The sequence below is a fragment of the Plasmodium vivax genome, chromosome 7 (genome assembly GCF_000002415.2).
Source record: "Plasmodium vivax chromosome 7, whole genome shotgun sequence".
NCBI lineage: Eukaryota > Apicomplexa > Aconoidasida > Haemosporida > Plasmodiidae > Plasmodium > Plasmodium vivax.
Window position 1 is genome coordinate 1,342,676 of NC_009912.1, and position 110,015 is coordinate 1,452,690.

Here is a 110,015-nt window from a genome sequence, read left to right on the forward strand (position 1 = left end):
GCAGGCGCTACATATGCATGCCGACCAGAAAATTAGCATTTTCATTTGCACGATTTTGTGCACCACGGTGAAAGGCCTTTTCTTTGTTAAAACGGGCAGTTCGCAGCACGGACCTTTTTTTGCGTGTTTGTCAATTTTGCCAATTTTGCCATAGTTTCCCCCGGGCTGCTTAAACTTATCTACTTCCTTCCGTTTGCACGCTTCCACATTTGTGTGTCTACTTACTGTGCTGCTCACTGCTCCGGGGGAGGAGGCAAAGATGCGCTTTTGACATCCGTGCATGAGTTTGTATTGATATGCGTTGCTGCACGGACGTACACATATGTATGGTGTAAGTGGTGTTCATAATTTGTCGTACCGCGTGGGGGTGAATACCCTTTTAAGAGAGAGAGAGAGAGAAAGCACATGCATGCGCTTATCCACGAGAGTGCAATTTATCCCCCCTTAGAACAACCATCATACTTTTAGAATTGTGTGCAGAGCGAACGTTTCATTTGGACCTGCGGCTCGGGTGGCATGTGCTTATGTGCACCCTTAGGTGTAGATAAGCCCACAAGTGAAGCTACACCCTGTGAGGTGACAACTCCTCACGGAAATTGTTACGCACAGCGGGGTTAAAAAAAATAAATAAAAAAATAAAAAATAAATAAATAATCAAAGCAGAGCAAAATATAACGCGGTTTCACTGGACAGAATGAGATAAAATAAAAAAAAAAAAAAACCAACAGCGTGCGCAAGTCGTGCGAAATTGCATCCAAATAGGCACTTAAGTTTACACAAGGAAGCTAAGAATTGTTCACTCAAACGGGGGAAGCTTTACTTTGCATTTGTTCGAGTGAAAGCAGGAAAAAAAAAAAAAAAAAAAAGCGGAAAAATTCAAAAAAAAAATGGAAAAAATTAAAAAAAAAAAAAGTTACATTTTTTGTCATTACTGCATGGAATGCACTACTTTGAGTTTCCTTTTGTCACCCGGAAGAGCTCACTCGTCTGGTAGCGGCCCCTTTCTCCTCCTGAAGCCTTCCACGTGTTGTTAAAAATTCCCTTCGTGTTAGGCTTCTCCCTTTGCATGCTTGTTCATGTGTGACCATGTTGCGGGGGGGAGCCCATGCGTGAGTGTCTGAGTGCCATGGGCGGGTTTGCCTTCGCATGCGACTGTACGTGTAGGCATGCAAGTGTAGGCATGTAAATATAGGCATGTAAATATAGGCATGTACTTGTTTATCTCGTCAGGCAATTTTCTGTGCAATCATGCAAGTGTTTACTTCGACAGGAAAGTTTTAGTGCTGTCACGCATGCGTTTACCTCTACAGGAATGTTTCAGTGTGGCCATGCGAGCGCTTTCCTCGGCAGGTAACTTTCCGTGTAATCGTGCGAGAGCTTTCCTTGGAAGGCAACTTTCTGTGTAGTCGAGCACACGTTCATCTTCGCCGCTAACCGCTTGTGTATGCATGCACTCGTTTATGTCCCACCTAACTGACCATTTGCATATGCTCCACGAACGACGCGCAAAAGAACAAATGGCTGTTTTACGAATAGGGCAAGTTCCAAAGTGCAGAAATGATGTTTCCGGGGGAAGGGGTAGAAAAAGCAGCCACAGAAAAAAAAAAATAAATAATAATAAAAAAAAAAAAAGAAAAAAAAAAATTATCCCTTTTAAGCGTCACGTTGTATTTTTTTTTTTTTTTTATGAACAGGTCAGGCATAAATAATATGAAGATTTACCACTTGGGCGTGGTGGCATGCGTACAAAATAAAGCAACTTTGGGGAGGAAAAAGGGGCTGCGCTACATTTTTGATGAATGCTTTTTTCCAGGAGTGAATAACCATGTGTGCAAAAGACGTATGTGGAGGGAGACGAAAAAGACCGCTTAAATGAGCCACTTTTTTGTAACGGCTGATGGGTAAAAAAAGGAAAAAAAAAAAAAAAAAACAGCTATTTTTTTATTATGAACAGCCAAAATTTTTTTTTTTTTTTTTTTCCTAGGATGATATACACATGCACGTGTGCAAATGCACAGAGGTATTTTACTTCACTTGTGATGTTTCTTCGTGGAGTTTTGTTAAAAATTTTATTAGTGCAAATTGGACACATGGGGAACTACCAAATGGGGGAAGTCTACATACATGCACATATGGCCCACTGTTCGGAGGCAAAAAATGAGCACTGTTGACATGGAAATCGTTGAGAAATCAAAGCAGAGGGGAATGCACAACAAAAGGAAAAAAGGTTACCCCTCGTGAAAAATAAAAAAATAATATACTGGCCAAACGGCCTTTTGGCTAACTCAGTTTGTTGCACGTAGGCAAAAAATAAAGCAAAGTGGAACAGAACATGGTAGACTAAGATGCATTTTGATGGAGTACCCAGCAAGGGAGAAGTAACAGTGAGGCGCACGCGTGGACTCCGTATGGACGCCCGAAGGAGTAAGGGAAAAAAATAAAAAACAAAAAAAAAACAATTTTATATTAAAAAGATTAAAAAATGAGAAGGCACAAGTGAAGTAAAAATGCACCATAGGAGCGGGGAAATATAAGCAAGTTTGTTCATTTGGAAAAAAGGAGAAAGTGTTTTATCGAGAAGGGGTTAAAAAAAAAAAAAAAAAAAAAAGGAAGCATGCAAGCAAACCTCTATCATCCGAATGGGGGATAACCCAAAGCAGGAGCTGCTCTGCGTGTTAAAATGTTTTATCATCTAACCGTGTGACGAAAATGAGCATGGAGGGACAAAGAGAGCGGGCAAATCGCGCATTTGTTTATTCTCTTTTTCGCATTGTAATAGCCATTCTTGTTTTCCACTTTTCACTTTCCCATGTGGGTGTATGCAACGTTGGGAATGTGGTCAGATCTCCCCACGTGTACCTTACCAACTTGAAATAAAGGAATTTTTTTTTTTACGTAGGAAGGCAGCACAGAAGAGTAATTCCCGCTACTATATTTAGGTTATTTTTTTCCAAAAGAAGCGTTAACGTTACTCTGCTAATGTGGAAGCAGCGTGTGCATCCTGCAAATGCCTCGCGCAGGTGGAAACGGGAAATGGGGGGAGTGTCACCTGGGTGAAGTTAGTCGAACAGAGACACATACGTATGCGTGCATGCTACGTTCACATGCGTGTGCATAAATAGGTACACGCATATTGAGGATCACAAAAATGTAGAAGCGCATGCGGGTAGGCTCACACCAAGAACTCGCAACGGACACATGAAGAGCAATTCTGGCTTGCCCTCCCATAAGGAACATCACCCTCTTCGCGAAGTCATTCAAACTCTCAATGATTTTTAATTTACGGGAAAAAAAAAAAAAAAAAAAAGAGCAACAGTACAGTTTTGTCCTCTCACGAGCACCTACATTTCCGTTAGCGTGCCCTCATTTTGAGAAAAAATAAATCCTATCGAAAGGGGAACTTCTTTTTTTACACTCTAGTAAATAAACCGCAGGAATTACTTTTTTTTCGAGCAAATAAATTGTACAAAAAGTCAGCATGGAGAAAAAAAAAAAAAAAAAAAAAAAAAAAAAAATTAACTCCGTGTAAGAGTTACAAAAGATACCTCTGATGAATCAGGGACGTATGCATGTGCAGAGTAGCGGTGCAAATCTGGTAATTTGAAAGAGTCCACTTGGGGGAACTGAAACCATCAGGTGAGAGCACTAGGTCGAATTGATGCGAAGTCGTAGCGAAAAGTTGTGCGTGTGAAAAGAAGTGAGAGAGGCAAAAGTTTGAAGAATTTTACCTGCACGCGATAGGGCATTCCTCGCAGGGAGACCAATACATACAAAAAGGTAAAAGGGTGTTCCTCCCCACTCGGTCAGCCATTTTGATGACTTTTCCATTTCCCAATAAGACACGTCTATCGAAGAATTTAAGGCAGTGAATCGGTTAGCGGTGAGCATCCATTTTCGGCCACGATCCGTAGGGTGCTTTGGATTCTAAACCAAGTAGAAGGAGAGTGACTAAAAAAAAAAAAGAAAAAACGCGACAGGATTGGGGGGTTCCCCTAAAAATGCACAGTGAAGGGGCGGATATATATTTAATGGAGCGTTACTTATGCAGTGCAAAGGAATCTCCCTATCGGTGCAATTACACCCAGGGGGTAATTAAGCCCTAGGAGACAGAATTAGTGCACGCGGGTATACGTGCGCGAATGCATGTGCATGCATGCGTAGATTTTGTCACTTGGGTGTGAACCCTCGCTGGTACGGCGGGAGGCACGCTGCCTTTCTGAAGGAGGCATTCCATCCCCCAGGAGGAGCGGAAACCGTAGAGCGAAAAAAAAAAAATAAATAAATAAAAATAAAACTACAAAAAGGAAGAGGCAACTTATAAAAAAAAAACGACAAGTTTGTGAAATGAAAAAAAAGTGCATTTTTACCATTTTGCCATTTTTAACGAATTATTTTATTTTATTTTTTTCCCACATTTTCGCTTTTTCCACTTTTTCCATATTTACAAAGTTTCCTGCACTTTTCGCGAATTGCGACTAACCACAGGATTTGCATGCCATGTATGTGAAATTGTATCACCGCCGATGCTATCATTGTGCATCGTTCTAAGGGACGCCTTTTTTTTTTTTTTTTTTTCTCCACAAGTGTACCAACGCAGAAGGAGCTTTATCGTACATGCTTAACGCATGAAGAAATGACCAACAAATGACCAAGAAAAGCGCTATTTGTCGAACACAAAACGAATGATGATTAAAGAGGGGGCACGTTTAAGTAGCGTGAAATCATACAGTCGGGTTGGCGAAGGCACCAAAATGGAATGCCCATATTCTATAAAGCAACACTTCCAGGCAACACGAGAGCACTTTTGGATTCTCAGTTTTGTAATTACATGCACCGAAGAAAGAAAGGAAAAAAAGAAGAAAAAAAAAAAAAAAATCAGAATTGTCATTTTAACTATGCGAAGTGCCCCTTAAGGGAACGCTGCACGCAGAAACGGGAAAATAAGCCAAACAGAGAATGCTCACTATTATGTAAGAGGTTTCCACGTCTTGGAATAAATCCAGACAAACGCTGAGTGTCTTAAGCATGCCATGCGTTCATATAACATGAAATTTGTTAGTTAAATTATTTGTAAAAAAAAAAAAAAAAAAAATGATTCTGGTAAAGGGCACCTCGGATCGCCATGCTGAGGAACCCCTTTGCGCGTTCCGCTGAATCGTGTAATGCATCATTTTCTACGCACCATGCGGGTTGGTCACCTTGTGCATGTTCTTTTATTTTTTATTTTTTTTTTTTTTTTTGCGCATTATCCGTACAGGCCATAGTTTGATTGAGCTATTTTTTTTTCCCCTATAGGGAAATTATGCCCGCCCACCTCCTATACACATAAACACCCCGGTGCATAAAGCAGAAAGGGGTGCCTTCTTGTCGACCATTAGTAAAGCATTCACCGAAAGGGTGCATTCTTTTGGAGTCATTGAACGACTCTATGAATTTATTTCGCATTTCTGAAGACACATTTTCAGAATAAGATACCTAATGCGCAGTATTTTACAAATTGTGCTATTTTTATTTCTAACGGGGTCGTGATAATTTTTTTTTTTTTTTATGGGGTGCATTAACTTTAGTATTGCAATAGGGGTAAACGAGTGTTTTACGTGCGCTCCTAAGTTGAGTCAACCGGGGGTGAAGGGTGCAATATGGCATGAAGTGTCGCTGAATGGGGCGGCCTGCACTTGGAAAATTTTAACTGGGGCAACGTTTCCCCCTTGCACTCGCGTTAGCACCGCTACGATGGCTGCGATTGACACGATATATGCGATTGCTACGATAGCTACTGTTGTTAGTATCGCAAGCATCGTTAGCATCGTTAGCGTTTTATTTCTGGCCGTCTCAGGGCTCCCTTATTTGTAAGGTAGGTCGCTCCCCATTTGGGTAGTCGCTCCATTTGGCGGTTCTCAATTTGGCAGTCGCTCCATTTGGCGGTTCCTCAATTTTCCATTTCGCTTGCCTTCCTCAGTTTAGGGGATTCTTTTCTCAAAATGTCGAAAAAACAGAGCACGCTAAGGGAGTGCCCCTAAAAGGGAAAAACTGCCCGATGTGCATAAAGGAGTGCAAGTGGATTGCAAGTGGAATGGAAGCGGAATGGAAGCGGAATGAAAGCGGAATGCCAACAAGGGAAATCGAAGGAGCTTATTAAGTGCATACATATTTCTTCTCACCCCATTATTTGGTGAAAATATATCTGATCAAATGGTGATTCTAAAATGTAAATTTCCATTTAGGAGGGTCCCTTTCTAGTATGCACAAATAGCTCCTTTTGTATCTTCTCACCCTCTTACGAACAGTTGGCGTTCTTTTTTACTGTAATGATCCTGATGGGGAAAGTAACTCGAAAGAAAAGAAAGAGAGTCACTCTAGCAGATGGTATTATTAACAGTTTGTGCTTTCCATTTGACTACGAATTGTTCCTTCACTTAAGTGGCAATTTTTTTTTTTTTTAATAAAGAGGGGATTAACATTATCATTTTGATTTAACCCTGTGGTGTACCTTTTCTTTCTTCTCGGTAGGCGAAAATGTTAAGAATAAGGTTTTCCTTCCCCTCCCTCAGGTTGGTGTATTCAAACGATGTGCCCATTTTTTCATGGGATGAACTTACATTTGTGTGTATTCCCCCTTATGAAGAAAAACGGGTTCATGGAGGTGCCACACTTATTTTTACCTACCCAGGTGGGGATCTCGAGTCATTACGGGGAGGTTCCCATGTGATATTAAGTCTGGATCGCCTCCCTCAACGTTGTGCAAAAGCGTGCATTGTTGTTTATTCCCTTTTACCAAAGTTTTCCTTCTTGCATGTAGCTTCTAATCGATGAGATGTAAATGCCCCCAAGGTATTCACCACTGTTGTGATACTCTCATGATAAGTATAATCAACAATGGATCGTGCTTTCTTACATTCATTTTGTTATCTGCTCATTTGGGCTATTCGACAGATTGGCAGAATAGACGCCTTGGGGGAGAAGCATGTGTGCGTGCGAGAAGTACCCCGTTGGTAGGTGCTTACCTCAGCGTGCGCATGCAACTATGCAGATGTTTAGAAGCACGCAGAGGAAGCCTTTCCTGTGGAAGGGTGAACATGCAGGCTTGATATGTTAAGCGGGATCTGCATAATATGTATGCCTGACGACTTACTACTGCGAGATGCTCTCATGGATGCATGCGCAAGGGGTGCATGCGCAGGGGAACATACCCTAAAGTACATGGGAACATAAGCACCTTGAAAAAAAACATGCGCAGCAGTTTAGTAACCGATGCCCATTGGAAAACATGCCATGCTGTGCATCATACATTTTAGCGGCATGGGGCGTTTATTCTTATGAATCAAAATATACAGTTGTTTGTGCTCCGCTCAGTAGATTTAAGATCACGTGAGAATGATGCTGGTGACGTGCTTCTGTGCTGCTATCTTTATAAGCTATATCCGCAGAGGCACCTTCGTTATCATCAATGGGTCATCCACGCTCCCACAAGGCAGCCGAATTTGCACGCACAAGTGTACGCGCATGTGCGTATTAATTTACACATATATACACATGCGTGCGCTCCCTGTTACTGCTTTTGTGAGGGTCTGGCTGAAAGGCACACACGCATGCGTCACGTACGTCGCGTGCGCCAAATACGTTATGCACTTTTCATAGGTGGCATGCCTGCATGCATGTCAAATTATGCCCCCAAATAGATGTGCAAAAAAAAAATAAAAAATAAATAAGGCTTATATGTACAATAGTACGAACGAATTGTGGTGAAAAATGAGGAATACATGCGGGGGGTACCAAAATAGCGAATGGATCGATTTGCACGCGAAGCAAAGTCAAAGTGGATAGCCTTATTCAAATAGGAGGAAAAAAAAAAAAATGTTGCCTTTTTGTATGGCTAGCTAGAGAAAAAGTATGACCAGCAAGCTAAATTTGAAATTTTTTTTTTTCCCCCCCTTTTTAGCTAGCTGTACAAAGTTGCCCTTCCACACTTCAAGAGGGGACAATAGAACAGTTTCCTTTGGGACGCATTTGTGTGCCATTTCGCAGAATGGTCTGCGTACGTTTCGTTAAATATGCGAAGTGTGGCAACTTGCCAATGGTGGGTATCCCCAAGGGGGATAAACACACGTGGTGTGCTGGTCAGCTGGTGGACTGTTCAAAAGTATAATCTGCGAATGTACCATTTCAGCTGCGCGCGTGATTTTTTTGCCGGCCCACGGTAAGAAAGAGCATTTAATGTGAGTAATTTACAGGGGGAAAAACCTCTTTTTTGTGTCAAAAATGCGGCGAGTGAGATAAGCTCTATTAATGAGAAGTACCTCCAAATGGGTAAGAGAAAAAAAAAAAAAAATCCATCAAAATTGGGCGAAATAGTGATGGATGGACTAATAACTACAGTTGATCTTATGCATTCCTCAGCAGGTTGGTGTGTAACCTGTGCATATATTTTTTTTTTTTGGGAACATGTTGGGGTGTGGTAAGGAGGAGTTGTAAACATGGCATAGAGCAGGGGGTCTTTTCGTTGGTCGCACACCCTAAGTACACACATGAAAGAATATATGCATGCCTACGTTTGATATGCGACTGGGTTAACACTCACATTGACAGTTCCAGTTTGACCGGCAGGTGGACGTGTAAGAACGACAGGGGAGGAGAGCGACGCGCTCAATTTTTTCCTGTTAAGACGAGTAATTGTGTATGTTTAAGCGCTTTGGGTAACTCTGTCCACATAGCACGTGCGATATTTTTTTCCATATATGGAAGTACGGGTCACTTCTTTATCCGCGGTGTGGCACAATGAGCAGTGTGCTTCTCGTCGCGACTGCCCCAGCAAACGGCCACTTTTGCGTTTGTTGCTCGTTTTCACGTCCGCAGGTTTCTCCACTCTCATTTTTTAACAGCATCCATTTTAAGTTCCCCTTTTAAGATTTACTCTAATTGGCACCTCCGCGGTGGCATACCGTTTTGGCGTTTTCTCTGCAGTTCGGGGGTTTCCCAGCCTGCGCGGCACGTTTGCATGAGCGGTTCGTCTGAGCGGCCATCCAAATCGCCCATTCGGACGTTTTCCTTAACTTTCGAATTTGTAGCGGGCTGAAGATGGGCGCACACAGAGGGCGAGGTTAACAACCAGAAGCGACCCGATTGAACGAATAACAGCGTACGTGCGCACGTACACATGTACGTGTGTGTGTGTACACTGCGCGGAGAAGGCGTTGTTCCTCATTTGGTCCGCCCCTGCGGCTCATTTGGATGACTCCCTTCCATCGCGGAGTTTCCCCTTTTCTGTTAAAACAAAAATGGTGAACAGAGCGAACATGGCGAATGGGCCAACTTTTCTCGTGCAGGGGCCCCAGTTGCAATTGAAAAAATCGTATCCCGCGGAGGGGGGCTGGAAAAAATATAATTTCACCTTAACGCAGGAGTGGTACAAAGGTAAGCCAATTTTTACCAAGTGAAAAGGAGAAAAAAAAAAAAAAAATCAGCGGCGCGTGCCTTTTTGCCCACTTTGGTTAATCCTCAAATTTGGTTAAAGCAAAAAAAAAAAAATTCCTTTCAACCATGACTACATATATTTATAAAATGCGGGGCCAAAAACTGAATGGCCCAAATCATCCATTTTGCAACTGAACATGTGTGGCGCGAAAGGGTTAATCAATTTGAAGTTGTAGCTGCGATGAATAGGGTGTACTACACGTATATTTATAAATGCACTTTTGCATGCGTTCGTGCGTGCGCGAGGGGTGGGGGTTCGCACAGCGGTTCGGTGCCGCGCTCTACACTTGTGCTAATGTGTATTGCAGCCCGGGGCAGATTTTTGCGGCTTTGTTTTTCGCACTGTTGTGTTGTGCCGATTTTCTCTTCATCGTGCAACCCCCCTGGGGGATCTTTAGCCATGTTGGTATTTCTGCTAACCGCGCACATTTTTGGAGGTAATGAAGAGGAAGAAATTAAGAAAAAAAAAAAAAAAAAAAATAAATAAATAAAATATATATATATATATCTACTCTTGACTAGCGAAAGGAGGCCAGGGCACACGTATGCGCTCGCGTGCAATGGGCGGTGGAAGAACGGGTTGAGAACAAACCACACTGGTGAAGTGCTGGAGGAGTACTGGTGAAGTGCTGGAGGAGTACTGGTGAAGTGCTGGAGGAGTACCGGTGAAGTGCTGGAGGAGTACCGGTGAAGTGCTGGAGGAGTACTGGTGAAGTGCTGGAGGAGTACCGGTGAAGTGCTGGAGGAGTACCGGTGAAGTGCTGGAGGAGTACCGGTGAAGTGCTGGAGGAGTACCGGTGAAGTGCTGGAGGAGTACCGGTGAAGTGCTGGAGGAGTACCGGTGAAGTGCTGGAGGAGTACCGGTGAAGTACTGGTTTAGTGCTCGTTCAGGTGCATCACCTTTCTTTCTTTCCGTGTACCTTTTGGAAGAACCCGCTCTTCGCTCGCCAGCCGCCGATGCGTGAGGGGAAGAAGCCCACAGGCAACCATCTTATAGAGGAGGATAATGCAAAATGGGGAAACACAAATGTCATAAGTTTCAAGGGGTGGCGAAATGTCTGCGTAGGGGTTCTCCTCCTTTTGTGTCTTTTCGTGAAGGTGAGAGGGGTGAGGGTGCCCCCAGAGGTTTATGCTGCTTACGGATGAGCTCGCTTCCCAGTGTGGCTTCTCCCCTAAGGGCGCTCTCCCACCTGCTGCCCCCTCGTTAGGTACCCCCCCCTGCTGCGAAACAGCGTAGAATGCTATCGATGGCTAGCGAACCAGAGCGGAGGGACTCCAACATAAGCATCAGGGAGTTGGAAGAAAGCGTCAAACAATTAACGGAGCAGGTAGGATATAACGACACCTCGGAAGATGATGAAGAAGCTATTATTTCGATGGAACTAATCAACAGGAATATTGCAGCCTGTCTAAGGATAAACAAAAAAGCCATTCGAAAATGGTACGAACAATGCCTCAGTGCGAAGACTAGATATTGGCAAATCAAAATGAACTTTTGGAGACGGTTCAAAATGTATACGCGGTCCGAATTATTTTTTGGAGAAAAAACCAGAGGAGTAGACAAAATTTGGAAAGATAAAATGTGGGCCATTTGGATTTCGTACATTCATAGGATGATGTGGGAGGAGGACGTTGAAGATACAATTCAATTTAAAAAAAGAATAAACAAATGTTACTCCTACATGTATATCCGTGATAGGTACACCCAGAAGAAGAGGCACTTTAGGAGAGTGAAGCAGAGGAAGATTGTGAACGCGTGGAGCCACTTTTTGGACACTTATACGGAAAAGTGGCGGAAGGAGCGGAAGGCCATGGCGATGGCGATGGCGATAGCCCAGTGCACGGCGAGGAAGAAGCAGTCCACAAAGAGTAAGCAGCCCGCGGGTAAGAAGCAGCCCGTGAAGAAGAGGGCGAAGGTCGCTTCCGCTTCGTCACTCATCCCGCCGGGGCAGCAGCGCTTGCAGCACAGTGACGACAGCGTTGGCCATAGCATTGGCGGCAGCTTGGGCGGCAGAATTGGTAGCAACATTGGTAGCAGCATTGGTAGCAGCATTGGTAGCACCCCAGTTTTGAATAGCCTGGGCGCGAACGCGAAGACTGGGCGGAAGGAAAGCCCGCTAACCAAAAAGGGGGCAGCCAAAAAGGGGGTGGATAAAAACGGGACTGCCATAACGGGAGCATCCAAAACAGGCGCCGCCAAAACCATGGCAGTCAAAACGGCGCAAATTAAACGAACGAAGATTCCCCCTCCAAGCATGACCAGCCTCTGTGCGCCGCGGTGAATAGACAAACTTGCCGCCCCTGCAACTTACGCTGAGCAGAAGCGACGTAAGGTGCACCCCTAGCAATCGAGCGTGTAATCTCCATTCAATTATGAAGGTACTCTATTTTTTTGTTAAATCCTACTCCATAGTAGCTTCGGACTAGGCGTTGCTTCTCCCTGAGTGGGGAGCCATTCCTCGGACAAAACATATGAACGAACTGTGTGCCTCTGTTTCTGTGATGTATACGTAACTGATTTTTTTTTTTTTTTTTTTCCACGTGTATGGACTGAACACTCTCACGTATGTAGTTTTTTTTAATTTGTTTTTAATTTATTTTTAATTTGTTTTTTTTAATTTTTTTTTGATTTTTTTTGGATTTTTTTTTTTTTTTTTCAACTTCCCCCTTTGCGCGAATTTTCGCAGATGCACCAAAATGGGCAGAAAAAAAAAAAAAAAAAAAAAAAAAAATGAACCGCGGGATGCAGATGCCAATTATTGCAGAAAAAAAAAAAAAAAAAAGTACGCTGAGCATGCATGCGCATGTACCCATTCAGGAAATGTTTTGCAACATTTGACGTCGACTTTGATGGGAGAAGTGCCTGACGCTGGGGAGCACAAACGAGTGCAGATAAGAGCACATACAAGTTTTATATATGTTCACATTATTATATGCGCATGAACATACGTATAAGCGTTTTAGGGAACCAACCCTGGGGGGTTGCCCACTTGGCGAACAAAAAGAAACAACATTCCCCAGCGGAAAAGTTGAAAAGGGAGCACCGCAATGGGGGACAGGGGAAACACAGAACGGGATGAACCGGAAGAGGGAAAAAAGATCACGGGATGAATCAATTGGTTGGAGTGAGTCACGTGGGGTAATATAATCCCCGTTGGGTTGCTGTCGAGGGGGAATGTTGCCCAAGTGGGTTGTTACAAACTGTGCCATTTCGTGTTTTCATTCGGTTGAGGTTGTTTAGGTGCCGCGTATTGGAGGGGGGGCATTTTTCTCCTAAGGGGCCGCAGTTATATATCCCGTGCCCCACGCCGTATACGCATGCGTGTATACATATGCATGAAGATAGGAAGTGCATGCCGCTGTGCTTACTGCCACGATTTGCCGCTACTCATATGTGCAAACCGCCCGTCACCAGAACATGCTAACAATTTTTTAAAAAAAACGACTCGGCTTCTTCCTGCGTTGGAACAAGATAGAAAAAAATCGCGCAAAAAAAAAAAAAAAAAAAAAAATAGCGCCGCGCCGACGGGGTAGTTTGATCTAGCAAATGGAAAGAGCAGTTCGATGGCTTATTATTTATTTTGTTATATTTTATTATATTTTATTTTAGTTCATTTTAGTTCATTTTAGTTCATTTTAGTTCATTTCAGTTCATCTACTGTTGAGCTCTTTTCAAACCAACTATTAGTTAACCGTGAGGAGCTTGTTGCGGTTTTACGTAAAGCTGGCTTCCACGCGGCTGGATTAACCTTTCAGCATTAGCGATAGCGATAGCGACGGCTTCGGCTTAAGCTTCAGCTTTGGCTTCTTTTTTTTCTCGCTTGGCCTTACAGTGGGCTTTTCCCCCCTACCTAGCTACAATCAAGCTGAGGTTTTTTTTTTTTTTTTTCTTGCCAAGGATAAATAACTGTGTACCTTTCTAATGTACACGAGTTTTTCTTAGAAAAAAAAACGGATTGGCTGACTTACTAACTTATTGATTGATTGACTAACTGATTGACCATCTGATTAACCAACTGATTAACCAACTGATTAACCAACCGATTGACTGATTGATTACCTCTCCAAACCGATGAGCAAATCCAACGTTTGAAAAAACTCCCTAGAACAGTTGTCGCCATTTTTAGAACGAAAAAGCATTAACGTTTCTAGAAAGAGAGCGTGACATCTTAGCGCGAAAAAAAAAAAAAAAAAACTTCTCTTGAAGAAGGAAGGAATAATTTTTTAATAGCAATTACAATATCTCTACTTTTGTTGGAGATTGGAAAAGAAACAGAAAAATGTTTTAAAAAAGAAGGAGCTAAGGTGACCAGCCAGCATAGAACATCTGTGTCCGTTGTAAGTCACTTAGAATTGAACGGACTTATACGCAGATCGCGCCTTGTTGGTCTCTCTATTGATTATAGGCAAAGAGTATATTCAACACCAGTTGATTGACTCTGCCGATTAGCAAAAGAGCTGCTATAAAGCTTTATCATTATATCTCCTCATTAAGGAAACTACCCTTATTTAGATTTCTGCGTGTGCCTCTGTTCCAACCATGGAGCGCCAACCATCCAGAAGAAATACGAACCCGTTTATTGACAGTAAGTGTGGAGGAGGAGAGCATGAGTGGTTCTCAAACATGCCAATGACCTTTCAGCTTACCTTAGCTATAAAACGGAACCCTAAAACTAAGCCTAAACCCTGAACCCTAACCCTAAACCCTGAACCCTAACCCTAAATCCTAAACCCTAAATCCTCAACCTTAAATCCTCAACCCTAACCCTAAATCCTCAACCCTAACCCTAAATGCTGAACCCTGAACCCTAAATCCTAAACCCTAACCCTAAATCCTGAACCCTAACTCTAACCCAGAATCCTGAACCCTAACCCTAACCCTAAATCTTGAACCCTAACCCTAACCCTAAATCCTGAACCCTAACCCTAACCCTAACCCTAACCCTAAATCCTGAACCCTAACCCTAACCCTAAATCCTGAACCCTAACCCTAAATGCGAACCCTAACCAAAACCTAAATCCTAAACCGTCAAACCCCACCTGTAACTTGGGCTCTAAGCCCTGCCACTGCCGCTCCCCTGCTGTGCATCCACCAAACATATGACACCCCCCTTCCCGCTTGCCCCCCTCAGGTACAGAAGAATCCCTGAACAGCGAAAACAACCAGAATACCCTCCCCGTGAACTTAAACGAATATGATTTTGGAAATAGTCAAGAGGAAGGAGCCACGGGAGGGGTTGGTTTCAGTACCAACTTAGGTCCCAACATGGCTTCGAACGTGGGTCCCCACATGGGTTACAACGTGGATCCCAACATGGGTTACAATATGGGTTACAACATGGGCTACAACCTAGGTTTTAATGCTGCCGCTAACGCAGTTCCCAACGCGGTCCCTAACGCGGTTCCCAATGTTGCCCCTAACGCGGTGCCCAACTATGGCTTTAACTACGGAGCTAACTATGGTGCTAACTATGGTACTAACTATGGAGCTAATTATGGAGCTAATTATGGCGCCAATTTGGGAGCCAACTTGGGAGCGAACTTCGGTGCTCAGGCTGGGCAGAACTTCAGGCCCCAGTTGGGCGCCATGGGCTATGCACCGGGGCAGATCTCTCCGTACTTAGGTGACAACAACAACATGTTCTATTTCATGCAAGCAGTGGCCTTCGCGACGGCGGTTTTTCTGAACGTAAGTGGAGCGTACCTCGCATGGGGAGAGGAGGCGGGCTGGCCCAGATAGATGGGCCCCGAGCGGTGCACCAATTGGGAGTTGCACCGCTGTTTACCCATACCGCTGTTTACCTATACCGTCGCTTAACCCACACCGCCGCTTAACCCACACCGCCGCTTAACCCACACCGCCGCTTAACCCACACCGCCGCTTAACCCACACCGCCGCGTAATCCACACCACCGCTTACTCACACCGCTTTTCCACTCCGCAGGTGGTCTTCCTGAACAGACACATGCTGAAGAAAAACCTCACGAAGAGCGAATTCGACGCAGCTTTGTCCGGCAAGCTGTCCAGGGAAGGGACCCCCCCCCCCAGCCTAGAGTACCAGCGGGCGAAAGAAAGGTCCTACTCCCCAGCGAGCAGCGAAGGGAGCGATGCTCGCAACGAAACATACCCCCTGTTGTCCGAGGATGAATTTGAGTATGAACGATTGTCTCCAGTGGAAGATGAAGTAGACATTTTCGAAGAAGATAGTGGCAGCCTGTCCCCTGAGGAAGGAGAGTATCGATCCCACGAGGCAGAAATACAAAACTTGATGAACATATCTCATGAGAACCCTCCCGATAGGTACCTTTCAAACCCATTTGATGATTTGAGCAACCAAGTGGCAGGCAGCAGCTCAGCGCAAAGGCCAGTATACCAGCCACCAAACTATGGGGAATTCTATGAAGGAGCCCAATTTGCAGACAAATACCAAATGTCAAGTAGCAACGCTTATCTGATGAACAACAATGAAATTAACAACGCAGTTAGGAATGCCCATTTTCAGAACGCTAACTATGGTTATGCGCATGCACCTTATGCTGACATCTTTAGGCACCCCAATTACGCGAACATGTATCGAGCGACTAACCTTCCCAATGGTTCCTTCCTGAATGGAAGAGGTGCAAACCACGTAGGAGGTGCTACTAGTGGAAGTTTTGGAGTTAACGCTGCTGGTGGTGCCCCTGCCGGTGCCGTTGCTGGTGGCAACATTGCCGAGCAGAACTTCGCCTACGGCTATGACGATGCTCAGTTTGCGGATAGCTACCAAGAGAACCACCATGCACATGCAGAGGAGGAGGAAGAGGACCCATTCGAAGACCTGCAAGTAGATAGCGAATTCGACTTTGCAAGTTATGCGAACGAAGGTGCGAGCGCGGGGGGAGCTACCGCCGCTGCCGCCGCCGCTGCTGCCACCGCAGCTACTGCTACTGCTGCTACTTCTTCCACTGGTGCACCTTCCCAAGGACATGCTGCAAGCGCACAGGGAATCACCAACCGCGGCTTTCAATTTGACGAAGGAGATAATGGCTTTAGAAAAGCAGAAAAACACAAGCCTTCTCCAGGAAACCCATTCATCATTGAGCCGACGAGAAGCACCACGACCATGCAAGAGGACTCTCCTGGTGAAGACCTATCCCCAGAGGAAGATAACTTTGAAGAGAAGCACAACAGTGAAGGGAGCGAAAAGAGTCTATCAAGGGGAAAGTCCTACAATGAGGAGGAAGAAGGGCTCATGTCAGATGATGAGGAAGACCAATATAGTGAATATGAAAAGTACCTGAACGCACAATCGAGCAGAAAGGACCAGAAGAATTACGAAAATAGGATGAGAAGCTACTTGCAGAAATATAAAAGACTGTCAAAGGGTGGCAAAAATGAAGTGCTCGAAAATGAAGTTGGCGCAGATGTTGTTTCCCCACAGGAGGAATCCACGGATGAGGAGTCCCCAGCAGAAGAGGCGGCCTCCCCCCTAGAAGAGATCATCTCCCCCCCAGAAGAGGAGTCACCCCTAAAGGAGAATCCCCCAGCAAAGGGAAAGCTGAATGATGATTCATCCTCCACCGAACCGGAAGACGATCTTAAGAAGCACCCCGTAAGCATGCCCAGCAGTAGCAAGTACGTCTATGGCTCGGGGGAAAACAGCATAGAATTTGAAGTAGACCTGGAGGGAGGCGCGGCGAGCCAGCAGAGTGAGGAAGTGGTGCAGGGCGATGCGGTACAGAGCAGCACGGCGGACAGCAGCGCGGCAACAAACCAGGAAGAAGCTGAAGACGTGGGAGCCAACCAGGCCGAAGTTGAAGTGCCCGCAAGCACGGAAGAAGTGGAAGCCGCGGAGGAAGAAGCGCTCGAAAATGACGCAGCTGTAAGTGAGGGCCAAACTGAAGTACCAGTAAGCGGGGAAGAAGCCCAGGAGGCCGCAAACGAGGAAGAGGTCGAAGCGGTGGAAAGTGGCGCGGTGGAGAATGTCGCGGTTGAGAGTGAAGCCACGGAAGAGACCCCAAATGATGCCGCGGAGGAAAGCGCAAATGTCGCTGCAGAAGAAACTGCAGACGATGCCGCTGAAGAAACCCCAAACGTCGCTGAAGAAGAAACTGCAGACGATGCCGCTGAAGAAACCCCAAACGTCGCTGAAGAAGAAACCTCAAACGACGCCGCTGAAGAAGAAACCCCAAACGTCGCTGAAGAAGAAACCTCAAACGACGCCGCTGAAGAAGAAACCTCAAACGACGCCGCTGAAGAAGAAACCCCAAACGACGTCGCCGATGAAGAAACCCCAAACGACGTCGCCGATGAAGAAACCCCAGACGTTGACGAAACTGAAAACTAAAAGGAGCGAGACAAACCTTTAGTCATAACCGAATGGAAAAAAAGAAAAGAAAAAATTATCCCCACTTCCCCGGGGTGCACTTTAAAAAACTCAATTTTGTAGCCCCTCGTTTGACCCACTGTCCCATTTTGGCACCTGCAGCCAAAGGTGTAGTAGATATTTCACACACGTGATGAGTTTTTACATTCCTCAGAAAAGTAGTAGCAGTAGTAGTAGTAGTAGTAGTAGTAGTAGTAGTAGTAGTAGTAGTAGTAGTAGTAGTAGTAGTAGTAGTAGTAGTAGTAGTAGTAGTAGTAGTAGTAGTAGTAGTAGTAGTAGTAGTAGTAGTAGTAGTAGTAGTAGTAGTAGTAGTAGTAGTAGTAGTAGTAGTAGTAGTAGTAGTAGTAGTAGTAGTAGTAGTAGTAGTCCCCCCCCACTCTCCCCTACCCTTTGCATGATTGATTTATCTATTTGTGTGTTATCCCCCTTTTCCTAGTGTCTTTTTATTTTTTCACTTTGCATGTTCTGCCAAACAAACAACCACCTTTTTGTGTTCACCACACTGTGCATCTTCACGAACTTGTTTCTTTTATGTGTATGCTTAGGTCTATATCCCCCACCTCCCCACTCCATGTATTTGCATGCGTTTTCTCCTCTCCACATAGTTGCATGCGTTTTCTCCACTCCATGTATTTGCATGCGTTTTCTCCTCTCCATGTATTTGCATGCGCTTTTTCCACGCCATTCATTTTTATTTTTTGGTAACACCAATGCTGTACTAGCGCATGATAGGTACTATATCACATTAGGACTTTTTTTTTTTTTTAATTTCTTCAAAAGGAAATTCCTATTTCTTTATACGATCAACACGGGTTTGCCGCTTACCGTTTGCCGCTTGCCGTTTGCCGCTTGCCGTTTGCCGCTTGCCGTTTGCCGCTTGCCGTTTGCCGCTTGCCGTTTGCCGCTTGCCGCTTGCCGCTTGCCGCTTGCCGCTTGCCGCTTGCCGTTTGCCGCTTACCGTTTGCCGCTTACCGTTTGTCTTTTTTTTACCAGTTGGGAGAAGCGCGCGAGCTGTTGCCATTGCATGCATTTTTGGAAGGTCCAATCCGCAGGGCGCATTTATATGGCCACAAAGATTTTCATAAGTTACGACTGCTATTGGGGTTGCCGCAAGTTGTACATACTTTTGCGAAGTTTTTTTTTCCCCACCTTGCGAGGGAGCAGTTTGTTTAGCCTATGGCTGATGATCGATCGACCCTGCTGGTCGGCGAATGAACAGAGTGCCCCTTCCTCTGCGTGCCGTATAAGTCCATTTCTATGGCCACTAAAAAATTTGGAGGGGAGGAGTGGACCTCCTTTTTTTATTCGTTAGGTACTAAATGGTGAAGCAACGCAGGGGTAGGGGGATTTTTTTGCGGATTACTCCGTAAAGTTAGAAGTACCTTTTCGAGCAGGACGTTTTAGGCGCATTGGGGTGGGTGGCAAGTTCCTTTGTCGCGTCGCCGAAGGGTGGTTAGCCCCTCAGCTCCGTTTTTTTTTCTTCCCCTTTTTGGGGCGAGACCAGCATAGCAGCGGTGTTAAGCAGCTTTATGGGGGGAGCAGATCAAGTCAGAGGGAGAGAGCACGGGGATGGTTACAAAGAAGGAGAAGTACCCTAAATATGTTCCTTAACATGTTTATAAAGTAAGACAACGTGGATGATTTTTCCTGCCCCATGAAACCTCGGCTGCGCCTCATGCCAGGTGGTGCATAACAATGGCAGACCCGTCCGTCGGTCCTTTCTTTCGCGCAGGGATGTAAAAAAGGGGAAAAAAAAATGAAAAAGAACGGTGAAGGTAATAAATGGGATAAAAATAAGTTTAGAAAAAGCGGAAAAATTGTCATGCGGGGTTGCGAAGTGGATCTCGCGGGGTTGGCAAATGGGTCTCGCGGGGTTGCGAAGTGGGTCCCACGGGTTGAAAAATTGGCCAAATGGCTGCGAAAAAATGGCGGACGGCTTCGAACAGGAACCATTTTGCTAAGAAAAAAAGGCGCTCCCGCGGAAATATCTACCAACGCGAGGACAATGTTGCAAAAGAAATTGTTCCCCCCCAATGTTCGTAAATTTGAGAAATTTTTTTTCCTATCGCCTTAGTCAAAAAGAAAGTCATTTTTTTTAATTGAAGTGAAGGAGTTATTATCTTAGTGGAGAAAAGATATATTTACTGCACCTTATTTGCTCGTATGAGAAAAAAAAAAAAAAAAAAGCCCCTCCAAATGGGACCAAAAAAAAAAAAAGGATTCCCCACGAAGTTATTTTATTAAGCAGTATTGCATTGTGCCTCTAACGAAGAAAACAAAAATTTTGGCAAAAGTTATTCTCTTTCATGCAAAAAGTCATTCCCGTATGTTTTCGTGTTCGTATTCGTATTCTCATTCGAATTCGCACCGCTTTTTATTATTATCCTTTTTCTTATGCGCATTTCTTGCTTTTTTAAAAAAAAAAAAAAAAAAATACCGTCACGGCGCATTTGCAATGCGGTTAGTAGGTAGATATATTATGTTTGAAAAATCCGAAATTTCCAGGTTTTTTTTTTTTTCCTATACTTTAAGAAAATAAATACAAATATGCAAATATATGCAGTATACGTATGCATATGTTTATTTGTTACTATGAGCCCTATTATGCATTATCTTTGAAAGAAGAAAGAAAAAAAAAATTCGCCGCGTGTGTTGGATGTTTTATTTTCTACTTGGCAAGATTATTTACCCATGGATACATTTTTTTGTACGCCATATGTTCATATACGTAACAAAAAAAAAAAAAAATATATATTTTCAAATTTGTCAAAGAAGGAAAAACGCATTTTAAATATAAAGAATTTCCTTTTACTGTTTCTGAATTTTTTTTTTTGTTGTTTGAAGAGCTACGCGCGTTTTTTAGCCTTTTTTTTTTTTTGCCTCTTTTTAGCCTTTTTTTTTTTTGCCGCTTTTTAGCCTTTTTTTTTTTTTGCCTCTCTTTGGCCTTTTTTTTTTTTGCCGCTTTTTAGCCTTTTTTTTTTTGCAGCTTTTTTAGACTTTTTTTTTTGGCCGCTTTTTTAGCTTATTTTTTTTGGCCGCTTTTTTAGCTTATTTTTTTTGGTGCTTCTTTTCGGCGTAGTATGATATGCATAGAGTGAGCAAAACCGCCAGCATAAATTTTTAAATATGCTCGAAGATGCATACGACTGAGTGAGCGCTTAACGCGTGAAGGTACCGCATACAGCTCAGCATACAACGCAGCATACAACGCTACATACAACGCTTACGTACGGCCCCTTATCTATGCTGTGGCATTGCAGCGGTGACCCCCTGTGATACTGCCCACTTTAACTGCCCAGTAGCTTGGCCAAACGGGAGAGAGAGAAAAAGCAGCCCTTGTATTTTTTTTTTTTTTTGTCTGAGGAGCACGCAAAGAAGGCGTATTTCTTTGTGCCGCTCACACCAGTGGAAGGAAATTTTTAAGTAGCGCGCTGCGGACCCCTCGATCTGTCCTTTTTTTGTTTTTGTTTTTGTTTTTTTGAGATAAAAAAAAAGGAAAAGGAGAGGGTGATACATCCAGTGCCTTTCTCTTTTGCAAGTTCACACAGCGCGCACGAACGTTGGGCACAACAGCAGCGTTCGATTGCCGCGTATGCCAGCATAAGAAATTGAAGGTTAACCCCACGCAGCAGTTGCGAGGAAGGGTCCAAGTATTACAAAAAAAAAAAAAAAGAGTCAGCAAAATGGTGCACGCAGATCCATTGAGCAATTTCGCAGCTGAAAAGCGCTCACCCAATTTGAAGTCGAAAGTTTCGAGGCGCACCTCGGGTCACACATCGCTCGAAATGGAATTCGATGAATCGAGGAGTGCCTCCAGAAGGAGCGGCAGCAGGATGAGGTGTGTCTTCCTTAAGCTCGCGGTTATCTGCGCCCTGTTTTTCCTGCTTCAGGTAGGAGCATCAGAGCGAAGCACCCCCAGCGCGTGTGCTGAGCAAGGGGGGAAATCACAGATAGATGAGTGATTATATGCATGTATTTATTTATATTTACATTTATTTATTTATGTGTATGTGTGTGCGATGTTGGCCCCAGACGGCACACATTTGAACGGTGAGCGACTCTAATTTGCCCCCTTTTTTTCCCCCCCTTCCACCTACGCAGAACCCGACCGACCTGCAGAAAAAAGAATCGCAGAGGAGACTGCTGGCCCAGCATGAGGCGGATCAAAGGGAAGAAAATCTAAACGGGAGCAAGGAGTTGCTAGACAAAATGTGGAGGAAAGAAATAAACAAATGGAAAACAGATATGTATTCAATAAATAAAGAGACATTTTGGGAATTCAAAAAGATCTGCCTAATTAATAATGTAGATTTCAAGTGGGAAAATGAAATGTGGGAGAACTTCAGAGGGCAAATGAGCAAAAATATGTACGAAAAGGAACAGAAGGATTATGAAGATTTTTTAACCCTAAAGAGTAAGGAACCAACAGAAAAGGAAATCAACGAGTTTATTTTGGAAAAGAGAAAGACCTTTGATATATTTTGCGAATTTCTTAAAAACGAAAGGGCGTCACTGATGGACCATGTCATCAGGGAGTGGATGAAGGTGAGAAGTGGCATTTTAGACAAAATGGAGCACAAGGTGCAGAAGGTCCGCAAGCTACTAAAGAAGATGAAGAAGAAGGAGGTCGCCAAGTTGTATTCGTAGTGGTGTAGCGGGAGAAGCAATTAATGCCTATAAAAATGATGAAGGGGGTAAAAGGAGGGTCAAACGGGGGAGGGCATAACTATAGCGGTGGAGGAGGGTGCGTACACAATTTTTGTGGAGAACGACCAGACAAGGAAAATACCACACTATTATACCTGTATGGGTGAAGGGAACAACACACGTGGAGGAGTTTCTCATTTTTCCCGTTATGATATAGAGACGCACGAAAGATGGAGTCCACCCCCCTGATATGAAGCAATTGTACGCCCGAATTACGGGGAGACTTCCCCAGCGCTTCACACAGATTGGCAATACGAACGGGGTGCAACCACTGCAGGCGAGTAGTTAACTCAAAGGGATGGTCACTATGCGTAGAGGTGTAATCATCCACGTAGAGAAGTTGGAGGACCCCCTTTTTAAAAAATGGACACGTATAAGTGTTAATCACGTAGCAGGTGCGGGAAGAGCAAGCTGTTGGTGTGTAGGACCCACGGGGGGAGGTTACCTGGTGAGGACGTAGGAATATTACCTGATGAGAGATATGGCCTGCCCCCATCCCCGAGTGGAAATGCCCCCTTTTGTTAAGGCGCAGCATATAGGAGGACGATACCCAAGGGGAAGAAACCCTTTCAAAAAAAAAGCATATACATGTCACATGTATATATATGTATATGTGCATGTGCCCCCCTCGTGCTTTTAAATTCATCTTTTCCTTTGTTCCTTCATTTCACTGCGTATGGGCGAATAGGCCCATTTTGCCTGGTAAAAAAAGTCCGTTTTTTTTGAGCCCGTCCTTTTTTTTTTATTCCCCCCCCTTTTGATGCCGCTTTTAATAAGGCCTCACCGACGTGACGTCTGATAAAAACTCCCCTTGAGGGTAGATATATCCTCCCCAGCGACGTCTTCCTGGGGAGAATGCAAAGTGCCTCATACCTGTTTTGTGTTATGCATTTTATATTCCCATTTATATTTTTTCGCCTTTAGCATTTTCGCGTTTTCTGCATCTTCTCTTTTTCTCCTTCTCGCCTTTTCTGCATCTTCTCTTTTTCTCCTTCTCGCCTTTTCTGCATCTTCTCTTTTTCTCCTTCTCGCCTTTTCTGCATCTTCCCTTTTTCTCTTTTTCGATTTTTCCTTTCTTTTTTTTGGTAGCGCGAATGCATTTTCCTTTTATTTGTCACACGACCTGCACACTTGTTTAGGTAACTCGCCATGCCATTATGCGCAATCGGTGTGGCGCTCCTCAAATTGGCCCCGCCGACCACTCCGAATTTGTGTTACGTGTTTACGCTTTTAATTAACTGTGCATTTTGAAGGAAAGGCCAAAAAAAGGAAAAAAAAAACGAAATAAAAAAAAAACGAAAAAATACCATTTATTATGAACAACGCCATATGGAAGTTTTAAAAACAAATTTAATTAACATTTCGTAAAAGTGCGTGCCCCTTTTTCCGTGGGGATGCATCTTTGCCCGGTTACAACTTTGCATGGTTATCAAAGGTGAAAAGGTCTTCCCCCAGTGAGCACATTGGAGTAGGGAAAAAAAATCTACAGTTGTTGGTGACTGCCGAGTGGGGGAAAACCCTGGAGGGGAGCCAACCAGTGGCAGAGTAATTCCAAATCGCTCGTGTGCAGATGACCAAGGGGAGTCCACACTGGTGCGCAACGTAGAGCGATTAGCATGTGAAACCGCATGGCAGCATAACCGCATAGCAGCATAACCGCATAGCAGCATAACCGCATAGCAGCATAACCGCATAGCAGCATAACCGCATAGCAGCATAACCGCATAGCAGCATAACCGCATAGCAGCATAACCGCATAGCAGCATAACCGCGTAACAGCATAACCGCGTAACAGCATAACCGCGTAACAGCATAACCGCGTGTGCGCCGCTGCGGTGCCACCCCAAACCAACGACGGTGAAACTCTTTTTTAATAACAGCTTGATAAAACTTAAAAAAAAAAATTAAAGTCTATAAAGTTTATATGCCACACGGAGAAAAGAAAGGACAATCAGTGGGGGGTTAAATGAAAAAGCAGACATGGGGGAAAAAAAAAAAAATAAAAAAATAAAAAATAAAAAGCTAAACGACGCTTGCCTTCCTTTCGATTTGGGAAATCCCTGGACGGGGAACCTCCGCCACTGCATGGTAGGATGTGATAGCCCCAAGGGGTAAGGGCGCGAAGAGGAAAAGGATGTCTCCGGTGGATGGTCGTACCACCCCGTATACTGCATGCGTACGATGGGGATATGCCGCCCACTCGGGTGGCGGCCCAAATGACCGCCCCCATAACCGCGCACATCCGCCTAATACGTGTTCTTCACGGGGACAAAGTTGTAAATGCCCCTCTTGTCAATATTATCGTCGTAAAAAATGATATCTCTCTGGTTAAGGAATTGCTCGTCATCGTCGAGGTCTTCGAACAGGGATTCGTTGTCTACGTAGAACAGACTGCTATTGTTCTGAACAGCTTCTATGTCAATTTCTGACAACACGGGAGGTGGTTCTATAGTCTGTTCACCTTCCGTTTGTCCAAACAGCTTACTACTAATTCTGGCCGTCATGCTCTCCTCATAGTAGCCCTCATCCTTGGCTCGGTCGTAGGCTCGTCTGAGCGACTTGAGCAGCACATCCGCTGTAAATCTGTTGTACATTCTCTTTACGAATGAGTTTATATATCTTTCCAGGATGGTGTAGAACCTGTCGAAGACTCTGAAGGTGTTTCTCAATAGAAAAATAATGTTATCGTAAAAGGCATACCACCTTACGAGGGTAAAAATGAAGAATGAAATTGATAGAGAGTGGACCATTCCCAGTAAAATAACTCCACTGATTCGGTGCGTCTCTGGCTTTTCCTTTGGAGGAGCATTTGTGAGGCCTTCCGTTTGCTTTGACAGTTCTTGGCCCAGCGGATTCGGGAAGAACAAATGGTTCCGCAAGTATGCGTTTCCACTGGTGTAGAAGGTCAGGTAAACGAAATATGGTATGATCTTCTTTCCCTCGAGTCGGTTCGTGTAGTACCTCTTCCAGAAGCCGCCTTGTAAATTCGCTTCCTTTATCTCATCGCTGATCTTCATAAAGAAGGCCGCGACGACGAGGGGCAAAAACTTTTTGTCGAGGAACTTCATCGTCTTGCGGAAGACGTAGGCATTGGCACTGGTCATAGATTGGTAGTCGCAAAGAACACTCAGGTTGTTCAAATTGTAGATGGCAAAGAGTTCCGATGCGAGTTTGTACATGTTGGCCAGGACAAAGGTCTTTCCGTATTTGAGCTGAACGACGGGTTTTTTTATAAACATGGGGAAGAAGACGTTTAAGAGGCTATCAAACATACTGCCGTAATAGACGTACTTAAACTGGAGGGCCGGCTCCTCTACCATTGTTAGACCCAGCATACTGGCGTTTCCAAATTTCCTGTCTAGCTTGTTTATGTGTTTGCTTATGCGTGTAACGAACATCATTTGGAATAGCGTGTACATTGTTTTTTCGTAAAATCGGGAGGCCATGGACAGGTGGATTTCCTCCTCGCGCACTTCCTTCTTCAGCTTGGAGTAGTCCTGGCGCACGCTGAAGAAGAAGATGTTGTTCATGCTCTGCGGGGGGGGTGGAGCGGCGAAAATGTCGGTTGGCGTGGGGGAGAGGCGGATAGGTAAGATGCGGTGGTGCAGAAGCGGTGGTGCAGAAGCGGTGGTGCAGAAGCGGTGGTGCAGAAGCGGTGGTGCCTCTCCTGACTGGTTCGCACGCGCAGAGAGCACCCTGCTCAATCCCTCTGATGGATGCTCTGTGCACCCTGCCGTTGGCACACACTGCAGTTGCCACTCACTATGTCGTCGTTGCGCCTGTGGGAGAAGAAGCTGTACTGAATCTTCCGGAAGAGCAAGCGGACCGTCTGGAGGAAAGACATCTCGGTGAAGATGGCCTGGTTCATCTGATAAATCACATACAAGGCGTCCACGATCTCTTTGAGGTACACCTTATTGAAAGTGTACCCGTAGATCAAACCGAACTTGTAGAAGTTCAGGGGGTTACCAAAGATGTTGTGCATGAAGTAGTGTATCTGCTGTCTTAGGATGATCGATTTGGGGGTCGCTCCAAAAAATTTCCTCAAAAGCATAATGTCTCCAAGGAAATAAATATTTTCAAAATTTTTTAAGTACAGTTCGTATGAATCTCTGAGGAGCATAATTTTGTTATTTATGTTGTAGGAGCCGAAATGTTTGAACAACGTCCTCACGTGTTTTTGATTAAACTGATTGATAAAGGATTTCTCGATGATTTTCTTCAAGTGCAAGGTCCACTTGCTATACTTGGGCGCCACGAATTTTCCCTTTTTTTGCTCCTTTTGCATGTTGTATCTTCCCTTGGGGTGCTCGTAATTTATTAGGGGGAAATTGTACATGTAACTCGAGAACCACTCTTTGAACCTCCCTTCGATGTCCATCGTCAAGCCAAATGGGTGATGCTCGCCTAGAGGCGTTTCGTTCAGGTAGTAGAAGAAGTCCATCTGCAGCACGGAGCTCACGTGGATCACGAACTTGATGCACTTCTTCATCTTCTCTATGATGTCCTTGTCTATCATCTTTTCGAGCTCTGCAGGGGGGGGGGGGGAAGCGGCGCCCCATTAGAGGAGGCGTTTTGAAGAGGAGTTGCCAGTCAGCGGGCGATTTGAAGCGGTATGTGGTGTGCGGCGTGGATAATGCGGCGTGGAGCGACCCAGCTGGTGATCTCCTTGCCCGCCCCTCTGCCTAGCCATCTGCTGGCAAATCCTGCGGTTCCCCTCGCCGCGTCTTACCTTCCAGAAGGTTCACCGCCTCGTTCTTCCTCGTGCGGTTCGTGATGTACTTCTTCAAGTAGGAGGGATACCAGTGGTACGTCACGATGGTTTTCTTCTGCGTGTCTTCGTCTTGTAGGTCCAGGTACATGGCGTTGGATATGCTGTACTGCGCGATGTCTGAGGGGTGGCGAAGAGGCGAAGAGTGTGATCGGAGGGGTGGCGAAGAGGCAAAGAATGTGATCAGTGGGGTGACGAAGCGGCAAATAATATAACGGAGGGGTGACGAAGCAGCAAAGAATACAATCGGAGGGGTGACTAAAAGGGGCAACGGAGAGTGACACCTTTCCCGCGGGAGAAACAGGTGCGATTTCCACCCAGGTGCTGTGACTATGTGCACTATAGGCAAGCGCGAACAGCTCTCCCCTTAGGAGTCCCCCTCAGAGACAATGCCTCCTTAATTCCCCCTCCAGCTACCTTTATAAGTAGTCATCCTAAATAGGAAGAGGAAGGTAAACCAGTTCAGGTCGTGCATCAGGAAACTGTTGTACTCTTCATATATATTCATAAACCGAATCAGGTGGCTTACGATGTTCACCTTGAGCACCTTCGACGTGTATCCGTTGTACTTTTGCAGCATGGACATGCTGTCCTGCACTTGGTCTGTACGTGCACGAGGGGGGAAGAAGTTGGTTAGGTGGGGTTAGCGGAGGGGTAAAGAATAGCACCAGGTTGGCAAGGAGATCCTCCGACGTTGAAGCAGCGGTGTTGGGCGACTCCACGCGCAAACTCACTGTTTATGTAGAAGAGGGTTCCTTCGCATATGTTGCACTTGGACGAGTCGAACTTTTTGTTTTTAAATATGGAGCTGATTTTGAAGGCCAGCGTTTTGTTCTTCTTGGTCCTGCTGTAGCACATCTCGACGCCTGCAAGGGGGTTAGCGGCGGGTTGGCGGTGGGTTAGCGGCGAATTAGCGGCGAACTGCGATTTTTAAGCGAGAGGGTGGCACCTCCAGCAGGCAACTGGGGGTAGACTGCCCGACATGCCGCCTCCATGTTTACATTTTACGAGGTTCTCATAGAGGTCCTTCATCGGTCGGTTGTCTTCGTAAGCCAATTGTATCGCTGCGAGGGTGTGTGTGTGGGGGGTGGATGATAATGTATAGTCAGCTCAGTGTGCCCTCCCTATGAGCCATCTGTTAGAAAAGTGCTGCACATGTGGTGTGTACGGCTCCGGATATTATGACCCTTCGGGTGATTCTCTAGGCAACATTTCTGTGCGTGTTTTTTTTCTTTCCTTCCGGTGGGCGGCCTTACCGTTGTAGTACCCTGGCAGGTAGAGAGACCCGACGTAGGCGCCTATGTTTCCATCTGACGTTGGGGAGAAGTGGCAGAGATGGGAAGCGGCACAAGTGGTGAATATCAGAAGTGCTTGTAACTAAGGAGCACTTCCAAACGATCAGGTACTTGCAAAAAAAGTGCCTTACTCAAAAGGCCGATAAGGTTGAGCAGGTGGATGTACAGAACCTGGTCCCCATTGAACTCGTTGTAGTACTTTATAAAGTTGACGTAGTTCGTGAAAATGTCATGCGGATTGCTCTTTATGGGGAATATCAGTTTGGTCTGTTCGAAGGTATAGTTATGCTTGTCCACGAAAGGCATGTCCTCCTGCTTCTCTTCTTTAAACTTAGGACCATCATAGATGCAACACGACCCGCTGCTATCCTTTTTGCACATAAAGTCAAAAAATTTTTCTTTTAAATGGAAATTTTCCATGAGCATTTGAAGATTTAAATTTAACTTGGCATCATTTGTGAATAGCTCCATTTGATATTTGTTAATGTGATGTACAAGGAACTCCAAGATGGTGCACTCTTCTGTGGTGGACGATATATTGTTTTTTAGATAAAGTTCCCTCCTCTTTTTATCCCCTTCGTAAGAGTTACTTTCGTCACAGAGGAGGTCCAGCACTTTGTACCTGTCCGAGTGGTTGAAGCGTAGGATGCTATTCCAGTTGTGGAACTTGAGGTTGCCAATTTCGAAGAATTTATTGTAGTGCTTGTGGGCCAGCTTGAGCAGGATGAAGTGGCCGAGGGCTGCGGGGGAGGTGGTAAGGAATGAAGGAGGGAGGAGACGGCATTAAGGCGGTAGGGTTAACGACGCGCAGTGAAATTCGGGTCTGCCATAATTCCTCACTGCAGAAACCGCTGCGATACACACCTACGAAGTGGGAACCCACGTAGTTGAATATGCCGATGTCGAAGTAGTTGGCCTTGCGGTCCAGCTTCCTCATCAATTCTATGTTGGGCTGGTAGGTGAAGAGCAAATCGTTGTAATTGATGATGTCCATCTGGAAGTCTATGGGCATGTAGAGCGCTATCCTCCTTCGGACGGTCTTTCCAGATAAGCCCCTTTTCCCAAAAATACGCTTCTTCATCATACGGGTGCCAACTTCATCATCATTTTTTGGGTCATTTTTATTGGTGAAAAGATTATTCAATTTGAGCAAAGCCTCACTGATTTTGAAACTCTTTTTATATTCATTCATAGGTATTTTCATAATTTTAATAATTTTTAGCGTCCGTACGATTAGTATTTTCTTCTTAATCAAATCTGAGAGTTCGTGCTTGTAGTCGATGGCAACTTGTGTTTTTAATGCATGTTCATATTTTATGATGTCTTCCGCTTCCGAGTGGACAGTGGGGACAATGTACTCACGATCATGGTGGTTTACCGCCTTAAATGGGATCATTTTAAATTTAGAAAAATCAAAATACCTGCGAACATCATGTCTTACGATGGGTAATTTGAGCTTGTCTTGTTCCAGCGTCTGCAATATCATGTACTCTAGCTTCTCCAAATTAGCATACAGTTCCGCATTGTCTATAATTCTTTTCAACTCTTCTATGTTTTCATTTTTGTAGGAGCAAGCTATTTTTCGCACGAGGGTGATGCCGATGTAAAATATGGTTTGTTGGATAAACCAAATTTTCATTTTACTGCAAGGTTAGTTTCTCCCGTTTTGCTTTTTCGATTTTTCGGTTTTTTGCTTTTTTGCTTTTTTGGGTATGCATTCACTCGGCGCTGCGGGGGGGAAGCGGTGGAGAAGCGGTTGAGAAGCGGTTGGGAAGCGGTTGAGAAGCGGTGGAGAAGCGGTGGAGAAGCGGTGGAGAAGCGGTTGGGAAGCGGTTGAGAAGCGGTGGAGAAGCGGTGGAGAAGCGGTGGAGAAGCGGTGGAGAAGCGGTGGAGAAGCGGTGGAGAAGCGGTGGAGAAGCGGTGGAGAAGCGGTTGAGAAGCGGTGGAGAAGCGGTTTCGATGTGGTTACGCCGCGGTTACGACGCGGTTGCGAAGCGGAGGGCAAAGGAACGCGGGGGACACCCCCATAATTTCACGCGTGTGCATAAACGGATCAGAAGGCGCATTCCGTTCCACTCACATTTTTCAGTCTGTTGAGGGCGCGCATGTAGCTTTGCTGGCACTGGAACGTCACGGAGTGTTTCTCTGGAGAGAGAACGGGGGTGGGGGGGGCATCCCTGGCTGCTCCGCGGCTTGGGCTCTCTATTTGCCTTTGCCTCTTCTGGCCAGGGTTGCTCGGTCGGTTGCTCAGTCGGTCGCTCGGTCGGTTGGTTCGCCCGTCCGTCCGTTCGCTCGTTTTCGTTTTTTATTCGTTACTTGGCAATTTCGCTCTTTTATTTTTCTTCCTTTTTTCCGCTTTCTCCGTTTGTCCTTTTTTCCGGCAAACTTTCAGCACCGTGTGTGCAATTTTTTCAGCTGTTCATTTTCTTTCCGCTTCTTTTCACCCGGCAAATGTGCACACTTTTTCCGATACTCACATTTGCCGGTCAGTAACAACTGTTCTGCCTCTTCCTTTCGAACAATTGTTTGCAGCTTTTCCCCAAAAAAAAAAAAATTCTCGCTTGGGGCAAGAGGACAGTTTGGGAAAATACATAAAAAGGTGAAAAAAAAAAAAAAATATGAACAAAAAAAAGGAGAGGTAAGGGAAGGGGGAATACAACTTTAGCTTAACGTTTTTATGATAAAAAAAAAAAAAATAAAAAAAACTGTGCACGTAGTCTTTTTAGCCTTAAGCTGAAGTTATCTTGTTAATCTTGGTTGTGAACCTGCCAATTGTACACTTTTTGCGATTATTTTTAACTCAAAAAAAAAAAAAAAAAAAAAAAAATACGCACATTTACGTTATATCACTTCTGTATGCACATCCGTATGCGCATCCGTATGCGCATCCGTATGGATACAACTCGTGCGCGGGAGGAACTGGACAGAGCGCACAGCTGGAGAGTGGCGCCAGGGACGCAGATCGATAAAAAAAAAATGCACAGTGCACTTGTCATAAATCTGTGTTTTTCGCCAAATGAAATGAATATGGGGTAGTGCATAAGGAGGGTGTGTATGCGCTTTTTCCAAAAGTGGCACTCGCCACTTCGGGTGGTGGCAACGCACGCTTCTCCCCTTGTGCGTAAAGTTCCGCCAAGGGGGGCGACACAGAATTAAGCTATTATCGGAGGGGAAGGCAGAAAAAAAAAGGAGATTAGAAAAAAAAAAAAAAAAAGAAAAAGGTAAAATGAGGACAAAAAAAAAAAAAAATAATAAGAGGGACAAAATAAAGGGAACAAAAAATAAAACAAAATAAGAACAAAAAAAAAAAAAAAAAAAAAGCAGAATAACGGGAAATAATTGCAACTCTTGTTCCTTCCCCCGCGCGCGCCCCCTTGACACACAACTGAGGGCGCTGCCTAGAATTCGCATGCGCACAGTACGTCGGCGCGCGGTGCATACGTGTATTTATCGGCTTCTCCACCCTGTGGTGTGTCCTTCCCCCCCTTAGAATATTTTTTGCACGCTCGCCTTTAAACGGCATACCTAGCGTGAGTTACACTGCGCGTGGGTAGCGGCGCAAAGCTTCACTTTTAACATCGCTTCCCCCCATTCGCCATCCTAACATTTGTCCCATACTAAAAGGTGAAGGCGCGGAGAAAGAGCGCAATAAAGGGCGGACGGATGGACGGACGGATGGGTGGACGAACCTGACAGCCATTGGTGAAGAATGAGAGGGAGGAGCGAAATGCCTTGAACGCCGGGGGAGATTAATAGTCGATTGAAAAATATTTTTCCCCTTTCCTGGAATTCCACGGAATGGGTAAGTGAGATGTGTGCTGTTATGCGTCGTCATGCGAGCAGTGGGCATGAAACGAAAAAAAAACACTCAATAGGGGGACGTAAAAAAGGGACTCAAAAAAGGGACATAAACGGACTCTCTTACAGACACGTAAAAAAAACTCAAAAATGAACTCACGCAAAAAGAACAAAAAAAGAAAAAGACAAAAAAGCTGACAAAAACATAAAGCACATTCTCACCCACACACCCATGGGCGTAAGCATCACTAATCGAAATGGGAAAAAATAATAGCATAAAAAAAAAGAAAAAAAAAAGAAGATCAATTTAGGAATTAATTCATAAGATGGGATTTAAAATACGCTATATATCATTTTGAAAAGGGGGGAAATGCAATTAACGCTGGGAAAGGGGGGTAAAAAAATAGGAGGTTTCGCCAACGAGTGTGACAACATAAGTGCTTATATGGAGAAGGGGAAAAGGTGTACAAAAAAATGAAAGTTAAAGTAAAAATAAAAATGAACAAGAAAGCGCACATTCGATATTGTGCATTTTTATAATTTTTATGATTTTTATGACTTTTATGATTTTTATGACTTTTATGATTTTCATAATTTTTATAATTTTTTTATTTTCTTTATTCTTTCATGAGAACAAGGAATGGGGGTGCACACGTAAGAAAATCGAATTAGGTTGGCCCTTAGGCGTGACGCTTCTGCGAAGATGCCATTCGGAACCGCTGTCCATCAGTAGACGTAGTTCACCTTTTGTTCTATCTTTTCTCCTTCTGGGTGCAGTTTCGATTCCATCATTTCGAGTTTTTGCTGCACATCCGATAGCATTTTGATTTTGACTGGCAGTGGCGATCTCTCTGCCCACGCCGGGACGGCTGTTCCTTTCCACTGGGCGGGCAGCGATGCAAGCGATGGTGCTGGCGGTAGTTGCGGTTGTTGCGGTTGTTTCGGTAGGTGTGACAGGTGCGGTACATTTGGCAGGTGCGCTTCCGCTTTGGGTTCCGCTCTGGCTTCCACTCGAGCGTGTTGGCCAAGCGGCTGGTTTGCCTTTCCCTTATATTTCTCTTCCTCCTCCTTCGCTTTAACACTTGCGCGCAGGACCTCCACTTCGTCACCCGCGAGCTGCAGTTCATTCTGCACCTTCTGCATTTGCTCAAGCAGCTTCTGCTTCTGTTCCGCTTTGATTTGATATTTCTTTTGCAGCTCCCTTACGAGTCCTATTTTTTCCTTTTCCTGGAACATTTTATTTTGTGGGTACAGGAACAGCAGCTGTTTGTACTCCTCATTCGGATGCACATAAATGTTCCTCTTATGTTTCACATTTTCAATTTGTTTTTGGAGTTGGTTGATTTCTTCTTGTGCCTGTCTTAGTAGAGTAGCTACTTGCTGTTCTTCTATTTTTTTTTTCTTATGTTTATTTTCTGCTTCAATAAGTTCGAGATTCAATTGCCATAGATCTTTCGGAGCGTTGGGATTTATCAGATGATTGTTTGCTTGTGCTCGCTTGGAGATCTCATCCCGTAGAATTGCTTGCAGTATCTGTTGGTTGAATGTGAGTTGTGCATTTTCGCCACCCTCCTTTGCTGTGTCCATTTGTTCCAATTTCAATTCTTTAATCAATTCGTCTAGTAATTTTTTTTTCATTTCGTTTTTGAAAATTTCCTTCAGTTCATTTTTTACCTCCATTTTTACCTCTTTCGTTACCTCTTTTTTTACCTCTTTTGTTACCTCTTTTTTTATCGCTTTTTTTACCCGCTTGCGCATTTTTCTGTTTCTTTCTTTGTAGCTCTCCGAGTCGTTGTCCTCCCCGTCGTCATAATCGAAGCTATCGTAGTAGTCGTCATCGTAATAGTCGTCTTCTAAGTCTATTTCTGACTCATCATCAGAGTCTTCTTCCTCATCATCTTCTTCGCCTAGGTGAGTATTCCTTTTATCGTTAAATTGGTTTATTCCTTTGTATAGCTGGCCATATTTTAGGCGGAGATTTGTTCTGTGCTGGTCGTCCAGGAGACCATACAGAAGGGGTCCTTTTTTTTCACTTTTTTTACTCACATGCAGTGATTTTTCCTTTTCTTTCCCTTTAAATTCGCTTACACTCATCTCTTCGTCGTTATTAAAATGCTGGCTTCTGTACGTGTCTTCATATGGGTACCACCCGTTTGTGGCCCCCTTTTCGTCGTTTCTCATGTGCAGTAGGCTTTTCATTGGTGACATGCAGAGTTTCTTTGGCGAGTAGTGCCCTTTGTGGAGGAACTTTAAAGCGGATTACATGAAAGGGGAGGGAAAAAAAAAAAAAATTTAAATTACATAATTGTATCGGCACATACACACACACATGTGTATGTGTGTGTGTACATTTTGAGCAGACGCGGGCAACGCTCCCGTGTCTAACCCGCGTGCACGTTTTGCGGACGACGCTCAAGAGATACATCATGGTGAAGTAGAAAATAATAAAGGGGGTGAATATTTTATATTTCGTAAATAAATCAAACGTGTTCGGGATTCCTGGGGGGAGGGAGTGAACCCCCTCTAGCCGGGGTCCAAGGAAATGGGTGCTTCCTCCTGATCCATCGTTAGCCCTAAACATGTTACGCAAGTGACGGTTGGGGGTGGAAGTGCCCCTGTTTACATAATCCCCTTTGGAGAGTTAGCGGTGGGGTGGCGGTGGTGTAGTGGAGGTATAGTGGTGGTATGACGATGGTGTAGTGGCGGTATATCAGTGGTGTTGCGATGGTATATCAGTGGTGTAGCGGTAGTTTATCAGTGGTGTTGCGATGGTATATCAGTGGTGTAGTGGTGGTATAGCGGTGGTGTTGCGATGGTATATCAGTGGTGTAGCGGTGGTATAGCGGTGGTATAGCGGCCTGCGGGTGCATAAACCACGCTGTGAAGAAGTGTTCCAGCTTTCGAAAGCGAGCGATCGACAAAGGGGAATGTTAGGTGGGATGCGACGGAGGGGCAGAAATGGGGAGCACAGTGACACAAAAATGGGCAAAAAAGTGACGCAGAAATGGGCAAAAAAGTGACGCAGAAATGGGCAAAAAAGTGACACAAAAATGGGAAAAAAGATTGCCGCAAAAATTGACGCAAAAATGCAGCGAAAAAAGAACAAAAAAACGAACGAAAAAAGGAGTACGGAAAAATATTGTCAACTTTTAAGAGTTAGAAAAAATTGCGAGAAAAATGGTAAACGGCAGAAGGTAAAACACAAAAAAATATATTTTGGGAGATACATTTAATTTGTTTTATTTCATTTTTTACTTAGAATAGTGGAACCATTGGGTAAAAGAAATGTGTATTATCACAATTTTGTGTAACTCGATTTATTTTATTTTTTCATTTTAGTGTTTCATTTTTTCACTTTAGTGTTTCGTTTTTTCATTTTATTTTTTTATTTTATTTTATTTTTTTTTTTTTATTTTATTTTATTTTTTTTTTTTTTATTTTATTTTTTTTTTTTATTTTTTATTTTTTTTTTTTTCCTTTAGAACAAATTGCGCTATCCTAGATCAACTCGCGCAGGGAAATGTTCAGAGTCTAGTCAGCCGACTTTGTTCAGTCGCGCTAAAGGGGCTCCCATCACACACCTAGCTAAACACACTTGCGAGGCTCTGATCCTTAAAAGCACAATTGATTTTCCACACACCTTACTGGAAAAGTAAAATTGTTCACTCGTGGATCATACACACCGCACACAAAACATGAGTTGGTCCCTGCTCCGTTCCTCTCCAGGGTTAGAAGAGCATGACGCGCTGTGCAAATAGTTTGTTCCTACGCTACTGACCTTAAAGTGCTTTACTCCTCGGTCAAATTGCCGCTCCCCAGATCGGACCATCATCACACGCGCTAATCGATTAGCCTATCGCAATAAGTGCATATACCCCAGCAAATTAAAAAAAGTCGCAAGAAAAATGAAGCCGCGCAAGGACGTTCACACCTTATCCACTCTCCCGCAAGTACAGAGAAGAGTCTTCCCAAACGCGTTTCACCATAACAGAAATGAGCAATTATTTTAATTTGTTTTTATGCAAAGCCTGAATGGTTAATATGCCTCCTTTGTGATGACCTGTTCATTTGTGCTCCACCTCTCATAAGCTCAAAAGGAATGACGCACAGGTTGAAGGATTATTTTTATGCTCGTAAAAGGGGGCAAAAAGGAAGGCGTACAGAGAAGGGCACGGGGGTGAAGTGCAACAAATGGTTCCCCTTTCTCGTAATGATGTGTGCGTTAGGAATTTTGTGCCAGTAAGCATGCGATGGTAACTCCCCAGGGGGTAAAATAAAGTGTGTGCTCATGTGTGAAGGACTCCCCGTGTGTGCAATGGGCCACTGGGCGGAGAGTTTAAGGTTTTTCCTCAGGGGGGTAATCTGGCCAAGGGGGAAATGTGAAAAACGGCATGTCGATCCCCAGCGAGCAGCGAATACTCACCGGATAATCGCTTAAGAAGGGGGGCACCCTTGCCATTGCATCCATCACTTGGCGTCCTTCACTTTGCCTCCATCACTATGCCTCCTTCACTTTGCGCCCTCAATCGCAAGGCGTTTTCTCCTTTGGGGGAAAAGATAAAAATAGCGCAGCTCCCGGAGTGGTACAGCCAACAGACAGGCGAAGCGACCCCCTTCCGTTGGTGCCTAGCCACGATTAAGCCTTTGATGATACCCATCAGATGATATACCCCCACATGCATGTGCCACTGCATGTTTAGTCCCTCCCCCCCCCTTTCGCCGTTTAAGCACATTCAGCTGTAAATCCCGCCAAAGGGTCCATATACGCTAGTTCGACCAACTGCACAATTTTCCTTTCGCTCGTTTGTTTCACTGCTGTTTGTGTTCCTCTTGGTAGGGTCTCTTCTTCATTAATTTTATTTTTCCCACCCCCTGTTTGCTTCTTATAAGTTGAATGAGGTGTTTTTCTTATGGGGAGTTCACCACCATGCTTTCACCTCCAAACAGAAGCACACCTGGGCATGGCAAATGTAAGCTGTGAAAGGGGGCGAACATGGGGAAACAAACCCAAAGGCATACCTACCCCCCTCCCCACTGTGCTAGAAACGGACAAATGAGAAAGCATATGTATATCATTTCGTTCAAGGTGCAAATTGAGCAGAGCAATAATTATGCGAAAAGGAAAAAAAAAAAAAAAGGATTCAAAATTCCGAGGGGGGGAAGCGTTCATCGAGCTGTTGTTCAGGGTTATGGAAGCCACCTGGGGTACGTATATGCAGAAATTCAAAAGAAAGGGGGTACACAAAAATGGTGCAAAAAAAAGTGGTGCAAAAAAAAAGGTAGCCAACGGGTTATGGTTACCCAAAGGACACTTGGAAAAAAAATTGCTCTTGCATTTTTGAGCAGTTCTAAATGCATAGAAAGATGGGGGAAGGAGGAGTGACTCCTTTTCCTCACATCTCCACTGACTATTTGACGAGCACTTCCTCGTCTTTTAGTTGGTAGTGCACTCCTCCGTGTTGGTCCTCCGGATATACCCATTCATCGTCCTGTTGAGTGACCCCTTCGTCGTCTGACTCAGAGACTTTTTCATTGTCCCCCTGAGAGACTTCTTCATCGTCCGCATGAGCGACCTCTTCATCGTCCCCCTGAGCGACCTCCTCATCATCCCCCTGAGCGACCTCCTCATCATCCCCCTGAGCGACCTCCTCATCATCCCCCTGAGCGACCTCTTCACCGTCTTGCTGGATGACCTCCTCATCGTTGTCCCCCTCACTGTCTTCTTCGCTGTATTCCTCACCGTCTTCGTCGTACTCCTCGCCGTACTCTCCTCCGCCATAGTCCTCCCCATAATGCTGGTCAACCATTTCTCCATATTCTCCCCCATACGGCTCTCCATACTGTTCCCCATAATCTTCCCCTAATTCCTCCCCTAATTCTTCGTCCAGTTCGTACTCGTTCCCCTCTTCATCGGCTTCCTCTCCGGCCTGTTCTTCGCCCCCACTTGTACTCTGCTTACTGCTTATATCATTCTGGCCAGACAGGGTCTTCTGTTCCTTTTCCCAATCAGCACTGTGCGCTTCGAACACCGTGGTGCCGGCGAATTCGAGCTTGTCTTCGTTTCCTTCGTAGTACTTGCAAGGGTGAAAACAGGAGGGGGGGAAATCAATGTGCTCAGAAGGATATATGCACATGTAGTTACGCAAAGGTTTTGTGCACACGATTACACATATGTATATGTATGTACATATGTGTTGGCGGAACGCGATCACGACAACTTGGCACAGCGAGCGAACATGGGATATAAAAAAAAAAAAAAAAAAAAAAAAAAAGGGGATGACTCCCCATGTCCGCACATCCTCATTTGATGTGGACCAGTTGGGCTACCTTTTCGTATAACTTATACGCCGTGCACACTAGGATGAGAAAGCCAGAATAGGAAATAATATTGGGGAGTGGGTACTCCTGGTTAGGGTTAGTCTTAAATAGTGACCCTAATTTAGACCCAATTATGTCTTTTAACAGCACTACGGAGTTGTTGCCTAAGGATATGAGCTGACTCAAACTCATGGCTCGCTAGCTAGCTATTTTTTTTTTTTTTTTTTTTTTTTTTGCCAAAAGGGGGAATATACAACTCGGTTGTGCAGTACCTTCACAGGGATGTACAAACGGAAGTTGACAATCTGGAGAATCAGGGAAGAGTGAGAAGGGGAGAAAAATTTATATTTATTGTGTGGATAACTTAGCGAAAGTGTGCAAAGTGATACGGGGGGAAATAAAAAAACAAATGTGCAATGAATTAAGTCAGCAGAGTGTTGCACATGGGAAGTGGCGCATGTGTACACAATGCACATACGCGTTACGTATGTGTGTGGGGGTGAAAATGGTTTGGGAAGGCATCATGGCAGTTTCCCGGAGGTGCGTATGTTTTATTATCCCCTGGGGGAAGTGAACTATTGGCGTGATATGCGTAACGCTTACGGTGTATACGTACGGAAGTTTGGCCATGCAACCAGATTGATCCTCCTCATTCGACACAACCAGGGGAGGAGGGGAGAATTACTCTTCGAATGGTGCTTCCACGTGAAATACGCATTTGTAAGTGTAAATTACACATGGAGCAGGTTGCCCATTCGCAGAGATGTCAATAGGGAAAAGGGCATCCCGAAAAGGTCACTTAGTTTTTTTTTCTTTTTTTTGCATCCCATTTCGGTGGGTCCCCTTTTACACAAATGGTTGCACCAGGTTGAAAAGGACAAAATGGCGTTCTTGTAAAGTGGGTCACCATAAGCGGGAAAAAAAGAACAAATGAACCAAAGAGAGTAAGTATGATGCGCCCCCCTGGGTGGGAAACATTCGAAGCGCGTTTTTTTCCCTCTTTGGGGGGTTGCCCCCTGGTTAGTTATTATGCCAAGGTGGGTGGGTTACACACGTGCTGGACGTCAATTTTTTGCAAAAAAATGCGAAAATATAGGATCGATGAGGCGAACAAGGCAGCAGAGGCGGAGGCGCCATTCCCCCAGAGTGGGGAAAACGGCATATTGGGAAAAAAAAACAAAACAAATGTAAATAAAAAAAAGACGCAAAAAAAAAAAAAAAAAAAAAAACGGAGCAAGAAGGGCGACTTTCCCCAACATGTTACGCGACAAGTTCACCCTGATGAACGACGTGATTGGTCTCCACTGCATGAACCTTTAACTGTAGAGAAAAGGACAACAGATTAGTTCTTTGAACTCGCCTACTACGAGGGCGCTTCTACACTTCTTTCTTTTTTTTTTAACGTTCCAGTGGAAAGTGCTTCACAACTGCATGATATTCCCGTTTTGGAGGGGAAAACGGGAAGGCTTCCTTTTCCCAACGGTTGGTGAAATGCTTTGCAATGTGTGTGATGCGAAAGGGGAGGATTAAAAAAGGGCACTTCCCCGTTGAAGTTGCTCCCTGCGCGATGAAGTTGTTCCCTCCGCGATCAAGATGTTCCCTTTTGTTGCCATTTTTAGTAGCGCGGAACAGTGGGGGCTCTCACGAGATGCATGGGGTTACATCGTTTGGAGGCTTTCTCGGAGGCTTCCTCGGCGGATTGCTTAATTGCCCCCTTTTTCGTGCGCACAGTGGGCCAAGCCACTGCTGGGGGGGAAATGATCAGTTCACTTCTTAACACGTTTGGGTGGATAAACTGGAGAGACAGGTGCGTGCGTGTAAATTCGTGCGTTCATCAATGAAATTTTAAAAATAGGAGAAAAAAGGAGAGTAAAAAAGGAGAGAAAAAAGGGGGGCAAAATGGAGAGCTAACAAAACGGCTGACCAGCTATTCCGCGGGGCGATACGCACAGCCTGCACTCAAGTTGGCTAAGCACTGGGTGGCCACCCACTGGTTTATTTACTGTTCGGAATTAAGCTTGGGTTCTTTTTCCACAGCTCAGATATATGATAAAGGTTTCTGAAAACATCGTAGGACATGTCTGAAATATGATACTTGTCGAAATTTGCGTTTCTCTTTTTGACTTCATTTTCCATGCTGAGCATAATGTCCTTTAGCTTTGGGTAATCTGGTTTTCCTGACTTGAAACTTTTGGCCATATTTTTTTCTGACATTCGATTTACTTTTTCCATAATTTCTTTAGTGAGCTTGGCATGTTTATTTGCAGCTGCGTGCATTTTACAATCCTCGGAATGATCATTCATTTCATGATGACGCTGTTCCTTTTTCTTATAACTGTAGTATCCTATTCCAGCTAGTACATTTGCCAAAATGGCTGCCCCTAAAATGGCTGATGAGATGAGCACCTTCTTTTTGAAATCCTTTTTCTTCATATTTTTATCGAATGCGTCTAGTTTTGCTTTCACTTTTTCCAGAAATAAATTCTTACATGTGCAGGGTGTGAGTAAATTTAGGGCCACTAAAACAGCCAGCGTTACCAGCACTTTTGTAACCTTCATTTTGGCTAGCCAGAAAAAAAAAAAAAAAAAATGAAAAGAATTTCACCTAGGAGGCCTGAAAAGGGGTTAACAAAAAAAAAAGGTTATAAATATGTCTATCGTGGTGACGTACAAAGGGGGAAAAGAAAATCCGTCCCACTTTGTCACCCTTTTAATGGTGATAAAGGTGGAGAGTGTTTCGATAAGGCCACACAAATGTGTGTATGCATCGGAAGTGTTTCTCATTTTTCTCATTTCTTTCCCATTTTTTCCATTCCCCCCATTTTTCTCATGTTTCCCATTTTTTCCATTTTCCCCATTTGTTCACTTCCGAGCAGTCGATGCGCATCGATTTAGGTACCTTGTCAGGTCAGGAGGTTTGTCCTCTTAAACAGTGTGCAATTGTGTGTGTACTGCGCGGCGGAGGGGAAATGATTACTCTAGAACGTTTAGCGAATGGAACTTTCCCTTAGCGGTGAATATGAACAAGCGCCCGCGAATGCATATAACTGTGAATAACCTTTTGCGGGGTGAATATCCTCTTTACCATGTTAGCCTTTCCATCTATTTTTGCAATTCCTTTTTTTTTTTTTTTTAACTTACTGAATGTACATTTCGTTGCGCATTTTTTTTTTTTTCGAAAAATAAAATTTCCACCCAGGGAGCACCAACCAACACAAAAATGCATCGTCAAGTAAATGCATCGTCAAGTAAATGCATCGTTAAGTAAATGCGTCGATAGTCAATGCGTCGATGGCCAATGCATCAGTGCATACACCCATGCATGCATGCATGCGCGTGTGTGTGTTTCTTCGGATGCACAGCTTGGTGCGCTGCCCGAGAAGGCAAATCGCCGGGTTAGTTTCCCCCTCGCATTTGACGCTCCGCCAAAAAAAATAGGCGCAATTGTAACTTCGTTTGCTCTCCAAGCGATAGTTTTTCCCCCAAAGACAAGTTTAGGGGGGGGCACCCCGCGTGTGCGCCATGCGTCGTCCCGCTGTGCGGACATTACATCACTAATTGCTGCTTTATTGCCATATTATTGCATTGTACTGCGTAGTATTGCGTATTATTGCGTAGTATTGCATATATTGCATAGTATTGCTTTTTTTTTATTTTTTTTCACCCCAGTCACCCCTTTCGTGTCGTGGCGCTCACTTCCAGAACCAAATGCGAAAGTGCAAACCCCCCAGTACTGTACGCGAAGCGCTTGCCGGCCACTTTCCTGAGCGCGCGCCCCAGGCCCGTGAAAATATCCGCGAAAGTGTGTAATTGTACTGCTTACCTGGTTGCATTTGCAGAATTGTTTGTATATGCCGAGTGGTTTAAGTGCTCAGGGAGGGGTGAAAGGAACACACGGGGAAAAATAATAATAAAATAAAATAAAAAAATAAAGTACTAATCCCCGCGGGGGATACGAGTCGGCCGAGCACACACAAGTGAGAAATGTACACACGCGAGATTGACCCCCGAAGAAAGGAAAAAAATATTTACCGTTCCATCCTCATTCATTCATCGCACTTGTGTGTGCTTGAGAGTATTAACAGTAAGGATGTGATTATTTCTCGTAAATTTTTGCCATGCCCATTTGGAACATATCGGTAAAATTGCTCCATTCATCCTGATCGTTTTAGGGGCAAACCATGAGGAAGCGAAAAAGGACGCGTGTAAGAATGTACGTATGCGTACCAGATAGGCATATGGTATCTCCCCATCGCTACATTTTTCATTTTTGACGAGTTAACAATTTAGCTACTCCCCATTGGGGGCTTCCCCCCATGGGATGTTTGTTCCATTCGAAAAAAAAAAAAAAAAATTAAAAAAAAAAAAAAAAAAAAAAAAAATAGCTATCTCAAAATTTGGCTAGCCATTTGAATGACTCCCCCACAGCGCTCTTTCTGTGCTAATTAAAAGGTGCCTGTGTGACGATGCAACGAAAGCGGTTTTGTCAGTTACCTCTCAACAGTGAATGTTGAAGTGATGGGAATGCACATAATTTGCGTTGTTCCTTAGGGATAACATATTTAAGTGTACGCCTTTTGGATGGTGTGTCCCGCTCGCAGGCTTCATTACATGGTCATCTGCTCCTTCATTTTGGTGTTAACTCGTATGGGCATAAATGCGTAGGAAGGGTAGATCCCATGTGGAGGGAGGGAGCACTGCCCTTTGAACACAGTCAGTAATGACGGAAGGGAGGAAACCGAATCATTTTACTCGTTTTTTTTATTTTATTAATTTTTGCGAAGGAATGGAATTTATTTTAGTTATACTCAAAATTGTGGACACGTCCATGTGTCGGCAGATATTTGTAGAGCGTCTATGGGTTGGGCTAGACTAGTAACATCACCTGTGCAGATGATTCATATGGGTGACTGTACGTTGAGGCGGACGGGTAGGTGAGCGTTTAATTGCCAACCCGGAGGTACGAACGGAGAGGAGGGAACCCCCCCAAAAAAGTGACTACGTGGACCCATTTAGCTCTTATAGTGCACACACCAGGTGAACATAAGATACCTTTTGTAGTTATCCTTATTGGGTGTTAAAAAAAATGAGTTATTGCATTGGAGGGAGGGGCTCTCTAAAGAAATATTACCCATTTGATGGCTTAACTGGTAGCCACAGCTTAGGGGGAGACGCTTTTCAAAAGGGATGACTTGTGCAGGGGTGGACGCTCAACAAGGGAAGAGCGCCTCTTTGCATAGTTCGTTATTTTATTTTGTTGCCATTTTGGAAGGTGACGAAGAGGGAGGAAACCTGTCCGTGCTGCCTCTTCTCACGGGGGAACAATTTGAACACCGCAGACCGTTCAGGAGGAAAGGAACGTTTACGTAATGTAAAGGGGGTTACTCTCTTCGGAGGGAACCCTTCCCTTTCCACCGCTTTTTTGGATGAGCACATTCACGAGAGGGACAAATAAAATGGTAAAACAGTAAAATGATAAAATGTGCAATCGGGGCGAGTGCATTTGAGGGGCCCTGTTCTGGGCCTGCCTTGTCAGGGCACAGCAGGGTAAAGGCCAAATGAGGGCAAAAAAAGGTTCACTTCCAAATTGGGAGACCATCCAAAATGAGGAATTCAAAATGGAGAGCTTCTCTCAAATGGAATTCGAGTGATTCTTTCGGGAAAAAAATTTCGCGCTTCCGTTTTTGTCACCCCATTCGCTTCGTTTACTGCCGCAACGATTGCAATTGTTTCGTTTTTCTTTGCCATTTTCTCGCTTAATGAGCAGTTCGCGATGCGAAGCTGCTTCGTCGGCAGGTACATACATAAATTGATGAACAAATTGACGAATAAATATTTCGTTCAGTCCAGGACAAAATGCGCGCGTGGTGGCGGAATGATGAGGGGGAGATTTAATCTGTTGTATAAATTGAGCTAAGTTTTTCCCCCCTTAATTTGCAGCTTACACAAAATGAGTGATTTGTTTTCCCCTTTTTCTTATTCGAAAGAAGTTGAAAAAAATTATGTATATATTAGTCAGTCGCTTCTTTGCGCATTTTCAATTTGTTCATTTTTAGGTTGGCAGAAATGAATCGCAAAAAAAAAAAAAAAAATATGAGGTGCTTGTCCTTTTTTTTTTTTTTATCTTTCAATTTTTTTTTTTTTTTTCTTTCAATTTTTTTATTTTTTTTTTTCTTTCCATTTTTTTTTTTTTTTTTTCCCACTAATAAATCTTATAGAAGAAAAAACTTTCAAAATTGATTCCCCATCTGGCACAAACAAATATGCTGCCTCTTTTTTTTTGCGCTATTTTGCAACTGGGCAGAATAACGCGACAACACTGTTGCATGCGCGTAGTGTATATACGGGGGAGGCCACTCGAGAAAATAATTTTTACAAAAATGCATGTCCATTGGTACATCCGCGCGATGAGAAAGAAAAATAAAATGAGGAAAAACTTGCGAAAATTGACCAAACTGATTTGTTTCTCCATTCCAATAATTTTCTTAATTTATGCTTCGACCGCAAAAATGGTATGATTTTTTATTTTTAAAAAAAAAGGATTTTTTTTTTTTTTTCTGTTGGAGGGTAGATGTAGGACCTGCGCGCTGCGCGTAGGTTACTTAGATGTACAAAAAATTGTATTTGTCTACGCCGAAGGGCGACAATTTTTTTTTCAAACGGTAATGAAGCGTTTGTGAAAGACATCGGTTTTTTTGTGTCTACGCCGAGGAAGTGCCCACAAAGTATAAATAGGCATAATATATACGCAAAAAAAATATGCTCACTTTTTTGCGAACTTAGCCTGAAACGAAAAAAAAAAAAAACTCGCCCCTTTTAGAGACGCCCCATTTGCGTTTCAGAAAAATTCTTGGCAATTCCGTTTAGCCTAATTTTTTCCTCCACAGGTAGATATAAATTTATGGGTTTGTTCGGATCATTTTTTTTTTGTCTAAAATTTGGTCTAAATTTTGCCAACATTTTTGCCCAAATTTTTGTCAAATTTTTTTCCGCTTCTCACTTTTGAAGCAGAAGGGGAGTTGTCTTTATCCCACCCGGGCGCGTTTCATCCGATCTAATCGACTCAAATGGGGATCGTGCGAATGTCTCCAATTCGAGTTCGGCCTAATCGAAAATTAGTCCTTTCTTTGAAGGAAAGAAAAAAATTATTTCTTAAAACTCACTGATGTGGAGCAAAAATAATCAGAAGGATAAATTTTTTACAAAAAAAAAAAATACAAAATGCAGGACTGCTACCCGCTGAAGCCGATTCTGTTTTATCCGCTAACGTTCCTAATTAGGAAGGACTCCCCAAAAAAGAATTCCTTATCGGGGGAGAGAAAAATTGCAAAGGATGAAGAAAAAAGGAAGACCTTCTCGGTTTTCACCTTTTCTGACACGGTTCTTTGTGCGTTGGTCCTCTCTTTGTTCTACGCCTTGATACAGGTGAGAAAGAGGAAGGGAAGTGTTGTACCATTTTATTTTTTTATCTGCCCACCCCCCTCGTTCTCCTGATTTGATCAGCTTGAGGAACGGCCTTCTGAACTGTCCTAAAAATGACCCTCCCCTAGAAACTTCCTTTTTTCCCCCCCCCCCTTTTCTGTAGAATGTACATTGCCCTGGATGGCCAAGCGAGAGTCACCACGAAGTAGGAAGTCTATCGAATGGCAGGAGGTGGAGAAATCTGTCTGGACGCATCCCATCTCACGTGAAGGGATTCAGAAGACCCCATTTAATGGAGGATGGAGAAATGGTCTTTCAGTCAAAAAGGGGTAGAAGCAGAGGTAGAGAGCGAGATACAGACCTGTCACCAGAAATTCAAAAAATTTATAAAGATGTGGAAAGAAGTTTCTCGAAAAGGTATACAAAAGTGTTAACTGAAAAGGAGAAAAAAAGATGGATAAAAAATGTGATGCTTTTTAAAAATCAAAACTCACTCGAAATGACTGATGAGGAATTGAGCGATAGGATTGATAATTTAAAAGGACCTGTAGATACTAAGACCATGCTTTTTGTGTGGAATTATGTACACGATCATGAGAAGCAAAAATATATTCACATGGTGGAAGGCATGCGAGACACACGTAGAAGGTTGGCTGACTATTACAATGTCCCCTGGGAGTACGAAACGGAGAAATTTAGATACGTTCACGATAAAATGATAAAAATGTTAATGAAAAGAGAAGAATTTGAAATTAAGAACATCAAGAAATTTGCTACTGATGGGCCTATATGTGCCAGGTGGGAATTTCAGAGGTACCTAAAACTTAAGCGGAGGTCATGGGCCGATTTTACGCAGCGCATGGAAAGAAAATGGACCAAAAAGTTGCAGCACTCGTTTAGGAGCCATATATTCTTGGGCATCTGTTGTGTGTAATTTGCATCTGAAGGAGGGGGCATCAGTGTTGTTCGCTAAATCCTTCGGCAGAGTCTGCCGAGGTGACGAGCTGCTCATGGGGAGGAAATTCCCCAGATTGGGCCCCCCTTTTTAGTGGCACCCTTCGCCTCGTCGCGCTCGTCGCGCCTGTTGTGCGCGCGTGAAAGGGGAGGTGCCTCCGTTTCGTGAGTCGTCTTTCTTTCCTTTCGAATTAGATTATGCATTGCATTTTGAATTAGATTATGCATCACATTTTGAATTATATTATGCATTATATTATGCATTACATTTTGAATTATATTATGAATTATATTTTGAATTATTTTTTGTACCCATCTGAACCCATCTGAATTCATCTGAATCTATTAGAACCCATTTTGAATCCATTAGAACCCATTCTGAACCCATTCTGAACCCATTCTGAACCCATTTTGAATCCTTGTTAAACCCATTTTGAATTCATTAGAACCCATTTTGAATCCATTAGAACCCATTTTGAACCCATTAGAACCCATTTTGAACTCATCTGAACCCATTATAACCCATCTGAACCCATTTTGAATCCTTGTTAAACCCATTTTGAATTCATTAGAACCCATTTTGAATCCATTAGAACCCATTTTGAACCCATTAGAACCCATTTTGAACTCATCTGAACCCATTTGAACCCTAAACCCTGAACCCGTTTTGAACCCATTATAACCCATCTGAACCCATTTTGAATCCTTGTTAAACCCATTTTGAATTCATTAGAACCCATTTTGAATCCATTAGAACCCATTTTGAACCCATTAGAACCCATTTTGAACTCATCTGAACCCATTTGAACCCTAAACCCTGAACCCGTTTTGAACCCATTATAACCCATCTGAACCCATTATAACCCATCTGAACCCATTTTGAATCCTTGTTAAACCCATTTTGAATTCATTAGAACCCATTTTGAATCCATTAGAACCCATTTTGAACCCATTAGAACCCATTTTGAACTCATCTGAACCCATTTGAACCCTAAACCCTGAACCCGTTTTGAACCCATTATAACCCATCTGAACCCATTTTGAACTCATCTGAACCCATTTTGAACCCATCTGAACCCATTTTGAACTCATCTGAACCCATTATAACCCACTTTAACCCATATGAACCCATTATAACCCATTATAACCCATTTGAACCCATTTGAACCATTCCTTCTTGATAACCGCGTGAAAACACCTCCTTTAACAGTTGTTCGCAAAGTGGTCTACAATTTAGCGAGCGCCATTAACGGTGGTAGACCAAGATGAGCGCCCACGAGCGAATGCGCCGAGATAGCATCTACCTCTGCTGCGTACACCCCGCGGAGTAACCACACCAGTGAAGGTTCCATAGCATCTGGCGTGAAATGAACTCCATTTTGAGGAAAAATGTACACGCAGCTGCGAATACGTCAAAGGGTAACTTCTTTATCTCATCATTAATTGTACGTATCGATGGTTTTGGGGATAATCCCTTGCGATACATAAATAAGGTATGTTTCTTATGATACAGACTTGGGAAAAAAAAAAAAAAAAAAAAAAAAAAGAAAGAAAAAAACTGTGCATCATTTTAAAAGGGGATTTTTTTCTTTCTTTTTGTTTCTACACTGCATTGATAATTTGAGTGGGAAATAAAAGTACATGGTTCGCTTGTTCGTTAGGGGAACCCAAATGAAGCATCTCTGTGCGGGGGACTTTCTACTCGGCTAATTGAGGACGGAGCGGCGTAGAACTACGTGCCGGGGGAAAAAATTACACAACCAGGAGAAAGGGGGTGCAAGGTATTCGTATAAGCGCGCACATATATTTGTATAAGCGCGCACAAATATTTATATAAGCGCATACACATATTTTTATAAGCACATACACATATTTTTATAAGCACATACACATATTTTTATAAGCACATACACATATTTTTATAGGCGCACGTATGGGAGCAGGCCCGTTTGCGTAAAAAGGTTCTTAGGGGCAAATAATTTTTTGGACGTTCAAACCGCTGCTAACATTTGGTTCTTGCGAGGAACCGCTTATCGAGAGATTAATATCTTGATCTTTCCCTGCGGCTGCTATGTCTGGAGCTTTCCCTACGGCTGCCATGTCTGGAGCTTTCCCTGCGGCTGCCATGTCTGGAGCTTTCTCTGCGACCGCCATGTCTTGACTTTTTGTCTACAACGCTGAACATTCTTATCACGTTTTTCATGTGTGACAGCTTGGCGATTTTGGATCCGTAGTAAACGCCCATCGCGATGAAGACGTAAATGAAAACACCGGTGATAATTATTCCGAGTGTAGGCAAAGACATCATGACTGGTGTGGCCATAAAATAAAGCACGTACACCATCGCTAATACGTAGAGTACACCCGTGCCTGCTAACGGAGCGAACACTCTGTACTTGTCCATTATTTTTAAAAGCTTGCCGGTGATTCCGCGGCCGGAGAAGGAACTATTGGCTCTAAGGCCCTTGTTTTTGAAGAAACGTAGAAGTTCCAATTCGAATTTGGAGTCCAATTTCTTTAGAAAACCACCTGCGGATGATCCTCTTTTCATTTTCTTTCCCATGGCAAAGGCTTCTAAGTCTTTAACAAATCTGCGGTCTAAATTTTCTTTGCCTAAATTATCATAATCACCAGTTTTTAAAGCCTTCAGTCTAGACTTAATTAATTTTTCATTCTTTTCTGCAATGGTGTCTTGTTCGTAGTATTTATCATCAAGGGTTATTGATTCCCTGGTTTCTTTGTCGCTTAGGTCATCTTCAAATTCTTTTTCCAGATAGTCATCGAGTTGGAGAGAATCCAAAGAGTTTGTGGAGCCATCCTTGATGCTCTTGAGGTTTAGAGAATTTGTAGAAGCATCATCATCGCTTTGTAAGTTCAGCGAATTTGTAGAAGCATCATCATCGCTTTGTAAGTTCAGCGAATTTGTAGAAGCATCATCATCACTTCGTACGCTTAGAGTCTCAGAAGAACCTTCATTGTCCAATGCTCCATTTATCGATCCTGTGGAACTGTCAGTTTCGCTTGTAAAACTTAGGGAGTCTGTTGAGCCATCAGTACCGCTTGATAAACTTAGCAAATCTATGGAACCGTCAGATCCGCTTGATAGGCTTAGTGTGTCGGAAGATTCGTCCATAAAGCGTACCGTATTGGATTTCTTCTTAGATTTGCTATGGCGTCTCGATGCACTTGATCCTTTTCCATATTTACCATTTAGCGTCATCTCATCACGTAACTTTCCATTGCGTAATATAGATTCGACGTTCTTCTTGCGTTTCTCCTCTTGTATCAACTCTCCTAATCGATCTTTAATCGTTTCTTCATCATCGTGGAGTATGTCAACTAGCCTTTCTCGTGCGTATCTCTCTACGGCTAAGCCTCCCTTTAAAAGTCTGCCTCTATGTTCACCCAGGGCGCCATTAACGTTGCTCCCCGTGTTGAATGAGTTTCCAAAGGCGCAGGACTGTGGGGGGTGGGGGGAGTGAAAAGAAATGTTTTGCATTTTGCGAAGGGGCATGCATACAGCGCGCTTATTAAGTGACATGAGAAAATACGCGCCAAGTGTGGGAAGAGAAAAACGAAAGTTTATCATTTGATTATGTGCTACGGCTTAGTGTCATTATGCTGAGCGGCATTTTGCTAAACGCCATTTTGCTAAGCGCCGCTTTACTGAGCGCCGCTTTACTGAGCGCCGCTTTACTGAGCGCCGCTTTATTGAGCGCCTTTTTGTCGGCTAGCCTACCTCGAAGGGATACTTCCATACGCACACTACGAGGAAGAAGGTAAAAACCTTCGTGGAAAGGATAAGCGAATTATTAGTTTTTTCTTTCATGTTCGATACGTTAGAGGTTGATAAACCATTAGGGGAACGGGAAAATATATTTTTTCAGGGTAAGCTGTATGGATAACCCTTTTTTTTTGTGCTAATTAGCAGTGATGTAATATGTAATAAGTTGGTGAATTACTTTTTTTTTTTTTAATTTTTTTTTATAATTTTTTTTTCTAATCTTTTTTCCTAATTTTTTTTCCTAATTTTTTTTCCTATTTTTTTTTCCTTATTTTTTATCTTTCGCAAAAAAAAAAAAAAATTAGCTAGTTTTTTTCTTCACTTCGTAAAATTGGGGGGTTAAGAAACATACTCATCAAATGTACTTGCACGAGCACAGGAGGGCGAAGTGAAAATGTATTTTCTAAAGTGTTCTATAAAGGAGAGTAGCTAAAAAAGGTGTTTTGAAATAACACCAATCCAATTCAATCCAATCCAATAGCAGTTTTGAAAATGCGGGTAGGCAATTTTTGGGCAATGCTGGAGGAGGGCAAATTGGCGAAGCGGGATAAACGCACCCAGGGGGGAAATAAATTAGCAGATAAATGGTAAAAAGGAGTAATAAATAAATGAACGGATGAAAAAATAAAAAAAAAAAAAAACGAATGAACGGGCCATGCAGTGCAAACTGATGTAACATTACGCAGTGCATGCACGGGACGCATGCACATGTATGCGTTAGGCAGGGGTATTTTTACGCGCCGAGGACGCTGTGCATGTATAAACGCGGGGCTAAGCGGGCGAAAGGATAAATGAACGAAAATATGCGCAAGGGGTACGGCATCCGCGCGGCATCGCACATGCGCAGCGAAATTGTACTACGCCTAATGCGCGTGGCATGCATGTACACATTGGCGCAGCTAAGCGTGCCCCTCGAAATACTGCCCAAATGGGCGCTCTAACTTGGAGGAAACGCGAAAAAGAGTTCAAAAAAAAATACGTTGTTCATTTGTGTACCGCTTTAGTTGTGAAATATTTTTCTTTTAAAAAATACACTTTTTGGAAGTAATCGAAAAAGGGTAAAATGTTTTGACTAACCTAGCGCATCGTTGCGTTTTAACCATTGCAAGTGAAGGTAATGCTAAAAAAAAAATAATAATTAACATTATTAGCGTTACTGAAGTTGCTATCATTACTGACGTTGCTATCATTACTAACGTTACTATCACTACTGACGTCACTGCCGTCACTGACATTGTGAAGAGAAAAATTTAGGAGCCCCTGTGCGTGCGCGGAACACCGTGCCATCTCACTAGCATCGCCGTAGGTATATTATATGTACATCCGCGGTGCGCTAAAATGCCGCAACGTGGGTAGTTTTGCAATATGCCGCTCAGTGAGGGCCATTTTGCCTATGCAAGGGAGAAGTTTCGTATTTGTAAATAAGGCGATAACATGGGGAGGTGGCCGGCCACCTGGCATATTCACAAGTGCAAATGGTGATAGTGCTCAGCTTCCAATATTGCAGTGTAAGGTTAAACAGGGAAGACATACCTTTCGGGACCCCTTTGCTTTGCTCACTTTGCTTTTTTTTTTTTTTTTTTTTTTTGAGCATTTATATAGAAAGTGTATGTAAAAGGATGAAAAAAAAAAAAAAAAATGCGAACGAATGGTGCGCACTCATGTGTGTTCGCGTATTTTTATACCAACTCGTTTATGTGTTAAATCAAAGGGGTAAGGAAAATAACACGTTGGCACTTTGCCTAACCCACAGATATGTTTTGAAACCCGTTTGAGGCTTCCCATTCTGTTTCCCTTCACCAATTTGATGAGCATTTAAGCGGACTCAGTTGACTATGCACATGTGTGTATGCCTTTTGCGCTCGACGCCACGTCGCATGATAGCAAAGATATCTATTTTGTGGAGTAGCGAGGGTATAAGCCACTTCTTCGCACCTTTGTAGAGGTTCTTTTTTTTTCAAAAAAGTGATAGACGGGGTGGAATTTTAGAGGATGGATCCACCCTCTTTTTGCCTGTGCGCTTTTCCCCAAATGGTTAGTAATTAAGGAGGCGCAGCTGTGTGAAAGCACAGAGTATTTCCCCGTAAAGCATATTACCCCGATCGGAATGGCGCGTAGTGGCACATTAGCTGCGTAGCGGCGGGGGGGCGCTAAAAGATTCGCTACCCCCATATGGCGTGGCGTTAACACTATTATTTCTTCATCATTTGTAATGGGTAAGAACATGTGCCATGTACTCCCCGCCGCAGAGGAACAGCTGCTTGGCTAGGTCATTTCTTTTTGAGTTTCTTCCCCGTAAAAATGATAAAAATAGGGCTTGTCCGTTCATCTAACCATAGGGGTGGTGGGCATTACCATGTTGGAATGCCTGAGGACTGAAAATTGGCCCGCAGCGTAAGAGTACGCCCTTCGGTTGGTAGTTCCATTTTGTTTTCTCATCGGGAGCTAGCCAATCTTGATTATGCAACAACTAGGAAAGAGGTGTCCCCAACATGGGGGGTATTCCTCATGCACTTCTTCATATTTGTCATCCTCCTCGTTAAAAGGGTCAATCGTGGGAGTTTCCTTTTACAACCCTAGTGGGTTCGTCAAATGGGGCTTAAAAAGTAGAGGCTACCTCTGGAGGGTAAGTAGTACGTACTTCTATGCTTCGTTACATTAGCGCGTGGGTCTGAGCGGTGGATAGCGAGTCAGTCGATTGGGCTGACAGCTACGCTTGAAAAATTGGTACCGTGGGGTAAAATAATGTAGCGGTAAATGTTAAGGAAGACCAGGCATCTATTGCTACTAAATGGCGCGGAGGAATGCACACTGTCACGTTGTGTGAATGAACCAGGGGGTTGCTCATCCTTTGGAGGCACACTTTTTGAGGCATACCTTTGGTGGGGTGGTTCGGCGGTGGGTGCCTCATCACACAGGGTGTACAAAAGCACACACGTGGAGGAAGGGGCATTTGGGGAAGAGACAGGCCTATACTAAGTGTATACTTTTGGCTCACCGGCTAATTGTGGCGCCAAATCCGGATGGCCTATCGGTATATCCTCGGTGCGGAGAGGCAATTTTTGTGCATTTTTTCAACCACAATAATATCATGCACAACGAATTCGCAGCACTTATAGGAAAGAGATCAGGTGGTATACCATCCAAATGAAGGATAATTAAAAGGCAAAAAGAATTAAATTTTAAAAAGAGTTTTCACACGTAAAAAAAAAAGAAAGAAACCAAATGATCACACATTTGTTAAGTGACAAAAGAAAAGAATTGCATGTGTATGTGTGTGTGTGGGGTGCTCCTCAACGAGGCGCACTAGTGCCGCCTATGCCGTTTTGGCATTGCGGATGCGCTGTCTCATTAGAGGTGTAGTTCCATTTGATCAAGGGGGCCAAACAGGAATGAAAGTTTCCCCCCAAATAAAGCAAACATGGGGTTAGTCAGCTCCATCTGCATCCATCCAGTGAGAAAAAGAAAAACCCTTTAGATGATCCCAAACTAAAGCGTGAGTGGCGCCACTCGTTTGGGCCCCCTCGCTTGGATCCCTACCTATATAGATATAAATGATTTTGGCTGAATTTCTCAAAAACGGTCTTCATATGATCCAGTTTTACTAATTTGTATATGTAGTAAATCCCATTTGTAAAAAACGTTCCGTAGGATAGGATGGCTACCATTAAAGATATGGCAAAAACAGCGGGGAGGGCAGTTGCATTTATCATAGGTATTAAAGATATAAGGAAAATAACTCCGCTGACTAAAATGGGGGAAAGTAATTTGAGCACTTTTTTAATGTAAATCCTTTTTTGTGAATTCCTATCCGATCCAATAATTCCCCTATCATTATTTACTTCCATTTTTAGCAGCCGCAAGAGCTCGACCTCCACCTTGGTGTCTAATTTTTTAAACTTTCTTTTCAGTTTAGATTTGTGTTTCTTTCTTAAGAAAGTATCACATTTGAAAAATTCAGTGGAGAGTTTCTCTTCGGACGAGTTGTTCCCCATGAATTCGTTATGGCTCCATGACATGGAGTCCCTTCTGTGGCCACCCCTACGATGTAAAACGTTCAACTCATTTTGCGAGTAGTCATCTAAAAGGTAGGAGGAGTCATATGGATTTTCGGACAAGACACTCTCTTCCGATTGGTACAACAAGCTTTCCATGCTATCTTTTAATTTTCCTGAGCCATTTTTTTCCTGCATGCGGTCGTGGTGAGATAACGCACCGATCTGGTTTTCGAAGTAGCCATCATTCACCAATCTGTGTAACCGTTTCCCGAAAGTTTTGTCATCTCCCTGCAGCAGTTCGATGACTCTTCGTTTCACGGTTCCGTAGTGATCCTGCTCCTCTGTGTTTAGTTCGCTCCACAGTAGCCTTGCGTGTTGGCTAGCGGGTGGACTAGCGATTGGCCTTCCGAGTTGCCCTCCAATTTTCGCTCCTTTTTTCGCTCCTTTTTTCGCTCCTTCCGCGTTGCTAATAAGCAGGCATATTTGTCCGTCGCGCGACTGGCTAAAGTTACTCTAAAAAGGGAAGACAAAATGGGGGGGCACTCAAAATGTATGCATTTATTTCTACCCATTTGTTGTAAAAAAAAATTCCTTTAAAGGGGTATAAAACTGTTTAAGGGTGAACGGAGTTGTGGGGAAGGTTCTTTTTCTTTTTCTTTTTATTTCTTTTCTTTCTTTTTTTTGTCCTACCTGGAAGGAAAACTTGCATGCGAATGTTAAAAGTGCGAAGGTGAGGGTTTTAATGAGGGGTGGCAAAATGGCGCCTTTCCTTCGACTCATGTTGACCTGCTTGGAACTATCGAATGGGCAGGGCTCAGAAGAGGTTTTAAAAATGACGTGACTGTTTTTTCTATTCAGCGCTGAGCAGTTGTGGTTGTAGCAGTTTTCGCAATGGGGGGGGGGCCTCTTTCGGAAGGGTTTTATTTTTTGCTGTCCGCTGGGCGCATATTTGCAAATAATACGAATTGTCGAGCAGAAGTGACAAAAATGGAGTTAAAAAAAAGACATGCCGAAGGAAGAGAGAGTGCGGTAAAAATACCCCTTCGTAGAATAATTCAAAATGAAAAAAGTAGTATTATCACAAGTTTGAAATATAGCGGAGGGATGAACCCATTATTTTGCCAAGCCAGACAAGTTCCCCAAAAAAATTATTTAAAAGGTAAAAAAAAAAAAATAAAATAAAAAAGACCAAATAAATAACCAATGAACGCATGACAAAATACAGCTGAATACAACTTTCTAATTTTTTACGCGTTTCGCGTAGTGGTCCATGCGCGGATTAGGTCGAATTGCCGATTTTATTTACGCACCAGAGGACGAAAAATGTACTGACAGAAAGAGAGGCAACGTCCTGAGTGCCGCATTTTTTTTTACCCTAACATGTCGTGCAAATGGGAAGAATTAAAAATAAGTTAACCAATTTAGCTTCTCTTTTCTTCGCTTTGCTTTGCTTCCTCTCACGTAGGATAAATTTAAATGCTCTTTTGTTTTTTTATCAATTTGGGAAGCGTTCAGGAGGGATTTTTTTTTTTTCTTTTTTACCGTTGGGCGACGCGGCACATTTGCGAAAGATTTATTCTTTAAGAAAATTGACAACGTAGTCTGTTCTTCCGTTGCTCTGTCTGCAAGTGTGTTTTTTATGCGGCGAATGAGAGGGAGCAATTTAGAAAGTACTAATTGGAGGAAAAAATGTTAAAAAATAAAATTCTCAGCATTGTTAACCTGTTTCTATGGGCACTTTTATTTTATACAAACTGGGCAATAAAAATAAATAGTTGTTTACCTTTAGGGGGTTTATTAAAGGTGGCAAAATAAAAACATTCTATTGTTGTTCCTTCGAGAAGGATTATTTCGCTGCATTAAACAAGCGCGGTCTCCCCTGTGAAAGGTATATAGTTTTTTTTTACTTAATAAAGGGGCGATACATTCTGCGTGGACGGTCTGTATTTATCCCATTTTTTTTCGCTCCCTTTATGAGAAGAAAAGGAAAAATAATTTTGCTTAGCTCATTTGGCAGTGATGCAGTTGAGTTATTTCATCCCATAGATGGTACCCCTCGCGAGGATTTATTTGTTAAAATGAGCAGAAGCTTGCCCATTGTGTGCCTCCGTAACGCTGAACTGGTTATACCAATTAGCAGGGTGGTCATCCCATCACATTTATAGCTATCGAATAATATGCATATTATCCCAACCAGTCGCCTTGAATAATATGCAAGGAGTGTAAATTAGCAAAGGCATTTAACTAGTGGTGATGCTCCCTTTGTTGTTATGCGCGAGCTACACTGAATTGCGATCAGCTAGTGTGCTTCATGGGAGCGGTTGTCTGTAGGGGAAAACTTCTAGGCATCGAAATGGTCCACTAGATTTAGCCCTCGGGGGGTAGTGCCCATCTGGGAATGGCGAAATTATGTCACCACGTAAATTTTTCCATAGCGCCGAAATTTGTTAATAAAATGTGCCCCTTAAAAAATATTGCTAAGTGCCATGGAGGGGAAACTACCCCCCCCACCCCTACTATATGTGATGCAAAACGGTTTATACTTAGCGCATTGAAAATTTCCCTGTTTACGTTTTATCAATTAGGTGGACTCTGCCAATTTGACTCAACAGGGAAGCAGTGAGCTTTACCGGAAAATCCCTACGTTTGCCCAGCACACCATGGGGGGTTGGTTATTAATATATTATCCCCGAAAATGGGCGACGCTACCCTTTCGTGAAGAGCTGTCGTATGTTTTGACTCGATTTTGCAATTTGTAAGATCCCTTTTGAGCACATCAAAGTAAGGTCTAACCGTTTCGTGGCGATGTTGAAGTTTGCACAGGAGAAATAAAACATCAATACAAAAAAAAAAAAAGAAAAAAAAAAAAGATTCATATGTATAAAATCTTAATATAAAACACATAGTACATAATTACAGCTTACTCGGGAACAATAAAATAAATACTAATTAATAACTTAACAGTTTATGAGATTTGAAAGCACAAATAAGGGCACCCTCCGGTTTAGTGAAAGGAAGAGACTCCTCCCCTACTTTTGCCGAGGTGCCTGGTGCGCGTCCAGGTGCTTTTAAAAAGAAAATATTTTGTGGGGTACTGCTACTCCCCACAAATGGGCATAAACGGGGGGGCAATCAAAAATGGAATGAATGAATGAAACGAAGTGAATTGAAATGAAGTGAAATGAAATGAAGTGAAATGAAATGAAGTGAAATATAAATGGGGCAAAATGGGGCAAAAATGGAGGAATAACAGCGCGGTGGTGGCGCAAAAGTAGCAAAAAAAGCAAAAAAATTAAAAACGCCGGCGCTTTTAAATGCTAATTATTCAACACTTACACACAATTAAAAAATTAAATGAACTGATAAAATACAGATTTGGCCCCGCGTTCGGGGCGGAAAAAAAATTTATGTAGGGGAAGAGGGAGAGGTGTTTTTAACATAGGGAACGGAGAAGAGCATAGTTCGAATGCTGCGAAAAGGGGCGAGAGGGCACGCCTATCCATAGGTATATTTTCTTTTACACCTTTATCAGGGGGTTCTAATCATCATTTTTTAGGAACGTATAGGATTTACTTTGAATTTGTTTAGTTGGCGGTAATCTTTTTAATGGGTCTTAATTTTGTTCGTTTTATTCTTCGCAACGGCTTTATCGATCTTTTTTCTTGCGCGTGCTACTTTGGCTAATTTGCGTGCGTAGTATAATCCTAGAAGGCCATATGAACCATAAACTATAACGAGGGCAACAATGGTTATTGGAAGCCCTGTGGAAATTAATCCCGCTTGTACAAGGTATCCTAAAAATACCAGGGAGAGTATTCCAAACACACCAAGCGGAACGAACGCTCTATACTTGCTGATAGAGTTAAAAAAATTTTTTGCTCCATTTGCTTTTCCATCTGCGTAATTTTGTTTTTCTTTCGACTTCATGCTCAGGTAGCGTCCCATTTCTGACTCGAGCTTGGCGTCTATTTTGTTAAAAAAGGTGCGCATTAAAGATTTGCCTTTTGGTATTTTTTGGTTTTTACTATTTCCCTTTTTCTCATTTTTAGAATTCTTATAATCTTTGTAATCCTTTTTGGAATGTTTTTCCAGCATGGGTAGCTTCCCTTTTGCCTTTTCCTTTTCTTTTTCTTTTCCCTTTCCCTTTCCTTTGGCTTTTGATTTTTCGCTTTCATCTTTTTCGTTCATTACTTGGTAGAATTCTTCATCATCAGAATCGTAGTTTTCCGTATCGGTGAATTCATTTTTAAATGGGTATCCGTCTGTGGGCATGCCATATTCTTTTTCATCCTCATGAGGAATTCTAACCTTTTCTTGTTTTAAAACGTATTCGTCTCTAAGGTTGAAACTGCCGTCCTTTCCATAATAAGGAGCTTGTCCTTGCTGTTTATTTTTTCTTTGGAATTTATATTCATTTAGCATGTACTCTTCTGCACTTATGCAATTTCCGTCTTCATCTAGGTACACAACTTTGTCGTGGTTTTCCCTTAAATTATCTGCATCTTGCATTCCATAGGCATCACCCATGTAGTAGCCATTACCTTTATAGTTATTCTTATCATCAAAGTATCCCTTTCGAGCGGATTCCTTTTTTCTGTAGGCAGCTTCCATTTCCATGGCGTCTAGGTCATACATGGAGTCATAATTCTTGGGGTACTTATCGCCATAATTATTTTTATTAGCATCTTTCGTCATTTTCATTTCCAATTTGTATTTACTTGAGTTTTTTTTAAATTTATCATCAAATTTGGATTCCTCTGCTTTTTTTGGGACTTTTCGAATTTCTGGTATTTCCACGTAGTACTTATCCTTTTTGTGGGATCTATCCCTTTTGTGGGACTTATCCTTTTTGTGGGATCTATCCCTTTTGTGGGACTTATCCTTTTTGTGGGATCTATCCCTTTTGTGGGATCTATCCTTTTTGTGGGATCTATCCCTTTTGTGGGATCTATCCTTTTTGCGGGACTCATCCTTTTCGTGGGACTCATCCTTTTTGTGGGAAACATCCCTTCTGTGTGATCTAGACTGTTCTGATGGTTTGGTTGGTTGGTTCAAGTAGGGTAGATCGTGTGATTTTTCCATTTTTCTTTCTCTTTCTCTTTCGAAGTTGTAGCGTTTGCTCATTCTCTCGAATTTGTCTAATTCGGGTATATCTTGGGACTCGTCTACTTCGGTCGTATCTTGGTACTTGTCTTTACCAGTTATGTCTTGAGATTCGTCTAGTCCGGTTAAGTCTTGGGAGTTGTCTAGCGCGGTTAAATCTTGGGACTTCTCTTGCACGGTTATGTCTTGGGATTCGTCTAATCCGCTTAAATCTTGGGAATTGTCTAGTCCGCTTAAATCTTGGGAATTGTCTAGCGTGGATATGTCTTGGGACTCGTCTAGGCTGGTGAACTTTCGTGCGGGTTCTTCCCTTCCTTGGTAGGAAAATCTTCGTGCGGATTCTTCCCTATCTTGGTAGGAAAATTTTCTTGCGGGTTCTTCCCTATCTTGGTAGGAAAATCTTCGTGCGGATTCTTCCCTATCTTGGGGGGGAAATCTTCGTGCGGGTTCTTCTCTATCTTGGGGGGGAAACCTTCGTGCGGGCTCATCCCTATCTTGAGAGCGAAACTTTTGTGATAGTTCTTCCCTTTCTTGGAAGCGAAACTTCTGTGAGAGTTCTTCCCAATTTGGGGTGGGGAACTTTTGTGAGAGTTCTTCCCAATTTCTGGGGGGAGGATTTCGTGCGGGTTCTTCACTATCTTGGGAGGGATAATTTCTTGCTGGTTCTTCTCTATCGTGGGAGGGATAATTTCTTGCTGGTTCTTCTCTTTCTTGGGGGGGGAAATTTTCTACGGACTCATCTTTATCTTGGGAGGGAAATTTTTGTGCGGCTTCTTCCTTATCTTGGAAGTGAAAGTGTCTTGCAGCTTCTTCCCAATTGACGGCGGGAAACTTTCGTTCGGATCCTTCCCTATTCGAGTGGGAGAATTGTCGTGCAGGTTCTTCTCTTTCTTGGGAGGGGAAATGTCTTACAGGTTCTTCTCTTTCTTGGGGGGGAAAATGTCTTGCAGGTTCTTCTCTTTCTTGGGAGGGGAAATGTCTTACAGGTTCTTCTCTTTCTTGGGGGGGAAACTGTCTTGCAGGTTCTTCTCTTTCTTGGGAGGGAAATTTTTGTGCGGCTTCTTCCTTATCTTGGAATTGAAAATGTCTTGCAGCTTCTTCCCAATTGATGGCGGGTAACTTTCGTTCGGGTTCTTCCCTTTTCGGGTGGGCAAATTGTCTTGCAGGTTCTTCCCTATTCGAGTGAGCAAATTGTCGTGCAGCTTCTTCCCTATATTGGGAGGGCAGATTACGAGCGGCCTCTTCCCAATTTAGGGCGGGAATATGTCTTGCAGCTTCTTCCCATTTTGGGGAGGGAAAATTTCGTATAGGTTCTACTCTATTGGGGTGGGCGAACTGTCGTGCGGGTTCTACTCTATTGGGGTGGGCGAACTGTCGTGCGGGCTCTTCCCTACTGGAGTGGGCAATTTGTAGTGCGGTTTCTACCCTAAACGGATGTTGGTTGAACTGTCGTGCGTGTTCTACCCAATTGGGGTGGTTGAACTGTCGTGCAGGTTCTGCCCTACTCGTGTGGGCGAACTGTTGTGCGGTTTCTACCCTAAACGGATGTTGGTTGAACTGTCGTGCGGGTGTTTCCCTGCCTGAGGAGGAAACTTTCTTTATGGCATCTGCCCAGTCCGAGCTGGCATTATTCATAAAATTCGATACATTGGGCATACCTGCCGCTTTTAATATTTCGTTGTTAATGGCTAAGCTGGATATATCTTTCCTTAATTGGCCGCCATGGAATAGTAACTCAAATTGCTTTTTAAATTTTTCATCGTGTATTAAGGCGTTCAATCGTTTGCTGAACACCTCATCATCATGCTCATCAAGTATGTCAATTAATTTTTCTTTTAACGTGGGGTATCTCGGGGCGGAGGAGTGTACCAGGGTATCTCCAATTAGTACTCTGCCCACTTGCATGGCTGGTTCGTTCCTTGGGTGGCATCTCGTTTCGGGGGACTTGCCAAAGGTGGATGATGACTGGAGGGGGGAGAGGAAATCATGTAACTCTTATGTGGAGGGTGCACAGTTGGGGGTACCCACAAAAAGCGGCTAATAGTCAACATGCAAAAAGTAGCATGTAGAGTCGCGGCAGCCATTTTCTGAATGTCTTGGCCGATGGACCCACCTCAAGGGGATATTTCCAGGTGCAAACTAGGAGGAAGAAGGTAAAAACCTTCGTGGAAAGGATAAGCGGTTTATTCGTTTTTTCCTTCATGATGGGAAGGTTCGAAGTAATTAAACCATTAGGGTAGTGGGGAAAAAATTTTTTTTTTTTTGGGGGGGGGGAAGGGGGGCTGTACGGGTTGCCCCCCTTTTTTTCTACACTGATTGGTAGTAAGTTGTTGAGTTTTTTCCGCAGCGCCTTGGAAAAAAGTCAGGCTGTTTTAGCATTTTCTTGCTAAACGGAGTTTCCACGCGGGGCTACCGAAAGTGCTGCGCAGGGGGAAGTAGGGATATATATATAATGTGAGCGCGTACGAACGAGTGCGAAAAAGTAGGAATGGGAGCAAATATGTACGAGTAAATATCTACGCTAAACACGTAAGTACATGACTACATGAAAGTACAATGCTCGCTAAAGTCGCGCGAACTGGCAAACGCTGAACGGCGTAGTCGAGCGATAAACGCGATTCAACATGCTTACATGCAAACTTGGTAAAGGGGAGATAATATTTATGTAACATATAAATGTTTTTTTTCCCGTATTTTGTTAACAAATTCGTCGCTCATTAGCGAAAAAAATGAAAAAAAAAAAAAAAAATCTAAACTAATATGTATTCGCGATTTTATTGTTCACTCGGCGAATAATGCATCATTTATTTATTTCGAAATACCATTTATGACGCGCCGGAATGTCGAAACGTTCGAAAGAATTGTTTACGTTAAAATGAGTAATGCGCTTTAAGGAAAAAGGAAAATTATCTAACGTAGTAATATATAGTAATTAGTTAGAAAAAAAAAAAAAAAAGAAAAAAAAAGTACACGTAAAAATATAATGGTAATTGCGGAGGTCGCCTCGGATAGATATATATAAAATAATATTTTAAAATGTATGATAAATTAGTATTTGCATATATTGCACAATCCCGAGCAATGTCGCATCGCGCAAAAAAATTACCTGTTTTTTTGCCAAACTAACGCCGTTATGTTATGGTTAAACCCTTAAAATGCGCAAAGCAAGATATTTTTCCCGCTTCTCCTCATTGCAGTATTATGCAGATTATATATTTATTCAGTTAAGATGGACTGCTCACTCGGTGGAGCAGTTTATTTCCCGCCATCAGTGCGACATATGTATAGTATAGCATACAAAAAAGAATTCTAGAAAAAAAATACGAGTATGCGAAAATGTTTAAAGCGCAAATGGGGTGCGAAGTGAAGCCCCGCGGTATTTTTTCTGAACATTTCGTTCCCCAAGTGGAGTATAGGTGAAAATAAATGAATTTTTTTAAAAAGTAAAATTGGAAACGGTAAACGGCAAAGCGGCGGAGTGGCCATATGGCAAGGCAGCAAGGCAGCAAAACGGCAAGGCGGCAAAACGGCAAGGCGGCCAAACGGCAAGGCGGCCAAACGCATGAATGCTGGGGTTTAAAAACCTACCCAAGCAAAACGTGGTGAAAAGCTCCCTTTCTCCGAAAATAAATGTCTCCCTAAAGTCGTTTTTACGGGAAGGGCAATTTCCTCTTTGCGCTCCGCCGTAAGGAAATATATAAAAATAAAAAATATATTACATAAATGGGATAAATTGGGCCCTTAAAAAAAAAAAAAAGGAGCTAATGAAAAGTATAGAGGGTTACTTAGCGGAAAATAAAAAAAATTACAAACTTGAATCAAATAAAAATAAACTCTACTGAATTATAATGTACCAATAAAAAATAAAACGACGTTTTTTTCGGGCAAGCGTTTTATTATCTATTACGATCTTACAAATTAGCCACTTTGTCGAAGCGATGATTTACGAATCGCGCGTCGTACATGGCGGAAATTGACCCCAATATGCGCAGCTATCTTTGGAGGCATCTAAAAGGGAAGAGGCGTTACTACGATGATTTGGGGGGGGTTCATGCTTAGGGAAAAATTTGCTTATATTTCACATGAGGCAGAGTTCGTGCCAAGGTGGGCAATGTTCCGCAGCTGCAATATTGCAGAACCTAAAAGTGTTTCTATTATCCATATGATATGCTATTTGTGACATTTTAATTAACAGTAATGGTCTCTTTTTACTGCATTTTTTCTGTTAACAAAATGGTGAAGCTGGCTTATGTACGCTTCTAAAAAATGAGGTCCATAAGGATCTCTTACGGATAAGCCGCTTTTTTTTTCGATGGGCTACTGTGCGAATGGAAGTATGCCCTTTTTTTGAGCTGCCTCCTTCCCCCTGCGATGGAACCTTCACATCTATGGGAGAGAAATTTGCGACTCTGAAAAAATGACAACTGTGTTCATGAGCAGAAGTGCACCTTCAATTTTTTTCTTTTTTTTTTCCCACTTTAACGGTAAGGTTATCACCCTTTTTAAGAGTTCACTCAGCAGTGGCATGTAATTTATACCAATGAGGTACAAATTTTATTAATTGTACGCAACGGGGGAGGGTACTAATGAGAAAGGGTCGTAATAGCGTAACTTTGATAGTCGACCGGACAAAAATTTGAAGCGTAAGTGTGTGACTTGTGTGAGCACATTTTATTTGTTCCATCCTATTATGAGAGCCAAACGGTTGCGAAATTGGAGGTCCATGCATAGTGGCAAAATGGAAAGTCATACGTTGCTCTCATTTGTGAAAACCCCCGGGGGGGAAATTCCCCTTCTCGTGAAAAGGATGTCAAGTATAAATCGAAAATGGGAAAACTTACAGGAAATGACTCCTCACAGTTTAGTAAAATATTAAAATGTCATCGCATAGTGAGGCGGTAAATATATTTTCCCAAAATGTTTCATATTTTACCTGAGCACACTTGCTGTCCCCCTCGTAGCGAAAGCGTCGAAAAAATAAGCTTAGTTAAACGTATGGCGACACATCAGGGGGAGCTGCCAAATGGCAGGATAAAAAATTTCACAAAATTGGACACTTCATTAGGGGAAAGGCGAACATGTAACGCCACGAATGAGTGCCCCCCCCATTTTCTAGAGAGCAGCGTTAATTCGAATTTAAATTCGAAAAATGGCTAGCTAGTTAGCTACTTAGATAGCGTAAACCTTACACAGATTATGCCCCCCAATGGTTTAGGGCCTACTCGGTTAGCTCATTCATTTTGCAGGTAAATGTACCCACATGTAATTAACGCAAAAATTGGTTCTGCAAAATTTGTATTTAAAGGGGGGCTCCAAAAATGACGCCTTAGTGTCTCAGTAAAATTACATCATAAGCGGTATTCTTATTAATACATTCTTTTGTTCGTACACATGTGTGAAAAGGGAAAATGTAATAATGCAACGAATGTGCACGTTTATGACGCACCGGAAAGGGGACTTACTACCGTTTTGTGTTTCCAAAAAGAAATTTCCGTCTCGTTATACAGCAGGACGAAATGCAACTCCACTATGGCACCGCAGGGCGAATTAATTGAGAATGGGATGCATTTGAACGTTCTTTTGATGTATAGAATAAGCCGTAATAACTGTGAGGAAGGCGCTTCTAGGATATGTATGTTTCGAAAAGGGGTTCCTCAAAAGAAGGGGCGAATAGAAATTTCTTACAGTTCATAACTTAGCCATTTGATCACTGTTATATTTTTATTAGTGCAATATTTACGCATGCATAGGATTAGTCATGTAGCCCCTTTACATTTACCTTTTGGTGCGCCCCTCTGGGAGGTTCTCTTTGCATGCTCCTAAATGTGCCGAAACTGTAGGTAGGTTACATTATCAGAATGGTGATCCGTCAAAATGGAGTGTCCACCGGGGTTACATGTGCATACCCCACCATGGTGCGTAAACGTTTCGCCACTGTTGTAAAAAATAAAATGTCAGCTGAATTGAGAACAGAAAATCTTAAGAATGTTGTTAGTGGGTGCAGGAAAATTAGCACAAATGCGTCAGAAGAGTGTTTTGAAAGGGGGTTTCATTAGATATCCTGTTATAGTACCACTCCGAGGGGCGCATTTGTAAAAAAGTGGCTGACGGGGAAAAGGCACCCCCAGTCAGTTTATAATTAAGCAGTAAAAATGCATATAGCAGTAATGCAAAAAGAATGTGATCTTCGAATGGTGACAAAATGACGTAGAGAAGAAGAGCGCATATCTAGTCGAGCAAAATGATATGCCCTTCTTAAACTAACCGAATAAGATATGTTACGTTTAGGTGACCATGGAATGGTTAAGCAGGAAAAAAGAAAAAATATAAACTTTCAACTAGGGAGACGTACTTCAAAGAGGATTATAACTTTTTTATATGACAAAAAAATTAACAAAAAGGGAGCGACCACAGATTACAATCCTGCAGTAACGCACAAGTGGCTATAGGCATACATTTATATATGTAAAAGGTACTGCGCGTCTTTGTCCATATCGCTTTTACGCCGTCCAAAGCGGCATATGATTATACAGACGCGTACATTAATAGTGCCCTTTTCGTGGCGCTTTAATTTAATACATAATTGTAGCCCTTCCCAATCGAAGGCTTTATTTAAAAATGGGGACTCTTCTATGGAACGAAGAAAGGGCCGAATCGGTGCCATTTACTTGGCCATCTATATATCGATGCGGATGAAAAAATGTTCCTTTTAAGTACATATGTTGCGTTCATCGTCGTATTTTTGTATTTCCTAATGATGCGCTGCTAATCTATTAGCTTTCCATTTTGTATTGCCTACATAGGAAGAAATGGAAAAAAGGCCATCCCTTTGCCTTATTGGAGGGATGCACTTAAAAGTGCGAATACCAGGGAGTAAATTAAAATTCGCATAAAAAAAAATTCAAACCAGGTAGAAGCATTAAAATTGAAGTGATGTGAATATTCACGTATAGCACTATTCATTAAAACGTCAAAAAATGTGTTATTTATTTTGTCAGAAGGCAAAAGAATTCGAATATTTTGGAAAAAAATTACATTGCATATTTTTGCATCAATCAAAGATAATGTTATCTGTTTCTTCTCATTTGAAGATAATTCTACTGTGTTTCCCCATAATTAGGCGCGAAATACGTTATGCTTCTTAAGTGTAGCCATGTGAGTGCTACTATCGTATAGCACTATGTGCGAACATAATTGTTCATAACGCATTTGGAAAGTTCATCGAAATTAGGTGCATGGTTATATCACTTACCCTTTAGTCACATTTTAGAAAATGAAAATTTGCTATTTAGCGAAAATTTCGAAATATATGTTGAAAATTTGAAAAACATAAAAAAAAAAAATTTAAATAACATGTTAATGTCGTAGAAATGTAAAAAATGCTCGAAAATTTATATTTAGGAACTCATTGCGCACAGTAAGTGCACTGCGATAATTTGGTATCCTATTTCTATTGCGCTGTAAATAATTTGTTCGCCATTTTTTTTCCTTTCAAAAATTAAATAAATATGATTTTTTTTTAATTTATCTTTACAATAACAAAAGTGTTTTATTTTTTCTTCAAAAAATGCCTAACCCTATTTAGTAATGAAAATATACCTACTTTATTGCTAAAATTTTAGTGAGCAACTAATCCAAATTTAGCATTGACGAGAGGGAAAAGGAGCGGAAATAGAGGGAACAGTTTTTCGTTAATTCGATGGATTCATTTTGCAATAACATAATTGTAGAACTAAGAAAATCAGTTTCGAGAACATTTGTTTTTTTTTTATTATATCATAGAAGTTATTCGCCTTTTATTTTGCAACATTTTCCATTTTATGAAAAATTTCGTATATTTTTTTTAAAATTTAGCTCGAACAATAATTATACATGTTAACCATAAAGGAGAGTACAAATAATAATTCGTAAAAAAATATACACCATTTTTATTAAGAATATGTATTCAACCGAATAAATTTATTTCCTACAAAAGTAACACGAAATTGATTATACATTTGCATAAAGGGTGTGGTATACTTTTTAGTAGGTTAACATAACGTGTTTTACTGCTTGTAACGTTGATGTTGTTATGTAGCATCGAATAAATGGGAAATTCAAAGGAGAGGTTACGCAGAGTGTAAGATATAACTCAAATTTTAACGTTTTTTTTGTTCTAATTAAAATGCGAAAACGATATTAATTTGAAATATTGAACCATAGTTAATGAATTATTATGACGAAGTGATTTTTACATATAAATTATAATTTACTAGGAAGGATGAGTAATATATAAATAAATTATACCCACATATTTTATTAAAATTAATTAATTATACCCTCACGAGAATTACTAATTAATTCAAAGCGTGAATACAAAAATATAATGGGAGCGGACGTACCGGGAGAACCTGTTGAACCAGAGGTAACAATAAACTCTGAGCTTATATTTAAATATATAATTATTTATTTTTTATGTATCTCTTTTTTTTTTATGATGTTGTAATAGTACAATAGAAAATATTTTGAAAATAATTCACCCTCGTTTATGTATTTAAAATTTTATTATATCTTTTAGTATAAAATATTTTATGATTTAAAAACATACAATGACAGTGAAAAAGAAGCAGATAAAGTAAACGATCCAGATAAAATTATTTCTGCGTGTGAAAAAATTCAATCTACAGAAGGATGGAATGAGGAAATTAAAAAGGTTTGTGAAAAATTAATGAAATATTTTTTATTCTGGTATAAAGATAAAACTGATAATACTGATATTAATAATATTCAAATTGGTAATTATATTGAATATTTTAACTATTTGCTTAATGGTAAATTAGGGGCGATCACAATATCTGAATCGGATAGACCTAAGGCATATGAACATTTCAAAAATATTATAGCTGATGAGACTAAATTGAATAATTTAAAGGTTAAAATATATGATATTAAGAAAGAATATTATGAAAAAATGAAAATAATGTATGAATTGTATGAAAATTTTTATAAAATTAAGAGTATAGGAGATAATGGAGCGGATGAGCACAATAAATGTTCAGATTACGTTAACAATTGTGTTGGCGAATATAGCAAGTTTAAAGATATATGTTATGTACAAGAAGATAAAGATCAAGTAGAATATAAAAAATTATGTAGTGCATTAAGAGATTTCTATGATTTATATAAAATTAATAGATACTATCAGAAATCATGTAAGGGTGTAAAATTACCAAAATTGCCAGAATTTAAAAAACCTAAAGATGCAACTGAAGAAAAAAGGTTTGAGAAATTTACAAAATGTAGTGAAAAAACATTTAATTATGCAGTTGATGATATTGAAAAAAGATATGAAAAAGTACATTATCCTTTTTAATTAAAATAAAATTTATAACTATCTATTAGGATATAATATAATTGATAGAAAAGGATATAATATAAAATAAAATATTTATATAATTATCTGTTTTTCTTTATATTTTAGGATATTTTAAAAAAATTAAATGAATATAAGTTCTACGAAAATTTTAATAATAAAAATTATTCGTCTGAAGATAATGAATATTGCTCGGAAATAAAACCATCAATAGATAAGGAATGTAAAATTTACACACTTTGCGCTAAGATAGAAACAAATTTTAAAAAGTTACATAGTATGGACCTTACTAAAGGTAATAAGGAACGCTGTTTATATTTCACTTATTGGTTATACGACCAAATCAGTAAAACGTTTAGTAATAATTCTAATTACATTGTTGACATACGTGATGTTAGTAACCTTTTTGGTGTAATATACAAAATTAATCGAAAATTTGAAGAAAACAAAAAGTGCTACGTGGATTATAGGATTAATACAAAAGTGGGTGAATTAAAAGAAATGAAGCATATGCATGACTATTTTATGGTTTTTAAAAGCCTTAAAAAGCATTCACCTTGTAAAAAAGAATATAAACAAACATGTTGTGATTATGTTCAAGATATTAACAGACTATATAAAAAGTACATAGGTAATTGTTGCACTTGTTATTTTCGTTCTAACGAATGCCATAACAACTGTGATGATTATTTTAATTGTCATCAGGATTATAATCCGTACAAACTTTATGAAGAATTTGAATGTGAAAAATTAGGGGATAACGAAAAAGGATTCGAAAAATTAGGAACACCTACAGCCATTGATTATTATTTTATACATTTAAGATCATTGAGACCCCAATGTAATTCAATATTTTGTGACCTCTTCTATGTGGCCGTTTTATCTGCCTTTTCTGTACTTGGGTTATTTTTAGTGTTCTTTATTTTTTACAAGGTAGGCGAAATTTCGCATTAGAACAAGTTTTTGTTGTACATTTTGTTGAATTTTCTTTTGTACAATATTTAGAAGTGAAAAATTGTTATATTGATGCATTTTTCCTTTTTTTTTTTTGGAATATCAGTTTACTCCTCTGGGATCCCGCTCCCAAAAGAGGGCCATAAACAAAAAGAGAATTCAAAATGTAATTCATGAGGAAGAGGTGAGACAGAGGGCACCACGTGGATCGAACGATAAGAAAAAAAATCCGAAACCACAAAGAATACGTTTGGCTTATCAAACTGCGGGATGAGAAAAGCAATTATACAACACATGATATCAACTTTATTAGAAGAAGAATTGCACGATTATTTAGAAATACATTTAGCGGGCCTTTTAATTTAAAAATTGGGAAAAGCTGATTAAAATGAATAGTCAAGAGAAGCACAAATGTTAGCATTACACCAATGGCATATAAAACGTTATTCAAATGTGCATTTAGAACATGAGCGGAAATGAAAAATTGTATGCATCTAAAAGTAGTACAAAAGAAATAATATTTTATGGTCGGTAGGTAACATATAAGCGTTAAAAATGGTAAAATACCATGCTATTATGTTATATATAAAAAGGAATGTTTCCCCCCTTCGTGAAATGTGAAAGGCCAGGAACGGCTTGGTCTATACTGTGTTAAGCATATTAAATTACTAACTAATGCGTGAATATATTAAAGGGATAAATAATTATATTAGCACTTTAAAAAAAAAAAAAGAAGTAATAATTAAACGGTTATAAACATAAGTTATAACAAAATTATACACAAAGGAAATATGGAAAATAGGGCAATCATTTAGGGGATCATACAATAGGGGGGTTACCAATCGGATGAACTAACCCAAATGAGGTTTTCACGTTGTTCTATTATATTTTGCGTATTACCATTTTATTGGCTATAAATAATAATTATTTTTTTTGTTAATATTTTCCTTGTTTTGTATTGCGCCCCATTCAATGATTTACTACATTTGAGGTCTATTTTTAAAAAGTAGTACTAACAAATTGTGGGTAGATGCAATCATAACAATTGATGAGAATATATATATATATATATATATATATATATTTTTCCTGCTGTGCATTTTTAATGGAAGAATGAAAGAGGTGCATTTTTATGCCTGTCATTAGTCTTTTATATGGGCATGCATACTATCTTTCACATTTTACAAAGAAATAGTGATACTAATATGGAGTGAGGGAGTAAAAAATGAATGATAAATTAATAGCCCATTTTGCATGTAAAAAATGTGCATGCTTTTATAGCCCCTATATATTTAGCAAAAATGGGAATATGCCATTTTGCGAACATGGATTAAGTGGTAGTTAAAAAAAAAAAATGTAAGATGGTACGGTGATAGGATGATATATGAATTATCAAGCATTATACTTATATTGTAATTCGTTACATTTTAGTTTACGTAATTTATGGGATTCCATCTAAAAGGAAAAAAAGAATTAAAAAAAAATTCTCTTTTGTGTAGTAGTGCTCGGAAGGGATAACCTCGACATGCATATCAGTAGTGAGTGTTATTACTTTTATTGCATGCTGAAAAATATGATCAAAAGGGTAATTAATAAACGGTGAAATGTGCTGATATGAATATGTTATATGACAATATCATATTGGGGTCCCCCCCAAAATATAGGTGTTCCATTTGAGCTGCGCAGATAAAGTAACCACGTTGAGCTGCAAATTTTGTTTTACTTCCTATGCTTAGTCACATTAAGAGGAGGGGAGAAATGAAATATTAAAAATATGTGCAAATAGCGCACTTTAATCATACTATACTTCTTACCCTTTTAATCCTATATTAATAGGGAAAAAAATACATTGTAAAGGTATTTCGAATCCAGCGCATGCTCAGTAGTATAAAAAAATTTTTTTTTACTAACTTTTGAACCTTTTAACTATAACGAAATTTTATATTATCTGAAGAGATACTCCAATTCGAGGCTTTCGTTTTATTTATTCAATTTATTAAAAACGGATTTATAACAAAAACGTCCGTTTAAAATATGTACCTTGAATGACAAATTATGTCGTATAGAAGGCACAAATGCTTATATTTCTCGTCCTTTAAAGAGAAGAGAAATAGTTTTAATGTTTTTTAATTACCATAGTTAAATTATTTTAAGGAATAAAAAACTTGTAATTAAAAAAAAAGTATTCATAATAAATGCATTACGTTTATGCATCATTAGAGTATAGTTTTTAATTTTTCCACTTTGATGTATCCTATGACACATTTCAATCGTGTAGCATGAAATTATTTGTGATAAAAATTTTTATAATAGTACATACTTAGGATGCGCCAGGAACAATCCTTTTTTTTTGGCGTCGCCTTGAAAATAAAAAAGTAAAATTTATCATTACAAAGAAAAAATAGATACTCGAAGGGATACCTTTTTATATAGTATTTTTTAAAAAAAATAAAGGAATGTTAAACGAATAACTCCGCGAGGCTGCTGTTTAGAATAGTATAAAAATATTTTACCCCATAATGCCCCTTATCAGCACATTTATCCTTTTTTATATTACAAAATAGGATCTTCTTTTCATAGAATGAGATTTTTTTTTTTTTTTTTTGCTATAAATGTGCCAATTTAATACTATGTTAATGGTAGTACTACAGATAAATGATTAGATGTAATTAGAAAGTATTCCACTAATGATAATTCATATACACGTAAAAATTACGATAAAATGATTATTTAATTTTTTACTACATTATGGGACTAGTTTTCTTTTTGAGAATATTAACGCACTATCATGCTACATAATTTTATTTGCTTATCATGTCTAAAGATACAATGAATTACTTAGAAAACTTGTGTGATAAAGTATGTAAACGTTTTTCATTAAAAATTTGTATATTTCGTTAAACGCAACAAATTATTTCGTTAATGGAAACTTTTTAAGACTTTTACAATCAATCTATTTTTCCTATTTTTCAGAACGAGTATTCTAATGACTTACCTTCATGCAAGCAATATAAAGAATTGAATGATGGATTAAATAACAACACTGACAATGATGATTACTGTAAGTGCATGTGCTGTGTAAATTGTTCTGATAATGGCGAAAATGTTAACAAATTGTGTAAAAAGGATGTTACGAATACATGTAGAGTTAATTGCAATGATGGTTGTACTCAAGAAACACCTAAAGAAATACTAACTGAAAAATATAGAGAACCTTGTAAAAAGATATGCAAGAATTTAATAAAATTATCTACTATTCTGAAAGATGAAATAAATATACGTGATCGTTGTTCCTATTATAATTATTGGGCACTTGAGAAATTATGGAAAATATCTGATACAAACTCTGATTCGAGTCCTAATCCTAATGCAAAAAATAGTCTTACACATTGTGATATAGCTATATTACAGAAAATAATTCGGGGCATAAACTGCAGAGATGATGCAAATGATAAACCTTATTACTTTTATTTTGATGGAACTTTCAATGAATGGAAAAGTGAGAAATATATGCATGATTATTTTAAAAACTTTGATCATCTTAGAAGCAAACTTATGGTTGGTAACCCTGAAAATGAGAAATATTGTAAATACGTTTCTGCGATTGCGCCACTGTATAAAGATTATTTAAATGAATGCTGCACGTATTTTTTCTTTGGTTATTATTGGGATCATTGTCCAAACTTTTTTAAATGTAAAAGAGATTTAAATCCTTATAAATTGCTTAAGGAATTGAATTGTAAGTTTGAGTCGCTACCTGAATATCCAGAAAGTTTATTACAATCATTAGCAATTGATCGAGATGTCATACTTAGAAGTCGAATAAAAGGATGCAGAGGATTAGCATGTGATCCTTTTTACATGACTGTATTGTTTGGTTTCTCAGTTTTGGGAATATTATTACTCTTCTTTTTCTTTTACAAAGTGAGAGAAAATACTTTTTAGAGTTTATGTGGTACATATGTTTACATTATATATGTCGAAATTTTTTAAATAGTTGTGACATAAAAATGTTACGCTTTTTTTTTGACCCTCCCTTTGTGTATTTAGTTTACTCCCTTAGGATCAAAGGCTAATAGGAAGGAACGTATGAAAAGAGAAATGAATCATCACTTTGAGGAAAAGGCAATGAATCATCATTTTGAGGAAAAGTCAATGAATCGTCATTTTGAGGAAAAGGAAAAGAATCGTCATGTGGGTGGAAAAGAAAAGAATCGTCATGTGGAGGGAAAGGAAAAGAATCGTCATTTGGAGGAAAAGGAAAGATACAAACCGCCACCTAAAAAGTCGCCACAAAGTCAAGCGAGTACATCAAAGAAAAGAATCAAAATAGCTTATCACCCTACGTGAAAGGATTACGCGGAAGAAATGACACCCAAAATGGTTACTCCATTTTTAATGTGTGATAAGAGGTGCGTAGCTGTGCCTTTTGATGAGCATCTCTTACCATTAATGAAAGAATGGAAGCGAGAGTTATCCATCTAAAGGTGCATTTATCCCCCTTGAATGGTTTACCTTTACGTACAATATTATCATTTTTTTGTTTTATTAGAAAGATGTTTTTATTTAGGTTTCGCCCCTCTTAAAGTGCGCATTTTTTATAAGACCATGCTTGCGCTTATTGAAAATATTTTTTAACGGATACGTTCCATTCTATGTGCATCAACTTTTGCCATTCCGATAAAACTTAGGCAGTAGGAACAAAAGTGGGATAACACGTCTTTATTTACTCCATTTTATGAAAGCGTAACGATATGTTTTAGTGTACACTTTGGTGAAGCGTGGATGTTAAGACAAAATGTGGCTTTACCGAATAGCATGCAGATGAGATAAAATTCATTAGTAGTTATTTTTCCTTTTATGCAGTTCTGCAAAATGCATGCGTTGTTGAAAAGGCTGTGCTTATCTGATGCGTAAAGTGAAAGTTAGCAAGTTGAGATTCTCCACATATAGTCATGCGAAACGATTTTTACGTATCACCACGGTTTGGCATATTATAATGTAAATATCGTGGGAAAGCCATTTCTTCCTTTCCACACAGCATAATGGTAGTGCCCTTTTAAGCAGCATTACATTTGAACAAATGAAAAAAGAGGAAAAACAGAGTGACTCCTCAATATGCTGCAATAAACTGTTAAAAAGGTGTACCAGATTAGGTTAGTACGTTAACATACTATGCGTAATGGAAACGATTCATTTTGTGAGTTTCCTACGCACGGCTAGTTTTATGTAAAGTTCAGAAGGCACTTAAATGAATGGATTACCCAACGAGGAAAAGGATTTACATGTTTCAAAAAAAAAGGACAAAAGGGGTTATAAAAACGAAAAGATTAACTAAACTCTTCAGAGAATTCAAACTATCGTATCTGATGTGACGGAGTGGCTTGAGGTATTTCCCCAATGAGAACCATTTCGCAAAAAACAAATTGATAGCAAAGAATCATTAAAAATAGTCCCTAGTTAGGAATAGCCAACAATGCTAACGAATAGATAAAGGAATAAATTACTCACCAGTGGAAAATTAACAAGTGATATCATTCTTAGGTGAATTTTTAAAATAATATGTAACAATATTATGACCAGCAAAATGGCACATTTGTGTCTGACGTGTAGTAATTTGTATGCACTAAGTGCATATTTCCCGATGCGCCAAAGTTATTGATAACTGATTAGCCACGAAAAAGGCGCATAATGGAACACTACTACCACGTTATTATTTTTGAATCAAAACGATTTGTTAACGGAGAGCTAAAGAAGGCATAGTTCTTAAGGAGCAATTGTACAGGCATATCCCCCCCATCAGCTATCGCGAAAGGAGGAATAAAGTCAAACTATAAAGCGATGAACTGTATATGTTATGAAGGCACTCCTACGTTATACCCTTCGTTCTCATACGTTGCAGTTGATTGAAACTACGCCAATGTATAACTACACTGATAGGAGTCATTTCCCCATTTGACATTTTCTTACCCTTCCCGAAGTACATTTATTTGCAACACGTTAATATGCTAGTAGTTAAATGCGGATAAACATGCGGAGACATTATAAAACAATTAAAGAATTGTAAAATGATTCCTTTTGTTCTTGCTCCCATATTTAAATGGAAAAGAAAAACATGGTCACCATTTTTGGTTGCAATTTCTGAGGCATAATAAAAATAGGTATACATAATAAGGTATGCTCAAAAGGAGATTTCTATTTTACTCCATGAAGATGCAAAATTTCGTAAAATGTATTAAACTATTCGAGAAAAATAAAGAAATGGGTTTACAAAAATTTACTTTATAATTTAATATATGTCATAATAAAAAAAATAACATTTTTTTTTGGAAGCATGGATATACTTTATGTTAAGAAGATTATAAAGCAAATTATTTCGCCATCCTGCCATCATCATGATTTTTCCCCGGAACATAGAAAAAATTATGGTTTGTCCCTTAAAAAATATTTTTTATCCTTCTATCATTATGGATTGCTTTTTTTTATGGAGCTTATAAATCTATCATTATTCATATGGTGGTATACCTCTATGCCTTATTAAACGGATAATTTAACTAATTTATTTGCTGCGTACGAAAATAGAAAAATGACAAATGGAGTTACTTTATATTCCATGGTATATGTAAATCATAGGAGTTAACAACGGTACACTTAAACTATTTTTAATGACTGGATTATATATATATATTTTTTTTTTTTTGTCAGATTCCACTTGTTTATACAGCATTACTATACATGTCATTTAGTGATGGCCTTTATTGTTAAAATTTTATTTTTTCTAACGAACCATCTGTTAGTAAAGACGATAAGGCTGTTTTCTGCATTGTTTCTTTCCATGCTAAAGTAGACTAGACAAATATATTTTGTGATCGGTCTAATTTTTGTATTTATTAAAGAGAGGTAAATTTAGTGCCCCTAAATATGGCGAATAATAGTTTGCCATCTTCTAAGGGGTCGTAATTATTTCCAAAATTTTATTAAAAAAAACGTAATGGGTATTATTACAACTAAGCAAAATTTTCGATAAAATTATTATATTTTTCTATTTAGGTATATCCATAACATTTGTTCACTTATTTAATAAATTATAATATCACCATTTGGCGCCTTTTTGGAAAAGCATGATTTTGTCTTATGGTTTAATGTTCCATATGTTATATGATAGATGTTAACAATTTTCCTTTTTGTTATTTTCTTAAATGAATAAGTTTAGTTTGGTTGTCACTTAAAATTACGTTGTAGTTCAAAGTTAATAGTAAAAAAAAATCATTACAGTTATATATTTATGTATTTATATATTTATGTTTTATAATTATGAGAAAAAAAAAACGCGTAACTTATGTCAAATCAAGTTATTTTCTCATTTTCCATAAAGAACAATATATAGATATACAGAATTAATTTTTTTTCATTCGTTTGCTTGATAAATACTAAATGGAGAAGACGAAATATGAGGAAATATTGAATAAAGTATTATATTAATTTTAATAATAACATATATGAATATATCATTTTATTTGAATATTGTATTTACCACGAAATTCAAAAAAAAAAAAAAATGTTACTTTTAAAGTAAGAATTTATGAGATTATATATTTGTTTGGTCTTTATATTTTTTTAGTATTCCTTTTTGGGTGATTGGTCCATAGATGATATGGACAGAGAATTAAGCGAGGATGATGTTAATAAATATAAAGCGTATTACCATGATATTAACAAGGATTTACGTGATTTTAATGTTAACCGTCCTGTGTTTTATGGGAAATTTTTAAGGAATTTAATGGAATTAAAAAATTCTGGTAATGAAGGTGCTATTAGGAATAAATGTAGAAAATTAAATAACTGGTTATATGTTATAAGAAAAAAACGAGGCTATACTTTTGACGAAATGAGAAGTGTGTTAAATTTAACGAAATATTTTGATAAAGATATTTATAAGACATATAAATGTGGTTTTGAGTGGTTATTGCACGAAAAAGAATTTGAGAATATAATCAAATTATACAATTTTAATGAACATATTCATAATATTAAAGAAAAAATTAGCAACATAACTGAAGAGAAATATGCTGCTTTTTGCCAGTACGTACATGGGTGTATTGCAACATATAATAAATTTAATAAGAGTTATTGTAATAATAAAGATAATAAAGAAAATAGTACTCTGTGTAAAGAATTAGAACTGTTTGAACAAAATTATGATGAGCATGTGGTAAAATTGGGTGCAATAATAGGAAGATTTCCTCGTTTGAAAGAAACCGAAAAAAGTCACAAAATTAAATGTACACCACCGAATCAAAGGGCTAATCGTGGAACTAAATATGCAAGGTTTAATGCTGTTGGAGATACATCTCAGAGTGCATCTGATCAGAATAATATTGGCCGTTTGGGTTCAGGTAACAGTGGAGCTAAAACAAAAGTAAGAGTTCTTGAAAAAATGAATAGAAATGTATCTCTTCATTTTATGTAACATTTTTCTCGAAAATAATACACTTAATAAAGTTTTAAAAAATTTATGTATTTATATATTTTATTTATAGTACCATATTTTCGATAAATTACATATATATGAAGAGAGTGAAACAAAATCTGAAACTATGAATTATATAGAATGGCCTAATTACGTATGCAATAATCCTAGAAAAAACCCTAGCGAATGGGATAGCGATGATAAAAAAATTTGTGAAGATTTTATAAGATTATTTATTTTTATGTCTCAAGATAGACACACAAAGACAGTTTTGGATATAAATGATTATAAATTTTTAAACTTCTGGTTAAATAAAAAATTACGAGAGAAAGGAAAGGAAGATAAATTTATAAGTAATTTTTTCACTTACTTGAACAATAATAAAGATATTTTTGATGGTGATAACAAATTGAAAGGTAAGCTACAAGATATTTCTTCAGGTGAATGGGAAAAAATGGATCTCCTATATAATTTGCATCATAATTATAGTAAAATTAGAAACGAAATTTTTAATACAGAGAAAGAGAAAAAATGCAAGAATTATGCAAAAAATTGCGTTGAGAAAATGGAAAAAGCAATAAAAGAATATGGCGAAAGTCCTGATACAGAATTTTACGACGCATTAAGAGAATTTAGTCATTTATACACATATGATCAATATAATTCTGTATCATGTAGAAATGTAAATTTACCGCAACTACCAAAACTCAAGCCATTAACAATAAACTCAGAGAATTCTGAACAGGATGGAAAAGGGCCTAAAAAGACTGTAAAGGAGGTTAAAAAGGAAGTAGTTATAAAATGTGACGAAGAGAGTAACACATTTGATATTGTAAATTTCCGAAATACGGATAATTATGTATGTTACAATATATTATTAAAATTCTTTTTTATAATTACCCCTTTGAAGGAAAAAAAATATACGTAACATGATTACAAAAGTCTTTTTTAAAAATCTCCATTTCATTATATATATGTTCCATTATTTATGTTTAACATTCAGCATATCCTATTAAAAAAGTTAAATGTATTAGGCAAATATGAAGAACTCAATAATTCCGATACATTAAATTATCAAAAATACTGTAAGGATATATGTGCTTTAGAGAAAAAAGTTCCTGGAGCAAAGGCTTTATGTTCGAAGACTTCAAAAAATTTAGAAGATATTTCTAAAAAGCAGAATCAAGATCGAATTGAAGCATGTGAACATTTTTACTATTGGTTATCTGATCACATATGGAATTTGTTTGGTAAAAATGAACGTTACATTAAGGACAAACCTGCAGCTCTTAATTTTCTTAGCATAGTATATGATATTATGTATCGTTTAAATATTCCCGAGTGTTTATTTCATTATAATCCCTATGACAGTAAAGATATTTTAAAAGAAAAGAAGCATTTGTATTATTATTTTAAAAATTACGAAAGCATTAAGAAAGCTATTACTTCTACTATAGTAGGACGGGAAAACAATTTGCATTGTAGATATCTTAATTACATAAGAGATTTGTATGAAAGATACGTTCCGAGGTGTTGTTCTTGCTTTTATGGTCTCAAAGAATGTTCTGAGTATTGCAATGAATATTTTAAATGTGATGAAAAATACTATCCTGCAGATTTACTTACTAAATTAGGTTGTAACGGTGAAAAGCCCATTAAAAGCGCAGGTGAAATATTTAAAAATGTAACAGTAAACAGAAAAGATTTAATTATAAGGCAAAGCAATTTAACAGGTTATTCCTTTGGAGAACTTTACAATGATCCCTTCTACAGGTTTGCGTTTTCTGGTTTTACGTTATTGGGAATACTTAGCACGTTTTTCGTCTTCTACAAGGTAGGCCCTGCATTATAAGATTGGAGACGTGTCTATTCATGCTGATTATTTGTTCTCCTAAATTAGTAGTAGCAAAATAAATACATTACTACCGTTTTTTTGTTCGTCTATACTTATTAGTTCACCCCCGTCGGGACTTGGTTAAACAGAGGAGGATCGAACAGGCGTGATATCACGCAAGCCATGCTAGAAAAACATATGCAGCAGGAATTGTCAGATCTAAGAGAAATCCCCCCCAAAATAAAATCACAAAAAAAACGATTACGTATAGCGTATCAGAATAATTAAAAAAATTTAGACGTTCTGGGGAGGAATAGCAAGTGTTTCAAGCAAAGGAAGTTAAGAGGCATAATGATAGAACTGATATGTTGCCCGATTAGTAATACGATAAAAAAAATAGAAAAAAATAGGAAATCTGCTTAAAACGGTATATTGTACAAAAAAGGCCTTAACGATTAACCCTAATATCGACGAACCCGTTGTATAGCTAACCATACATTAAACACGTAACAAAATTGTGTGATGAGTTAACCCCATTATGAAGCTAGTAACTCAAAAGAGGAGTTAACAATTTTTAAGGCATAATCGATTGAATGCACAAACTCTCTCCCCCGCACAGTGATGGAGTTATCCAGTTGTGCCTAGAAGTGGGAGAAGCAGTTGTGAAGGCGCTTATGCACACCATTTATAAAAAAATTGTAAAGATGTGTCAGCTGAAGGTCAAGCGAAAAAGTGGATCTGAAAGGACCTTCTTTTTGACAAATTTGTGTATTAACATTTTGGAGAGCCTTGCTACCTATTTTAAGTAGCCTCCTTTTTTGTTTTTAATCGTTGAGTTTGTTAATTTTGCTCGCATTCGTGAGAAGAATTAAAAAAAAAATACAACTTTCTTTACTTTTTTTCTGTTTTTTTTTGTAAACTTCTGTCTCTAAAAAGGTGCTACATTCGGAGCATCCTTTTCATAAAAATAATAAATTCATTTTTGTGAAGATACATCAGCAGTCGTTAACATTTTTATTTCTTACCTTGCGAGCTACTGCAATGTGTATCGCTGGTCCGTAACGACCATTTTGAACACGTTAAATGCTTCACTATTGTAGCATTGCTAATGTTCCATTTGGCAGATAAATTTACCAACTCTTTGAAAAATATAGCAGCGCAAAAAATTGGCGTAATATTTAATTATTAATTATGTAAAATGTGGGAGCGTGCTTCGTTCCACGATCAGAGGGGCGGTTATTTTTTCCCTATTAGTGAATACTCTCCATCACGCGCAATTGTTAATCGAAAATAATATGGTTACGTTCGTAATAGGTTAAATTATGCGTGTATAAGAGTTACATTTGCACTACTTTGTTGCATTTGAAAAGTGTTCTATCTCGGTGTTTACTACTAAACTACGCAAAGCGTTTGCACATTTCCGTTGCTCCTCATTAAAGGAGTTTCCAATTCTATAAAAGGAACGCAAATTATAACGTCTTCAAAGAATTACATTCGTGGATATTCAATTAGGCATTAAAGGCAGTTACTTGTTGCAAAGATTTTTATTGTGAGGGTACGGTAGATAATATTTATTTTTACGGCACATCTTAAAGAACATTTTATGCAAATTAATATCCATAAATTGAAAATCATTTCTTTCATTATTTAGGTGCCCCTTTTATAGCATTTAATTTGAAATGGAGTGGACAAATGTGAGCGCCAAAAAGGTGACTAAAATGGGAAAACATATGCGAGAATGTTACTATGGACAGCTATACACTTTTTCATAATAAAGAATCACTAGGATATTTTTTTATTGTGATTACAGTCTCATATTTTTCGCATATTTATTTGAATCGTCTCCCCTTTCATAAATGCCATAAAAGTATATTAAGCATTTTTTTTATTTCTCTTATATTTCCTTGCAAGTTTGTAATATTTTTTCAAATTTTTTTAAAAAATAACAGATCGATTTTCTGGCATTTTTTTTAACCATATTAGTAGATAAAAATTAGCGCAAGGGAGGAGCAAAGTTGTAATGTATAATTAAATAGTGTTTTTTTTTTTTTTTTTTTCTACCCTATAAAAATGGTGGCAGCAAAGGAACGCGATTAGCAATAGTAACGTTATGCAGATAATCCTTCCGGTAATTTCCAAAAAATGAAGATATTCGGGTCGTAATATTTTTTGTGCCTTTAAATAATTTACATTTATAAATTACCATATTATTTTCCATTTCTTAGCATTTCTGTTTGATTTATTATGTACATAATTAAAATATTTGCTGCAAGAATTCGCTTTGTGGTGGTACCAAACATTGTACGAAATAGGCATCAAAAGAATTAATGTCTTGGTAATAGTTGCAGCGGTATGGAGATAAATATGGAATTAAAAAATTGCCCATTATAGTAGTATTTCCGCTTACATAGAAACAACATAATATATTGAAAAAAATAATTTTTGAGCATCTTTACATAAAGTTAGTGCTATACATATGTATGATGGAGGAAAACTTTGCTCCATTATGTAACATATAATAGGACTATATAGCCATCTGAATAAATTTAGTTATTATAAAGTAGTTCACTCTTATAAAATATTTCATTTTACATCGTATTTTTGGTTCTATCTTAAATTGTTTGTTACTCAACGTTTTTACATCGTATTATACTCGTAGCAACATTAAAATATATGTCATTTTAATAGCACCTGTCATTTCACGAACTTCTTATCGTTGTTTTATGTTATTGCAAAAACAGTTGCTACACATGATGGCAAATGGTGTGATTCCATAGTAAACGTTTATATAACTATGTAATTATAATTATTTTCATATTATTTCTTTAACATGGCTGATGATGTAGTGAAGAGTGCTCTTAAACTGTTGGAGAAAGATGTAATTTTCCATTTTCCATTAAAATGATCTTTTACAATAAATTAACTAAGTATACCATATGTCTCTATGTAAAATAGAAAAAAAAATTACTTAAAAAGTCAGTTTATAATTAAAAAAAAATTCTTTTTTTTTGCAGGAAATTTTTGAAAAAAAAAGAAGTACAAATATGTTATATAATTTGTTAGATTATGTACTAGGCTCATATTACAGAACTAATACATGTAGAGAAATAAATTATGATAAGCTTATCCGAATTTGTTTTGATTTTGAAAAAAATATAGAAAGTTGGGATGATATAACGAAACATTTTAAATATGATCATAACAAAAGTTGTCATGCTTCTATATATTGGCTATATGGTAAATTAAGTGAGACTAATCCTAAGCATTCAGAACTGTTTGAGTTATATACAGCATTTAAAACTCTTTTAAAAAAAAAATGCTTTGATAAGATAGAAGATAACTTTTTTTATAGAAAATTTGTAAAATCTTATGATATGAAAGTATTAAAAAATAAGAAATATTTACTCGATTTTTTAGAATATTTTGATTACATAAAAACTTTAATAATGTCTAATACAATAGGAGAGGGGAACAAAAAGACATATTGTGACTACATAAAATATATGATTGATTTATACAAAAAAATGCAAAAGGAAAATGGTAGAAAAGAGTACTGTGCAGAATTAATAGATTTTGAAAACAAGTTCAAAGGAAAAGATGAGTTAGATTTCATGAAAACAAATTGTTATGGTGAAACGATAAATATATTATTCAATGAAAACTTTAAAATTACATGTTCATTCCTTACAGAACAACCAGAAATAAAACCTGTTAATCGAAATCGTGAAGTCACTGTTAAACAAAAAAAAAATTACTGTAAGTGCAATTTCTAAAAGAATGTGCGGAAAATAAAATGCGATTTATTATTATTATTTATTTCGTTCTGTCTGTACATTCCATTAAAAATTTAAAATGATTTAGTAATTCCATTTTTGTGTTAAGCATTTGTATTTATGTGTGATCCTTTTTTTTACGGTTTAAAATGTAGGATAATGCTTTAAAGGAGGTAGCCCATTACGGTTTATACGAACATTTCAATAAGGATGACAATATGGAAACGTTTAAAGAATACTGTAATAAAAGAACCAATATAAATAAAAAGTCCGAGATCAGTAATTTTTGTAAAAAACTCTCCAGGAACTTAATAAATGTGACTAATTTAGAAAATAGAGAGAAGCGCAATATAGGATGTTCACATTTTATTCACTGGGTATATGACGAATTGATGAAAATAAGTGACGTTAAATCCAATTATAGTCACAACAATCCTGTGATTAAAGAACTTTACAACGTAGTGAACGAAATTAACATGAAAGAATATATGTATAAACATTGTTATGTTCACTTTGATTACACATTAGACAAATGGAAAGACTGGAAGGTTTTGCACGATTATTTTATGAATTTTGAATGTAATACTAATGATTATACTGGTTCTGATAAGGAAAAATGCAAAATATCATGTGACGATCTCAATAATATTAATAAATTATACGCAAAATATATAAAGAAGAGTTGTACTTATTTTAGTAATAAACACTATTTTACTGAACGCCCAGAATATTTCAATTGTGATCAAAAGTATAATCCGCACAACCTTTATTTACCTTTAAAATGCGATAAAGAAAAACCTGAAAAAGTTTTTAAAAAGGTAGAGCCCCCCCAATCCATTGAACACTACTCTAAATATATAACAGAGAAATCAGAGGAACAACGCTTATTATATAAAAATATTGCCAATCAGTTTCGTCCTTCCAAGCAAGAAGAGTTTTCACTAACATCTGATCCTTTCTACACCGCTGTATTAGGTGTGTTAGGCCTATTGGGAGTTTCCTTAGTTTTTTTCGTTTTTTACAAAGTAAACACGATATAGTGTTAAAAAGTATATTTTTAATAACAATTTTTATTATTTATTTTGCATATAAAGGTAATCGTAAAACAAAAATATTACATACATTTTTCGCATTTTTTTATTTACAAAATAGTTCACTCCACTAGGATCCAGGATGCATGGAAATCCAATGAATGTGTATAGAAATAATTATGAAGAATTTGAACAGGAGATGCTAGAACAGAGATTACAGTCGAGAAATATGAATCCCCAGAACGCGCGATTAAACATAGCCTACCAAACTGGATAACACATATTTGGTTAATAGTAGATGGAAGGGAGACATAATAAAAAGCATAAGCGTAGATTATTACCTGTGGTAATCTTTCACAAAATAGGAAAAAAAAAAATAATAACGGAAGGAATGACGAAGTGGATAATTTCGAGATAGACGAGCAATAGTAACCCAAATAAGTTACTCAGAAATGGTTCATACATTCATTCCATGCAACTATTCGTATGGTAAGCTGTGACAAAGGTTATGTGTCGAAAAATATGATGATTGATAGAATTTAACAAAATTGAATACACCTAAAACGGATAACATACTTTAGCACATTTATTGAACGAGTTTAACAGGTTCTATTCAAATGTTGTTGGTACAGGCTACCCGAATGTGTGCCTTTAATTGGGGCAGGAATTACCTGAATAAACTGATACACGAAAAACTGCATTATCTTTTTGGTCATACAATTTGTTTTCGTAATTTAAAATTAATATTATAAAAAAGATAATTTTTTTTTGCTTTTTTCCGATTTATCAATTTGTTAATATTATTTGTTTAATAATATGCGCATGCAACATTTAATGGTTTTCCGTTACCATGTCAAAATTTATGAATAGCCAAAATTATGTGATGTAAAATATTATTACCTATGGAGGCATGTTTCGTGTAATATTATTACATTAAAACAATTTAGCCTTATTGCCAACTATTTTTACACACATGCAATGTGCTATTTTGCTCAATCAATATATTTCATTGAATTTGTTTTAAAAATAACCTACTGCATGCAGCGGTTATAGGTAAATTTTTTTTTTTTAATTGTTTTATTTGCATATGCATGTTTATTTTTAAAAAAGGGAAACATTAACTTGTTAGTTCATTATGTTTTAAACGCTTCATTTAATAAGCAGAAGAAGTTTTCCTAATAATATACAAATGTAAAAAAAAAAATAAAAAAGGGTAAAAAGGATAAAACAATATGTGCTATTCTAAATTTGTAAATATAAATATTTACTCACAATTCAAGCAAAATAAGATATGAATGCAATGCGATTAGTAAAAAAGAAAACATATTATACGACTTGTTTGGTTGACGCATAATATATGGCATTATAATTCCCCTTAAGATGTATGTATTTAGGATATAATTTTTCAGATATATTTACGACTTATTTTTAAGTACATACAAGGATTTTTTTTTTTATTTACGTATTACATCATATTTATAACTCTTAACTTATGCATTGTTTAGGGAAAATCTCGTGTCTGTTATAGAAGCGTATGCTTTTTGTGGTGACACGCTTTGGTTAAGGTGAGTAACAGAATGTTATATAAAACATTGCTTATCTAGAGCATTATTAATCTAGTTCTATAATTCTTATAACAAAGTGTGAGTTTATATTTATAAAAAAAAAAAATTTTTTTATGTAGAAATTTCATAAGCGATAGGATGGCACCGCTCATCAATTTCTTTACGAAAAAATAGCATTTAGTTAATGCAAAAATGTGTAATAATATGAATTCGTTGTATATAAATATTTTAAATTCGTTTATTTAAAATTGCAAATAATAATGTACCATAGTGTTGTAGACACTAAATTGACGATATGAATGTTAAAGAATGAGATATATGCAGACTTTTCATTCTTATATAGCTTCCTTTTTCGAATTTAAAAAATGTCCTGTTTACGTTTCTGTTCTATATATAATTACAGTAAAAACGAAAAAATTAAATTACTAATATTTATGCTGGGGGTGCTTAATTATTCTATATAAGATACTTCCTCCATTTTACATAGCACATTTCTTTCACGTTTTGTTATTTAAAAGTAAATTATTTCATTTTTATGTAAATGTACAACATTAATCTCTTTTTTGTATACCCTTTTTATTTGCCTTTTTCTATTTATGCACATTTTCGTTTCATTTTTCGGAAAATCAGCTTGTCATATATTTTACTGTGTTATAAATTTGCCCATATGTCATTTATTACTTTTAACATCGGTAGGAAATTCTTTCATTTTTTAAGTATTCATATGTTAATACGCTTAGAAGAGATATTTATTTTTCCTTTATTATACATTCCATGTGTATTATACTTTAAACGTTTATTTCATTTTGCGTTATGTATCAGCGATGCGGACCTCTTTACAAAATTAATGTCATATGTGATAAAGCAAAAAAAAAATATTTACACTTTTTCTTCTCAGTTATTCACATAGGATGATAACCAATTCTATTGTCCATCATTGGATGGATATCATTACCCATTTGGTACATATCTTCCATGTAATAATGTTCTCCTCCGTAAATATTACTTCCAATTGGGTTTCTCCTTCGTGCGCGAGATGCAAACATGGTCCTAACTGGGGTATACTAATTGAAGTAATAAATATAACAAACATTAAAAAGATGTACGGCATAATTAATGTTTAATAGAAACATTTTATCAGTAGACATATTCAGTGATTTTATTTTTACAAACAGTCGGAATTTACTTTATACAAAAGGTATGAAAAGACTGGAATCCCTGCAAGTGAAATGCCTGCTGTAACGGATTTAGTGGGAGATGTACCTTCTGCTTGAGGTAATATTGGAGAAGGTCCTTGGAAATACGTTCTCCCCCTTGATCCTGTTTGTCCCGGTGTTCCTGGCTCTCCTGGGGATCCGTCTATTTCTTCACCACTTTCTTCGATTAAATTATTTGCTCTATCTTGCACTTTTGTACATTTTACTGCCTCTAACTTTTCTTTAGTGTTAATTTCTTCAAAATTATTTAATATATCGCATTGTACTTTATTACCTTGTGAAATATGAGTACCTTTTTGTGTATTATATATTCTCTGAATTTCATCTATGTAATCCTTATATTCTTGTGTACATCTGTGCCTTTTATTTGCAAGATGCATCACAATATTATCATAATTTATAGTATAGTCAAAAAGTTTTTTATTTTCAAGAAAATCCCGTTTTTTTGATAATTCTTCAAGTATATCACAATTAGTGAATGGAGTGTAATCAGCCCAAATATCACGTATTTCATAAATAATTTTACGAGGGATATTTTGTTCATTGGTTTCAAGCAAGTCATATATTTGTTCATGCATCCACATATTTAATGTTAGACACTTAATCGACTTATTTGAATTGCTTAAGGATATATCATTATAATTTCTTAAAATTCTTCTGAGTTTCATGCATAATTGCTTAAATGAGCTATATTTATCCCCCAAATAACTATTCAAAGCATTACATTTAGCTTCATCTTCTGGGTCAGAGGATCTATGAATTTCTTTAGTTAATCTATAATAATTAAAGGAAGAAGTTTCCGAAATATGTTTATCCTTCAAAAAATTAAAAAAAAAAAAAGTAATAATGAAAAATTTACCCTATTGAAATTATGTAGTAATTTTTATATACCCCTTATCAATAAAAATAAAATTCCTAAATGTTATTATTTTAATAAAACGTTAATTACTATGTCTGCCATTGTTAATAGTTCTTGTCTTTATTGCCTTGCATACATTTGAAGAAGAAATAATGTTTATGCTTATAGATTATTTTATATGCAAGAAATAGTAGTCGTTTTGTGTATCTCTATAAGGATTTGTTTCAATCTATTTAAAAAACTAAATATTTTTCAATTTCATATTAAATTAAAATATATAATAGTCAAATGATAGTTGATATACACATATTTGCAATGGAAGCCTTTCATGAAAAAAGAATAATTTTTTTTTATAAAATTCTATATATATACATTTTTGCATAATTAAAATTTTTATAAGAGGCACACATCCTTTTCGCAAGCGTAATTTTAAGTCGAATTATTATTATATATATGTGCCATGGCATTCTTAAGAATAATATACACCTACTATTGCTTATATAGCACTATTAAGGGAAAATATGGTTTCATATAAGTAACTGCAAAATATTTTTCTTGATTTATACTTTATTAAGAAAATTACTTTATTTATAGTTTATAAAAAAAAATTCAAAATTAAAAAATATACTTTTTTCATAATGATGGGGAAAAAAAAAAATAATTTTATCAATAAAGAAGTATAAAGAAATATTAATAATGAACACTCTTCTTATTTTGTTAAATATGAATAAATAATAAGATATATTATTGTCTCCAAAATTTTATATCAAAGGTAGAAACTATATTTCGTTAATTTGTATCCTATTTAACTATTATCTATACATCTTAACTTTTGATTTTTTTGAACAATATATAGTAAAACTTTTATATAATTTTTTTATGTTATAATTATAAATCAGATAATATGAACTATTATAATCAGTTTTTTTAATATGAAAAAATTTATATCTACGTAATGATTCATATGTTGAGGAAAATATGTGATCGTATAATGATTTTACTTAATTTATGTAGAAGTCTAGAAAAAACGTATTTTCTCATATTGATTTCACTTCTGAAAATTTAATACTGTAATAATGATAAACAATAAATGTTTTAATTTAAATCTACAAAAAAAATAATTTTATAAAATAAATTATACAAATTAATGAGAGTTAAGTTATCGTTTTAACTGAAACTTTTTAGCAGTATAATTTTGCATTGTAAAATTTTTCTATTAATTAAATTTTTTGCACGATTTTTCATAAAAAATTTGCAGTCGAATTTTTTTTTCCATTTGTTCCTATATATATAAGTAAATGAAGCAAACGCGAAACACATTCGTATATATTCAATTTAGCATAAGCACATCTCTGTGTGGTGTTTATTTTATACAATTCACATTTCGTTATATTATGTAAAAAAAGGCTCTCTAATTTTTCTAATATTATCATTATTTAGAATAAATAAAGGAATTTAATTACATTTCGTTATTAATGCTATTAATTTATAGTTACATATGTAATTATACTATTATTTATTGTTTAATTATTTTATTTCTTTCTAAATATTAGCTGTTTTGAGCATGTTAAGACTTAAAATTATTATATCCTCTAGAGTTTGTCCAAATGTTGTACAAAATTATTATTTAATATTTCATTTTTATAATGTTATGTGATTTTATTCTTGTGAAAAATGCTAATTTTGATAAAGTAGTTACAGAATTATATAAACGCAGTGTTAATCATTTTATGGTTCTTATTTTTATGACATGGTTAATTTTTCTAATGAAGTACGCATGCAAATAATTCATTTAATAATTGCGAGAGTTATTTTTATTCTTGGGATGTATATTTATTTTTTAAAATAACATTTTTATGATATAAAAATGATAAAACAATATTAATTTATTTTTTAAGCCATTAATTTAGCGTCTTTTTGGAAGGTACACTGCATTTTTACATTTTTTTAAAAATGTCTGTCTTTTTTGCATTATAGTAAGGAAAAAGATCCACATAAAACGTGGGAATTGAAAAAAAGCGATTATCGATTACCATCTTTATTTCAACATGTGTAATTGGTTTATCACGTTAGAACGATATCACTTTTTTATATCTTACATTCACATTCTTTCAGTGGAAAATAATTAAAGTAGAGTAAACAAATTGATTATTATAAACATTAATTGTAGGGCGAATATTTATAAATTGTTACAATTTAAATTATGTACTACATACACCATAAGGGTTTACAATGATTGAAATTTGGATCGTTTTGTGTGAAAAACAAACAGATAAATTAACCGTAAATGGATTCATTTTTTGGTTGCATGGTTTAAAAAATAATACAGATTTTTTGTCTACAAAATGTGCATGCAATAATTAATAATGCTCTTTTCTTACTGATGAGTTTTATCAAATTTGGTGAGTCACAAAAAAATATAAATGCAAAATGAGGAAACAAAAACACCACAAATAATAAATAGTAGGGTATTAGCTAAATAAATACATAACAATGAATATTTTAAATTATTTATAAGATAAACTATGATACAAAACTGTGCAATTTTGTGGCAGACTTTTCATTTACCAAATGAGTGAGTGGACAGAGTAGGGTTAGTATTCAAGCTTATTAAACAAAATTAAAAATATATAATTACCGAATTGTTTATCTTTTTTTTTAACGAATAAAGTGATTATTTATATTCGTAAATATTTATAGCGTTTATCTCCCACTAATTTTTTTTTAATTTAATTATTAGTTTTAACTGTGGTTACTTTTCCATAAAAGGAGACGCATTTGGACAATTATGCCTTTCTAAATGTATTGATTTTTCCTTTTATATGTAACTCTGCTTATATAAAGTATAACATGTTACGTAGCATTTGTTAACATTATTCCAATGTAGAAGGATAATTTTATTTCTTTTCTGGTGCTTCCTTTTGTTAAAAAGGTTTATTTAAAGCATTTTACGCTTTTTAATCTATATATCACTTTGGCGATAAATTCTGAGTAAATATTATGCGAAAAGGCAAACAAATTTCAAGTGTTTCATTTAATTGTTATGTTGCATGCGCAATCGATGAAACATATGCATATTACAACCAGCCATTTTTAATTGTGTGAAGCTGATTTTTATATATCACTGTAATTTTCTGATCACCGTGCTGCTGTATTGTACACAATGTTGTATGATTTGTTCCTGCCTTTACTCCGTGACCTTTCGGAAATATGTCCTAATTTTGGGGTTTCTCTAACTTCATTTTCTTTAAATCGCTTATTTCTCCTTAATCGAGGAAATAGACGTGGGCCAAGTGCGGTATACTGATATAAAAAAAATAAGTAAATAATAAGTTATACAGTGAAAACATAATATTTCCATGATAGTTAGTTTTCATGAAAATACATAATCAAAAGTGTAGCATCATTTTAGTGTATATGTAAAAATGTATTTATTAACCTTAAACAAAATAAATAAAAAAAAAGATATTACTAATTTTATGGTCACTGTTGTTGTAATGATAAAATTTAGATCGAGCGCTTTCACAGAAGGTAACGTTTTAGGTGCGGTATTACAATCAGTTACAGATAACATATCTGTATCATATTTATATTTAAAATTCTCCAACTCATTACAGAAATCTTCATCATTACCTTTAGGACAGTCTTTTATATATTCACTATGCAATTTAGAACATTCCAATGCACAATCACAATTACAAATACCGGAACTTTTCGCATCCTTTTTGAAAATACGATACAGTGTTATCAGTTTATGTACTTTTTCAAGTGATATCTTGTTCATATAATTAATATGATTTTTTCATATAGATTTATTGCCAATGTAATCATAGGCATCTAATAAGGCCTTGTAATAACCTAAGGTTTGGTCATTATTTTTTTTATCATTCGGTGCATCATAATGAATCCAGTAATATAAATATTTACAACCATTAATTCCATAGTCATCACCATGGCTGCCATCCATTTCATTTAAATATCCAAGAACTTTTGGGCAAGTCTTTGTAACATCAAAATTACTGTAATTATGAACTTTTGAATCACTCGATTGGCAGTGTTCACCAAATATACCACTTCCATCCTCAGAACCTTTATCTAATTCATTCTGATATTCGGTACAAGAACTTACAAAGTTGTACTAACATAAAAAAAAATAAAAAAATATATATATATATATATATATATATATATATATATATATATATATATTTTGTAGTACAAAAATATTTGGAAAAGCATTTCCATGAAGAATTTTTTACTTCAATTCTATGATGGTGAAACGAAGAAACAACGTGCTGCATATAATCATCACAGTAGAAACTATAAAAGGCAATTATTACCTCTGTTTTGTGAGTCATTGTGTAGATTGATATTTGCTCCACAAGTAAAATAGTTACAATAGTTCAGATATATTTGTTTATGAAAGATAGACACATAATATGGTTAATAAGTTATCTATCGTTTTTTCTTTTTTATTTATAGAAATTTCACGAAATCTTCACCGCGTTTTGAGCAGTACGTTGCATACACAATTAAAATAAGTGTTATCATTTTATTGATAATGGAATTACAATTTTAATAGATGTACTGTTGGCTGGAAAGAGGAATGCAATACATTATTACATGCTTTTTCATTTATATGAAGAAAAGTGAACTCTCACACATTTTCGCTAATGGTATAGCGGAATGACTTATTTTTAATGTTCGTACAATATATGAAGAGTCCAATTTTCCGTTTACGCATTTTAAGCAGAAACATGGGGATAGTCCTCAAAACTTATCGATCATAAACGGTTACATAATTTTTCTGAATAAAAAAATTTACCTCTCATTTGATTTAATTGGAATTAATATTGACCGAAGTTTGTCTTCTTCCCCGTTATTCTAAGTTTACACTGTGAGGCGAATTAAAATTGATAAAAAGGAAGACACTATTTTATTAAAATATATCCGTAGTACTTCAAAATGGATGATATTTCCGCAGAAATTTTATTTTAGGAACAATTTGGTAAATGGTACGCTTTATATAATGACAAAACAATTTTTTACCTCTTTTGCAGGGTAGCAGTATGGAAAGAAAAAAACTTCAGCTCATTTTTCTTGACAGCTTAGACGATTCATGCGTATTTTTTTATTCCTTTATTTCTTCATTCCTCTGACATGATTGTACGTATTACTGGGCAGAAACAATCTGTGCACAATCTTAATGTAATTAAAAAAATATGAGCAAAATTCAAATTTATCATCACATAAGGTTAAAAAAATATATACAAATATAATTGCGAAACTTTTTTGCAATTTCCAGGACAAAAATATCATCGAAAAGTTTGCATATTTTACACTGTGTGTATTGTATTCGGAAGGAAGTTATATTTATTTTTTATTTTTTCACGCTACATTTTAATTATGATGTAAGCCATTTTGAGATGGAGCAGTTTTACACATTTTGGAGTAATTAGTTAGTACTAGCTAATAAAACTCTGGTACCAACTAGCTTTTTCCTTGTGACAGCCAAACTTCTTTTTGTAATTGCATTTATTTCTGCTCAAACGAATGTCCAGTCCTATTTCTTCTTCCATTTTGTTAAAATAAATTATGGCAAAATTAGTAATTCCCATGTTGCTTGGAATTATTGTTTTAATGAAGCTTCTCAAATTTATACCTAAATGTTATTTTTCACATGTCTTTATCGCATTTTCTTCATCGCGAAATTTTTAATTCCGAACTGTACACACTTTTATCAACTGGATACAAATAAAATGTGTTAATTAGTGTGATTAAATTTGAAGTTTTTTATTTTTTTTTTTTAATAAAAATGTGCCATTTCGAGCAATAGGGCATTACACTGAAGCATTTCTGCTAAATTTTAGTCCAATAAGAATTGTGTGTATTTTTTTCTTACATTTTTACGCGGCGTTTCATAATTTTTAATAATTACGTATGATTAACGCGTTGCTCCCAAATTGACAGAGTTTAAATATGGACTTGTTTTAATTATACAGGTTTAAAAAACAAACAAAAAAAAAAATTAATCCGCGCATGCAGGAATTTACACTACGGTAATTAGGGACACAATAATTACCTGCTGTCACAAATGCTGACACGTCATAAATGTGGTCTTATTTACACCAAGACAACACTTTATTAATGTACGCAAATTTTAGTATGACAATTCAAAAAAAAACAAAAAAAAAAAATATTAATTTTTCAAAAAATAACAAATACGAAATAGCATTCATTTGGTAATAATTAAATGAGCCTATTTCGCTGTGAAAAGTGACGAACAGAGGTGGTGCTTCCCATGGTGCGTATCATACAGAAAAAGTACATTTTGATAGACGCACGCACATGGTAAGTTATACTAAACTGCTTCGGGTTTAAAATGATTTATGTAGTATATACTTTGTGCTGCCACATGAATTGTTATGCGGAACCCCCCTTTACTGTTCACCCCTTGGAAGGGGAAAATTAAATGATAACTCATTTTTGTTGCTGCGGAATAATTACAAGCGTTTATCCATTAGATTTACTGCTCTCTGATCAAATGTAAGAATAACAATTCTACAATAAAAAAGGACTCCATTTTAATTAGAAAAAATGGGAGCCCTATTTTAGCTTTTCCATTGGGAAGAATACAAAATTGAGACTAAAACTTGAGAGATAGACGTGTCTTTTAAATGGATTTCGCTTTGATCATTCTTCTTACATGTTAACGCTCGTGCAAGTTTCATGATGAATTTACTTCGAGTGATAATTCTCGGTCACCTTCTCAAAAGGAGAGTTACGCCGACTGATAAGCTATACGAATTCGTTCATTTGGGGGTCTTCCACGGTTGGGTTGTGATTGTCTGCGACTTACTGCTTGGGGATTTCTTTTCTGAACATTTTGTGAGATCGCCCTTTTTCTCATTCGTCTTCTAAGAAACCAGGATCCCAGCGGAGTGAACTGGCACAAGGGTGAAAATGCAGCACGGAGATGTGAAAATTAGGTGAGAAATATAATTTATAAGCAGTGCGATTTACACATAGTTGCACAATTTTGTTCCACTTTAGAGTTAAAAATGTGGTTACTTTGTAAAAGACGAAAAGGGAAAAGAAAATTCCGAGGAACAAAAAAGAGGAGAACGCGAAAGTATCAAACGCATCGCATATTAAACCTTTACATGGCTTTTCGATGTGGCTCCTGTTGATAACATCAAGATCAACTGTTACGTTTCTGAATATATCTTCCACGGTTTCGTAAGATTTTTCGTTCTCTTCTTTTCCTTCTTCTTCTTCTTCTTCTTCTTCTTTTACTTTGCATCCAATATTATATAAGAGATCACTTGGAAAATAACCTATATCGCACTTAAAATATTTTGGACATAACTCAGAACAAACGCGCTTCGGATAAATATAACAAGAGCAGCACTTGTTGATATGGCTGCTATACAATTCGCTGATGCGCTTAAGATAATCACAATACGATTTACAATCAGTACCATTGGTGTATGTGCCGCATTTCCCAATTTTGTCGTAGTTTTTAAAATAATCGTGTAAAAGTTTCTCATCTTTCCAATCGGAGAGATTGCCGGTAAAAGAAAATAGACACTTATCTTTGGCAGGAAATTCACTGTTAGCCATGAACACTGCTTGGTTAAGCGCGTTAATAGCAGATTTGTCATGAACATGTCTAGTATTGCTGTCAAATATATTTATTATTTTCTCATACGCCCAATAAGTCAAATACGTGCAACGATCATAGGGTAAATTTGTGTCTTTCAAGGTTTCTGATAAGTTTTTTATATTACTTGCAAGTATGGGGCACAGATTTTTAAAATCTTCAATTTTTTCAGTAGAATGAATTATATTCGCACAGTATTTAGCACATGTGTTAACATCAGAAGTAACCTTGTTGAGTTTATCATATATTTCATGTGCAGATAACTGTTTTAAGACATCTTCCTGAAATAAAAAAAAAAAGGAAAAGTATAATATTACATAAATGGTTTATTTTCTGTTTAAAATAACCTTTTAGTATTTTTCTCATAACTGAAACATTCAATTAAGCCACTGCAAAATGTATTTCAGTAAAAAAAAATTTTTTACATGTTCTTGATTCCGATGTTGTAGAGTATCTAAACTTTTACTTGTATATTTTTTACACGATACTCTAGTTTCCGTTAGAGATGCTGCCTTTTCTATTTGATGAAACGTTTCTATTTTGGGAGGTTCGGGCAAATTATTACAAAATTTCTGCTTATCTTTTTCAGTATTATATCTGGACCATATTCTCAATAGTTCTATATAGAAATTTTTATTTTTTGTTACATAACATTGTTGAATGCCTTTTTCAACAAGTTTAATGAACTTTCCGCTGTATTCTGAACATTTGCCTTCGTCACTTGATTTAGTAATAATCTTATTATAATAATCGTGCAAATTATACAACAGATCCAATTCTTCAATAACTTCTTCATCAATATTGTATACTATAGTTTTAAATTTATTGTAATTGTCAATGGCAGAAAAATTATTGTCCAAGATTTCATTAAAGACATTAATAAAATCAGTAGCACTAATTTTTTTTTTTTTTAATTTTTTGTTTAACCAGTAATTCAAATATCCTAAACGTCTTCTTCCACTAGGATCATTTTGAACATTTTTAAAAGTCAAATATAAAAAATATGGTACGAACACTTTACAGAGATCTTTAATCTTATTGTAATTTTCATCACCATTTGCTTTTTCAGGTTTACAATAATTCTCCGAAGCTTTAAAATAATCATTCTTCTCTTCTTGAGCAGAAGTCTCATATTTTTGATAAGATTCTATGTCCCCAAAAATATCATACTAAAAAATAAATAGAAAAATAATAAAATATGAACATATAAAAACATGTTTCCTCTAAACTATTCGTAGTTTATTATTAATAACACTAAGGCATTTAGATAAATGGTTAAAAAAAAATATATTTTTTAATAAAGAATGAGAATATACGCGTTTTTCCATTAGTTTCTCTTACACTTACTAAATGTTTATTCCTAAATGACACATCTGTTGTTTTGACATCTTTTAATTGCTCATTAATTAAAGTGAGTAACGTTTTTTTATCTATTCTGAACATGGATTTCTGCGAATCAGCGTCACATGATTTTTTAATAAAATCTAAATCTTCATCAATAATTTTAGCCTTAAAGTTCTCCATTTCATGTCTATATGCCTGAACTGATTGTGAATTACGATCCATTAGCATATTTTCAAATAAATGAAAAATATAACCTATGTATTTGCAATATTGAATTTTATTAGCCTTTGTAGTAGTGCTATCCTTCAGTTCCTCTTTTATAATGTCATAATGATCTAAAAAGTCATAAAGTGCTTTTTTATGTTTTAGTAATTTCCTATTTAGTATTCTCAAAAATTCTGCACTACATTTAATATCCATATTACGATGCAAGGTCTTTTTTTCCAATAACATATGAAATTTATAGTAAAGCCAATGAATATTAAATAAATCGTATTCCCCATTACTTACTTGCCCATACAACCAATATAACAAATATTCACAACATTTGATACCAAGAGCTTCAAACGGTTGACATAAAACAGTAATATTTGTGAATATGTGTTCCATATTATGACAAAGTTGAATGGTGTTCGAGTTCATTTTACTAGGTTTTTTACGCTCATCTTTTGTATCATCGCATATCTCATATTTATCTTTACTAAATTTTATCTGACTAAATAGTTTATACTGCGAGTACGCTTTTGATTTCATCAAAGATTTATTCTACGAAAAGAAATAGAAATTTATTGATAAATTTCTTTTCATTTTATGAAATGATTCTTATACCATGTTAAGGAAGACTGATAATATTAATATAAAAATGTATAAATAGCAATTTTTGCAAAGTTTGAAAATGTACCCTCTCTTCCAACAGTTTAAATGTTTCTTTCTCAATATCTTCATCCATATTAATTTAAAAAAGTAAAAACGTATAATAATATAAAATTACTTACATATGCAAGTTATGATTGAAAAATGTGCCCAAAATTAATTTAACACATTTTGCAACTGACAAAATGTAAATGTGTAATTGATACTAATGACTGCTGTTTAATTCAATTTTGTGGCTCTCACTACGGTATCGTTGTTAGCATCACATGGTAAATATATCCTTGGTTATAAAAAATAATCATTGTTTTTCTAAAATAGTGAAGAATGTAATACTATGCGTAACTTTTTTGGTTAGTTAAATTTTTGTGTGCCCCGTTGTTACGCAATTATGCTAGTGTGTAGCCATGTAGAATATACACCTTTTCAAAGCAATACATTCAAAGGTAATAGCTCTCGTTAAAGGTTTTACTCATGCTATAGAAACAAAATTGAGTAGGCTGTTCAGCACAGTGTATAATTATTGTCACGTCGTACTTTAAGGCGCAATTTTGCAAATGTGTCATGGGTATTTTTTCCAAGTTGGATGTATCGGACTTTTTAAGAATACGAAATTATAGATGCTGCAAAATGTCATATTATGCAAGTGACAAATGTGAACACAGATTAGGAGCCCAATATAATAATTTTAAAAGGGTCATTTTTGGATAAGGTAAAAAATAATATACGATATAAATTTATGCCAATTACCATTGAGCTATTTTAAAAAATGAGCACTTTTCATTGTTGCAGAAAGGTTCCTTCAGCGCTTTTACATCTTTTAACGAGGTAATAAGAGTAACGATGTAATAAGGGAATTTCCTTCAATTCGATGTTAATGTTTCGCTAATGTGATGCACAAGAGCAAAATTTTACACAAATGATGTTAAAAGCACATATCGAGAGAAGAATATAAAAATAACTGTAATGTAACTTTTTTTTAAAGCATTTAATTCATATGTTACCTCTAATAAGTAAAACAAACGTAAGTTAGAATTGCTTATATTTATGGAACGTAAAGGAATACATGCCAAATTTAAAGAGTACTTTTTTATAACGCATGTAATCTTTTATACAAAAAAAATTATTCAATGTAAGACAAAAAAAAAATAAAAAAATAAGGCAACGAAAAATAAATAATTACTTTTAAAATATCAAAAATAAAATCACACATTAAGCAGAAAAAGAATCTTCTAAAAATTTCAGAATTGGTGAAAATGTGTTTATAAAAAGGGAAGGACATTTTCGCTATGCAACGCAGTTTCACGTTTAATTTAATTCCTGGGCTTCTCAAAAAAAAACATGCTACAAATTTCTACATTGCTATTTTTTAAATGTGCATATTTTTTTTACAATCCCACTTGCAACAAAACTATTTCATTTATTCGAAATGTGGAGAAATAATACGATGTGGTAATTGTAACAAATGAAAATCCAATTGTAAATATAAAAGCTTCTGTGCTGAAAAAATTGATAAATTAGTGTAGCGGCATTTAAAAATTACAGAATAATTTATAATTATAAAATGGCCTCTTACATTTCTTGACATGTGAAAGGAAGAGAAGACACCTAAAAATATAATTATCACGTATTTATTAAATTTGCTATCTTCTGATAACGTATGAAACTGGGGGAGAATAACCTCATCGCATTAAAATAAGGAACAAACGTGCGCGACGAACTATTCGGAAAAGAGGCCATTTAACTGATGCAGTAAAATATAACTTTATCAAATAGACAAAAGTAGCTAATGAAGCCTCGTTTTATAATTTTGCAATTATGATAAAAATGAGCCATGTGAAAGTAATAATGGCAAAATAAATAAACAAATAAATATGCAAAAAAAAATATTCGTCGCTTAACATTATAGTAAAATTTTCTCCGGATGGGTGAAAAAAAATTTTTTTAAAATTAGCATACATAAATGTATGGCACAAATTGGATTTACTAGGAAAAATTATTGCATTTACTGCAGTGGCAACTTTTTTTGTTATCCCTATTTTAATATTATGAGAGACACTCATAGGTGGAAAAGGTGACAGAAAAAAATATGCTATCGAATTGGTGACAATATACGATGTTATTTATAAAGCGCTTATCAATTTTAGTAACTGATAATTTGATGTGCTCCCTGGGTGGTTTATTTATTTAGGCAGCAAAGTAGCCTATTTATTCATAGTAGAGACAATTTGTAACATGTATATATCACGTCTATTTGCTATCTTTCGTATGTTTAAATGTTAGCAAAGAAATATAAGCATCATTTGGTTGTAATTTCGATTTAATTTCTTCAACGGCTAATTAGTGTGTGTATTTTTTTATGGGGAAATAGATTCGATACTGCTGCAGTGTTATAGTGATAGGCCTTACTTACAAATTGAACTCTCGTGGGTGTCTTTTTTTTGTATATTAAATAACATTTTGGTTTCTTCTTTTATCATGAGGCAAACTTTGAGAAGCGAAATAGTCGCAATGTGGGTTAAACAATGTCACTACATTTTTTTAGGGTGGTATTTCATGCGATATGTGCTCTTATTGGGATGCACTTTATTCGCGTCAGAGTTATACACAAATTGATGACCTTTTTGGGGAGTGTTTATTTCCCTTCTTTTGCCTCCTATACGTTGGCGCATCCATGGACCAAAGGACGTATACTAGCATTAAAGAAAAAAAAAAGAAATTACATTTTAACAAAATAATAACATTATTGCATCCATTTTTTATGCAAATCTGATTTTATAATTTTCATAAAATGTAATATTTTTTATTGCAATGCGGTATCACCTTATACAATATAGATGTAATGGAAATGACAGTCCCCATTGCTCCCAAAATTGTACCTGGAATTACAACTGGTCTTGAAGTTAGTGTATCAAGAACGTCATTCTCTATTTCCTCGGGGTCTTTTCCACATATATGTTTTGAATTAACTGCTTTTCCATCTACGCTTGGAACTGTGCATAAGGCTGGCAAATTTTCTTTTATGCCTTGGTATTCCTGTAACACATTTTTTTCGTATGAAATACGAAAATCATTTAATGCTTGACACATCCTAGGTCCTTTATCACGTAGACATTCCTTTATATTATCGTTATATATATCAGTAAATTTCTTTAGATAATCTTTCCCCTTACTAAATTCTGTTGGTTTATTTACATTTTGCAGGAGTGAATTAATAGTATTTATATTTTCAGAGAAAAGATATAAAATATTCATAATGCTTAAATCACTAATAGGAACATATGAATTATCATCTTTATATTTGTTTAATTCACAGTGCTCTTTATATCTTCCGTCCGATTTAGATAAAATGCCATCAACAACATTACAAGCAATGTTGTTATTTACTATTTGATCGTTTAGCCAAATGTTCAAATAGCTGCAACGTTTACTTTTATCTGATAAAATTTCGGCTCCCAAATTATCGAAAGAGGATGTATTTCGTAAAAGTTTTTTACAAAAAATAACATTGTTATTTTTATGAACACCACCAGTACTCACAAAGGACGCACATTCTGTTTTATAAGAATCATCACCAACTTCATTATTATATTTCGCATACATATTAGAAAATGACGTATCCAAGCCCGAATACTAAAAATTAAGAAGATATATAGACATGTAAATGTCCATTTAAAATCCTCAATTATTTTATTAAACAAAAAATGTAAAGCAGAAATGTAGAAAAACAATTAGCAAAAAAATAATGTTTTACGTTATTTATTATTTCGGACCCTTTACCCATTCTGCCTTGGGGTATACGAATGAAAAGAACTTTTATCTTATTAATGAACAATTAATTATACACGAAAACTGTGTAGGATTAACATATTATCTCTGTTTTAAGAGTGACTCATAAGTTTTAGCAGATTCTTCTTGGTAGGATATTTCCTTAAATTAAGTTCAAATTGAATTGGTACTATTAATTGTAGGTATGAACATGGTTCTTAAAAAAATAAAAATAAAAATTAATATTATAATAAATTTAGTAAATCATAAAAGTGTGATGCGTTGATATTGTTCCTCAGAATTTTCATTTGCTCACAAACTGTGCAACTCGGATGATCTGTCAAGCAACAGGCAAGTTTTTTTTTAAAGTAAAGAGGTGCATTTTCTAATTTTCGTTGAGATAATTGTTTAATTATGTTCTATCTCTTTTGTGAACGTTATTAGGTATACACATATATACATATATATATATGCTTGCTCACAAAAATCAGCAATATGTCTTTTTCGCCAGCAATTATCTGTTTCTGAGAATTATAATAGCACAATACTAAGTAGCAGCTTCTGTTTCGTTAAAATTTTTACACCAAAGAGGGAGTGTGTCCCTCCTTAGTAAAATATATCTGCACAATTTTAAATAAAAATTAAAAGAAAATTAGCAAAAGTAGGAGTTTGCGCTTTATAGAAAAACATGCTTTGCATTGCACAAAAAAATGGCGCTCATTATAAGATCATCCTAGCTGTACTTTTTTTTTTTTTTTACATATAAAATAGATCTTATGATAACTTTTCTAATCGATAGTAGTATCATTCAAAAAAAATGCTAAAAATATTACAACATAGAATTTATATTCTGCATTTCTTTCCATTTAAAAACGTAGGTTAAGAATAATTTAAAACGTTGCTTTTTATTACACTCTCTATAACTTAGCGTGTACATCTTTTTAACAAAAAAATTGTTCAAAAAAAGTACAGATAAAAATATTTTAAAATATGAAAAGTGTGGAGACGTATGTATTTTTTGCATACCAAACAGTGTAAAAAAAATAATCTAAAAAGTGACAATACAACATAAGTAGCTTGTACTACATGTAGAAAAAAACACCCATAACATTTATGTCGTTTTCCGCATATTCCAAAATGAAGATTAAAAGGAATGTTGCAACGTCGTGGTGTTTATTCGTATCCTTTCATGTTTTACTTATACATTTTTACTTCGTATAAATTCGAAGATATAGCAATGCTGTTTTTTCGAAAAATGGCGAAGTAACAAAGAAAAATAAATGCCTTATATTTTTTTGCACACAACTATTTTAGTAGAACAGGTCAAATAAGAGGGCTTATAAAGTACCACCTCCTGCTATAACTAATAAGTTTCATATTTTGGTAAAAACATATGCAATTATAGCACAAAAAATGTAGATCATATTTAAGGACGAAAAAAGAGAAATTTTCTTCTTTTTCTTGCAGATCGTCAGTACAATTCTATTCATTAAATGTGTAAAGATATGCGAAAATATACGCGCATGTAGAACGAAATGAGTACTAATTTATATTTTTTTTTTAATATATTTTTATTAGCATCGCAGGATGCTTATGAGAGGATTCCCCAATGGATTATGTTCCGTTAGAAATGAGGCTTTGCAGAATCGTCATGTCAGTTTGTTTTGTAGCTAAAATTATAGGCCATCGCCAAGATGATTGCTACTAAAATGCTTATTCATTATTCACTTTTTCGCGCTTTAAGGAAAAGCAAAAATGTATTTTGGCACATGTTATCGGTAAAAGTTATCTCCATCACAGTAGGATAGCGCAACAAAAGGCATATGTACTCACTACCTTAATGCGTTATTTTAAAATATAGAGCAACGTGTAATTGATTAAGCATGAAGAACCTTATGGTGGTAAAATAAGACAATTCGGCTGTGTCTTTATGGCAGAATGTGATGGCATACACTGGCTCCCGATTTATCAGAAGTATGTTTAAAAATATAGGAACTATTTTTTTTATCATATTACGTTTTTCTTGTGTAATGTGTTATTGCCGCGATGTGGTGAGGAAGAAAAGGAAAGACAAAGAAATGTACAACGCAGGAACATTTGGATGTGGCTTGCATCGTGGTTCCTATATGTCAGAAAAATTAGACGAATTTTATAATAATATCTCTCATATGGTGAGGAAGTTTTATGTACGTTTTGGGAGTGTGTTTATATAAATTTGTACTTGAAAAAAAAAAAATTATCTCCATATTTCCGGCATTCAAGAATAACAAATTTGACCATTTACCAAGTGTTCCTTTGAAATGTGTAACTTTTTCCTATTTGCGTGTTGGTACATTTATCAACGTTAATTTGGAAGCTCTACATAGTGTAGGACCGCTATTATATTTTCCCTGTGCAAAAAAAAAAAAAAATTTTAATTTTCATCAAGTCTGGATGATGCAGATTTAGGAGAAATTCCTCAGGTGTCAAATTATAAAACATTTTTTATTTAGCTAAAATGCTTTATTCGTCAAATAAGGTATTCTTTCAAACCTTCATTTGCATGTTATTTTGTGCAGTGTGCAAGCATATTGCGCATTGTTAATACACAAAAAAAAACAAAAACAAAAACGCATAGATTAATTTAAGCGCAAAGCTCACCCTTTTTCAAAACAAAGCAGTGATATATAAATAAATATGTTCACTATTTCTTCGTAAAATGCATTTTACCTTTGAAGACTATCTCATAGTTACACATAAATAGGTTATATGTGGGCACATTAGAAACAATTTCGTCTATAAAGCGCTATTAGTGATATTGTGTAGGATTCTTATAAAAATGCGCAATTTTTTGGGATGACATGCCGTGTTAAAGTTTTTCCCCTATTGTTACACTCCAATTATCGTTTTGCCCTTTTTCCGGCGTAAAACTTTTCTTCTGTGTAGTATTTATAGTACCACTACTAGTACCAAACTGCCATAGGAGAGTATTTTTAAGTATTCGTTTGTGGCCATTACACTGGAACAGCAGTATGCACGGATTATCAACAAAGCGAGGTCTACTACTGTCTCGACGTGTAGACATTTTTAGGCAAACAATTTGCATTCTCTCGATTGTGTGCAAGTCAAAATAGATGGCACCTCACAATGGGAAGAAAACTGGTTCGCATTTGTTATCCTTTAAAGAAAGAATTTATAACCGAGAGTCATAGTGCAAGTTAGACATGACCAAAAAGTTCTACACAGTGAGAGAAAATTTTGGAGGATACATTTAATTAATGTTTTTTTTGTTCATTTTAGGAAGATGTTTTAAAAACGCTACCTTCCTATGATTTGTATAAAGGTTTCTATGAAGATGTGGAGCCAGGCAAAAAAGGCTATTATGAAAATTATTGCGAAGCGGTGAAAAGATATGCTTTTGGCAAAGAATGGGTTAACGACTTTTGCACTAAGTTTGTAAGGAATTTAAAACAGGTAAATTCGGAAGCGGATGCAGGGAAAAAAAATCGCTGTTTGCATTTGAACTATTGGATATTTCACGAAATATGGAAAAGGCACAAAAACAAAAAAGATAACCCTTATGACATTCCTGTTTTTAATGAAATTCGTAAAGTGGGTGAGAGAATTAACAGGGAGTCATCTACTTACCATTGTCATTGCTACTTTCATGGCATCTTAGATGACTGGAAAAAAGAGAAAGAATTACATGATTATTTTAAAAATTTTAACCACATTAAGAAGAAATTTAGCTATTATAATGAAGACTGCAATTTGTATTCACAGTATGTTACTGAGATGAATAGCACATATTTTGAAAAGGAATCGGACTGCTGCATTTGGGTTGATGAGAACTGTCACAAATATTTTGACTGCGACAAAGAGAAGAGGCCTTATATACTTTTAAGCTACTTAAAGTGTTACGATAAATCGTTAGTAGAACCTTCAGATCATGTAGTTCAAGAAGAAAAACCTCCAAAATTACAATTAGACAATAGCATAATAATTAAGCACGGAAGATGCATTTATACCAAAGACGACAGGGGAAATGAGCTAGGATATAAGTGCATAATTCCAGAGTATCAGGTGCGTCCACAGGAAGGAGAAACTGTTAATAGGGGGGAGCAAAAGGCAGATTTAGGGCAGCACGTGCGGGTAGTTGACTTGACAACGCACCAGGAAGTCACCGACATAAAAGTTGAACCGAAAGTAAAGCAAGTGGAAGAGGCAGAGGCAAAGGCAGAGGACGTGGAAGAAAATGCAGAGGGTTCCGAACCGGAAGAACCAGTGTCGCTATTTGCTGAAGTTGTACCAACTGTACGTAAGGAGTATGCGAGCGAAAGGGAAGTTACTTGTTTGCCCAATCAAATAAAAGACCAATGGGGATTATGCAAACCGAAAGAAGAGAAACGAGAACATGAGGTCCTTAAAGAAGTGGTAAAAACAAAGAAAGATCTTGAAAGGAGCGTCCCAACTTTTGATAACGATTTTCCATATTTCAATTCAGAACACGAAATGAACCTACTGGACGATGGATTTTCCCGCATTGCCTCAGGAACAGGATTAACAGTGGCAGCATCTTTGATGTTTTTCCTTTTCTATAAGGTAAGAAAAAATAGGTTCTAAGGTGTAAACACTTTTACGTTATTATTTCCCTTCTTTTTGCGCAAAATTGTTTATGCAAAAATTAGTCACACTATTTTTACATTTTGAAATTTTTCCTTGCCCGTTAGTTTACACCCTTGGGACATGTTTTCGGCAGGAAGAAATTTGATAGAAGAAAAAATATGTATTATCTTCAGGAAGGATTTGGGCATGAATTGTTAAGGAATGCGTCACAGTATGGTGATGCCAATTTGCTCAACGGAGGAGCGGGTTTAGTGTATCAACCTGTGTACAATACTTGGCACTAATTTAGCACTGCGTGGGAATCGCTAAGAATGACGTTAGAAAAGTGCATTACTGTCTAAGTTTTTTCCGTAATTATATTAAGTGTACGAAAAAGTTATGAAGCACTCAAAAAAAAAAAGAATCTCTCCTTATCTTCCCCTTCATTTGTGTAAATACATTTTTTTGTAATTTTAGAATAATTATTTAATTTTCTTTTTTTTACGTCACAATTGAATTACTTTTCTGTGTAGCATATTTCGTTTTCATTCCTCAAATGTTTATGTCGAAGGGTGTAATTTTATGTTTCCCCATTTATTTGTTTATGATAAAATTGGTTTTGTTAATTAAACAATTTGCTACAGCTTTAGTGTGCCACAAATTGCGCAGATATGGTGGCTGCTCATTTACATTTTAGACATTTAAGTAGCACACCTCTTTGAAGTAGCGGGGGTGTCCCATTTCTCATAAGGAGACGTACTATGTGGTAGTTAATAAATTGCCCCACCTCGGTTTGAAGTTTCGGAGTAATGTATAGCATTCGTGCGTAGATAAAGCAGCACAATGCTGTATTCAGCGGAATAAAGTGTTCGCGCTGCTCCCCCAAATTAGTTTTTATCACATGGAAAGTTACTCTTTCTTCGTAATAAACACATTTCAAGGTGAGTTCGAAGTGATTAGTTTTGTTTATGCAGCGTCAAAATGTAGACTTCGCTTCGACACAGTTACTACTTTTTTGACCCCTATTGGGACGAAACGGGACCTAAATTTCATGTATCAAAATGCTGTTATAATAGAGTAAATGGGATGTGCCTTACGTAAGGATGATGCTTTTTATAAGGTCCCATATGATTACACATTTGGTTAACGCCAAATTAATGGAGCGCTCTTCATTAGATGGTTTCGTCATGTTCGTAAAATGCACTACCTTTTCGAATGACCTCTTAAATGCATACCGTAAAAGATTAAAAAATTGTGTATCAATGTTAGCGTAGTCGTAGTGGTGAAAAAAATACCACTACCAATTTAGAGGAACAAAGGTACGTATTTCCTCATAGAACGTCCAGCAAAACAGAATTGTAGCTCCTCAAACACACACACAATGTGTAGTTAATTCATCAGAATGTCTCCCTTCGGTTAATGGCGTAGAACTTGTCAGTTTAAGTAGCCCCCCAAATTGCTTAAACTTTAATATGCGCATAAAACGAATTAAATCACAATGTTATGAGGATGAAATGGCGAAGAATAAAGCACATTCGTAAGTAGAAAAATTACGAAATGAGAGAAGAGTGAATTTTTTTGCTATCCATGGAAGGAATTAATCTGCTGAACCCGGTTCAGATATGCATTGCAACTTTTGTCAGCTACAAATTTGATATCATTAACGCTTTTATTTTTTAATTTGGGTAAATATTTAAAAAAGGAAAAATTCACAAATTGATTTGTTTTACGAACTTATAAACTATTCAGCATTTATTTCCCGTATAAAGAGTACCCTTTTTTATTTATTGCGAAAAAAAAAAAAAAATTACTTTTTCGTACGAAAAATTCTTAAGGAAAGGAAAAATCTATTTCGCGTCTAAAAAACTGATTTGTTGCCTTTTTTAACGCAATAAAAAATCTAGTTTAATTATCCGTCGAACACATTTAAGGTGGTTAAAGCTAAAAGAGTTTTACTGGGGAGAATATTTAATAAAATTCACACATTGTGAATAACTTTTGGTTGAAATGGCATCTCCGCAAAAGTGCTAATAATTGGGGGGGCCACCATTTTCGCACTAATTAGAAGTAAAACATAATTGTATGGATCAATTATCACTATATGGAGTTGAAACAAACGGGATAAGAGACAATAGTTTGTATTCGTAAAAAGTAAGAATTTTCTACTTAACCATTTTTACGTATTTATGTACATTATATGACATGCTACATTTTCACAATCGGATGAAGACTGCATAGACTATTACGCTTACTTCGGTTCTATCACATATTAGCAATAAAAAGAAAGTTACGAATTTTATTTTCCCATACATTTTGGTGATAACGCTTTTTAGCATTTTGTTTTTTAAGGAACCATGAACTACATGTGGGGTGCATGCTTACATTTACTTGATAGGGGGGAAAAATGACTCATTATAGGCAACCCATTTTGATGGGGAAAAAATGTAAAATACGCCATTTTCCGTTTCTACAAAAAATTATGGATAAACTGTGAAGATCGTCTTGTAATTATACGGATAGATGCGTTTTAACAATTTTTGCATCTGACGATAAAATGATTAGTTGGTAGCAATTTTGCATTGTAGAGGGTCAAGAATTTGCCTCATCCGCGTACAGTATGCGTTCAAAAAAAAAGGCAGTTCTTCATATATTCTTATACTCTTATGAAATGCATTTATTTTTAGAACTATCCATTTATATGTTACTATTTATGCAGCTGGTAATTAAAATTTTCATTGCAGTGGC

General features: G+C 37.6%; 17 protein-coding genes and 1 pseudogene across 17 annotated transcripts, besides 74 other annotated features; 9 read left to right on the forward strand and 9 right to left on the reverse strand.

Moving 5' to 3' along the window:
• Positions 1-95: part of a microsatellite that runs on past the window's edge.
• Positions 96-1,550: 1,455 nt separating this feature from the next.
• Positions 1,551-1,586: a microsatellite.
• Positions 1,587-6,274: 4,688 nt separating this feature from the next.
• Positions 6,275-6,306: a microsatellite.
• Positions 6,307-6,422: 116 nt separating this feature from the next.
• Positions 6,423-6,442: a microsatellite.
• A 1,557-nt stretch (positions 6,443-7,999) lies between these two features.
• Positions 8,000-8,030: a microsatellite.
• A 177-nt stretch (positions 8,031-8,207) lies between these two features.
• Positions 8,208-8,227: a microsatellite.
• A 679-nt stretch (positions 8,228-8,906) lies between these two features.
• Positions 8,907-8,928: a microsatellite.
• Positions 8,929-9,584: 656 nt separating this feature from the next.
• Positions 9,585-9,611: a microsatellite.
• A 259-nt stretch (positions 9,612-9,870) lies between these two features.
• Positions 9,871-9,917: a microsatellite.
• Positions 9,918-10,602: 685 nt separating this feature from the next.
• Positions 10,603-10,668: a microsatellite.
• A 41-nt stretch (positions 10,669-10,709) lies between these two features.
• PVX_086945 (hypothetical protein, conserved) lies at positions 10,710-12,015 on the forward strand (the record flags this gene model as incomplete). Its single annotated transcript, XM_001608283.1, has 1 exon — positions 10,710-12,015. One exon carries the CDS (start codon positions 10,710-10,712, stop codon positions 11,751-11,753), a length of 1,044 nt encoding a protein of 347 aa, XP_001608333.1. The 3' UTR covers positions 11,754-12,015.
• Positions 10,861-10,897: a microsatellite.
• Positions 12,016-12,424: 409 nt separating the features above from the next.
• Positions 12,425-12,486: a microsatellite.
• Position 12,487: 1 nt separating this feature from the next.
• Positions 12,488-12,513: a microsatellite.
• A 504-nt stretch (positions 12,514-13,017) lies between these two features.
• Positions 13,018-13,055: a microsatellite.
• Positions 13,056-14,276: 1,221 nt separating this feature from the next.
• Positions 14,277-14,313: a microsatellite.
• A 150-nt stretch (positions 14,314-14,463) lies between these two features.
• Positions 14,464-14,483: a microsatellite.
• An 82-nt stretch (positions 14,484-14,565) lies between these two features.
• Positions 14,566-14,656: a microsatellite.
• An 81-nt stretch (positions 14,657-14,737) lies between these two features.
• Positions 14,738-17,797, forward strand: PVX_086940 (hypothetical protein, conserved; the record flags this gene model as incomplete). The annotated part of the gene is made up of 2 exons (XM_001608282.1): positions 14,738-15,160; positions 15,416-17,797. The coding sequence occupies 2 exons, from the start codon at positions 14,738-14,740 to the stop codon at positions 17,795-17,797; spliced, it is 2,805 nt and encodes a 934-aa protein (XP_001608332.1).
• Positions 14,938-14,965: a microsatellite.
• Positions 15,370-15,410: a microsatellite.
• Positions 17,798-18,796: 999 nt separating the features above from the next.
• Positions 18,797-18,822: a microsatellite.
• A 568-nt stretch (positions 18,823-19,390) lies between these two features.
• Positions 19,391-19,416: a microsatellite.
• Positions 19,417-20,208: 792 nt separating this feature from the next.
• Positions 20,209-20,236: a microsatellite.
• Positions 20,237-20,621: 385 nt separating this feature from the next.
• Positions 20,622-20,643: a microsatellite.
• Positions 20,644-21,608: 965 nt separating this feature from the next.
• Positions 21,609-21,628: a microsatellite.
• PVX_086935 (hypothetical protein, conserved) lies at positions 21,622-22,984 on the forward strand (the record flags this gene model as incomplete). Its single annotated transcript, XM_001608281.1, has 2 exons — positions 21,622-21,726; positions 21,938-22,984. 2 exons carry the CDS (start codon positions 21,622-21,624, stop codon positions 22,481-22,483), a joined length of 651 nt encoding a protein of 216 aa, XP_001608331.1. The 3' UTR covers positions 22,484-22,984.
• Positions 22,697-22,720: a microsatellite.
• Positions 22,881-22,905: a microsatellite.
• Positions 22,985-24,789: 1,805 nt separating the features above from the next.
• On the reverse strand, positions 24,790-30,248 carry PVX_086930 (cytoadherence linked asexual protein (CLAG), putative; the record flags this gene model as incomplete). Its single annotated transcript, XM_001608280.1, has 9 exons — positions 24,790-26,076; positions 26,307-27,073; positions 27,276-27,434; positions 27,732-27,917; positions 28,049-28,180; positions 28,316-28,378; positions 28,571-28,624; positions 28,741-29,323; positions 29,493-30,248. The coding sequence occupies 9 exons, from the start codon at positions 30,246-30,248 to the stop codon at positions 24,790-24,792; spliced, it is 3,987 nt and encodes a 1,328-aa protein (XP_001608330.1).
• Positions 25,088-25,126: a microsatellite.
• Positions 26,653-26,682: a microsatellite.
• Positions 26,719-26,806: a microsatellite.
• Positions 30,249-31,237: 989 nt separating the features above from the next.
• Positions 31,238-31,282: a microsatellite.
• Positions 31,283-31,700: 418 nt separating this feature from the next.
• Positions 31,701-31,728: a microsatellite.
• A 1,405-nt stretch (positions 31,729-33,133) lies between these two features.
• PVX_086925 (hypothetical protein) lies at positions 33,134-34,606 on the reverse strand (the record flags this gene model as incomplete). The annotated part of the gene is made up of 1 exon (XM_001608279.1): positions 33,134-34,606. The coding sequence occupies one exon, from the start codon at positions 34,604-34,606 to the stop codon at positions 33,134-33,136; it is 1,473 nt and encodes a 490-aa protein (XP_001608329.1).
• Positions 34,607-36,225: 1,619 nt separating this feature from the next.
• Positions 36,226-36,253: a microsatellite.
• A 29-nt stretch (positions 36,254-36,282) lies between these two features.
• Positions 36,283-36,317: a microsatellite.
• An 879-nt stretch (positions 36,318-37,196) lies between these two features.
• Positions 37,197-37,242: a microsatellite.
• Positions 37,243-37,560: 318 nt separating this feature from the next.
• Positions 37,561-37,584: a microsatellite.
• A 231-nt stretch (positions 37,585-37,815) lies between these two features.
• On the reverse strand, positions 37,816-38,917 carry PVX_086920 (hypothetical protein; the record flags this gene model as incomplete). The annotated part of the gene is made up of 2 exons (XM_001608278.1): positions 37,816-38,481; positions 38,735-38,917. The coding sequence occupies 2 exons, from the start codon at positions 38,915-38,917 to the stop codon at positions 37,816-37,818; spliced, it is 849 nt and encodes a 282-aa protein (XP_001608328.1).
• Positions 38,091-38,116: a microsatellite.
• Positions 38,918-40,384: 1,467 nt separating the features above from the next.
• Positions 40,385-40,495: a microsatellite.
• A 225-nt stretch (positions 40,496-40,720) lies between these two features.
• PVX_086915 (early transcribed membrane protein (ETRAMP)) lies at positions 40,721-41,284 on the reverse strand (the record flags this gene model as incomplete). Its single annotated transcript, XM_001608277.1, has 1 exon — positions 40,721-41,284. The coding sequence occupies one exon, from the start codon at positions 41,282-41,284 to the stop codon at positions 40,721-40,723; it is 564 nt and encodes a 187-aa protein (XP_001608327.1).
• Positions 40,852-40,872: a microsatellite.
• Positions 41,285-41,719: 435 nt separating the features above from the next.
• Positions 41,720-41,745: a microsatellite.
• A 1,857-nt stretch (positions 41,746-43,602) lies between these two features.
• Positions 43,603-43,628: a microsatellite.
• A 1,261-nt stretch (positions 43,629-44,889) lies between these two features.
• Positions 44,890-44,920: a microsatellite.
• Positions 44,921-44,959: a microsatellite.
• A 645-nt stretch (positions 44,960-45,604) lies between these two features.
• On the forward strand, positions 45,605-47,081 carry PVX_086910 (Phist protein (Pf-fam-b); the record flags this gene model as incomplete). Its single annotated transcript, XM_001608276.1, has 2 exons — positions 45,605-46,150; positions 46,311-47,081. Exons 1-2 carry the CDS (start codon positions 45,947-45,949, stop codon positions 47,079-47,081), a joined length of 975 nt encoding a protein of 324 aa, XP_001608326.1. The 5' UTR covers positions 45,605-45,946.
• Positions 46,469-46,491: a microsatellite.
• Positions 47,082-47,507: 426 nt separating the features above from the next.
• Positions 47,508-47,552: a microsatellite.
• A 1,590-nt stretch (positions 47,553-49,142) lies between these two features.
• On the reverse strand, positions 49,143-51,171 carry PVX_086905 (hypothetical protein; the record flags this gene model as incomplete). The annotated part of the gene is made up of 2 exons (XM_001608275.1): positions 50,841-51,171; positions 49,143-50,561 (listed from the first exon to the last, which is right to left on the reverse strand). The coding sequence occupies exons 1-2, from the start codon at positions 50,928-50,930 to the stop codon at positions 49,143-49,145; spliced, it is 1,509 nt and encodes a 502-aa protein (XP_001608325.1). The 5' UTR covers positions 50,931-51,171.
• Positions 49,267-49,301: a microsatellite.
• A 2,563-nt stretch (positions 51,172-53,734) lies between the features above and the next one.
• Positions 53,735-53,762: a microsatellite.
• A 2,664-nt stretch (positions 53,763-56,426) lies between these two features.
• Positions 56,427-56,457: a microsatellite.
• A 65-nt stretch (positions 56,458-56,522) lies between these two features.
• Positions 56,523-56,588: a microsatellite.
• A 234-nt stretch (positions 56,589-56,822) lies between these two features.
• Positions 56,823-56,843: a microsatellite.
• Positions 56,844-58,486: 1,643 nt separating this feature from the next.
• Positions 58,487-62,189, reverse strand: PVX_086900 (hypothetical protein; the record flags this gene model as incomplete). Its single annotated transcript, XM_001608274.1, has 2 exons — positions 58,487-61,951; positions 62,100-62,189. 2 exons carry the CDS (start codon positions 62,187-62,189, stop codon positions 58,487-58,489), a joined length of 3,555 nt encoding a protein of 1,184 aa, XP_001608324.1.
• Positions 61,196-61,218: a microsatellite.
• Positions 61,288-61,313: a microsatellite.
• Positions 62,190-66,320: 4,131 nt separating the features above from the next.
• Positions 66,321-66,367: a microsatellite.
• Positions 66,368-68,351: 1,984 nt separating this feature from the next.
• PVX_086895 (hypothetical protein, conserved) lies at positions 68,352-70,292 on the forward strand (the record flags this gene model as incomplete). The annotated part of the gene is made up of 3 exons (XM_001608273.1): positions 68,352-68,390; positions 68,544-69,320; positions 69,447-70,292. The coding sequence occupies 3 exons, from the start codon at positions 68,352-68,354 to the stop codon at positions 70,290-70,292; spliced, it is 1,662 nt and encodes a 553-aa protein (XP_001608323.1).
• A 5,184-nt stretch (positions 70,293-75,476) lies between these two features.
• Positions 75,477-75,505: a microsatellite.
• A 1,314-nt stretch (positions 75,506-76,819) lies between these two features.
• Positions 76,820-76,847: a microsatellite.
• Positions 76,848-77,229: 382 nt separating this feature from the next.
• Positions 77,230-77,335: a microsatellite.
• Positions 77,336-77,635: 300 nt separating this feature from the next.
• Positions 77,636-77,690: a microsatellite.
• A 256-nt stretch (positions 77,691-77,946) lies between these two features.
• PVX_086890 (variable surface protein Vir8-like) lies at positions 77,947-78,762 on the forward strand (the record flags this gene model as incomplete). The annotated part of the gene is made up of 1 exon (XM_001608272.1): positions 77,947-78,762. The coding sequence occupies one exon, from the start codon at positions 77,947-77,949 to the stop codon at positions 78,760-78,762; it is 816 nt and encodes a 271-aa protein (XP_001608322.1).
• Positions 78,763-78,889: 127 nt separating this feature from the next.
• On the forward strand, positions 78,890-79,690 carry PVX_086885 (hypothetical protein; the record flags this gene model as incomplete). Its single annotated transcript, XM_001608271.1, has 1 exon — positions 78,890-79,690. The coding sequence occupies one exon, from the start codon at positions 78,890-78,892 to the stop codon at positions 79,688-79,690; it is 801 nt and encodes a 266-aa protein (XP_001608321.1).
• Positions 79,691-81,121: 1,431 nt separating this feature from the next.
• Positions 81,122-81,166: a microsatellite.
• A 1,646-nt stretch (positions 81,167-82,812) lies between these two features.
• PVX_086880 (variable surface protein Vir23-like) lies at positions 82,813-84,369 on the forward strand (the record flags this gene model as incomplete). The annotated part of the gene is made up of 2 exons (XM_001608270.1): positions 82,813-83,474; positions 83,611-84,369. The coding sequence occupies exons 1-2, from the start codon at positions 83,427-83,429 to the stop codon at positions 84,367-84,369; spliced, it is 807 nt and encodes a 268-aa protein (XP_001608320.1). The 5' UTR covers positions 82,813-83,426.
• Positions 83,855-83,918: a microsatellite.
• Positions 84,253-84,288: a microsatellite.
• A 23-nt stretch (positions 84,370-84,392) lies between the features above and the next one.
• Positions 84,393-84,412: a microsatellite.
• An 87-nt stretch (positions 84,413-84,499) lies between these two features.
• Positions 84,500-84,519: a microsatellite.
• A 1,674-nt stretch (positions 84,520-86,193) lies between these two features.
• Positions 86,194-86,220: a microsatellite.
• Positions 86,221-86,689: 469 nt separating this feature from the next.
• Positions 86,690-86,737: a microsatellite.
• An 81-nt stretch (positions 86,738-86,818) lies between these two features.
• Positions 86,819-86,845: a microsatellite.
• A 227-nt stretch (positions 86,846-87,072) lies between these two features.
• Positions 87,073-87,210: a microsatellite.
• A 920-nt stretch (positions 87,211-88,130) lies between these two features.
• On the reverse strand, positions 88,131-89,143 carry PVX_086875 (variable surface protein Vir27-related; the record flags this gene model as incomplete). Its single annotated transcript, XM_001608269.1, has 2 exons — positions 88,131-88,997; positions 89,132-89,143. The coding sequence occupies 2 exons, from the start codon at positions 89,141-89,143 to the stop codon at positions 88,131-88,133; spliced, it is 879 nt and encodes a 292-aa protein (XP_001608319.1).
• A 2,891-nt stretch (positions 89,144-92,034) lies between these two features.
• Positions 92,035-92,145: a microsatellite.
• Positions 92,146-92,179: 34 nt separating this feature from the next.
• Positions 92,180-93,399, reverse strand: PVX_086870 (annotated as a pseudogene).
• Positions 93,400-95,958: 2,559 nt separating this feature from the next.
• On the reverse strand, positions 95,959-98,228 carry PVX_086865 (hypothetical protein; the record flags this gene model as incomplete). The annotated part of the gene is made up of 4 exons (XM_001608268.1): positions 95,959-95,987; positions 96,205-96,985; positions 97,130-97,873; positions 98,052-98,228. The coding sequence occupies 4 exons, from the start codon at positions 98,226-98,228 to the stop codon at positions 95,959-95,961; spliced, it is 1,731 nt and encodes a 576-aa protein (XP_001608318.1).
• Positions 97,277-97,318: a microsatellite.
• Positions 98,155-98,201: a microsatellite.
• Positions 98,208-98,243: a microsatellite.
• A 7,646-nt stretch (positions 98,244-105,889) lies between these two features.
• Positions 105,890-107,288, forward strand: PVX_086860 (variable surface protein Vir24-related; the record flags this gene model as incomplete). The annotated part of the gene is made up of 2 exons (XM_001608267.1): positions 105,890-105,910; positions 105,966-107,288. 2 exons carry the CDS (start codon positions 105,890-105,892, stop codon positions 107,286-107,288), a joined length of 1,344 nt encoding a protein of 447 aa, XP_001608317.1.
• Positions 107,289-107,415: 127 nt separating this feature from the next.
• Positions 107,416-107,442: a microsatellite.
• A 461-nt stretch (positions 107,443-107,903) lies between these two features.
• Positions 107,904-107,924: a microsatellite.
• A 584-nt stretch (positions 107,925-108,508) lies between these two features.
• Positions 108,509-108,531: a microsatellite.
• A 397-nt stretch (positions 108,532-108,928) lies between these two features.
• Positions 108,929-108,974: a microsatellite.
• A 562-nt stretch (positions 108,975-109,536) lies between these two features.
• Positions 109,537-109,584: a microsatellite.
• Positions 109,585-110,015: the final 431 nt, after the last annotated feature.